The following is a 138,584-nucleotide window of genomic DNA, read 5'->3' as shown; positions in this document are numbered from 1 at the left end:
TGGTCATCTGAGCTGTTCCCACAAAAGCCTTCCTTGGGATATTCAGCTGTCTGTAGGGCCTCCTCACTGGGGTCACCTTAAAAATAGCTGTAGAGGGGTTTGCGGCAGCAGCAGCAGACATTTTTAAAAACTAATTCATTGGTAATGGCAAAATTATGCCGAGTTCCCTGAAAAAAAAATACCCACTCTATTTCCTCATTAACATAATTGCAAACAGAACGAATCTTTCTTGATTTCGTGTAAACAACAGCTTGAAATAGTTTATAATCCTTGCAGGTATCAAATTAAGTTCTTACTTATGGTCTGGAAATTAATTACCCTTGCAGCGAGACAAATGTGAAAACTGTGTATTTTTGACAAGAAAATGAAGCAGCTATTGGGGAAAATGTAACTTAATCGTAGCAGAGAAAATTGTTTATAAATTGGTCGCGTTGTTTGAACTCTCGCCTCTGTGGCTCAGGGCTGGGTTGATCTATGCATGTACATTTGCCTAATTTAGGACAGGGGAAGGGCCGGAGGAGCAGGGACAGGTCGGGGGAAGGAGAGCAGAAGGTGCCCACATAGGGGAGCCCACCAGGAAGGGGGCATTAGACAAGAATGCAGGTGGCCGGGAGGCACTTACCTGGCAGGTGACATCTAAACAGGCACCTGCAAAGGAGAAAGAGGACGCCAGGCCGAGGGGATGGCAGAGCAAAGGGCCTGGGGCAAGCACGTGCCTGGGACAGGGAGGGAGCCAGTGTGTCTGTATCGAAGCGAGTGAGGCGGCAGCCCGGGAGAACTCTCAGAGGCAGGCGGGGGCTGCACCGTGGGGGCAGCGGTGCTCAGATTCCACGTGGCTCTCCATCCGTGGCGGGCCAGGAGGTCACTGTCGTGGTGACAACCAGCACTCTTTGGAATGGACTGAAATGGAATGGGATGTTTAACTTCTGTAGCTGTGCATTGGAATATGTGTGTGCATGTGTTGTGTGTGGTGTGTGGTGTGTAGCATGCTTGCATGCCTGGGCACAGTATGTGTTTGCATGTGTGGCGTGGTGTGTTTGTACATGAGGGCAGAGTGTGTGTGCTGTCGCATGTGTTTTCTATGTGTGAGTGTGGCATGTGTTATATCTGCATGTGTTGTGTGTGCGGTGTTTGTGTGTGTGTGGTGTTGAGGTGAGTGTGGCATGTGTTGTGTCTGCATGTGTCATGTATGTGTGGTGTTTATGTGAGTGTGGTGTGTGTTATATCTGCATGTGTCGTGTGTATGTGATGTTGATGTGGGTGAGTGTCATGTGTGAGGTGTTTATATGTGTGAGTGTGGTGTGTGTTGTGTCTGCATGTGTTGTGTGTGTGTGGTGTGTGTGAGTGTGGTGTGTGTTGTATGTGCATTGTGTCATGTGTGAGGTGTTTATATGTGTGAGTGTAGTGTGTGTTATGTCTGCATGTGTCATTTATATGCGGTGTTTATGTGAGTGTGTTGTGTCTGCATGTGTTTTGTGTGTGTGTGTGGTGTTTATATGAGTGTGGTGTGTGTTGTGTCTGCATGTGTTGTGTGTGTGTGGTGTTTATGTGAGTGTGGTGTGTGTTGTGTCTGCATGTGTTGTGTGTGTGGTGTTTATGTGAGTGTGTTGTGTGTTGTGTCTGCATGTGTTGTGTGTGTGTGGTGTTTATGTGAGTATGGCGTGTGTTGCATCTGCATGTGTTGTGTGTGTGTGGTGTTTATGTGTGTGTGGTGTTGCTGTGTGTGAGTGTGGCGTGTGTTGTGTCTGCATGTGTTGTGTGTGTGTGGTGTTTATGTGTGTGTGTGGTGTTGCTGTGTGTGAGTGTGGCGTGTGTTGTGTCTGCATGTGTTGTGTGTGTCTGGTGTTTATGTGTGTGTGTGGTGTTGCTGTGTGTGAGTGTGGCGTGTGTTGTGTCTGCATGTGTTGTGTGTGTGTGGTGTTTATGTGTGTGTGTGGTGTTGCTGTATGTGAGTATGGCGTGTGTTGTGTCTGCATGTGTTGTGTGTGTCTGGTGTTTATGTGTGTGTGTGGTGTTGCTGTGTGTGAGTGTGGCGTGTGTTGTATGTGCATTGTGTCACGTGTGAGGTGTTTATATGTGTGAGTATAGTGTGTGTTATATCTGCATGTGTCATGTATATGCAGTGTTTATGTGAGTGTGGTGTGTGTTGTGTCTGCATGTGTTGTGTGTGTGTGTGGTGTTTATGTGAGTGTGGTGTGTGTTGTGTCTGCATGTGTTGTGTGTGTGTGTGGTGTTTATGTGAGTGTGGTGTGTGTTGTGTCTGCATGTGTTGTGTGTGTGTGGTGTTTATGTGAGTGTGGTGTGTGTTGTGTCTGCATCTGTTGTGTGTGTGTGGTGTTTATGTGTGTGTGTGGTGTTGACATGTGTGAGTATGGCGTGTGTTGTGTCTGCATGTGTTGTGTGTGTCTGGTGTTTATGTGTGTGTGTGGTGTTGCTGTGTGTGAGTGTGGCATGTGTTGTCTGCATGTGTTGTGTGTGTCTGGTGTTTGTGTGTGGTGTTGCTGTGTGTGAGTGTGGTGTGTGTTGTGTCTGCATGTATTGTGTGTGTGTGGTGTTTATGTGTGTGTGTGGTGTTGCTGTATGTGAGTGTGGTGTGTATATGTTGTACCCAAGACAGCCAAAGGGACAGCCCGAGGGCTCATGAGCTCAGCATCCAGGGAGCAGCATCTGCAGGCGGTCACCGTTATCCATCCTGTTACAGCAAATACCCTCCTCTGCGTTTTTCCTTGTGTTTTATTTTCCGGCAGTAGAATTTCTGGGTGAGAATCAGGAACATTTAGAAGAGCTTCTCAGTAGAGCTGTACAGACTGGAAATGAATTGGCAGGCTACACGGGGGTTCCAGTCACAGGGCAGAGGGGTATGTGTTTACTGTGCCTGAGCCCCAAGAATCCCACGCCCACCCGTCAGTCCTCATACCTCCCCAGGTGACCCCACTTTGAGGATGCAGAACTGAGGTTCGGAGAGGCCTGGATAGCTGCCTGAGGGTGGGGTGGAAGCGTGGCGCCGGCTCAGCCACCCTTAGGTCTCCAGGCTCCCAGCCGAGGTCTCTGATAAGGCTGCTGGGACTTGGGGGCTGTGAGCAGATGCAGACGTTCTCAGTTCCCAGGGTTCTGGCCCTGCCCTGTCTCCAGAGCCCACAGCCCCACCCAAGAGGCCCATAGGTCGCAGATCTGGGATCCTTCCCCGCCACCTTCAAGAAGGGAATAAAGCCACTTCCTGCTCCATTCCAGTGGCCTGAGGGTGTGGGAAGGACAGAGGCCTCCCCCAGCAGGGTGACCCTGCAAAGAGGGGGCTGACATCGGTTCCTGCTTCCTACCGAGCAGAGGCTGTAGAGGACGTTTCCAGGGCCTTGGTGCAGGCAGCTGAGCCCAGACCCCTGGCCCTCCTTGGCATCACTCCCAGCCCCCGCCAGCTGTGTGGCCTCTTTTTTCCCCACCCCACTCGCCCCACCTCGGCCCAAACCTGGGTACTCCCAGCCGCAGCCCTCCCCACTTTGCCTGCTCTGAGGCTGTGTAGGGCCCCGGGAGCCGGGGAAGGGGCCTGGGTCCCACACGGTGTTGAGGTGGGGCTTACAGAACCCGGGGCCAGAGTGGTTGTGGCTATGAAGGTTCCAAGCTTGAGGTGGAAAGGATTTTGATGCCAAGGTCCAAAGCCCGGCTTATCATTGTGCAAATCTGGGCACCACACATAGCCTCTCTGTGACTCAGTTTCCTCAGCCCTAAAGTGGGGACGTGCTTGTGGGGATTCAGGAGATCCCGCTGAACACTGAGAAGAACGCATGCTGTCCCCTCACCATCTGCTGTCACCACTCCCCAAGTTATGGGAGAATTCAGCCATGGTGGGAGCAGAGAATGGGATGGCGCTGGGGCAGGAGAAAATGTGGCTGGTGGGCACTCGTGAAGATGGCCTCAGAGTCCACACTGGAGAATGATCCAGAAGGGATGGGGAGGTGGGAAACCAGGTGTGCCCAGGGTGGGGACACTGGTAATAGGCTGTGCCAGAGCTGGTAACTGAAGCAGTGGAGGCTGGGGCGGAGCCAGGCGGTGGCTTCCGGGGTGCTAGTGGCCCAGACCGGCTGGAGGTGGCGGAAGGGTAGAGTGCAGTCAGGCTTGGGGTGGGTCCAGTCTTTGCACAGTCCAGCCCCCTGGAGGCTCCCCAGTTCCAACAGGACACTGGGCTCCACAGCTCTCATGTGGAGCCGTCTGCAGGCAGCCTGGTTTCTGACCCAGTCAGGATGCCAGGCCCTGCCCTGCGCCTGGGGAGGTGGTTGCTCACCTGCTCTTGAAGTCCCCTGTAGCTCCCCAGCTTCCTGCTGGCCGGTTGTATTGGCCGGCTCAGTGGCAAAAGCTGCAGAGCAGGAGACAGGCAATAGAAGTGTATTCCTCGGGGTTCTGGAGGCTGGAAGTCCAAGAGCGAGGTTGTGGCGGGGTTGGTTCCTGACGAGGACAACTTCCGGGCTCACAGGCTGGCCTTCCCTCCGCACTCACACAGCCCTGGGGCTGCCGCCTTCTCCTGTAAGGACGTGAATCCTGTGGGACCAAGGCCCGTGCTCCGTCTCCTTTCGTCTTAATCACCTAAAGGCCTCACCTCCAAACACAGTCACACTGGGGGTTGGGGTTTCAACCTGTGAAGTTGGGAGGGCACGGTTCATGGCACACGGGAGATGCCCATCCCATGCTGAGAGGTAGGAGGTGAGGGAGGGGACAGGACAGCCGTGGAGGGTGTCCTTGCCTCTCAGGGCCACGCCAACTGCCTGCACCAGGGAAGACCAGCAGTGACAGGAATGATGTCCCTGCAACCCCTGGGGTGACGCTCCCTCCTCCCTTGGCCTTCTGGGCAGCACACAGACCTCAGAAGACTGGAGCCCTGGTCAGGCCCAAACACAGAAAGAGCCAGAGCAGGGTCTGGGGCCTTTGTCTCCAGTGCGGGGTGGGGGAGCTTCATATTCTCTGTGACTGGAGGTGAACTCACCAGCTGCAGGGCAGGGCGCAGTGGGCATGTTCATCCAGACTCACAGCCACTGGCCCAGGACGGGCTGAGGGTGCCAGGGCCTGTCTGCCCTCTACTCCCCTTTTCCAGGGGTCAGGCAGGGGAAGGCCAGGGGGTGCCCAGCGCCAGACACGCCCACATTCTGACAATACTGAGCCTACCTGGTCTGTGAGCTGTCACCTCTCTCCTCGCAGTCATAGTGCTGGCTTTGGGGGCAGCAGGACAGGGGTTCAGCCCTGGCTCCGGCCCTGTGCCCAGATGGCAGCACTGGGGGCACTGGCACAGCCTCCCAGCCCTCGTCAGTGTTAACTCTCATCCCAAGGGAGCCACCGAGGCAGCAGGGAGCCTGCCCTGGAGTGTGCTGTCCTCGGGTGCAGGCGGTTCTTCGTGGGCCTGCCCAGTGTCTGGAGGCTCCGGGAGCTGGGGACCTGGGCTCGGTGCTGTCTCATAAAGTCCTGCTCTCTCTCAGAAAGTCCTGGGGACTGTGGCTGTGGCAGCCACCCTGACTCTCAGATGCCAGCCCAGTGTCCCCTGCTTCCCTGAGGTATAGAGCCAGACCCAAAGTCTTAGTGGCGACAGGCGCGGCAGACGCTCATTCTCCCGGGCACACTCACTGGGGAACAGAGGGTGCCTGGGTGCCACAGGCATGTGAGAGGGGCCAGGTCCAGAAAGGTGGCATTTGCAGGATGGGGTCTCCTGAGTACCATGAGCTAGAGGAGAGAAGCCACCGGACGCTCCCAGCCCTTCACCCCACAGTCCCAGGAAGGAGAAGCTGAGCGGCCACCCACCCCAAGCCACACCAGGTTTCCCCACTCAGAGCCCAGAAACCCGCAGCCACAGCAGACCCTACAGCAGTACCTGCAAAGGCCAGGCTAGCCACCTAGGGGGTGACTAGACAGTGCCACCACAGGGCAACAGCTTGGCTCCACCTCACCACTCGCAGGAGCCGGCCCCGGCCACTCTCTCAGAGGAGGAAGTGACATAAAGGGGGAAGCGGCCAAGCAGGAGTGCCCATCAACCAGAATGCCGAGGGAGCCAATGGTGAAGGCAGAGTGACCAAGGGGCTCAGGCTAGCCCTGAAAACCCAACCAGGCCCTCCACAGGTGTCCAGGAAATTCCCTGGCTTTGCCAGAGGAACCTGGGACTGTCTGGAGTATCCTCCCAGTTGGGAAGAAATAGGGCCCTGGAGTCAGCAAGGGTTTCCTGGGGGCCCAGGTCAGCCTGGATGGTGGAAGGACTCAGCGAGGTGAGGATGGGGCTTGGGGGTGTGATGAGTTCCAGTGGTGGGGGCAGGCCTCGGCAAGGTGAGGATGGAGCTTTGGGGGTGTTGCGCGTTCCCCTGGTGGGGGCAGGGCTCATCAAGGTGAGGATGGGGCCTGGGGGTGTGGCGTGTTCCCAGGGTGTGTATAAGGTGATATTTCCTCTGGGCCACGGTGCCCCCTGGGCTCTGGTGTTCCCAGGAGCTTTGGGGTACCCAGGTGGCATGGTGGGGAGCAGGAGCCAGTTGTTCCCCAAACCTCGCCCCTCGCCCCTGCAGGCACTGGCTAAGCTGGGGGTGATGGCACTCCAGAGGTACCCGCCAGGACTGGGGACACAAGCCTAGGCCTGTGCCGTCTGCAGCCCCATCTCTCCAGGTCCCATCCTGCCCCAGCCTGCCTACCCCCAGCCTGTCCCCCAAATGCCCAGGGCCGTGGCCTGCCCCGACTTGCCAGGGAGCTCCTGGGCCCTTCTTTCTCCTGGCCTCTCAGCAGCACTCCCTGCTCCTCTCCGACCTCCCTCCTCCCCTCCCATCCCCACCTCAGGCCCACCAGCTCCCACCCTGCTATCCCCATGGACCCCAGGGTCAGCTTTTACGCACTCAGGCACTCAGAGCACCCCACACCAGACGTTGGACGGGGCCACCTCCGTCACCTGCTCCAGTCACCTGGCAGGTCCCACTCAGCTCACACAGAGCCTTGCCCAGCACGTGGCCACAACCCCGACTGCAGCCGAAGGTCTCAGGAAGTCGAAGGCAGAGAGGAAAGGATGGGATGGGGGGTGTGCCGCATGGGGAGGAGCCTGGAACTCCTGCATTTTCTTCGGAAGTGCTGCAGGGGCCACTGGATTCTCTACAGTGCCAGGGAGCCCGTTAGAAGATTCGGAGGCAGCAATGTTTGCAGGCCCAAGATCAACTGCAGTGCCCCCACGCCAAATGCCTGCTGCCACCGCTACCCATGTCCTGTGCCTGCTCTCCACCCAGCCCTGCAAATGCCTCGGCGTGTCAGTAAGCACGGGCCTCCTACTACGTCGTTTTCCAGAAGGGAAACTGAGGCACAAAGTACTCTACTGCCACCAGGATCCGAATGCAGGCCCCCTGGGCAAGACTGTCTGTGAACCAGAAGCCCTGCCGCCCCCGGAAGAAACGAGGCTCTGTGGACTGTGCGGGGAGAGACAAGGGGAGGGGGATGGAGGCTGGAGCAGGGTCGGCTGCTCCCCTCAGAGGGCTGGGTGTCACCCCAGCAGTGTCTGTGGGTTTGCGGAGGGCATCACTGAGATTTCCAACTTGACAGGGTGGTTCCAGGGCTCATGCAGAAGCATAAAGAGGTGAAAATGGCTGACATTTCTAAAGGCAAAAGCTTAACGACTGGGGTTACCCTGCCCAGCGTGAAGTTGCAGCCTCTGTCCTGAACACTCTCCTGGCTCTTGGCACAAGACAACCTCCCAGATGGAGGCGACTCCGAAGCCATCCCCCGCCCGCACCCAGCTTCTGGAGCCACTGAAAATGTGTGTCCCCGCCACGAAATCGACGCTGCCGTTCATCCCATTTTGTGCATGAGGAGACTGAGGCACAGGCCCATAGTTGCACTGCTGGGGTTTGTCCCAGGCCACCTGGCTCAGGCCACTGGAACGTGTGACAACGCATTTGATCAGGGAGAGGCGGCACCAAAAACAGACACAATGCCAAAGGGGACGCGGAGCTCCACAGGCAGTGAGGCTCCCAGGGCGTAAACGACGCAGTTGGAAAACAAAACCAGGAAATGTCCGGCCATCCCCGGCCTGAGCTTCTGCCCGTGGGCAGCTGACGGACAAGCCCTCTGGTGTCAGCGGGTCAGGCGGAGCCAGACACGGAGATGGGGCTGAGAGCCGGAAGCAAGGGCTTTGTCTGAGAAGAGACAGGGGAGGTTCACAGGCCCCTGGGGGCCCAGGTCACAGAGCCTTTCCCCCAGCTCCAGCCTGGCGGGGACAGCAAAGCTGCAGCTGAGCAGGGCCCCTCCCTGCCTGCCCAGAGCTGCTACCAGATAGCAAGCTGGGGAGAACCCTGCAGCCGGCAATGGAGAGGGAGCATGTTTTGCATGTGAGGACTGAAATCAACGACAAAAGCACTCACCCGCAATAGGAAAGCAGGCAAAGAACTAGAGAGACAATTTACAAAAGGATCTGAAGGTCCTCCCTGCACTCGTCCTGTAAGACGGGCTTGGTGAACCACAGCCGGAGGGCCTCATCCGGCCCCACTGCCTGTTTTTGTAAATAAAGTTTTAATAACACATAGCCATGCTCACTGGTGAACACGTCTTCCCTGACTGCCCTTACGCCACCTTGGCAGTTGAGTCATTGTGACAGATTGTGTGACCGACGAAGCCAGAAGGATTTACTATCTGGTCCTTTAGAGAAAAGCATGCTAGCCCTTGCTCTCAGAGTTTCCGTGAAGAGATGCAAGACGTGGAAACGAAGCTAAATGTGTGGTCTTCTGTGCTGGGGAAACCGAGGAGAAATGGAAGTATGAGCTGGTTCTCCGCTCCAAAATCGCTCTGATGACACGTATCGCAGGGATTAAAAAACATTCCTCCCCCCTTGACCTCGTAATCCTCCTTCCAGGAGTCTCTCCCTAAAGAACAAATCAGAGTTATGCACAAACAAGCTAATCACGGCCTTATTTATAACAGTGAGAAATTGGAAACAGACTGCGTGTGCAGCGTTTGCGGGACGTGGGTTCTTGTGACGCACGTTAGGGACGATGATGCAGCTCTCAGTTATCCCGCAGTGACCCAGGAAAATGCCCCGTGTGCAGGGTTACTGGAGACAAGCATGGTCCAGTTTGTGGGGTGGAGGTGGTACCTAAAACATCACCTTTCACAAAAGGCACCGAAACGTGTCCCTGGAGGGTAGACTTAGAGATGTTTTTGAAACAGATTTTTTCATATTTTTCAAAGTTTTCCCCACAAGTGGTTCTTATCTTTATAGTAGGAAGAGTAAACAATCAATGTGGAGTGAGGAAGAAGAAGAGAGGGGAGGGACCGAGGAAGGGAGGGAGGCAGCAAGGGGACTTCCGTAATTTGTCTGTCCTTCCCAGGCTGCCAGGGGCCACATGGGCCCCTGTGCCCAGTGAAGCCTGGCCTCCCTGTCTGTGGTGCCAGCCGTGTGGGAGGGTAGGCGACCAGCACTGGGCCGTGTGATGCAGGCCTGCCTCTTCCTCACCCGTCGTGCCCAGTGGCTGGGCACCAGGTAACCTGTCTATGCTGCCCCCCGAGCAGCTGGGCCATGCCTGCTTTCCGAGGAGGCTGCAACTCACCCTTCTCTAACGTGCTCAGCCCCCAACTCCCATCTTCCACCTGCCCTGGGGGGGGGTCCCCATTCATTCTCTCCATGGGCAACATCAGAGACCCAGCTGCACCAGGAGTACATTCGGCCACTGCCCAGGAGTACATTAGGGCTCAGGTTTCCCTTGACGGGGGCCTCCACCTGCCCCTTCCCCACGCCTCTCCTGTGCCCTGGGAGAACAGCACACTCCCAGAAATGGTGAGGGCCTGGCCTCTGTGCTGGCCTTAAAGACTCTCGAAGGCCTCTGCTCCTCCACTTTCAGGCCAGCCCAAGAGGGACGGCACCCGCGGTGGCATGGGGAGGGGTGACCGGGCAGGCGGGGCTCCTGGGGCTGGGGTGCAGCCCCTCTCCACAGGCCCCACAGTCTGTGACCGCGCAGGGAGGGCGCTGGGAGTCTCGGCTCTTTCGGAAGGCGCCAGCGTTTCCTTGTCACAGAATGAAGTAAAGGGGACAATGAAGAGGCAGTGTTTAAATGGCTGCTTTAGCCCGTTTGGAAGTCTGCTAATTATTCTCTTGAGGAAAGAAATGCAGGTTCATTATTATAATGAGCTTTGGGCAAAATATTTCATCGAGCCTGACAAGCCGCAGCGACGCCTCGAACGTGGCCGGCCCTGAAAGGCCTCTTATTCTGCTGGGAGCTAATTGGCCTGGGGTCTTCCCGGCCCTGTGCTGTTTGTGTGCTATTTTAATTCGCTTATGAAAAGCCCCCGCTTTGATGTCCAGGACCAGATAAGGCCGGGAGGGGACCCTCCGTGGAGAGCTGGTCTGTGCCGCCCGGGTCGCTGCGCTGGGCCTCCTTGCCCCCCCACTCCGGGCCCGGGGCCAGCGCGATGTCATGAGGTAACTGCACAAACAGTCCTGCTGAAAAATATGCTTTTGTTTCACTAATAAATCCCTCCTCGGAACACTCCCGGGCTGGGCTCTCCTCGGGCCCGGCCTGCTGGGCCTTCCCGCCCAGCGCCTCCACAACCCGCGCCAGCATGGCTGGTGGTGGGCACAGGCAGGCGAGGGACACCCCCACCCCCTCCCGGCCCCCCTTCCCTCAGCCTCTTCCCCGCCCACCCGAGCGGCCTGCCTTTCCCATGCTCTCCTCCCTGGCTTCCACCTACCAGCCTCTCCCAACCTCTCTCTTCCCCTTTCCCCCATCGCAATCCTCTGGTGGCCAACTTCCCTGCCCCCCATGCCTCCTGGCCCCCAATCGAGTCACATCTTGAGCCCCACCCCCACAAGCTCTGGCTGTGGCAGAGAAGGCCAAGTTTGGGTGCCCTGCACAGCCCCCCAGAGCCTCGGTTTCCACACCTGTAAGGAGGAGACGCTCTCTCTGGGCGTGGGGCCAGCGGTACCTGGAGCCCTCCCCGCTAAGCACCTGGCCCAGTGCCTGGCACGTGGCAAGTGGAGGCGCCTACTCCCCGCCCCTCTCGTGGGCACCACTGTGGGCACCCTGTGGGCTGATTTTTCCTGCCCGCTTCCAAGTGCCAGACCAAGATCTAATGCTGTGTGCCCAGGGCATCAGGGGTGACCCCATCTAGGCTGGCCCACCTTCCACCCCACCCCCAGCACCCATTCAAGCCCCTGCCATGTCCCAGTGGAAGATGCTGGAGGTGTTACAGGGATGGGCTAGAACTCGGTCCTGGCATCACAGAGCTGCCCCAGTCAAAAATATACCACGTAATTACAGACCAGGAAAATTACTGTGCAGGAACACAGCAGGGCACTGTGCCGGAGAGGAACAGGGGGGGTCAGGGAAGACCTCCGAGGGAGGGGCCTCTGAAAATAGCATTCAGAGTTGCTATTAATAGGCTTCCATGCAGAACTGAGCAGAGAAGAAAACTGAAGAGGACCATAATCTCTCCATAGAGAACTGTCATTAATTTTTAAAATGGGAGTCCTTAGGTAAGTTAGTTGATTGAGTGATTGATTGATTGATAATCTTGGTTCTATTGCATTTCTAGAAAATTCCAACCATACAGAAAGGTCTGAAATGAAAGGTAAATACCTTTATGACCACACCGCCTTTCCCTAGAATACCCCTTGTTATCCTGGAAATCCCCATCATTAGTGTGAGGGTAGCAGCATTCCAGATACTTCTCTGCATGTTGGATAGAAAAAGGATGGCTGGATAGATGGGCAGGTGAATGGATGGACAGATGGTTGTATGGAGGGTTAGGGAAGGGATGGATGGACGGATGGATGGATGGATAGATGGACAATGAGTGGGTGGATGGATGAATAGATGGGTGGACAGATGGGAGGATGGATAGATACATGGATGCATGGAAAGACAGATGGAGAAACATGCAGAGATGGATGGATGGATGGATGGATGGATGGCCGGCCAGACAATGGATGTGTAAGTAGATGAATGAGTGGGCAGACAGACACACAATCAGAAACGAATATAAATATGGAATCAAGGGATATCTGCAGATTTCGAATTGTTCACTTTTTTTAAGAAAAGAAACCCGAGTAAAACAGAAGTAATTGCTGAATTCAGATAAATGTTTCTCCACCAAAAGAGAAATTCGTTTCTAAATGTCACTTTCAGGTTAAGAAGAACAAATGCGGGAAGCTGGCATCCTTGTGGGTTTTTGCAGTCTTCCCTCAGCTTTGTGTGGTACCCAGTGACACTGCAACCCCACCCTCCCCACCTCCTTGTGAGGCACGTGTTCATTGTGGGTTGTTGTTACAGAGACGTTGGTCCCGGTTTATGACGCTTGTGGGCCGTTCGGAGGCTCTGCTTCCCTCTGTCCGTTCATCTTGGTTCTGTGTGAAGGTGGCAATGGGCTCCCTGTGGTCCCCTCACCGCAGACACTTCTTCCTCAGTTCTTCTTCCATTCCAGTTGGACTCATCTCCGGACTGGTTGGGTTTCTGCCTCGGTCGTGGCCCATGCCTGCTTCCCCGCTGTCCTCCCGTGCGCTGCTGGCATTTGTCATCTCCACCGCATGCTCACCACTCTGGGCCAGTGCCCTTCTCTCAAATCCCCTTTTGTTCTCACCGTGTTTCCCTGACCCCTTCCCTCTCTTGCTCTAATTGATGTGTTTTCCTCCTGACCCCTCCTGCCTTGTATCATTCTACAACTGACCTTTTTTATGGCTATACTCTAGATTGGGTTTACTGTTCCCTGGTACTCAGGCCTTCTTAATGCTCATTTCTTCAGTTTTCTGAGGAAGCCTCAGGGGCCTCCCTGGTAAGGACTATGTGGAAGGGAAGCATTCAGAGTTCTTACATGGTGAAAATATATTCATTCAATCATGATGCCCTATTGCTAGTTTAACTGGGTATAGAATTTGAAGCTGAATGTAATTTTCCTTCAGAATTTTAAAGACCTCGTCCTATGGTTTTCTAGCATCCAGACTTGCTATTGAGATTTAAATTATACTTGCTTTATTCTCATACCTTTGTAAGTGGCCTTGCTTTTTTTCCTAGAAATTTTTAGTATCTACCATCTAGACTCAGGGCTCTGAATTTCCCAGTGAAGTTCCCAGCTTTGTTCATTGACTGCTCTGGGCACTTGGTGGGCCCTTTGGAAACTGTAGTCCTTGAGCTCTGGAAAGGTCTCTGTGTGATTTCTGATCATGTATGCCACCATGTCTGTTCTCTCTGAAATCTCTTTTAAGTCAGATTGAAGACATTTTTAATGAAACTTTGATGTCTCAACTTTCTTCTCTTTTTTTATGGCATTATATTCTTAACTTTATCTCTTGAGAGTTCTAGGAAATGTTTTTAGCAATCTTGTTTTAATATCCTAGAGCACGCGCTTGCTCTCTGGCCAAGCTTATGGCACTCCACCCTTGTGTGATGGGTACAACAGCTCCTGGGATCTTTTTGGAGACTCCAGATACATCTTACATCTTAAGTTCTGCTTAATTCCTTGATCTTCTGTTTATGTTTGGCCAGCCAGGCCCCTCTCTCTCATGTTCTGAATGTTTTTCAATGTTTGCTTGGGATCTGTGCACGGATGGGCCTGCTGGCATTTAGGATGTGTTGACAACGATTGGGGGAGGTGCCTGTCATTACACTGAGGAACCCCATCTGTCAGAGCTCTGAGGCCGCTGCTTCTGAGAGCTTGGACGTGAGGTACAGGGCTGGCAGCCAGCAGTCCTACCTGGTAGGATGCTCTGGTGTGGCAGAGGGACAGGACAAGGACCCCATGCTCAGCCCTTTCCCATCCTCTTGGTTCTGCGGACCTATGTGTGCCTCCACAAGGACTCCTGCCTTCCCAGCGTGGCATTCAGAGCAACAGATGACCGGGCCTCGCCCCCACCCTGTCTCGGCACTCTTACGGCCCCAGTGAGACCAGGGTGGGCGCAGACCCTAGCACCCCTTCACCCCCAGGCTGTGCAGCTCAGTGATGTTATACCCTGTCTGGAACCTGTCATACCACTGTACAGCTAACAGGATCCAAAGGGAGCCGCCCCCAGGAAGCCCCCCGTGGGAATCAGTCCCGCGGCCCCTGTCCCGCCTCCCTGGCTCATTGTCCCTGTTACAACCCAGATTTCCCATATCGCATCTGGTCCTAGCCTGTGACCTCCTGGGGTGGGGAATCATCTCTGCAAACGCAGCTCCTCGGCCCTTATCAGTGCTGTGTGAAGGCAGCAGCATGTTCTCCTGAGCCAGTGTCTGGGCCTGTTGAGCAAGGCCTGCGTAGTCCACGGGCCTGGATGCATGAGGCTGTGCCTGTGCCTGTGCCGCCAGAGACCTTCTTGAGATCCACTGCCCTAAAGGCCTCATGGGGGGACGGAAGGGAAACACAGGGCCCCCTTGGTCTGACAAGCCCCTGTCAAGCAGCGGGGTGGCTGGCAGCCCCCGAGTGGTTGTCTTCCTTCTGGGCTGTGGTCTAGGGCTGAACATTCAGGATGGGGGTGTCCAAGTGGGCGAGGTGCCACGAGGGTCAGCAGACCCCTGGCTAGAGGTCAGCATAGTGGGCCCCGTGGGAGAAGGTGTAGCAGTGGGCCTGGGAGCTGAGCAACTGTGGCTGGGACGGGTGGAGACCACCGAGGAGGAGGGACTGGCGGAAAGCCCCGCTTCCTGCAGGCTCAGGCCCAGAAGATGGCGCCCAGTGAGCAACGCATTCCCATTCTACAGTTTCCTGAGCTCCCGAGTGCCTGCTGCGGATGACAGTGGGACAGTCCTCACAGGGGCATGCTCAGGCCCTGCCCCAGGCAGACCACGCCCTGGCACGCAGCCCCACAGGCTCCTGTCCCCCTGGCACTGCTGGCTGCTCCTCAGCCCAGCCCTCATGGCTCTCTAAGCCGCCCCCTCCTCAGGAAGCCCCCCAGGGACCCATGCTCCCTGCTCTGACCCCCAGCCCCCAGCTTTGGCCATGCGCCCCCAGATGGCTGATCCCCACACAAACTTTCAAGGAACAAAAGCACCCCTGAAGCTTGTCGAAGGAGGAAATGTGTCAGCTCACTTTCCTGAAAAGCCCGGGTCCCTCCTCGAAGTCCTCCCCTCCCTCCTCCTTTCTGCTTCCTTGTTCCCCCTTCCCTCCTTCCCTGCCTCTCTGCTTCCTTCTCTCCTTCCTCCCTTCCTCCCTGAGACCTGGGACGCAGAGGAGTGTTCCATTCCCTGCCCCACCCTGGCAGTGCTTGGGGGCTCTGGTTGAAAATGATTGGGGACACATTTGCATCACAGCCTGCCCGGCTGGCTCCGTGGCCCCTGATCTTCCTACTGCAGTCTCTGCCAGGGCCGGAAGGGCATTTCCGGCAGGCGGGAACAGCAGCGTATGAAGGCAGAGCTCCTTCCCGGAGAGGAGGCCCAGCCCCATCCCCAGGGGCTCCCGGCTTTCTCTCTCCCCCTACATTCCTGTCTCCATGCAGCAGCCAGAGGGACTTTAAAACATAAACCAGACCACAGCACTGCCTGCTCAAGCCCCCCATGGCCTCCCTCTTCTCTAGGAAGCAGTCCAGGCACCCTTCCATGGCCGTGGACCCCACGCCCCAGGGCCCCATGCCTGCCCCTGCAACATCCCCTTCCTGACTCTACCCAGCTTCCGTGGCGCTTCCGCCTCAAGGCCTCTGTGCCTGCGTGAGTGGTACCCTGGGGTTGTGCCATGGCCAGCCCTCCAGCCACCTGAGGTCTGCTGTTGGCACCTGCGCTCTACTAACTGCAAAGCTGCCCCCTCACGGCCTCAGGTCTCTGCCCCAGCCTCCAAACCCTCATTCCTGCCCCAGCCTGTGCCTGTGCCTGGAGACTGTGGCCTGGCTCTCCAGCTGGAACAGAAGCTCTGAGAAGACAGGGCTGGCCAGCACCATCTCACCTGTGAGAACCCTGTACCTAGAATGCAGCCTGGCACAGAGGAAGTACCCGACAGGCTGTGAGCCCTTGTCTTCACCTTGGCACCCTGAGTCACCTGTCAAACTGAGGGGCTGGCAGAGCTGCAGGGAGTTCCATCTCAGCCCCGAGGTGCCTGGAGCCGCTTTTGGGGGTCACTGATGGCCTCAGGATGTCAGCAGGCCCTCTGATGCCCAGGGCTCATTCAAGGGCATCTGCCCTGTGTCCCCATGCACCTCTGTTCAGGGAACCTGGGCTGCCCACTCTCTCAGAGGTGGAGACCTGCACCTCTTTTCTGCCCCCAAACCCGCCTGCCTTCAGTGCTTACAGCAAATGTCCCTCCCTCACCATATTTTTATGACTCACCCCTCCCTCAACCCCAAGCCTGGTCACCAAGCTCTGACAACACCTCCAGCCCCTGTCTCCATGATCCCCTCTTTGATCTGGAGCCATTCAGCCACATGGAGTGTGTCCTCTGTCGAGGGGGCAGGGACTAAAGGATGAGAGAAGGAACAGAGGGAGGACCAGCATCTCGGCTGATCCTGGTCTATTTTTAGCTGGTAGTGGGCTGTCACTCCAGAGGCCAGCGACTGCGTCATCAGTGCCTTTTGATCTTCTCATTGTTGCTACAAGATACACAGGAGGCAGCTGCTCATGCTTGTGGAAAGAATGAGGGCGGGCACACAGGCCTGGCGTGCAGGGAGGATGAATGAGTGCCAGCGAGTGGTGGATGAATAGGTGAACGGATGGGGAGCTGGAGGGAGAGAGTGTGGCAGAAAGGGAGGTATGGATGGTGGATGGTTATGTATGAATGATTGGATGATGAAGAGATGGAGGAATAGATAAAGAGGTGGATGATGAATGGAGAGATGAAGGAAAGGAGGGCTGAATATAGAAATGGATAGATGGATGGGTGGGTGGGAGTGTGGATGGAGAAATGGATGAATGGATAAAGACGTGTATGGATGAATGGAGAGATGGAGGGAAGGAGGGCTGAATAAAGAGATGGATGGATGGGTGGGTGTGTGGGTGGGTGGATGGATGGATGGATGGATGGGTGGGTGGGTAGATGGATGGATGGATGGGTGGGTGGGTAGATGGATGGATGGATGGGTGGGTGGATGGATGGATGGGTGGGTGGGTGGATGCATGGATGGATGGATGGGAATGTGGATGGAGAAATGGATGAATGGATAAAGAGGTATATGGAGAATGGAGAGATGGAGGGAAGGAGGGATGAATGAAGGGATGAGTGGATAATGGATGATGAATGGGTGGATGGATGAATGGATGGTTGAGTAGGTGGGTGGATGGAGAGATGCATGAATAGATAGAGGTAGATGGATAAATGCAGAGATAGAGGGAAGGAGGGCTGAATAAAGAGATGGATGGTTGGATGGATGGATGGATGGACGTGTGGATGGTTGGAGAGATGAATGATTGGATAAAGAGGTGGATAGATGAATGGAGGGAAGAAGAGCTGAATAAAGGGATGGTGGGGATGGTGGGTGGATGGATGAATAGGGAAATGAAGAGATGGGTGGGAGGATGGATAGATGAGTGGTGGACGAATGGATGGATGGGCAGATGGAAAGAAGGGAAGGCTGGAGGAAAAGATGATGGCTGGGGAGTGGGTAGATGGAGAGATGATGGATAGGTGGATGGGTAGATGGATGGAAGGAGAAAACAAAGGAAGGAAGGGTGGATGGAAGGGAGGGAGGGAGAGGAAGCAATCAGGCTTGGATGAGTAGCCAAAGGACCTCGAGAAGGGTGTCTCCATTAGGAATACATGTGCCTCGGAGTCCTCAAGGCTGGCATCCCTTCCTGCTCCATCTGCCTCTGCCTGCTGGGCAGACCACTCTGCTGTCCTACTAAGGCCTAGGTCTTGACTCTGTACTCTTCTGGACTCTTCCATGCTCATGAGAGGGACTGTTGGAGCTTCCTGGTCAGCTTGGCCCAGTGCCTCTGGAGCCTGGCCTGGGATCTGGAGAGAAAGCAGCCATGCAGAGGGCCCCAGCACTATGCCCATCTGAGGCAAGCTCTGCATACTCAGCCTTCCTTGCGGACCGTGGGCAGGGGTTGTCCTAGCAGCCATCATCCGGGTACCTGCTGCATGCCGAGCACCGTGCTGGGTGCTTCCCGTGCTCTCAGTAGCCCTGTGTGGTCAGTACCAAGCCCTCCCCAACTTAACCCCATGATCAGGGTGTCAGTGAGGGTCCCAAGCCTGGAGTGGTGAGGTCACAGCTTGAACCTGGGCAGCCTTTGTTCTCTGTGGGTATTGGGGGTGTGTAGGCTGCCACCGTGGCATCCACACTCCCCCCTAGAACCCACATAGGTCTTGAGGTGCCACAGCAGGGAGCCCACTGGACCCCTGGGCTTGTTGGGGGACTTGTCAGGAAGCTCATGGGTACCTCTGGGTTCTGAGAAGCTATGCTGAGGCCCTGCAGGATGGTTCTGAGTTCGGGGAACCCTCTCCTGGCCCTGTGGGGTCAGAGGAGGTCCTGGGAGCCTGCCTCCTGTAGATCCAAATGCCTGGTCTCAGCCTAGGATCCCCACTCCAGTGCCCCATCCCAGAGCCTTTGAGAGTGGGGACAGGGTGTCTCGTTGCCAACTCCAAGAAGGATGAGGAACCAGGATGTCTGACAGCAGAGTTGCAGGGGACTGGTACCATTGCCCCAGCCCCAGGCTGTCCCCAGTCCCTCCTTGAACTGTCCCCTCCATGTGCAGGCAGCCGGGCAAGTGGAAAACTGTTCAGAAGAGGGTGGGAACAGACAGGGGAGTAGTGTGGGGGCCCTGGAGGCACCGGGTAGAGCTGCTCCCAGCCCCTCCTGCCAGGCTTTCCGGAGCTCCAGGCTCTAAGGCTGTACCCTCTCCTGAGGCAAGCTGCTCAGAGGGTCTCCAGGCTGTCTCCAACAGCTGCCTGTGCTGAAAAATTAAGTGCTGCTGAGTCACCACACACCTGTCGGGGTGGAGGGGACTTGGGGGACCAGCCAGCTGGATATGTTCCCTTGCAGGCAGGCAGGGCACTGGGGAGCCCAAGTGTGCACACAGCACTGGGCGAGGGCTCCGTGAGATGAATGTGAACAGCTGGCAGCCTGGGCTTTGGGAGATCAACAAGTCCCTGAGGAAGAGGACGGTAGCCAGGGGCGAGCCTTGCACGCCTCTGCCCAGCCTGGGAAACTTGCCACGGCATTGCGGTTGAAGGGTCAGCAGCCACCGTGTGGGGAGTGCCTGCCGCAGTGCAGAAAAGGCAAACAAGTGGGCAAAGTGGATAAAGGTTCAGGTCGTGGGAGGGAGACTTGAAGGGCAGGTTGGTCAAGACTAAAAAGTGGAGTCACACTCAGTGCTGGTGACAACATTTGGGGAGAGGCACCTCCTGAGCAGTAGGGGAGAATTTCAAGAGCCTTTTGTGAAAATAGGCCACTGAAAGTGAGACCACACTCACCCTGAGGTCCAGCAGTCTCCTCCGTCTGAGAATCCTCCCTGGAGCAGTAATGCCCCTGGGGGTGGGAACAGCTTCTGGGGTGTGCATCGTCACAGTCCAGGAGTGGTGAGAAGCTGGACTCTGACTGCCTGTCTTCCAGAGGGAGCAGGCAGCCACCCTGTTTTGAAGCCACACTACCTATGATGAGGGGCTGGAGGTGGCAGAAAGGGGGCTATAGGACCCTTTGACTCGAGGACCTACCGTGATGTTTCCTTAAGCAAAGAAAGCGCTTGCTGCTCCTGGAACATTCTGGCTCGCTCCCACCTCAGGCCCACTGCCCTGGCTAGACTCCCTGCGCCGAGTACTCCTCCCAGCTCCCTCCTTCCAAAGTCCCCTGCTCAGGAGGCCTTCCCTGAGCCCTCACTGACTGCATTTCAGGCGTCTCTATCCGATGCCCAAGCCCTGAACCACATAGGTGCCTGTTCAGGGCTCCTTGAATGCACAAACACGTGTCTGTGACCACAGCCCGACTCCTGGGCCGTGGCCGCCCCTCTGCCTCTGGAGGTCCCCTCCAAAACCTTGGTCCCTGTCCCTAGAGGATGTCAGGGCTCAAGAGCAACAAAGCCCAGTGGCACTCCTGACCCAGGGGACAGAGGGAACCCACCCTCACTCTAGTCCACACGCCTGACCCATGACCCAGGCCTGTGGTGCCAGCCTGCACCCAGCTCTGCTCCACAGGCCAACTCTGCACACGCGCCTTCAAGGGTTAACGGTGCAAGCTCCTCACGGCACCAGTGCGCTTGCCTTTGACATGAAAATGTTTTTGCAGCAGGCCCGGATGCCAGCATTTTTGTGGTTGCAGTCAGATGTTTTTAACTACATTGCACAGAACCCACGGCGGCCCTTTCCGTGGCTTCAGCCAGTTTCTGAGTGCTACCTTGAACCCCTCTTGCACCCCAGAATGAGAATCACACCAGTGCCCCCTGACCCCCCGCCTTGTGCAGACACAGATACCCTTAGGATGAAGCTGACCCCAGTCGTGGCAGCCACCCCAGCAGGCAGGGGCGACCTGCCGGGGCATTTCAGATCCTCAGCAGCACCTACCCTGTGAAAGAACAGGCTCCCCAATTTTGCTTCGTGGTGCCTGAGATGACGGCTTCAAATGCCATCCCTGGCCAGAGAGGCGGAGGATGCTGCGCAGAGCCCTGGGCATTAACTCAGGGCCGTCACAAAGGTGGCAAGAGCTACCCTGGGCCTGTTAGCGGGGCTCCCTTCCCACAGGGGCCCACCGGGCACAACCCACCTCCTCTCCTCTATGGCAAAGGTAAAATGTTAGACTCAAAGAGACATGACATCCCTTTGCGATGCAACTTAAATTCCAAGAAGAGACCCTAAATCCAGAGTCAGATGTATGTTAGAAACCTCTGGCACTCTACCTCCCCAGCTGGCACCCACCAGCTTTGTGCAAATGCTCCACATTTGATTTTTTTTTGAGATGGAGTCTCACTGTCACCCAGACTGGAGTGCAGTGGTGCAATCTCAGCTCACTGCAACCTCCGCTCCTGAGTTCAAGCGATTCTCTTGCCTTAGCCTCCTAAGTAGCTGGGATTACAGGCATGTGCCACCATACCTGGCTAATTTTTTTATTTTTAGTAGAGATGAGGTTTCACCATGTGGTTCAGGCTGGTCTTGAACTCCTGACCTCGTGATCCACCTGCCTCAGCCTCCCAAAGTGCTGGATGACAGACGTGAGCCACCAGGCCCAGCCCACATTTACATTTTAAAAACCCTGAGAAGGCCTGTGGTGAAAAAAACTAACTTTGTGTAACCCAACTATTCCCAAACTCTGACTATCAACAAAATATTTTTCTCTTTTATCATGAAAGTATATACATTAACACCTAAAATTCACTCTCCTGGCAAAGAAGTGACAGGACTGTCTGAAAAACACACGGTCACCACCCCCCGCCCGTGCATCCTGGGTCCCACAGGATCGAGACCCAGTGTTCGCTGGCCCTCAGAGTGGGAGCGCATGCCTCAACTTCCAAGCCCTAGGAAAGAGTCTTGTCTGCTCTTCCACGCCGTGTCAGGTGACCCAAGAGTGTGGGGTCGGGAATGGCACCCTCATGCCCTTGTCACCACATCTGTAGGTACACGGTTTCCCTTTCTGCATGATCACACCCCAAGCCCCGCCTTGAGCATGTAGACAGCCTGCAGTCCCCGTTCCTGGAGCCACTGTCCCAGCTGTGGCTAAGGCCCCCACAGCGTGTGCATCCCAAGGAGACCCAGAGGTCCTTAGAAAGCGTCAAGAGGCTTTTCTCCAAGGAAGAGCAAGGCTGGGTGCCTCTGCCATGTCTGAGCTGGATGACAGGTGCTGTCATGGGACTTTGCCATGCAGGGTGAGGGGCCTAGAAAGGCCCCCGTGGTCCCTTCTCCACCAGATGCCCTCCACACACAGACGGCTTAGAGGCTGGAAGCCCCCGGAATGCTGCCCACCCTGTCTCCAGTTCCCCCCTAGCCCAGCTGCTGGTCCCTAACTCCTCCCACCTGTTGGGTTCTTAGCCCCAGCTGCCCAGAGCCCCCAGCCCCTGGCCTAGTCTGATGACCCAGGCCCTCCTCCCTGCCCAGGCCAGCCCTGTGCTCAGCTGCCAGCACGGCCCCCACCACACACTCCCCAACAGGTGTCTCCACAACTGCCAGGAGACTGCTCAGCTTAGCTGCTCTTCCCGCCACCCCCAGGCCCAGCAGAATTATGTCTGGGAGGGTGGGCCATGTGCCTCTTGGAAGGTTCATCCCACCATCCAGCCCCACAGGACCCACCTCCTGCTCCAAGCTCCAGCCTGAAAGGAGCCAGGCCTCTCCAGCCCCTTTGAAAAGACCAACTGGACATTCCCCAGAGAGATTCTGCCCTACAGGATTAGGGAGTACCCTCACCTGGCCGTTGTTCGTTGGTTCATTCATTCATTCAACAAGTATACGCCAGCCATCCCTGTGCTCCAGGCATCGGTGGTCAGCCAGATGGCCAAAGTCCCTCCTCCCAAGGGCTGTGGCCCACTTAGGAGGACAGATGATGACAGAGCATTTTGTGCTCTATGCCTGACCATGTGCTCAGGGAGGAGCAAGAGGAAGGCAAACCAGAGTTAAAGTGAGGAGTGGGCAAGGCTCGTGTGAGGCCCAACCCACCCGCCCCTGGTCAAGCTGGGGATTTGGGAATGGGAGACAGCCAACACCTGTCAGCCCATACATGAGAACAGAAGTCCAGTTGAAATCACATCTGAAACAGCAGGGTCCAAACACCAAGTGCCGGGAGCCTTCTTGACATTGAACCTTCCTTGAATTCCTGAGATAAACCCTATGTGATCTTGACTCAAGTCCAGCTGCTGATGCATCTTTAGGGTTCTGGCACACCTGACTTGGGCCTAGAATGTTCTTGTGTTTCCTCAAGCAGTTTTGGTGCCTGGTTTTACCTTGTCACATGAGTTGAGCAACCTCCCCTTCTGGCTAGTGCTCCGGGATGGGTGGGAGGGATGTTGTCTGCTTTTTTAAGAAATTATAGAAGTCACCCCCAAAAACTAGACTGGGCACCTTCTAGAGGAGGGTAGGCAGCTGGCATTTCTGTCTTCACAGCGAGTTTCTGTTTCTTAGGATTTTCTACCACATAACAACTTTTGGTAGTATTTGCCTTAAAACGTATCTGTCATGTTGTGTTTTCAGTTTTATTGACGTGAAAGTATATATCCTATTCACTTACAATCATTCAGTTCCCTCCGTATCAGTAGTTATTTGTTCTTTTTCATTCCTAATTCTTACTTGTCACTTCACTTGTTTAAGGTTTATCTAGTTTACTGGTTCTTCAAACACCCCGCACTTGGTTTTATTGGTCAATTCTATTTTCAAAACAATTTTCTATTTTGCTAATGTCTTTCTTCGTCTTTGTTCACTCCTTTCTTTGTATCCGTTTTGGTGTTCTTCGACTGTATCTTTGAGTTGAAAGATAGCACATTAATTTTCAATCTTTCTTATTTCCCAAAATCGCCATCAATATTTCTCCAAATGCCTTTAGGAAGCCTCCCTCACTCTTGGTGTGTAATCAGCTCATTGTGAATTCATTCCAAGATTTCCTCTCTGCCTTATTTTCTCATTAATTAAAGAGTTATTTAGAAGCGTACTTTTAAACTTCAAGATACATCCATCTGTTGCTATTTTTATTAATGATTTTCTGTTTTACTTCTAAGTATACAGACTTTTTGAAATGGAGTTTTACTTTGGGGCCTGATAGGGTCATTTCTGTGACCTTTTCCTATATGAGTGGAGGCAGTAGAGCCTTTTCTGTTAATTGTGTTATGCTTGTAAGTGGCGTCTTGCGATTCCTCCACCTCCTGACTTACGCTGCTGTTGGCTGGTTGGTTTTTTCCCACTGTTGTTTGTCAGTTTCTGAGAGACGGGCTCTAGGACGGCGAATAATATTGTGGATTTCTTGATGTGTTGTTTTGTTCATTTATTTTTCCTTCCCTGTCCTCTGGACCCTTAAAACCTGAGCACACATGTCCTTACATCTGGGGAAATGGTCTCCATTGGGGGTCTGAGTCTGCATGGCTCCCACCTCCTTTCCCTCCTGCTGGAGTGCCTCTGGAAGCTTCTGGAAGCCGTGTCCTCCATGTCCCCTGGCTCTTCCTTCATCCCATCCTTTCCTCTCCCTGACTGAGCTATCAAAGGGGGGTGCCTGCCCCCACCTCCACTGCTGCTCATCCTCCCCTGGACCGTGCTGGGCCTCGGCCGTCTCTGGGGCTGCTTCTCAGCCCATCTCAGCAAGGGGCTCCTTAACTTTTCTTCCTTTTGCAGCTGCCTGAGACCTTGCTTCCTTCTGAGGGCCTCGGCCCTCCTCCAAGGCTGGGTCTGGCCTGCTCTGCTCCCTTGGTGGGAAGATGTCATCCCTGCGGAGTGGGGCAGGTCTCTCGAGTGTTCAGTGGACCCTGGCTAGTGCTGTAGCTCTGTGGGTGTCACAGGGCCGGCGCCAGAGCCTGGTGCCCTGTGAGAGTCCTGCCTCCTTGCCTCTCAGCTGTGTGACTCCAGGTGCAGAGGCCCCACATGGGGCAGGAGCACAGCTAGCAAGAGGATGGGAAGGCGGCTGTGGGCCTGGCAAGGGTTGGGGAGTGCGATGAGAACGGTGCCCATGGGGTCTTCACACCACACACACTTTCTCAAGAGGTTTCAAGTGAAGCCACAAGGCCACTGTGTGTCCGGAATCATTGCTCTGGCTGAGGGAGTCTGGGGACCCATGAGGGCCAGATGGATGGACTCAGGTGGGGTGGGAGGCCATTGGGAAGTGGCTGGCAAAAAAGCTTCATGAGGGCAGAGCCCCACTGACCCACAGCGTCCCCTTCCCCAAGCTGTAATTCTGGACTGTTCACAGTGGCTTCCAAGGTCTTTGGGATGGGCCTTGAGTGCTGCCCTCCCGCTGGAAGCCATCCCAGCCACTCGAGGTCCTGCCCTCTGCTCACCTTGTTCCCTGTGCCTGTGACACCTTCCCACCTTTTCCTGGCTAGTACGTACTGGTCCTAGAGGGGTCCCTTAAATGGTGCATCTTCCAGGCTACCCCTGTTACCCTCCTCTGCAGCCACATCCCTGCTCTACATGCCCCTCCCCCTCCAGCAAGTATGTGAGCACCACAGTCATGTCACAGCTACAGAGATGTCCCCATTCTATCCCTGTCCCTACATGGCAGAGTGGACTTTGCAGGGTGACTAAGTGAAGGATGCAGAGATGGGGAGATGATCCAGGGTTATCCAGGGGCCTGAATGTGATCACAAGGGTCCTTCTAAGAGGGAGGTGAGAGGGTCAGTCAGCAGAGAAGACAGGGGGACGGAAGCAGAGCTCAGAGAAGGTGAAGGTGCTGTGCTGCTGGCTTTGAAGATGGAGAGGGGACCACAGCCCAGGAGCACAGGCAGGCTCTAGGAAAGTGGAGAAGGTGAGGAGTGAATCATCCCTAGAGCTTCCAGGTGGTATCAGCCCTGCCAACACCTTGTCAGCCCCGTGAAACTCCTGGCCTCCAGAGCTGCGAGACTACACACGCATGCTTGCAGTAACATGGCACCACAGTGCAGGATGCTGACACAAGTGCCAGCACAGCGCCAGGCCCTGGGGTACAGTGTGGATAAGATGGACTGGACCCTACCCTCCTCGGGATGTCCCTGTAGGAGGTAGAGTAGGGAAATTGGGACAGGTATTAAGCCACTATGGCAGGATGCAAGTATTTAGTTAGAATTGTGCTAAGTGCTGGAAAGAGAACTAAGGGCTATCTAATAGGTTGTGAGCCTATCTAGGGTATTAGCAGAGGTGCCCCAAGGTAGCTCCCTGTGAGCTGAACCCCAAAAGATGGGTGGAAATTAGCTCAACTAAGTGGAGAGGTGGGAGAGCATGTGCCAAGGCCCCAAGGCAGGAAGGAATGAGCCTGGCCTGTGGGTCCAAGAGGATGGAGAGGACTGAATACAGGCCAAGGAAGAAAGTTAGGGAGGGAAGGTGGAGTCCTTGGCAGGGGTTCCGCTCAGAACAGGGAGAGCCCCAATGGATGTGAGGCAAAGGAGTGATGAACAAGTCTCACCACTGTAAGAACTGAAATTCAGAAAGGTGGCATAAGCCAGAGTAGCACACTGTGAAAAATAAACAATTAGAGAAGCAGAAAGAATGCTTGGAAATATAAATTATGCTTCTGAATTTTAAAAAATCAGTAAAAGATGGAAGTAAATCTCCCCAAAAGTAGAATGAAGACTGAAAGATGGAAAATCAGAGAGAACAACCAAGAAACATGGAGATTCAATCCAAGGAAATCCAACATCCTGCTACTGGAAGTTCCAAAAGGGAGATGAGAAGAAATAGCGATTAAAGGAAGAGCCCACTAAGAACCTCTGGCAGAAAAGAGCAGTCACTGTGTCATCATGCCCTTCAGAAAGACCAGAGATGAAGAGAACACTCTAGAATCCTCTCAAAGAACTAACAGGTGATTTATCAAACCATGGGCCTCTGAACAGATCAGTCTTCAGTAGAAAAAATTTATGAAGAGAGATGCCTTCAAAATTGTGAAGAAAAATAAAATTCTATACCCAGCCAAAGTATCTGTCAAGGGTAAGGATACAATAAAGACATTTTTAGCCACTCAAGAACTTACAAAATTTTTCCAAGTCACTGCAGGAAAAAAAAGTATGAAATTTGTTTTCTATTACTTTTCTTAGAAGGTTCTGGAGAATGTGCTTCAGCAAAACTTGGGGGGTAAACAGGGAAAAGGAAGGCACCAAAGACAAGGAAGCAGGAGACCCTACACAGAGAGGACAGGGAGGTCCAAGCCCAGCAGCTGGCTCAGGGCTAGAGGCCTCCATCTCAGGAAATCCAGGCAGGAGCAGAGGACAGGATACTCCTGGAGAGGCTGCCCAAGAAGAAAAAATAGACAGGACTGGGACGAGAATCTGCAATGGAGCTTTCAAAACAGCAGCAGATCTCCCCAAGGAAGGTGTTGTTAGAGAACAGAGTAGAGAAGCAGGAGAACCCAGAAAGGAGATGTGAGCACAGCATACCCCCGGCTCTCTGGGGGACCTGGGCACTGGGCATAGAGGAAGCTGTGCTGGACAGTTAGAGGGAGGGAAAGCCGAGGGTGGGTGAGGACTCGAGCCTGATCTTCATAGAAAGAAGATTCTAATAGCTAAGACTGACAAGTCAAGAAACCACGTGGCCACATGTCACCAAAGAGGACCAGTGTCGGGCTTCCAGGGAGTGGAGCTGGACATGCACACTGAGGCCTGGAGGCTTGTGATTATCCATCGTACAGCAAGCCTGCCTCTTCATAGCACAAACACCTTGACACACACCATCACACACATGCACACTCGACACACACATTCAAACACACCTGTACACATGCATGCACACATACAACCAACTCTTCTAGCAACGGCCACCCCCCAGCAGAATGAAGTGTGAGGCTGTTCGTGGAGGGGCCAGGGTAGAGGAGAGGTGGGTGAGGAGGCCACGTGGAGGCCCTGGGAGGAGGGAGGCAAGGCCCGGGGTAGAAAGAAGACAGATACAAGAGGGGATTTGGAGACACAATCCCCAGACTTGGTGGTGAGCCGGATATGGCGGCGAAGGAGGGGAGTCTTCAGGAAAGACCCCCAGCTTCTGGCTTGGCCATATTTTGGCCAATGATTCATCCAGACAGGAGCAGACAGGATGACATCCAGGGCCTGATGGGTTCTGAGGTGTCCACACGGACGTGTTCGCCTGGCAGGTTAGGCTGTAGGGCTCAGCAGGGAGATTGGAGCTGAAAACAGAGCCTGCCGCATGGAGGTGGTACCTGAAGAAGGGGTGTGGATGAGGAGAGGAGAGAGCGGGAATGGGGCCACTCGAGGGGTGAACAGAGCCTTGCAGTCCAGGAAGCAGAGGCCGGGGGTGGCAGTCAGGAGCTTGGGAGTCCCAGAGGCCCCCGGGGCAGCTTCAGGGAAGGAACGTCCCCTGGGTTCCATGCCATAGAGCCACAGAATTCTGTATGGGGCCTGTTTTGGTGCCATGCAGCATCCATCGTGCCCCTGGCACAGGAGGGTATGCTGATCAGGGACACAAGTTCCCCTGCCAGACACAGAGCAAGTGCCCAGCGAGTTCTAGGGCCTGAGTGATTGGGCAAGGACAGGGCGGGCAGGTATGGATGGAAGCTGGCTCTGCCCAGCAGAGGGGCCTGGGCCAGGGACTATGGGCCAGCTCCCAGCTCAGACATTGGTCTGCACATGAGGACGGTGCAGGAGGTGTAATGTGCCGGGCCTCAGCCTGGACAAGGCGGTGCCATGCGCAGAGGCGGAGTCATGGCAGAGACAGAGTCCAGAGCATGTGTGAGGCACTGCTTCCCAGAGGCAGGACGGGGGCTGGGGCCGGGCTTCCCCCACCCTGCTGTGGGGTGTGTACCTTCGTCGCCCAGGAAGCCAGTTCCTGGCAGGGTGGGCTCCACAGCCAGGCTCCCAGGTTGCAGACCCAGATCGACGGGAGGCCAAGGAGACTTCAGCCTGCTCCGCTCAGCGTCCTTCCAGGGAAATGGGCGTTTCCTGTGGGAAGATGCCAGGGCCCCGGGTGCTGGAAGAGCATGTACCACGTGGGGCGGGGGGCAGGGGCGCCCCAGCCCTCTACTCGCCAGTGTCCCTCCAGTCCTCCAGCCCTCGCTGCCAGGGGCCCCACCCATGTGCCTGGAATCACACCCTGGACGCTTCCTTCTTTGGGTTAGATGTCGTCGTCTTCAACAAATATTTTCTGAATGTCTGCTATGTACTCGACTCTGGGAACACAGGAGAAAGTATGCGGACCTGCCCTTGAGGAAGTCAGTACAGTGGGGCCACAAACAATAAACAGACAATTAATTATCCTCTGCAGAGCGGCGTGGGGGCAACCCTCCCAGCGCAGTCAGTCATTCACACTTCAGTATGAATGAGTCTCCCTGTACTTTGCCCGGTAATGGACTGGACCAGCACAGCCTCTGCGCCAGGGACTGGGGCAAGAGTGGAATTTGGAGTAGAGAGAAAGGCAGGGCAACTCCCTCCCACAGACACCTCACCACCTCCCTACACATGCAAGCTGCCTCCCCAGGGCCACCGGGAGCCCCTTCCTCAGACCCTGTCCCATCAGCATGGTCTTGGCCCCTCCTGCCCCGTCTCCCCTCCCCGAGGCTTCGTCCTCCCGCCATCCTGGAAACGATTTTGTTGTCTGCAGGGATTATGTGTAACTGCCTGTGAGTTATAAGCCTCCACGGCAAGCAGCCTGTTACCTAACCAGGCCTGGCTCATGCCAATGTCTTGAGTAATTATTGGGGGGCGGGGGCCGTCCAGCCCGCAGCAGAACCTCTCCGAGGGAGTGCTATTGTTTTCCGTGTCAGCTGCATTTTAAGGCTACATTTCACGTCAGCTGTGACTTGGAAGGAAAGAGGGCCCGGCCTTTGAAAAATGAAGAAATTGAGCTGGGGCTGGGGGTGGGGAGGGCAGGTTAACCCTTTGGGCCCCAGTACTCCCCAGCTTCCCAGGGGCTCCTGGCAATAACCAGGCCAGCTGGGGGTCAGAACCCATGGCCAGGCCCGGCAGCCGCCACTTGGCAGCGCTGATGGAAACCGCCATGCGGTTCCGCGCAGACAGTCACGGAAACAGGCAGACCCATGTTGGGTGCGCCAGGCCGGTGTGGGAGCACTTTCCCCCGCCCCCTCCTGCTGCTGCTTCCCCGAAGGTCTCCCCAGCAGACTGCAGCTGGGCACCCATGGTGTAAAAATGCCCTGGACTGGCTGTGGCACAGAGGGCTGGCTCAGCACACCCAGCCCACTGCTGTGGTCCCAGAGCAAGAACAGAGAGAGGTACAGAGGGACAGGGAGGCATGGAGCTCCCTGGGCACCCCTCATCTTGGGGCCCCTGCCCTGCCTCCACTCAGGATCCCACTGTGTGCTGGGAGCCGTGCCGAGCGCCGGGGAGACACACTAACCCCTTCCTCATATGCTCACAGCCAGAGGAGACACACAGGCCAGCAGCCTGTAAACCACTGGGTGTGGCGTGTCAGGTCCTGGAGTGACAAGGACAGGGAGGAAGAAAGCCAGGCAGGTGGCCCATGAGCCATGGAGTAGGTGGGGAAGGGGACATCTCCAAGAAGGAGACATTGGAGCAGTCCCCTAAGGCCTTTGGAGTTATTTTCAGTCACTCACAAGCCACAGGAGGTTTCAGCTTGAAGCTCAGAGGCAATGCGCTTGGCAGAGCCAGGTGGAGAACAGGGAGGGGGCCAGGTGCAGTCACGTCGTGTTGCTGTCCCCCAGGCAGGAGATGAGGGACTAGAGTCAGGGCAGGGGGAACGAGGGGAGGTTTTTGGTTCAGCTGCTGCTGAAACTGTGACCCGGTGACAGTCCCACCAGGAGCTTTGCCACTTGCAGGGTCCCGACGTGGCAGAAGCTTCAGGGCTGCCGCGTGCCCAGCTGAGCGGCCTGGCCCCAGACCTCCTCTCGCTCTTTGCTTTGCTGTCTACACCTCAGGCCTTCTGTCCTGTGGTCCCCAGTGTCGCTCCTGCGTTCACCATCCCATCTGCATTCTAGCAGCAGGCAGGAGGGGAAAGATACGGAGGACGGGCCCCATTCCTGTACAACCCTGCACAGAAGCGGCCCGCATCATCCCCCTTTCTGTCAGAATGTGACGCAGGCTTGAGTCGCTGCAAGGGCCCCTGGGGACAGAGTCTCTATTCCGGACTGGACAACACCCAGCTCCATTCAGGGTTATGTTGATTAAAAAAGGGGAAGAGCGGCTCTGGGGACAAGTGACTCTCTTGCCAGAGGGAAAATTCCACATGTGGCTTGGAGTCCAGGTCAGAAGGACTCAGATAGGAGTTGGGTGCTTGAGGGAGGAGAAAGGGGTACGCGTCCGCGGCTCAGGCCAGGCTGCGAGCAGCAGGTACATGGTGGTACTATTTTCTGGAATGAAGAGGAAGGGGAGGGGAGGAGGCAGCAAGAGCGGGGTGTGTCGAATTCAAGATGCCTCTGAGATGTGGAAGCAGTGAGGTCAGGGGCCGGGAACCCTGGGGTGGTATCGGCCCTGAGTCCAGGCCAGGCACCACCGGGCACATAGAGGTCTTCAAAGCTCGGGTGTGGGGAGGCCGGCAACAGAGTGGACACCACCTGCAAAGGGGCGAGGGTAGGACAAAGGCTGGGCGGCACCACACACAGCAGCCAGCGAGGGAGGGGCCGCAGCGGGGACTCAGAGGAGGCAGCCACGTGAAAAGGCACCCATGAGAATGTGGCTCCTGGGAGCTGGAGGACCTCTGCAGGCAGGGGCTGGCACCCAGAAGGAAAACTCTGAGAAGTCAGGACAGAAGATGGCATCATCGGGGGGCTGCTGGGAGGTTTGGTGACCAGAGCAGGTGCCAGAGCTGAGAATCCAGGGCTGTGGAGCCGCATGCAGGCACTGGTTAAACATGATGCATAAGCACATGTCTATTTCAGCTCCTTTGAATCCCACTAAGGTGAGAGTAAAGGCATGAAAAACATGGAAACATGCAAGTCGACTAGGGTAAAGTGGCCAGGAGAAAAGATAAGAAGGGACCACAAATATGTTGACAAAGTCTTGGAAGCTGGACAGTAGGGGGCCGGATAGAGGCTAGCATAGGAGATCAGAGAGGGTAGACGCCAAGCCCCGCAGGAAGAAGAGCCACCAAGAATGAGGCAGGTCCCAGCCAGGACCCTGACAGGGAGGTCTCACCCGAGCCCATGAAGCCAGATGCTACCTGCTCTCAGCCCAGCCAGAGACAGGCTGAGTATCCAGAAAAGCTGAGCCTGAGACGTTCTGAACTTGGGGCCACCAGGAGCAGCTGTGGGTGGGGCAGGAGCTATCATGATGAAAACAACAGGGATTCAGTGAATACATTCCAGCTAAAAAGGAAGACCTCCTCCCCTACTTCCCTCATCAACTCCCAGAATGCCCTGTGGTGCACACCATTGTTTTCAGAACACCAGCAATAAAGCAGACACTTTGCAATTCAAGAGAGAAAAAGTAGGTCATGAACAGAGAATTGAAAATCAAAATGGTATCTGATTTCTTAAAAGCAATTCAGAAAGCTAGCACATAGTAGAGAAATGCCTTCAAATTTCTGAGGGAAAAAAAATGATTTCCCATCTAGAATTCTATACCTAGTCAAACTCTCAGTTATGACAGTAGAATATAGGTATTTTCAAACATGCACCATCAAAAATTTTATCTACCACATGCCTTTTCTCAGAAAGTTACTTTAGGACGTACTCTAGCAAAATGAAAGGAAAAACCAAGAAAGAGAAACCCAATTCAAGAACCAGGGAGATTCCAAAACCAAAAACAAAAGATCAAAAGAATTTCCAACATGATGGCTGAAAGAAGTTGTCACATTACAACTGTTCAGCCTGCCTAGGGTGCAAACTGGTCTGCTAGCACTCCAGAAAAAAATTCCAGGAGAAAAAAAAATAATGAAGATAATAGACTGACTGCCAGTATTCTCAACAGGATGAAAGAAGTTTTACAACTCTTCCAGAAAGTTCAAGAATGAATTAGTGGCAGATGCAGTAAAAAACAAGCACAACCAAGTCCATTTGTAACCCAAGGAAAAACAAAAAGATGCAATCTTAACAGACCACAGGACATGGCTGAAAACAGTGATTGCACAGTGACATAAAGAATTACATAATGTTTATGTAAAATGTAAACAGTAAGTACTTATTTAGCTTAGAATTCTGATTTAACTGTTTTAAAAGATAAGGGAGTAGGGAGGGCAGGGGCATGAGAACAAGATCTTGATCCTCTTCCTTGTTAGACAGGCATAGATAATGTCTAAAATGACGACATGGAAGGAGGGGCGATGTAAGTGTGTAGTTTAGAAACACCAAGGTAAAGCCAAGAGACAGTCAATAGGGTTGAAGGATTGCCTCTGGGAATAGAAACTGGAGACAGAGGATCTAGCCCCCAGGGAAGGCTGTTTAAAGATGGGAGGACTTCGTGGGTTTTCTCACTGAGGGTAAGAAATTTTAAGAAGGGAGTGATGTGCCAGAGAATAGGAAATTCCACCAATACCCTGGTGAGGTGGAGGAGGAGGAGGAGGAGGAAGGGGTTGGCCAAGGAGCTCTGAGAGGAGAAGGTGAGGGCATGCCACCCTGGCTAGGAACAGCAGGTGCATGGTGAAGAGGCAGGACCAGCAGGCCCTTTACACTGTGGGGACAGGCTCTGGGCTGGCTGGGTGCTACACAGGCACCCCTGACTAGCTGGGGCTGGGCTGTGCAGGAGAGAGCCAGTGAGAGCAGAGGGCTCACGGGTGGGTGCCCCCTCCCCACCTTTAGCAAGGGTTGACAGAGGGATCTGGGCTCTTCCCTGAGCAAGTCTCCCAGAGCTGTGACCTGAATGATACCTTAGACAGACTCCAAGGCCTTGAGATCTAAGTCACTGTTAAGTCCCCTGTTAAAGGACCTAGGTCCCCCTGTAGGCCTGCAGACCACACTCAGTGTCCCCACACCCCAGCCCCAGTGTCCCAAGAACCTCTTCCTCCAGCCCCGGGAGCAGGAAGGGCGGGCTGGGAGCTGCAGGATGGGGCCTGAATCTCTCATCAACTCACAGGGTCAGCCCGGGCCAGGCAGGCTGGGGGCCAGCCCAGGGCCTCCTTCCTGGGTGGAGGCCTTCCCACCCTTCCACTCACCTTCCGAGCATTGTGGGGCTTCCCAGGAACCCCCACTGCTCCGTGGCCCTCAGACCTCTGACCTCCTAAGGGCACCCCATGTGTGTGCCCTCCAGCACCCTGGCCACAGGGCCACACCCGGGGCCTTCCCACCCCCGTCATCAGGTAACCCAGCACAGGCTGACCCAGCCTTCTCTAGGCCTCCGCTTTCCCGTCGGGAAAATGCAGGGTCAGGAGCTGGCCCGGGCTTCTTTGTGACGGCAAGGACACCCTTGGGAGCCCTCCGTGTAGGTCTCGTCAAGGCAGGATGGGGAGTGGTGATGATGGGAGACAGCTGGCCTGAGTGCTCAGCCCTGCCCCAGCACCTGCCCACTGGGCCCCTGAGGGAGGCTGCCCGTGCTTTCTGCGCCCCATTTCCTGGCCCCTGGCATGCAGAAGGCAGCCCTGCCTGCTTCCCAGTATGGCTGTGAAGGCCAAAGGCGGCAATCTATGGGATATTCTCAGAATGACAGGCCCGCTGTGACCACCAGCAGCTGCTACAAGGACGGCCGTAGGGTGAAGGGATGCGCCCTGAGGAGGCACCTCAGCAGGCATGATGGGTGCCCGTGCCACAGTTGGCCCATGAGAACAAGTGTGTAGCCCAGCCCGCCCCGCACGGTCAGGGGATACTTGGACCAGTGGTGGCTGGAAATAACCCGTGAACAGGAGAGAGGAGGGGTGAATGCCTGTGGGCCTGGAACACTGTGGGCTGTCCAAGGTGCTTCTCCCTCCAGGAAGCCCTCCCTGTCTGTGGAGACACCAGAGGCTCTCCGGGTCTCTGGATGCCTCTGGTGCTCTCCGCCCTGAACCCCCACCCTTGGGCGCAGATCTGTTCTTGACCCTTGTTTAGACTTCGCTCTGTCCCCTCCTGATGTCCTGGATGGCCAGAACCACAGTGTCTCTCCTCCTCTCTCCCCTCCTTCCTTCCACGTGGCGCCTCCTCCCCTTTCCCCATTCCCCCACACTGTTCCCCTCCTTCCTCCGGCACCCTTCTCCCCATCATCCTCCCCTCCCCTCCCCTCCCCACTTCCTTCCTCTGTCCCCTCTCTGCTGCCCTCTCCTCCCTCCCTCACCAGAGCCCTGGAAGGCCAGGTACAGTTAAGAAGTGGCCACTCCATGACCCCCAGTGACTTCACTTCTCTGAGCCTCAAGAGTCTCACCTGTCCAGGGCCCATGGGACATGCCTTAGTCAGCCCCTGGCACATGGTCTTGCATGGCCCGAGCGGAAGATGCCCCTGGTAGGAAGCTGAAAAGGAGGCCCTGCCTGTGTACCAGGAGCCTCTGCTCCATCGGGGTGGCGTGAGGCCCAGGCAGACCTCTGCCTCCAGGCAGCCCTGCAGGTAGACAGCTGGGCCTGGGACCTAGGACCTGGGTCGACTACCCAGACCACCCTCAGCCTTCCTGACAGGTGATATCTTCATTGTCCCCAGGACACACACCAGTCCAGCCTTCACCCTGCCCTCTCCCAGCACCCCGAGGGAAGGCCTGGCCCCTAGGGCACAGCAGTGGCTGCCTGGCATCTTTCAGATGGGCAGTGTTGGAGAGGCCTTGGACCCAGCTCTGTGAATGGGGGTGCCAGAGGGCTGAACTAGAAGAGGGACTTGAATGCCCAGATGCCTGGGCAGGGCCTGGCAGAATGAGGGTTTCTGGGCTAGTCCCCTCCGGGGAGTGGGGCCATCAGAGCTCCGGCCACACAGTGTCATGGGGAGCAAGAGGACCCAGGATGCCCACAAGCTGCTCGCTTGGAGGAGCTCTGCAACTCCACAACTCACCTTCCCCCAGTGCAGGATGTGGGAGATGCGACACAGTCCCCGCCCGTGCCCAGGGCCTTGGCAGGGTCAGGAGGGCCAATGCAGCCAAAGCGATGAGAGCCCACTGCCCGGGGCACCACCATTGTGGCAGGGAGCCCTCCTCGAGTCTGCCATCCTCCGAGCTTGTTTCCTCTGTCACTCCCGGCAGGGCCTGAGTGAAGGTTGCTGATGGCATCACTGAGCCACCCAGCCATGGGGTGAAAGGCAGGGATGGGGCTGATGCTCCCCAAGGCAGGAGGAGACCATGGTCAGGCAGGGGCCACCCGAGGTCACAGCGTATAAAGAAGGTGGCTGCCACCACTGTGGTCCGCAGGGCCTGGCCAGGGCTCCGTGGGGCAGAGGCCGTGCTGAGCTCAGGGGCTTCCCTCCACTTGCCCACTTTGACCTGGTCCCTCCCCTCTCCCACAGTGACCGAGACACACTAGCCTCCTCCCGATTGGAGACAGATGTGGGCAATGCGGCCACTGTACCCTGCTCAGGGCAGGCTGATGCCCAGGGACTGCCTGCCAGACCAGGGAATGAGAGGTCGGCAGCATCACGCGTGGCTGTCTCACAGCTGGGAGGGCTGCGGGGCAGGGGTGCCTGGGTGCCTCTGGATCCTGGGCTGTGAGCAGAGGCCCTGTGGGAGGCCCATCCAATAGGGCAGAGGACACAGCCCTTCCCTGCTTCCCTGAGGGACGGGAGGCCTGTGGACTTCTGGAGACAGTGGCAGAGTGGAGGGGCAAGGACAGCTGAGCCGGCCAGTACCCTGGAGCTGAGTCCTTCCCCGACTGGGGACCTCTGTGAAGACTGCATAGATGTGGGGGGTCTCAGCCTTAGGGTGGGCACCTGGGCACAGCTGTCAGGCCCCAGGTCGGCCCCAGGCACATGGACCTGGGAGCCAGCCTCAAAGGCAGGGGTCCCCAAGCACCCCTGGGAGGCGAGAAGCTGGGTTCCTGGGGTGCGCAGGCTTGCCCCTCACCTCCTCTGCAGTTCCTGTTTTGTGGAAGCAAAATGGAGGTTCAGAGAGTGACCAAACCCCAGGTCCTGTGTCTGCACCTGGCAGGGCCTGAGCTAGGGACCGTGCAGCCCGCCGGGCCCAGCAGCAGGAATCGGGGCATGTGCCCTGAGGTGGGACCGGGGCAATGGTGGGGAAGGTGGGCCAGGCAGTGGGGGAAGGCCGGCCAGGCAGTGGGGGAAGGCCAGAGCGTCCAGCGCCAGGGGCCGATCCGACAGGCTGCGGAGCAGAGGGGAACAGAGCCTGCCAAATATATCCAGATGGGGCTGGAGTGCTCGGGGCCTGGCCAGGAGCCCCAGCAACTTCCTGCCCGCCCACCCTGCTCCCCCACCTTCTCATCCCATTCCCAGACTGTCAGCAGCAGGGGCTGGGGGCAGCAGCACCCCACTTAGCCACAAGGAGTGCAGCCAGAGGCTGGCTCCAGGGAGGCATGGGCAGGGGCTGGGGTACCCCTGCACACGGCTGTGTTCACATAGGACAGGCTTAGCGCCTGCTGTGCCTGGCATGGCTGTGTGCGTGGCCTGGTGGGGGTGTGGTGTAGCCCATGGTGAGGCACGTGGCATGGCTGAGGCTGGGGCTGGTTGTGTAGCATGTAAAGCGGCAAGGTGCATGACATGGCACGTGGCATGGGAGTGTGCCCCTTGGGGCCACGTGTCCAGGTGGAGCAGACCATGGAGGGTGCCCAGGGGCAGTGATGAGGCTGAGCAGGCACTGGCTGGGGAAGGTGGGCAGAGCCGGGGCAGAGCAGGAGGCGGTGGCAGCAATGCCAAGACTATGGAGGTGGAAAGCAACACGCAGGCACGTGGGGTGAGGAGAGTCAGGGCCCCGCAGGTCCCTCGTCCTCCAGAGCTGGAGAGCCAGGGAGTCCTGCAGCCTGGGTCTCACCATCGCGCCTCCCCCTCAAGGCCTCCAGGCACACCATCCACTGCCAGCCTCTGGTCCTGCCTCCGAGGACCTGTCTCCAAGGTCTTCTGGGAGCCACCCCAGCTCCCCCAACACAGAGAGCACCAGAGCTGGGCACCCCAAGAGGTGCTGGGTTCCCCATCTCAGAGACTTGCTAGTGAGTCAGGGAGGCACTTGATGTTGGCAGGAGGAAGGGCAGGGGAGGGTGTGGGAGTCAGGGCCCTGCCAGGCGAGGGAAGGGGCTTGGAAGGGTGTCCTCGTATCTGTGAGTTCGGGAGATGTCCCGAAGCCCCAGCTGGGCCTCGAATGCCAGGCAGAGCCAGGCTGGGCCCAGCAGTGGTACGCATCCCTTGGCTACCCCGGGAAAGCAGGTTCAGGGCAGGAATCCAGCCCCGGCTGGTTGAAGTCCATCCCAAGTCTCCCTCCCCACGAGGCTCCTGCTGATGCCATGAATGGGGCCAGATTCCAGATTCCAAGCCTGGCCGCCCAGCCCCCATCTGGGACCCCAGCCCAGAGCCCCCAGGCCTGGCCTCCAACCTGGCCCCAGCCTCAGGGGAGCCAAATTCAGGGAATCCTATCCTGGTAGCGGGAGCCAGAAGCGGGGGAGGGAGGGAGGGCGGCCCTGTCCTGGGTGCAGGCCCAGGGGCCGGGGGGCTGCCCGCCCGTCTGGGTCAGCACAGCTGCAGCCCGGCCCCGGCTGAGTCATGGGGCCTCTGTCTCCAGGCCTGGCCTGAAGTGGGAACAGCAGTGAGGATGGACGTCCAGGCACCTGGGGAGTGGGCAGGGCTCCCTGGGGCTGCGGTGGCCAGTGGCACCTGGCTGTTGCCCCCCTGCACCCCAGGCGTTTGGCCCCAGAGTCTCTGCCACCTTCCTGGGGTTCTGCTCCCATATTCCTCACACCCAGCACAGAACCCAGCACGTCTCCTGTGGATGCCTGCATATAAACCCCGACTCACACATTCGCGTGCGCACACACACGCGCACGCACACACACGCACACACACAGGCAGAGCCCCTCAGCCAGTCACCCTACCAGCAGAACCCAGCACGTCTCCTGTGGATGCCTGCATATAAACCCCGACTCACACATTTGCGTGCGCACACACACGCACACACACACGCGCATGCACACATACACACGCACACAGGCAGAGCCCCTCAACCAGTCACCCTACCAGCAGAACCCAGCACGTCTCCTGTGGATGCCTGCATATAAACCCCGACTCACACATTCGCGTGCACACACACACGCGCACGCACACACACGCACACAGGCAGAGCCGCTCAACCAGTCACCCTACCAGCAGAACCCAGTACGTCTCCTGTGGATGCCTGCATATAAATCCCGACTCACACATGTGCACGCGTGCACACACACACACGCAAGCACACGCACACACGCACACACACACAGGCTGAGCCCCTCAACCAGTCACCCTACCAGCAGAACCCAGTACGTCTCCTGTGGATGCCTGCATATAAACCCCGACTCACACATGTGCATGCGTGCACACACACACACGCACGCACACACACACATGCACACACACGCACACACACACGCACACACACAGGCTGAGCCCCCTCAGCCAGTCACCCTACCAGCAGAACCCAGCACGTCTCCTGTGGATGCCTGCATATAAACCCCGACTCACACATGTGCACACGTGCACACACACGTGCACATGCACGCACACGCACACACACACTCACGCACACAGGCCCAGCCCCTCAGCCAGTCACCCTACCAGCAGAGCTCTAGACATTTCTGGCCTCGGGTGACTATCCTTCACACAGCTCATCCTGCAAGTCTTTATTGAGCACCTACTACGTGCCAGGCACTGGTACAGAAAGGGCAGAAGCCCCCACCCTCAAGGAACTGACCCCTGCCATGGCAGAGACAGAGAACAAAGCACCACAGCAATGAGGGCCCGAGAGAAAAGCGAGGCAGGAGCCTACAGCGCGATGGGGCAGGGGTGTCTTTAGAAAGGGTGCCGGGAGGACTCTGGAAAGGGCCGTGATTACTTAAAGGAGGGAAGGGGCGGCCTGGGAAGAGAGACCCCCCATGGCCTGTGGGTCCACCAGCAGGGACTGGGTGGTGATGTCAGCAGTCCCTACAGGAAGGGGGGGCTGCACAGCCGCCCCAGCAGCGAGCACTGTCCACGTGATTCCACGTGCAGCCTCCACACACAAGTCATGGAAACAAGCAGTAGAGAGCCACGCGTGTGTCACGTCACGTCACGTCTCACTCAGCAGGCAGGACTGGGCTCGAGGTGCATATTGAAGTTGCTGGAAGAAGAAACATCAGATCCCTCGGCTGTTTGCCTGGTAGGGAGGCCTTAGCGGAAAATGGGGCAGGTGAGACCGGGATGTGTCTCTGAAGTGTCTTTAGCAGGAAAATGTCTTCATAGAGTACTTGTATCATGTAAAACCCTGTGTGCAGACTAATTTCGAAACAAGTGTGTGAGGCGTTCGTAGAATGCAGGAGGACAAGCACCCAGCAGTGCAGAGCCCATGGGCTAGGGGCGCGGGGCATGGCCCTCTCCTGGGGATGGGCGGGGTGGGGCGAGTGGGGCCGAGGAAGAGGCTCACATAGTGTGCATGAGCATCTTGAGTGTCCAGAGAGAAGACGCAGGCTTCAGCCAGCAGGGACAGCCCAGGGTGCCCTGGGAGAGGCCTGGGTGCAGAAAACACAGCAGACTGTGGGCGTGGCCAGTGCTGGGGGCCAGGGAGGTGGTCAGAGGCCTCTTGGTGGTGCCCAGGGAACTGGGGACCAGGGGCCTCATCCTTCCGCTTCGCCCTTCCCGTCAGGCCCAGGGAGTGGCCGGGGGCCCGGGAGAGCCTGCCCTGCGCACAGCCTCCGTTCCCAGACACGCCCTGGCCTGAGCCCCCAGGCTGCGCTGTGCCACAGAACGGACTTGCCGGCCCCTCCCTGCTGGAGAAGTGACAAAGGCCCAGGGTCACCCAGCAAGCGAGAGGCCATTGAACCATTGTTTAGCTGCCCACCTGCCCTCAGGGAGGCAGCCTCTGAGAAGCAAACACCACCAGTAGGAACGGGCGGACATTGATGGCAGATGGAGGGCAGGGAAGGTGGCCACAGCCAGACCAGGAAGGCGGAGGTGGAGGCCTCACCAAGGAGACCCTCCACTGGGGCCAGGAGAATGAGAAGGGCCTGGACACTAAGGAGAGGGGTGGGTGCTCCCGGAGACGGGGCCAGCCCACGTGACAGTCTTGAGCTAGGAACCTGAGGAAACTGGCTCTGGCATGAGGAGGGCAGTGCCCAGGGGCCCTGAGGCGAGGAGTGTAGTGCCCAGGGGCCCACAGGGGCCCAAGGCGAGGGACCCTCGCCAAGCCCAGCACCATGTCTGTATCCCGAGAACAGTGGGGAAGCCTCAAGTGTCCCCACCCAGAGAGGGGACATTGTGGTGGGGAGATCAGCAGTGGCAATTGCTTTCTCTGGGGTCACAGGCCCCAGAGGCCTCCGTCTTAGAGAAAAATGGTGGCAACTTGGGACAGACTGAGGGAGCCAAGACAGAAATGTCCCAGCCGAATTCAAGAATATTTGGGGTATATCTGCTGCATGCCAAGGACAGTTCCAGGTGTGGGCCCTACCTCAGGAAGCCAGACTGACCTCACGTGGCTCACATCCACGGGCGGGGTCAGGGGACAGGTGCAAAACGTTCACATGCTGGTCGGGCACCTGGATGTGCATGGAACGCCGTGCAAAAAGAAGAAAACAGGCTTGGGGCTGGGGGCCGGGGCGCGGGGAAGCAGGCTGGAGGGTGAGGCCGAGGGTGGGGGCTGGGCCAAACCACAGGGTCGGGAGGGGACTCGCATTGATCCAGAGCCACTGGGGCTTAGAGCCCATGACTGGGGTCTGAGTTCCAGTGGAACGGGGCCCCCCTGCAGGGCTGGGGAAGGGAGGAGAGACGAAGTGTGTCTCTGGCCCCAAAGGAGCAAGGTCTGCATGTGGTTTTCTGGGGATGGCAAGGGGCATTGCTGGGGTGCTAGGGGCTGGTGCACTTGGGGGTCCCAGATTGCCCAGGAAGTGGTTGAGGGCCCAGGGTAGGGGAGGATGTGGGGGCAGCAGGGCCAATGAGGGCAGACCTGGAGCCGTGACGCGCGAGCGGCCAGGCAGCCCCTGCTCCCCCTGCCCACCTGCCCCCGTGGCTGGGCTGGGGTTTGACTGAGGCTGCAGAGCACTCGCTGGCTCCCAGAACAAAGTGTTCTGCCTGGCATCCCCTGGCTTCCGGGCCTCTGAGGGCTCACCAGAGGGGGCAGCTCAGGAGGCGGCGCAGAGAATGAAATGCAGCTGGGGCCTGTGCCCGCCGTCAGCACAAACACCGCTCCTGGGCCTCCAGCGCCTCTCTCCAGCCTGCCCTACGTTCCCGCCGGCCTGGCCCCCAAACAGCGGCCAGTGGAACCAGCCCTACCCGGGGTTGTGCTAAGTGGGCAGGTGGGCAGCTGCCCCCAGCTCTCGGACAGAGTGGGCCCCGCCTGGCATCTGCCAACAGGACGCTCCTGAGACCAGGCTAGAGATGGGCCAGGCCCTGGAGAGTCTCCAGCCCCCCATCCCAGCCTGGGGCTTCCCCACCCCTGCCCACCTGCTGGGCATCGAGGCAGCTCCCTGGCCTCTGTGTGCCCCTGAGCCTCGCTGCCCAGGCCCCGTCCAAGGGAAGAGGGCAAAGGGGCTCCAATGCCACCCAGAAAGTGGTGTGCCACGTGGGCTTCCCCCCCAGCTCTGCCACTGACTCGCTCCATGATCTCTGTCCCCACCCTGAAGTTGACACAAATGTCCGCACAGAGCAGCCTCCGAAGGGCTGTGAGGCTGTGGATGTGACAGCTCTGGCTCTGGCACAAATGTCAGCCCCAACCCAGATGCAGAGAGGGAGGGAGGTGGCTGAGCGTGCAGGAGCATGAGGCCACGTGGCACCGGCTCACGTCAGTGGACACGGCACACACAGACCCCTGGGGGCTGTGACGAGGTGAGGGCTGAGCCGAGGGAGAATCCAGGAAGCTGGCCTGGCCAAGAGGAAGAGAGGGGAGGCCCCGGTGGCTGGAGCCAGCTGGGGGAGGGGAGGCAGCAGGGGCTGGGATCCCTCGGCTCTCACAGCCACGATACAGACTCTGTTGTTTGTTCAGAGTACAAAGAGGGGGCCTTCTCCAAGTTCTCAGCAGAGGAGCGAGACCTTTCCGACCAGGGAGATGCAAGGAGAGGTTATGAGGTCGCCTGGGACAGGGTGGGTTCCGGCTGCCCTCGCCACTCCCCCGCTGGACACCAGGATGAGCCTGTCGTCTCTCACCTCCAGAGAGCAGGGCCCTGGCTGCCAGCATCAAAGCGTGTACAAGAGTGTTCGTTAGAGCAGATCCGCGTAGGCTCCACAGTACTGGAAGACCCATGGGAACTTTGTGCCGTCGACCCTCGAGCAGCGCAGGGCTGGGGCACAGACCTCCGATCTGCCCCGGCGAAAGCCCGTGTGTAAGTTTTGACTGCCCAGAAACTTCACTAATAGCCTCCTGTTGACTGGAAGCCCTTCCAATAACATAAACAGTCAATTAACACATATTTGTATGCTACATGTATTACAATAAAGTAAGCTACAGAAACAACGTTAAGCCAGTCATAAGGAAGAGAACAGACATTTGGTGTAAGCAGGTCGTCGTAAAGGTCTCCGTCCTCGTCATCTTCATGGCGATTTGGCTGAGGAGGGGGAGGAGTGGCTGTTACTGTCTCAGCGGTGCCAGAGGAGGAAGAAAATCCATGTCGAAGTGGACTTGTGTTGTTCAGGGTCCGTAATATACAAAATGGACATTCTAATCCAGCGGGGAAAAGGCGGCTCATTCCGTAAATGGTGGGGTGTCAGGGTAACCCACAAAAGTAAGCCTGTAGGTCGAAATCAGTCCCATGTGATTCAAAGATTGAAGGGTAAAACACAAATCAAGAAAGTACTAGGGACAGCATTTCGGCGCTGGAACGGAGGAGGCCCTTCCCAGCACGCGCAGGAGAAGGGAAAAGATGGATGGCTTTGACCACATGAAAACCTGAAAACATAAAACCTCCGTGTGACAAAGCAAAAAACACCAAATGCCATAAACCCACTCACAAGACAAATAGCACACCGGGGAAAAACACGTGTGATGTGTGCTTGACGTCTTTCTTGACATACAGAGTCCTTACGAATCAATGAACATGAAAAAGCCCAGTCCCGGCCTCAGCTTCTCTGCTGAGCACCCGCCCTAGGAGGGAGTGGGCGTGGGGGGCTTCTACCCCTCACGTCAGCCTTGGGGCCCCAGGAAACTGGCCAGGGCCTCATTTACTGATGCCACAAATAGTTGTGCAGCACCAACTCTACTCTGCACGTGTTTACTGGGCATCTTCTAGGCTCCAGGCTCTGGGAGGCTGCCTGGGATTGAGACGGCGACTGCGCGGCCTAGAGCTGGGCCACCAGCTGGTGGCAAAACAGCAAGCAGGGAGATCAGTGACCAGGCCATCTCCGGGAGGGGGAGGGCTGTGGGGACACCGGGAGAGGCGAGGCGAGGAGGCCCCCCAGGATTTCGAGCTAAGGTTAAACAAAGCAGCAGAGGACAGTATTCCAGGCCGAGGGAACAGCGGGGGCAAAGGGCCCAGTGCTCGAACGAGACGGGCACACTCAGTGCTGGAGAGGGACCAGCAGAGGAGACGCACGAGAGACTGGATTTTACTCCCAGTGCAGCGGGAATCCTGCAGAGGAATTTGGCCCAGGCTGGGAGGGAAAACTCAGCCTGGCTGCTGCCTGGAGCAAGTGGGGACGGGTTGGGGGCATCACCACGCAGCAAGGTGGTTGTGACGGTCCAGGCAGAAGATGCCACCAGCCTGGGCAAGGGCCACTGGGGTGGGCTCAGAGCACACACTCCAGACCAGAGAGCCGCAGACACCAGGTGCACACCAGGGAGCTGAGTAGCTGGTCATACCCTGTGGATGCAGGATCAGGGCCGGCTTGCGGGGAATCAGCAGGACATGCTAGTCTTCCAGGCTGTTGGGCTGCATGCTTGGGGAAAGCAAATAGCTGACAGGAAGCCCTCGCAGAGGTCCCAGGAAGGGAACCAGAGTCGTGTGTGATGATCCTGAGATATCCCCCACAGTGGTCAGCCAGGAACATGGCGCCCCTGAGGCCCTCAGGAGGCCAAGCGTGGTCGGTGGGCAGGGGCTGGCAAAAGCGGGTGTCAGCAGCAGGGGGAAAGGTCTTTCATCATCCTGGCCCTCTCTCAGAGGAAGCAACCCTGATCCTGGGGGGTGGTCCGCAAGGGCCAGCCAGGCAGCTGCAGCCCCAGGAAGGGTGCTGGGGTGGCGCCGACCAGGCGTCCGCCATGCGGTCATGCTGTGCCGAGGACGTGCTGGGGACATAACTGACCATTAGTAGTGTGGGTCCCCAGCCGCAGCAGGGCTTCCTCTGGCTGCTCGGCAGACAACAGCAAGATACCAGGGATGGCGGCGAGGACAAGGCTTTGGTCTGCAGCCTCTGAGTAGACACACTCAGCTCAGTGCCTGCCAATCCAGCCCCTCCACGGGCACCAGTCCCAAGCCCTTGCACAGCGGCTGCCACATTGTGCTCGACTTTCTGGGTCAAGACTCACCCAGCTTGGACACTACCCAGTGGAGAGCTGCAGGGGACAGGTGGAGCAGCTGGCATGTGGGTGACCGTGGGGCCCAGAGTCAGTGCCATCTGTCTCCCCGTCGGGAGAGGACACCTGGCACCTGCCCATGCACCCGTGCCATGGGACTTGCCGCTTGCCTTGTCCCAGCAGTACTCCAACTCCTGTGATGGGTGTGGGGGCTGCTCACCGCCATAGCACATGCAAAGGCCCAGGGGCCTGGGGGCACAGGCAGGTGTGCCCTTGGGCAACTCAGAGAACAACCCGATGGGAAGTGAAGGGAATTGTGCAAATCTACCGCAGGTGCTTCCCACATTCGTGCGCACACAGCCTCCCACACTCTAGAGCCACGGGTACACACACGCAGACTCACCTAGCATGCCTGCACGTGCACGGCAATGCTCCTTTGGCCTCAGCTGCCAGTCACACATGTGCGACTGTATGTGCGCACTGGAGGAGTCCCTAATGATCCTGGTCGCCAGGTGGCTCGCCTGGCACCAAGCGCCGCGCTCTGTCCCTGGTGTCCTCGTGCGTCAGGCCGCTTGATCCCCGCAGCATCCTCCTGGGGAAGGGGCTGCAGCCACCCCCACTTCATAGGCAGGGAAACTGAGGTTCAGAGAAGCAAAGTGACTCGCCCAAGGTCACCTAGCCAGGAAGCGGCAGTGGCAGGATCAGACCGCAGGCCGGCTGCTGCACACTCCCGCGAGGAGGTGTCATGCCCCAGCCAGCCTGTGTGCCCAAGGCCTAGCAGTTGTGTGCCAGGCTCTGAGGCCGTCTCACACTGGCCACAGCACAGCAAGCTCCAGCAGGCCCAACGGTAAAACCTCGGCTGTGAGAGACACGGTCAACTTTCACTCAAGAACCAAAGCACTAAAGCAAAATCAAACACGATGGGCCGCACCCTGCCATGAGCTACCAAGTGCTGTGACCTGTTGCCGCTCGTGCCCGGCTCGAGCCGGGGCTGGCATCCGATTGTCAGCGCCTGGTATTCAGCATTCTGGGTACCACTTCTAGGGGAGCTTAGTAACTGTTCCTTGGAGCGGACAGGAGGAAGGCCAAGGTGACCTTTGTCTGTGACCCTACAGAGAGCCCTGGGAAGGCCCTGCCTGTCCTTTAGACACTGCCCAACAAGGATGCCAGAGGGAGCAGTGGGCTTGCTGCACCCCGGGGAGCTGCGGCCCAGGCAGAACACAGGAGCCCCACCCTGGAAGCCACGGGTGTGCCCGGCCTCTCCTGCCTGTCCCTGGCCAGTCTGGCATCCATGAGGCCGGGGCCTTTGGCAGTCCTAGGCGGGGATCAAGGCCGGGCAGGTTCTGCAAAAATTTCCCTTGAAAGACTCTTTTTCAAGATTTTCTTTTGAAAACAAATTCATAACCACATCAAACAGGAATCCCCGTTGCCTTGGGTTTGATCACCGGCCGCCCGGGGCTCTCTAACTAGCTGTTATTCTAATTGCTTTTTGCTCTTCCGAGGGCTGCATAGGTCTCTTATGGTTATTAATTTGGTGAGTGCAGGCCGGGCACAAAGCAGCTTTTGTCTGCCTTGCCTTTTAATCACTATCAAATTGCAAATAATGGCGGGGGCTGAGATCCCCAAAATTGATCTGTCCCAGGAGCTCTTGGGGAACCGGCCCCTGTGCCCAGAGCAGGCACTGCCTTCCCCGAGGGCGGCAGCTCCCCGACGGCACCTGCCGGGATGCATCTTCCTGTGGGTGGGGTCCAGCGTCGGCCACATGGGGTACCTCTCAGGCTCCTCCGTCACCACCAAAACCAAATACGCCCGCAAGACCAAGGTACCCTATGCACAGAGCTGGGGGTGGGAGCCTTCAGGGACGCGCGCCATGGCAAGTGCTTGGGTCAGAGCTGAGCCTCGGGGGCTGCAGAGGAGCCACCTGTAGCCCAGGCCTGGGACCTTCCCGTAATGGGGGCAGCATCGTGACGCCTCAGACGTGGACCCGCCCTGGGCATCCAGCCCACATCCTGGCCCACTGCCGGGGCCTCGTCTCCAGCAGTCAGGATGATGAGAGCATGTCTCTGGGGCAAGAACCCCCAAGCCAGCCCCTCAAAGCCCCAGGCAGCACAGGCAGCAGTCAAGGTGAGCTTGGGACCGGCCGGAGCCGGGTATGCGCTGATGCTGGCCCGGGCAGCTTCGGTGAGTGCTTCTGTGTCAGTCACGGGCGAGCATGGCCCTGTGGCTGCCTCCCTACCCCAAAGTGGCTGAGTGCCTCTCTCCACGGTGCCAGGGCTCCCTGCCGGGAAGAGCTGTCACCAAGGTGGCTCAGGACCGAACGCGGCTCCAGCCACACCCTCAGCCTGTACACGCCGCCTGCGGCCCTGCCACCCGCCGCCTCCCTCCCTCCCAAGCATCGCTGTGAAGGCCTCCATGCCCATTAGCACATGTGGGCTTGGACAGATGTTCAAGTGCCATAAAGTGAAAATTTATGAAACCGCAAATGTTCATCTGTGATGTATTTGGTGCTTTAATTAATGCCAAACCAATCGATACCCAGGCTGGGGCCTGCACAGTTAGTGACAGTAAGCCAGGCAGAGCCGACCTCGTTCAGCGCTACCAGCATGCAGGGCCCAGGGAGCTGGGTGGGCCCTAGGACACAGACCTGGGCTTTGCACTGGAAGACCCAGGCTGGCTGCACCTTTGATCCGCTATGGTCTCATAGGTCTCTGGGCCTCAGTTTCCTCCTGTGCCCCCTGAAGACTAGGCAACCTCCCGTGTCCCCTGTCAGGCACGAGCAGGTTGTGGGACTGAGAGGGCTGCTCCTGTGGCTGCCGGGGTGTGGGTGAACGAGAATGAGACCTCAGGCTGCCCCCCTCCTAGAGGCCCCGCCCCCCCGCCCTCTGCTCTCCCCAGCTCCCTCCCTGTCACCTACTGGCTGTTGGGCTGCATGCTTGGACACAGCCCAACCCGAGGCTGTGTCCCGCCTCCCCCCGCCACAGCATCTCCGTGGTCTCGAGATGGAGACTTGGGGTAGGAACTTCGGGGACAAGATGGGAGCCATGGCACTCTCAGCCGTGACCCTGGCCCTCTTTTCCTGGGCTTCAGTGTCTGCATCTGTGGGATGGGGTATAGACCTCTGTGGCTGGTCCCCAAGTGGCTTTTCAGAGCACTGAAGTGCTGGCTGGTCCTTGCCTGTGAGGGAGCCTGGTGTAGGGCCCTGGCCCCTGCCCCTTTGCCGCAGAAGCCCTGCACCCTTTCCTACATAGCCTGGGCTTCACATCACCACCATCAGGTTGATCTGGGAAAAATAAAACACTGGGCTCCCTCTGGCCTGGACCATCAGACCTGGGACGTGCCCCTGGGCCCGGGACAGGGGTGTGTCAGACAGCCCATACCTGAAGGCAGAACTGCAGGGGAGCCGGAAGCTCCACCCCACAGCCCCCACCACCCAGGGCTGGAAGTGGGTCCCCTGGGCCCCTGCTCTGGGCAGGGCACAGTCCCACCTCCCAGGTGGAGGCTGCCCACCTAGCCCTCTAGACGATCGGCCCCCTTCCGGCAGGAGCCCCCTCATCTCAGCCTCTCCCAGCGCCCTGCTGGCCGCCTCTCCCCTACCCTGCTCAGCCTCCATGGGTGGCAGGGAGGGCTGATGACCACAGCACACAGCCTTTGAAGCTGGCCTGGGCCTGCCCAGACCCTGGCAAACTGGTTGCTCCCTCTCTGGCCACCTCGGGGCTTGTGCCCACATCACCCAGCAGCATCTTCCCTGGGGTGGTCTCACCCACACAGCATCCAGCCCTGGCCCATACCTCGGCCTGAGCCTTTCTGGCTGGATCAGCAGTGGGGCCGGGCGCCCAAGGGGCCAGGCCTGCCCGGAGCAGCCTGGGGTGCAGACATGGAGAATGCACAGCCAGGTGGCCCAGCTCCCGCCTGCCGCCTGTCCTTAGGGCCAGTGGTCGACGCTGTGGCCGAGTCATCTTCGTGCCTTTCCGCAGAGCCACGCTTTTCCCAGAAGCAGCTCTGCTGTTCAGCCCTTATCGGGTGTGATCTGGTTGCCCCTCCCCGACCACTTCTAGGCCTTTCCAAGGCGCCAGGTACCCGCGGTGGGGGAGGGTCTCCTTCATTCTCTACAGAGCACGCTGCTGAGGGGCTCTCCTGCAAGATGCCACAGGCTGAAGGCCCAGCCCCGTCTCCTGTGGCCACTATCAGAGCTGTCCGTCCCCACTAGACACTCACTCACGCTGGGGCCCCAGGTCCACCCTCCTAGGGAGAGGGGTCCCCAGCCTGGACTCCCTCCCCTGCCCTGGTCTGCCCTGGCGTTGGCCCTGCTCCACCCAGCACCTGCTCTGAGGGTGCCGGCCTGCCGGACAGGCCCTCCCACTCTCCCCATCAAGGTTGGACGGCCACTTCCCACCTGGGGACGAGCTCCAGCCTCATTCCCCAGCGATGCCGTCCTTCCAAGGAGCTCTTAGACCACCTGGCTCTCCACTCGCCTGGGGCTTTTCTGTTGACTCCTCGGCCCTGCAAGGCCTCTGAGCACCTACTCTCTGTGCAGGGTTCATTTCAGGCTCTGTCCTGCCTTGACCACCTTTGCAGGGCGGCCACCCCGGCATGTAGCTCACTGCAGAGCCAGTCCCTGAGAAGGTGGAGGCCACATGGCTAGCCAGAGGGTGCGCTGCGGGGCACTGCCCTGACCACAGGGCATGGATATAGAAGGTGTCTGGGAAAATAGCGGTGTCCAGGCAGGTTAAAGAAATGGTATAGCGGTGCCTGGGGGGTGACAATCCCACCCCTACCCCCTTGCAGAGAGCATCGCAGAGGCACAAGCCCTGGGTCTGCAAGTCCCTCCTGGAAGTGGCCCAGTGGAGGGCCCAAGGCCTCTGCCTCCTCAAGCACCCAGGCCCTGCCCATGAACCAGCCTTGCTGAACTCTGCCCTCTGTCCAGTTCTCCTCCAGACTGAGTAGATGAGGCCCCAGCCTCCCTTGACCCTTACCCCAAGCTTTGCCTCCAGAAGCCAAAGGCTGCCACAAACCCAGATATTTCAGGTCTGGGTCCCTGGTGTGGACCCTGTGATGTAGGGATATGGCACAGAAGGCCTAGCCAGAGGCTAGAGCCAGCCCCAGGGGGCATAAGGGGAGGAGAGGAGGCCCCGACCCTGAGCCTCCACGCCTGTGGACATACACAGGCACTTCGGCATGCATGAGATGGACTCCAGTAGCCACACGTGCACATTCCTCACACACACACGGGCGTGAACAAGGGCCTTGCAGACACAGGGTACACACGTGCGCACCGCCTGCACACAGTAGAGACGGTTGGCACCTTCCCTCCCCCGGCCCCGAGCCCAGGCCCGAGGGTGTCTGCGCACCTGGCTGCCTCCCGCCACCAACTCTCTCGTCTGCCTTTGTCCCCGCAGGTGACGCAGCTGGACCAGAGGCTGGTACTCATCACCGACATGCTTCACCAGCTGCTGTCCTTGCACCGAGGTGGCCCCCCCGGTGGCAGCGGCCCCCCCAGAGAGGGTGGAGCCCACATCACCCAGCCCTGCGGCAGTGGCGGCTCCATCGACCCCGAGCTCTTCCTGCCCAGCAACGCCCTACCCACCTATGAGCAGCTGACCGTGCCCAGGAGGGGCCCTGATGAAGGGTCCTGATGGGGGGTTGGGGTGGGCCTGAGAGGGGCGGCCAAGAGTGGCCCCACCTGGCCCTCTCTGAAGGGGGCACCACCCAGCCATGGCCACCTGAAAGGCCCAGAGAGGAGCCCCACTCTCATAGGCCCCAATACCCTGTGGGCCATGCTGTCCGCACAGCCTGAGCCTGGGGGCTCAGCTGGGTCACCTCTTCCTGGCTGGTGGGTACTAGAAGCTGGCTGGGTGTGGGGGCCCCGTCTCAGGTCTGAGTTCTTATCCCTAGTGCCCTGGCCTCCACATGTGATGTTGACACCACTGGCATGGTGGTTGGGACCCATCGGCAGGGCACCAGGCCTGGCCCACGTATGGCCAGGAAGTGGCGCAAGCTGAGCGCAGACCCAGACTGCTCGGCCCAGAGGGCTTCCTGAGGGGAGGCAGAGCAGCCCCTGGACCCCAGCCTCAAATTCACGACCCTGCCAGGCACAGGCAGGGCAGGACCAGCCCTCACTGACTACAGGGCCACTGGCAATAAAAGCCCAGGGGCCCATTCAGAGGTTCTGGGGCTGGCTCCCTCACTCTCAGGAAATGCTGACCCCATGGGCAGGGGACTGTACAGGCTGTTCCTGAGCCCCCAGCTTCCGGTAGGAGGGACAGTCTCGCCATCTCCCCAGGGCACGAGGCTGAGTGTGGGAAATGCCCACTTCCCTCCCTGTGTTAGACTGGCAGCTCTTCCTGGCTGGAGAGGATCCCCACCCCCAACCCCCGCCCCCGAGCCCGCTCTGCGCGGGGCTCCCGCCTCCAACCCCTCACCCAGTCCAGCAGCCAGCCAAACACACAGAAGGGAACTGCCACATCCCCTCGCCAGCTGCCGAGCCGCTGAAGAGTCACGGTTTCTGCAGGGAACAGGGGTTCCTTCTGGGCATTACATCACATAGAAATCAATAATTTGTGGTGATTTGGATCTGTGTTTTAATGAGTTTCACGGTGTGATTTTGATTATTAATTGTGCAAGCTTTTCCTAATAAACATGGAGAATCACAGGCTGGGCTGGGCACTGCTCTCACCTCGGTTCCTGGGGCATCCACGGGGTCTCTGGGACAACCTGGGGCTCAGCCTCCACATCCCAGCCTGCTCCCACTGATGCCTGCGGGCCTCTAGCTTGCTTCCTCCCCAGGAGACCCCATGCACCCACAGACAGGACCCCTGCGGTTCCCCTGGAAGCAGTGCCCAGGTGGCAGTGGACTAGGAACCCTATGTTGCTGTACTGAGGAGTGGGTCAGAGGGGCTGCAGCAGTGTAGGCTGTAGCCCAGCGATGTCGCTCCTGACGTGGGCTGGCCCTGGCACAGAGTGCAGTCACAGTGTCTCCCAGCAGACCCCATGCCCTTGGGGCAGATGCGCTCTTCTGGGCCTCTCTGCCTACCCCTTCCAGGCCAGGGGCCCTCGACCAAGGATCCACATGTTCCGCTATGGGAGCAGGCCCCACCCAGGCCCACTCCCCAGGATGCCAAGGCCGGATTCTAGGGGGACGGGGGGTGCAAGGAAAGCCTTGACCCCTGGGCCTCCCCTATGCTCACCCCTGTCCTCCTCTGGGCCTCTGCTCCCTTAGCCTGTCCAGTCCTCTGAGCAGGACAGAGGGGCCACCACCCCACCCAACCTGACCCTGTGGCTACAGCTCTCTGCGAAGCCCTCCTCTCCTGAGGTGGAAACAGCGCCTCACTCTCAGACACAGACCACTCAGCCGGGCAGGTGCATCTGCTGTGCCCGCGCCTCAGCTACTGGACCGTTTCTTGATCCTTCAAGACTGCAGCCCCTTTCTGTCCTCTTTCCAGAGCCCACCCCGAAGTCTCAGGCCATCAGGGCTGGGGGCATCTGAGCTCTCAAAGATGGGGCTGTCCTGGGTCCACTGGAGACAGCAGGCGGCCAGCAACAGGTGGCGGGGACAGGAGCCCCAGGTTTCTGTTTGGAGTGGGGATGGAGGCCTTGTCAGAAGGGAAGGCCTAGGTCCCACCTGGTGCCGAGCCTGCTGGGCCCATGCCCCCACCCATGGGCCTTGGCATCCGGCCTGGCCAGCACTGAGCAGGATGCAAGGGGTAGAGGGGCAGCGTGGGGCTGCCCAGGCTTCCCCCGCCTTCACCCACCCGGGCGGAGCAGGAGCCGCAGTCACTGAAAAGGCAGGAGCTGTTGTTTCCTTGTTGGATAAATATTTGCGGAAACCCCGGGGTGCCGGCCGGAAAGCAGAGCCCTCCGCAGCGCCCAGGCCCCCCAGCCCCAGCCGCCCGCCCCGGGACCCCAACCCGCAGGGAGCTCCGAGGGACCGCCCATCTGGGCCGGGCACGGCCCCAGCACCCGGCCCGCCTTGTTGTCCGTGTTATGGACTGTGCACAAAGTGCCCGAAGACTCCACTCCTGGACGGGCCATTGCAGCCCTCTGGGGTGTGAAATGCAATTTACCTGAAATAAAGCCCAATTATGGAATTAGCTAATTAAAGCCTCGGTAGAGGCTGGGCCCAGCCGGCCGGGCACTCAATGCCCGCTGGTGCCCGCGGACTGAGGGAACAGATGGCGCCTCAGCCCGCCGTGCCGGCCGCATTCCTTCACTCTGTCCCCCGATAAGTGACCTAGACAGCACACGACCATCTGGTGTGTGGCACGTCCTGCGGGCCCCGGACAATGGCCCGGCAGACCTCTCCGAGAGAGGGCCGTCGCCCGGGTAACGGTGGCATGTGCAGCCCCGGCCCGTTCATGGCCCCTCCCGCGGCCCCTTTCTTCGGGCCCTTTGTGGCCTGGCGGCGGCTGCCTGGCTGCTCTAGCTGAGGATAGCAGAGAGCGTTTGTCCGCAGAGCCGGCCTTTGTCTCCAAATTGGGCTCCCTTATTGAGGTCCTCGGGGTCCAATAGGTGCCAGGAGCATCTGCTGGGGGTGGCTGGGGGAGGGGCTGCTCCTGCTTCCTGGGCACCCACCTCCTCTGCCAGGCTCCCCTCCCCCATCGCCTGCCCTCAGATGGCCCCTCGTGGACACTGGGCGTGTCCCTGAGGAAGCCAGTCTCCAGGGCTGGCACTGGCCAAGCCCGGCGTTCCCCCGTCTTCTGGCCAGGGGGCCAGGAGGAGGAGGCAAGGGCCAGGCCAGCCTGCAGCCCCTCACCTCCCACCCCAGCCCTGTCTGCAAAATGGGAACCAGTAAAAGTGCCCCTGGAAGCGGTGTCGGGGACAGGGGCTTGATGGAGGTGAGACGTGTTAGTTCTGGGCCTAGGCCAGGCACACAGTAGGCACTTAATAAAGGAAGCCAGGCAAACCACCTGGGTGGGTGATGCTGGGCTCTGCCTCCTCGAGGCACTCCTGCCTGGCCAGCCTGACCCCTCGGAGCTCCTTCCCGAGGCCCGTCCTGCTTCCAGCCTCACCCCACCAAGCTCCCTGCCCCTCAGAGCCAGGGCGAGCTGTCCAGCTGGAAGCTCCCCATCCTGCTCCCAAGCTGACTGTGGCTCCCCACTGCCAAGCAGGCCTGTGAGGTCCCACAGGCTGCAACCCTGCCACTCACCCTGGGCATCCCCCGCCACGAGCCCAGCTTCTCCTGCCTTACCCTGTACTTAATGTCCAGTCCCAAGCTCCCAGAAGGCACAGTCCTCCTCCCTCCCCAGGACGTCCTTTGAGCACCATCTTGGCAGGCAGCCCCCCACCAGCGTGGCAGTTAGGAGTCAGGCCCACCATTGGGGTGTAGGGGCTGTGCTGGGCCTTTTGGGCCCCAAAAACAGGCGGGTGGCTGGCGGTGCCTATTACAGGCCTGGCCCCAGCTGGGTGCCCAGGGAGTACCAGTTAAATTAAGGAATACAATGAAAATGTAGATGGAGGCTGCCCCGCACTGTACGTGCAGCAGAGGTACCAGGACCCAGGCAGGGCATCACCAGGCACCCCTCCAATGGACAGGAGAGGGGCCCAAACCCGTGCCCTGAAGGAGGGGATCTGGCCAGGGGTTTTGATCTGGAGCAGCCAAACAGCTGCTGGAGAGAGCAGAAAAGCAGTTGAGAGCCAGGGGCTCCTTGGGATCTTAAGCGTGTCTCAGCCTCACCATTCTCGGCCTCCGACAGCACCAACCCCGCTCTTGCCTCTGGCTCTATTCCTGTGGCCCTGGAGGTCCAGCGAGTTCGGAGATCAGGCCTGTGTCTCAGCACCCTTCACCTTCCCTGTCCCTGGGCCACTGTGTCCCCACCCAGGTTAGCCAGAGTCCCTGGAAGCCAGGCCTGGAGTACGCCGGGGGCAGCCAGAGTCAAACAGAGCTTCCGTTTCTACTGGCCTCTGCATGCAGACAGCTGGGGCTAGGGCCCCGGAAGCTGACAGGTGGAGCCCAGTCCTTTCTAACTCCTGTGGAGCCTCAGGGAGGAGGCCTTGAGGGCCCGCAGTTGGGCAAGACAGGAGGGCTGGGGACTGCCACCCCATCCCAAGGCCTTAGAGGCCAAGGCTACAGCCCGTGCCCACCCAGGGACTGGCTGTGTAACAGGAGGCCTGTTGACCTCAAGATTCTTCTGTCGATCCTGCTGTGACCTCCTGGCCCTGGCTGTGTCGCCTGGCCCTCCCTCCAGCACCCCTGCGAGGCACCAGCCTCCTGCAGCTCCCCTGCCCTGCAGCCCCCACAACTCAAGGCACCTGAGCGAGGCAGAGGGTGGAGGAGGTGGGCGGCCCGGCCCCAGGCGGCCCTGCTGGCCTCCAGGGAATGCTCCGGTCCCCTCCGCTCCTCTTCCTTCTAGACCCTCATCCATGACTTCCAGAGGGGACAAGGCTGCCCTTTATTCCCAGAGCCAAGCCAAGCCCTGCCCCCAACCTGTCCCCAGGCTTGGGTTTCACACGTGTCCAGGCAGCGAGCCCTAGGCCCAAGAAGACACAAGCTGGGCCCAGAGGTGGCCGGGGATGGCTCAGTGGGCAGAGTCTATCCTGGTGCCTTCTGGGGCCTCGAACACCCAACTCCTTCCACTTCCTGGGAGTGGCCCCAGGGTGCAGGGGGCAATGTCAAGACGGAGTCCAGGGCTTGTCACCTGGGTACAGTGACCCCACCCGCATGACCCCCCACCCTGGAAGCCCCCCACCTTCTCCTCTCCCCACCACCAGCCCCTCCACCACGTTCCCCATGGCATGCTCCTTTCTAGCCTGCAGGATACTTGTGGTCTTTCTGTGGCATCACAGCGGAGCAGCATCAGGGCAGGAGGTTCAGGCTCAGGGAGCCAAGCTCACAGCTGCGCCTCCCACCCAGGCCTGTGCCCCGGGAAGCCGGCGGGGGCAGCAGCAAATCCACGGTGAGGAGGTGGCAGAGGAGACTCACGCCGAGGGGAGAGACCCAGCGCAGAAGGCCTCAGAGCTCGTGAGGCCCCCACCTGGTACAGACGGGGAGACCAAGCTGGGGGAAGGCCGGGCCAGGGCAACACCTGTTCTGTGACTTTGCTTTGGAAAAGCATCAGAGAAGCACTGGGACTTCCAACAGCAGAGAAGTCAGTAGGTCAACCAGGAAGCCAGAGGCCAGGGAGGAACTGGCTGGCTAAGAGCAAGAGCTGGCACGCTGGACCTTGGGCTGGACAGGCCAGACCTGAGGACGAGGTGCTGCAAATTCCAGGTGGTCTGAGCACAGCTCCTCTGCTGGCCCACACAGGCCAAGGAGCCACAAAGTGCTGGGCCTGCCTGATACAGCTAAGGGTCAGGTGGGCTTTCGGAGCACGCCCACTGGCTCCAAGAAGGCTGCTGTTGCACCTGCCCCACAGAAAATCCCAAACTTCCCAGTTGGATCCTCAAGAAACTCAGTTACAGCCTGACCATGGATGTGATTCACCAAACCCATCTGAATGACTTTCGGTTGATTCTTAGGCACATCCCTCCCCTAGTCACCCCTGACACACACCTGCACACACCTGCACACACAATACACACACTTTACACACATGCACCTAAACACAAACACCCCTAAACACACCACACTCACCTACACACAGACTTACACACCTACAGCCCCACACACACCCACACACCCATACACTCAATACACACATGTATACACACACAATACACACCCTTATACACACACCCACACACCCATACACACAATACACACCCTTATACACACAGCCACACACCCATACACACAATACACACCCTTATACACACAACCACACATCCATACACACAATACACACCCTTATACACACAGCCACACACAATACACATACACTTAAACACAAACACCCTTAAACACATTAGACTCACGTATACACAGCCCTACACACACCTACACGCTACACACACCTACACACACATCCCTACAACACAAGAACTGCCTCCGTTGTGCATGCGGAGGACGGCAGTGGGGGTGAAGGAAGAGCTGAAGCCAGGAGCCAGGGATCCCCTCATTCCCAGCCGAGCTGGCACCCACTCTCTGGTGTGCAGGCCTCTCTGAGTTTCTGTGGGTCACTGCAACCTCAGCGTCACAGAGCTGACCTCAGGACATTCAGTGGAAGAGAAGATGTCACAAAAGCTGCCCAAACACAAGAGCAAACACCAACGACAGAGCCTGCTGCGCTCAGGGAGACCTGTGTCCTGACGTCCTCTTCAGCCCAGCAACCCGGGTGTGTTAAACCAAGCTTAAACACACAAACAACTCCTGACACAGTGGTTTCCGTGGCAAATCCACCCATGGGACACCTCTGCCAGGCAGAGCCTGACTCAGCACAGGTGACCAGAGGGGGAAGGGCCCCAAATGCCACCCAGTTCTCCCAGAACAGCTGGGGGAGGCAGCAAGTGGCCCAGGTGCCATGAGGAAGAGTCGCCCCACAGCAAGGCCAGGATGCACCTCCACCCCCCACACCAGAGGGGCCAGAGGCTCTGTGGGAGGGGCCTTCGGTCGGGCGCACAGGGAGCACTCACCCCAGCTATGCCCCCAGTCACCCCAAGAAGGCCTGGCCAGAAACATCTCTGCCAGGAACACTGGGAGCAATGGGCGAGAGGTGGACTGGCCAGGCTCTGGAAGAGGAGGCTCCAGCTGAGAGAGGCCACGGCCCCAGCAGCGGCGGGGGGAGGGTCCCCAGGCACTTGGGGGTGGAGACGTCCAGGCCCTGAGCGCTGATGGCCCTGGCCTGGGCTGACCCCAGAGACCGCAGCAGAGGCCCAGGGAGCTGGACTGTAGCATCACCTCGGAAAACACCCGTCCTGGGGGTGGGCAGGAGGCTCTTCGAGAGAGGTTGAGGGGCTGTCACGATGGTGGCAAATGTCATTAATTTCAAAGGGTCTTAATCAAATCCCCTCTCCGTCCACAAGATCGTGTCAAAGGACTTTGGAGAGGAGAAGAGGGGCCGATGATTCCCGTGGGTCTTCCGCTTGACTGGCTGGCCCTGCAGCATGGGGGCCTTAGGGCTCTACCTCCGCCTGTAACTCCGTTTTTGACTCCAGCCAAGCCTGCCTCCTCCCTGGGCATCTACCTTGTCCCTGGGGCAAACCCACACTGGCCAGCTCAGGGAGCAGGGACCACCCTGCAGGGGGTCGGCAAGGGAAACGTATCATCCCACTGCTTTAGGAGGAGGCCCCGGTGGCATCTCCAGACCGTCAACCATGCAGCCGCTGAGAACCACCACTTACGGAAGGGGAAACTGAGGCACAGAAGAGCCACAGGATGGAGAAGGGCTTTCACAGCTTCCAGAGCCTGAATTTCCCAGGAACTTGGGCCTGGCACCTGACCGTGCATTGCCCTGGTGTCTCATCTACCAAACATGGCTGAGACCAAATCCTACCTCACATGCTTGGGGTGAGCTGTGAGCCAGGCAATGCAGCACATGTGTTAGGTGCTTCCAGAATGTTCCATGGTGACATCTCAAGCCCACAGTCCTCGGCGGTCCTGTTGGGCTCCTTCAGAATCCCCCAGATGCCCCACATCATCTGCCTTGGACTTGTTTTTTTTTTGTTTTTGTTTTTGTTTTGTTTTTTTTGTTTTTTTTGTTGTTTTTTTTTTTTTTTTTTTTCAGAAACAGGGTGTCACTCTGCTGCCCAGGCCGGAGTACAGCAGCCTGATCACAGCTCACTGCAGCCTCCACCTCCTAGGCTCAAGTGATCCTCCCACCTCAGCCTCCCAAGAAATGGGGACTACAGGTGCTCACCACCATGCCCGGCTAATTTTGGTTTTTTTTTGTAGAGACAAAGTCTTGCTGTGTTGCCCAGGCAGGTCTCACTCTTGGGCTCAAGGGATCCTCCTGCCATGGCCTTCTGAAGCACTGGGACTGCAGGTGTGAGCCACTGCTCCTGGCCACCTTGGGCGTTTTTTCAAAAGACACAAAATGTTCTTATTGTGTGTTCCCAAATGTCCCGCAGCCAGAGGCTGGACAAAGCAGGGCTATTCACACCCCTCCCACCTGGGGGGGTTCACCTGCAAGGGCTAAGGGCTCTGAAGCCACACAGCAGCGGCCTGCAGTCCAGATCGTTCTGCAGCCGGCGGTCCTCACCCGTCGGACGCTATGGAGCCAGCTGTGAGACCTCCCTGCTCTCCTGACCTTCCTCAGAGTTTCTCAGACGGCTGTGACATACCTGTGTCCAGCCTCGAGGTGAAGCAGGCAGAACTGTGTCCTGAAAACACTCCACAGCCCCTGAGTGTGTCCAGCCTCCCCATGCAAATGGAAATTCACTGATTCTGGGCTGAGCTGAGGTTCACACTCACACCCGACCACCCCACATTCACCCAAGAACCAAAGTCACTCTCCCAGAGCTGTTCCCGTCCCCATCGAGCAGGCACGGGCAGCAGTCCAAGTTCAGAAGCTGCCTCCTCCCGGCTCCCAGGCCGGGCTGCTCCTCTGACTCCCTTAGCTATGACCACTGTTCTGGGGCAAAGGCAGCCAGATGAGCACACCCAGTGGGGCTGCGGCTGGGACACACGAACCAGCGCCAGCTGGGAACACTCCCAGGAAGAGGCTCTGTGCGTCCCCAGCCCTGGCCTCACCCCTTCCCTGGCCCTGGGATGAGGAGGGTGTCTGCTGTGTGCCAGCCAGGGCCCCTCATGGCCTGCCTGAGGCTACCATGCCCCCAGCTGATGGATCAGACCAGGCCCTGGAGCTCAGCCCTTGTCCAAGGGCACCCTGTGACCAACCGCAAGTGTTGGACTTTGAACTCGGAGCTCTGTGCCACCAGAAAGTCCCCTCACCCCCAACCACTGAAGACGCTCAGGAAGCTCTGCCCCAAACTATGCTGCTCTGGTGTACAGAACACCTGTCTGCAGGCAGGAAAGGAGGCTGCCAGGGCATCGGACCAGAAGGACTCTCACTTCCACCGCTGCGGGCTGCCCAGAGGCAACCTGGGTCCCTAGAGACTTTTCATCTGCATCTCGAGAGAACCTTCACTAGCGCTCCCTCCCCCGCCCTCCCACAACTGGTGCCGCCCCCACCTCGGAAGCCCCAGCCCCTGTTCCTCTCTGAGCTGAAATCATCTCACCCTTCTCTGGGTGTGATATGCCGTGGCCTTCCCTCATACGTACGTAATGAAAATGATTTTTTCCTCCTGTTAATCTGCTCAATTTAACTCGTGGCCCAGTCAAAGAACAAGAACGGGGAGGGGGAGGTGGGGGGAGACATTTTCACCCCCTCTGCCACCAGGAGCACCTGTGCCTCCCGAGGAGTGAGCGGGGAGGGCCGGCCCCTGCCCTCATCTCAGCAGAACCCAGGCTGCGCTAGGGAGCAGAGAGGCCAGTGGAGGTCAGTCCCCAGCCCCCTGGTGCCACAAACACACTCCTCCCCCATGGCCCTCCTGCCACCAGCCTCGAGGTGAAGCAGGCAGAACTGTGTCCTGAAAACACTCCACAGCCCCTGAGTGTGTCCAGGTGGCTTCAGTTACCCGGCGCCTGGCTGGCCCAGCCTCCAGAAAGCCCTGCCAAGGCTTGGCACCACTGCCCCCAACAGCCCCTCTTGCCGCCAGCAAGCCCGAGAGGCCTCAGGGCATGGGCAGATTGCTTTCCCCTATTCGGCTGGCCCCTTCTCCCCGGGAAAAGGCTTCATTGTCTCCCTCCCCCCCGGCCACCGCCTGGCTCAGGAGACACGGGCGCTCCAGGCTGTGAGGTCACCAGGCCTTGCAGAATCCACCTGCAGCCGCACCAGTGCAAGAAACCAAATCCTGGCAGCAGATGACAGCCGAGGGTGGCAGCACAGAGTGCCCATTCAGCCTCCGCTGGGCCCACCTGGCCAGACCTGGCGGCCGCCTCCCCCACCTGGGCCCTCCCGCACCTGAGCCCAGACCTCACTCAGCCAACGCTGCCCAGTCAGAGGGCTGGGACGTGCCCCACCCTGGGGCACCCACAAGCATAAGGTTGGCTGGTGAAGGTGGTGGAGACCCTGCCCCACCTCCAGGGCCTCCTGCAGCCCAGAGCAGATTCGGAGGTCGCCTGCACTTGCCAAACATTGCTGCCCCATTTTACAGATGAGAAGCCTGAGGCTGGGCACCGACTCATCTGCCAGCTGGGTGCAGCCAAGCCGGCCCCTCGCTGCCTCAGGGGTCTCTGCTCAGTGATGGAGAGGTGGCCTGGAAGGGGCTCTGCGCTGCACAGCAGCCTGTAGGGAAGAGAAGACTGGCCTAGGCATGAGGACGCATAGACCCATTTCACAGACGGGCAGCTGAGGTGGCAACCTCGGCACCAAGTTGACAGGAAGGCGCCAGGTCAGCCTTTCTGTGAGTTGCACTGAGGGCAGGAGACCTCCCACGCTCCCCTCTTTAACATCCTGAAGAACTCACACCACCGGCCATGGCCAGTCCCTCATCGCCTCCCCGGCCCCAGCCCTGGCCTCTGCACGGGGGCAAAGGCTGTGGAGGAAGAGGTTTTGGCTTTTCAACCATGGCTTCAGCCAAATCCCCCAAGCACATCGTGGAGGAGAATGGCTGAGCCTGGGAGCCTCGTGGGCTCCGTGGAGACCCTAAAGAGACAGGCCCCGGCCTCAGGGCAGGCTTAACACCCCTCTCCAGGCAGAAAGTGGCCATTTCTCTCCCAGTGGTTCTCCAGCTTGGGGTCTCCAGCCAGAGAGGCCACTTATGGGCCAGATGTGAAGAGGAGGCAGAGTGGGCAGGGAAGTGGATGTGGTCTCAGGCACTGGGGCCCATCCAGTCCTCAGCCCCAGTCCTCAGCCCCAGGGACAGCCAGGCCCTCTGCAGCGCAGGGCACACCCCGATTCTGCAGCCAGGCCCCAGGGCCCAGTGCTTCCTCCAGGCTGGCCCGGGCTCCCTCCTGAGTGGCAGGCCCAGGCCCGGACTCTGGCCCCCACCCGCAGGCTCAGAGGCAGCCCTGCCTTCCACAGACCAGGCCACGAGTTGCCTGTCACTCAGCTCTTCTGCCCGGCTGGTCACACTGAAAAGAGCATCCCTTGGCTGGGAGGCCTGGATATCGGCTCCAGCCCAGCTCAGGAAGCAAGAGCTGGAAGCCCAGGCACAAGAGGCATCTCCGGGCCCAGCGCACCCTTCGGCAGCTGCCCCAGCCCCTCCCAAACGCCACCTGCCAAACTGGCCCTATTCCCTCTCTCGATTTAGCAAACTCCTACTCATCCTCCAAAGCCCAGAGCCAAGAGGCTCTTCTTCCATGCTGCTCCTCTTCCAAAAGCAGCCGAGGGTCTCCCCCCCACCACTCAGCACCCACTGCAGACACTGCATCCTTGAAGCTGATCTCCCCACCAGACCAGCAGTGGCCCTCAAGCGGGTGGCAAATAGGATGTCTGACACGGAGAACCCTTGGGGATTAGGAAATGGGGTGTGCCGGAAGCCAATGCAGGCTGGATCGGAGACCTCCTGAAGACAAGTGCAGGGAGCTGTGCTCATGCCCGCACTGGGTAGGAGGCTGGCACTGTCTGCTGAGAGCTGCGTCCCTGCCCTGGAGGATGGGAAGGACGGAGGGGAAAGAGGGGCTCCCCCACCTCCTGCTCTCTGCACAGTGCCCCGCCAGCCCCTGTCCACCCACACCAGCCTTGCTGCGGTCCCTCAGAAGCCTTGGGGGTCCAGTGCACCCTCTCTTGGCTCATGCTGCTCCCCTGGGCCCACCCCAGCCTTGTGCACATTCCTCTGACAGCCCACCCATCCCCAGAATGCCCCCTGCCCACATCCCACACTGGTATACTTTGGAAGGCAGCACTGAAGGGGATTTCTGAAATCTTCTGTGCTTCCATCTCCTCCATGGGTTCACCTCAAGATGTTGCAAGAAGGTGCTGGCGCTCAGCCCAGCACAGATAGACGAGGCCACCATCCTGCCTACTTCGCTTTTCCAGACATCTCACACCCGTAACTGGCCTTGTTCCAGCTTCCAAGGAACACCAGAGTGCCAGGTGCCACCACGCCCCAGGCTCCACACCTCCCAGAACCCCTGTGATAGTGGAAAGAGGGGGTTACCCTGCTCCATTTACCTAAGAGAAAATGCAAGGTCCAGATGGAGAAGTGCTCCCCGCTCCAGCTCACGCAGCTTTCAGGCCAGAGACCTTTGCCCCACCACACATGCGTGGCCCACAGACAAGCCCATGGATCATTCAGCCACATCACAGATGGGAGATCCCCTGCCCCTCGGGAGAAGCCGGAGTCCCCACACCTGTGATCCAGCACCAGGCTTTAGCACGAACCCCTGTGTGCCCACACCCAGCCTGTCTGAACCCCCCATCTAAGGCACTCGTGTTTACACCCTGGTCCCTGACCCCACAGTTTCTGAGAAAATTCCTTGGCAGAGTAATTCTCACTAGAGTAGTGCTGTCTTGTAGCTTGCGCTTTCTGACAGCATCTGCACTGCAGAACAAGAGCCTGAAGACCTCACCTGAGCTCCAAGGTATGCATTTCTGGGCAGGTTTGAAACATGGTGGCCGCTGCTAGGGGGATGTAATTGAGGGTCCTCACAAATCATGACTCAGTCTATGAGGAACCAGCACCTAGCTGCGTCCCCAGCCTCCTCCTTCATCACACCCAAGCAAAACCCCAGGTCTCAGCCCCACCTCGCAGACTGCAGGCTAGCCTGGTCCCTTCTGCTCCATTCAAGACTCCGCTCTGGCTTTTCTCCACCAGGAAACCACCCGTCACCCTCAGGCTGGGTCTGGGGCCCAGGCCCTAAGACGTGCAGTGTGCTGCTGACAGACAGGCAGGACAGCACCCGCAGTTGGGCCTCACCCTAGACAGCATCATCACGACCCTCACTGGTCCACCTGGGAGAGCAGAGACCCAGGGACAGCCATGCACTATCCTCTGTGCCCTCACCGCCCCCGGGGCCTGTGGGGGTCCTGGGGGTGGTTACTGCCATATAACGTGGGCCACACCCCTAATGGGCAGCCCAACAGGGTAGGGGGCAGTTTGTAGGCACCCAGAGCCTGAGCAATGCTGCAGAAAGTCCAGGGGGGCCTTACAGGGGCCCCAAGTGACTCAGGCATCTGACAGAGCCCAGCTGGCTCCAGGGCTCCCAGTGCTGGCCTCCTGCCCCCAGGCCCATCGGCCCTGCCTGCAGCCTCAGTGGTACCTGCTGGGGAGTCCAAGCCACCCCACACACTTGGTCCCCTAAAGATCTGATTGTGAGCTCTTGCTAATCATCCGGCTGTCACCAAGCTTCACCACAACCATTTTCAAAGAGTCCCTGATTTTTAAGGCCCGTAAAACACTGTGAAATGGCCCTTTTCAAAGATTGAGGGCATTAATGGCCGTGGAAAACACAAAAACGTGGCCAGGTGGCCAGTTTTAGTGTCTCCCAATACCAAATCGCCCCCACGCAGCCCCCACCTATCCACGCCCCCTCCACTCACCCACCCAGGGATCCTAGGCGGGACCCCTGCGCCCTGAGAAACCCTTTCCAGGAGCAGGCTGAGGAATACCGGCCCAGAGGGGCGAGGACCGGTGGGGGCAGGGACAGGGGTCGGGGTCAAGGGGCCCTGGGCCCTGGCCCTCTCCTGGAGGCTGCGGAACAACCCGGCCGGGGTTGGGGGCGGGCTCTAACGCTGCGCAGCCTGTCCTGGCCCGGCCCGGCCGGCCCCCTGCCCAGTCGCAGCACGGCCCGGACGACCGCCAGACCTCCGGGGTGCCCAGTCCGAGCCTGGGCCGCTAGGGGCCGCGGGCCTGGTGGGCGGGGCGGAGGCCGGGGTCGGGGGTCCGGCGAGCTTTAATGCGCGCACAAAGCCTCATTTGCAGGTCAATGCCGCGGCACACTCGCCTCTCCCCTCGCCCGGCGCCCTTTGTCCGGCCGCGCCCGCTCCTCGCGCCAGATGGCCGCGGAAATGCTAATTTCGGGCGCCCCTGCCCCCCCACCCCCGCGTTTAATTGCGCCTTTGCAGATGGGCCGCGAGTGTGCGCTTCATGCAGATGAGCGCGGCCTCGCCGCCTTCGGGCCGGCCGCCTCGGACCTCCGGGAGCCGCGGCCCTGCGCGCTGGGGCCTGGGGCGAGGAGGGGGCCGCTGCCCCCCAACTCGGCGCGCCGCCGGGCACGGGCGGGCACCCAGCGGGCCGGGCGCGGGAAGCGCGCTTCCCTCTTTTCATTTCTCCAAAATGGGATCTTAAGTGATTCTGAATGAAAACAAATTGGCCCGCTTTCTTCTCCAAACAGACGCGCGGCGCGGTGGGGGCGGCGGGCGCGGCTCCGGGACCCCCTGCCCGGCCCGGCCCTCGCGCCCTCTCCCCGCGGCCCGCCTTCCTGCGCCCTGGGCCGGCGGCACTTGGAGGCGGCCGGGCAAGACGGCAGACGTGGGGACCCCTTTAATGGGAGCCAGGGATCCCCGGACTTTCCGACCAGCCGGGAGCAGAAGCCCTCCTGGTCACCCTCGCCTTTCACGACCGAAACAGAGTCCCAGCCTGGCTGGAGCGCAGAAATGAGCCAGGCCAGGGCCAGCCGCCCCCACCACTCCCATCTCCAGCCCCAGCAGGAGCCTGGCCCAGGTCTCGGGCCCCACAGCGCCGGGGAGCATCCTCACGGAGCCTAGGCCTGCCTCGAACCCTGCAGGGCGGCCATAAGGCTGGGGCTGGAGCAGGCTGGGCAGAGGGAGGGAAGGAAGGAGGGAAGGAGGGAAGGAGGGAGGGAGGGAGGGAGGGAAGGAAGGAGGGAAGGAAGGGAGGGAAGGAGGGAAGGAAGGGAGGGAGGGAGGGAAGGAAGGAGTGGGGAGGGAGGGAGGGGGGAGGGAAGGAGGCGGTTTCTTTGTGATGTGTCCACTTTACCAGCAAAATTTCAACCACAGACTTAGAAAATCTATACATTGGTGGGTGACTGAGTTGCTCCACCACCAGCTATGAAACAGAGACAGGAGCCATATTCTGGGTAAGAATACTCCCAATACAAAACTAAGCCACGGACCTTTAAAAAGAAAAGGGTGCTGGGCGCAGTGGCTCACGCCTGTAATCCCAGCACCTTGGGAGGCCGAGGTGGGAGGACTGCTCGAACGCAGGAGTTCAAGTCCAGCCTGCACAACATGGCAACGCCGCATCTCTACAAAAAAAATTAAAATTAGCCAGGCCTAGCGGCATGTCTGTAGTCCCAGATGCTCAGGAGGCTGAAGCGGGAGGATCACTTGAGCCGGGGACGTGAAGGCTACATGGAGCCATGATTGTGCCACTGTACTCCAGCCCAGGTGACAGAGTAAGACCTATCTCAAAGAAAGAAAGACAGACAGAGAGAGAGCAAGAAGAAAGAAGGAAAGAAAGAAAGAGAAGGAAAGCAATGAGAGAATCATTTCTTCCTTAAACATTCTGTTGTACTCTTCTAATTTGCTCAGGTAGAGGACGGAAAGTCAGTTTAGTGGGTCCCTCAGCCTTGGGCTCAGCAGGGACTGAAGTTAGCTGACACAGTCAATCTGGTCCAGCTGCCACCAGCCTGGTTCTGGCACCCTGGCCCTGGTGTGGCCTCCACAGCCACACCTCATCCCCTCGCCTCCACCTCAGTACCCACCCACCAGTCCCACACCACCGAGCCCTGCTGTGCCCTTGAGCCAGTGCCCTGCCTGCCAGCTCTCCTCTGCCCACTCCTCCTGTGGGTGCCCTGAGGCTCCTCAGGATACCCAGGAGCCTCACCCTTTGCCCTGGGCCACACCTCCCTCACCTGGCTCTTGAAGGGAGTCCCATCCACCTTCCCCTGAGGGTGAAGCTCAGGGCCTGGCCCGCACCCCTGCTGATACTCAGGGCCCATCTGGGGGACCTCACAGGGGCTCCAGTAGACACCCAGGCCAAGGGAGGGCTCACCATCATCATCACCCATCCTGCAGAGTGCTGCCCCATGGGTGCCAGCACAGTGCCATGCCGTGGGATGGGGGCAGCTGGCCCATAGGACACGTGTGGCCAGGATGCACCATGGAAATTTCCATGGTCACGGGATGGAAAGCATTTCCTATCATAAAATAGCAAGTACCCCATCAGACTCCCCTGCGTTTCTTTCCAGGAAACAGTTCGGATGGGATGTTTACGCCCACTGGAGAGGGACATCTCTTGGTCCTAACCCCTGTGGTCGCTTCATTAACCGAGGCCTCCATCTTCCTCTGGGGAAGCTCCCCTCCACCCCGCACCCTGCCTGGGCCCCAGGGTGCCATGCGGACCCACTGCTGCAATCGTCACATTCACCCCACAGCAGAGGGTGGCAGCAGCGCGTTTGCACTGCACGCGTGTTCCCTCCGCCACTTCTCAACAATGTCTTCCCAATCCTTAACCCGGGGCCTTTCCCTAACACATTTGGAAGGCACCAGCCGCCTTCTCCCACCTTAGGACTATCGCCAGCTGCTTGTTATACTCCATTCTCTGCCAAACTGTTACTTTGTTTATCACACTCAGATTACGGGTCTCTTAAACAGTTTGTTATGGTTAAGTATTTTCAGTTAAAACAGTATATGTCTGTGTGTATGCAAACAGGTAAATAGACATTCTAATACTTTAGGTACATTGAGCTGGGCGCAATGGTGCACACCTGTAGTCCCAGCTACTCCAGAGGCAGAGGCGAGAGGATCTCTTGAGCCCAGGAGTTTGAGTCCAGACTGGACAACATAGCAAGACCCTGTCTCTATTAAAATATATATACATATATATTTTAGGCTGGATGCCTATAATCTCAGCACATTGAGAGGCTGAGGCAGGAGGATCACTTGAGCCCAAGAATTGGAGACCAGCTTGGACAACATAGGGAGACCCTGTCTCTACAAAAAAAAAATTTTTTTAAAGATCAGCTGAGCGTGGTGGTGCACGCCTGTGGTGCCAGCCACTCGGAAGGCCAGGGCAGGTGGATCGCTTGAGCCCAGGAGTTCAAGGCTGCAGTGAGCCATGATCATGCCACTGCACTCCAGCCTGAGCCACAGAATGAGATCCTATCTCTAAAATCAAATATGTACTTTGGAGTTAAAAAGCAAATGTGAGCACTCCAGCCTGGGTAACAATAGGGAAACTGCGTATCAAAAAAAAAAAAAAAAAGCCAATGTGAGTCTCATCGATGTAAAATCGTGTAGCGCCCCAAACTACCATCTGCACTTACCTCAGGATAGAAACATCTATCAGGGGAGATTTTACTTTCTTTTTTACACATTCCTCTATTGTTTGCATTTTTTTTTATAACGAGCATATGCTATTTCTACAATCAAGGGAAATATATGGCTATTTTCATTTTGGGAATCAAAAGAAATAAAAAGCCCCATTGGCTTGCCAGCCCCGTGACCTGGGGCTATATCAATAATGCTTGGAACTGGCCCTGGCCGACGGGGGACCCAGCCACAGCCCACGCCACAGTCCACTGTCAGGACCACCTTATGAGAGGGGCTGCCTCAGAGTAGAGTCCTGGAGGCACCTCAGTAACTAAACCCCCTTGGACAGAAGCCAGGCCAGACCCACCTAGTGCCAAATGCCACTCCGGCCTGCTCTCAGTTCCAGCAAAATTCCTAAGTATATTGTTGTTATCATTATTATTTTGCAATTACGTGACATTTTTTAAATGCCTGGAGTGTTTTTTCAGCCATTTTCATTAGCTCCTTTTCACTCTGCCCAAGAGACCCTTCAGCATTGTGCCTGCCACTGGGCAGGCCAGCCAAGGCTCAGAGAGGTCAACCGACCCGCCTGGATCACACAGCCACAGAGCAGCGGGTGGAGCGCAGATGTTAGAGCTGGGCCCAGCTCCTGCAGAGCTATGGGGCGGATCTCACTGTTGGGCCTGCTAGGCTTTTATTCGGATTTAGGAATTTCTTGGGGTCAGGGGCAGATTTGGGAAAGAGAAGAAAAGTAAGGATGAGAGAAGAGAGAAGAAAAGGAAAGGGAAGCCCAAGGCCGGAGCAAGAGAGCAAAATAAGCTGAAGACACCGTGGGCATGGGGCTGGCAGCGCCACGCCGAGAGCCCCTGGCAGGAAACCAGCTCCTGGAGTTGCCCCTGCCTTCTCCCCACACCCTGGCACAGTGCCCACTTCCAGAGGAGCTTCATTTCTCAATGAGGGGGGTGGGAGGGGGTGAGGCAGCACCCACGTCTAGACGCTCATCCTTTGAGGAGAATACCAGGGTCTCCAAATACCACTTGAGGTCTCTCTGAAATGCAGGAGGCCCTGGAGCCTGCATTTGTCATGAGCCTTGGTCACCATGCCTACCCCCAGCTCAGCCTGGCTCTCATGCTGAACCAGGTCCCCAGAGGCCCTGATGGTGCCGCTCACCAGCAGGCATCCCAGGCCACAGGGCAGGATGTCCAATCTGGAGCCCAGTGTTAGGGGCGGAATTGTGTCCTCCAAGAATCACGTGTTGAAGCCCTCACCCCCAGCACCTCAGCATGTGGCTGTATGTGGATACAGGTTTTACAGAGGTAACAGCTAAAATGAGGCCATTGGTGTGAGCCCTGATCCAACAGGACTGGAATCCGCATCAGGACATGAGGACACAGGCACACTCAGAGGCACAGCCCTGCGAACACACAGAGAGAAGGTGGCGTCTGCAAGCTGAGGAGAGAGGTCTCAGGAGGAACCAGCCCTGCTGACTCCGTCAGCGTGGACTCCAGCCTCTCGGACTGTTAGAGGATAAGCATGTGCTGTCTCAGCAGCCCTGTCTGTGACACTTTGTGATGGCAGCTCCAAGACAGGAGCACACCCAGCGTCCACCCAGCTCCACAGAGGGAGAACATCTGTCCAGGCCTGCACAGCCAGAGCGGATGGCGAGACCATGCCCAGGACCTCCAGACTGGCTGCAAGCCCCACGCACCCCTGGCTTAGACCTTCTCTGCCTCCTCTGGGCTCGTTTTCCTCAGATACATCCTCCCGACACCTAGGGACTCTTCGTGCAAGTAGAGAGTCCCCAAAAATACCATTTTCCAAGGCAGAGACAAAAAAAAAAAAAGCCATGTTCAGAGTCGACTTCTGTGTACCCCTAATGTTAATTGGGGACAGTGGCATTTGGATCTGGGTGGCTGAGGAGTTTGGTCCCCCAGAAAATCAGGGCCTGCCTGAAGAACCAGGGGCTGCCGGAGACGCTGGGCCTCCCTCCCGGTTACCGGGGCCTTCATTTACAGCCGCGTCCAGACCAGCTGGAGTCAGCTGATTAGCCCATTCTAAGTGGCATCGGGAGTCCCCCTACCCCCGTATCTATTTTTTTCACCCGCACATGTTCAATTCAATTTTGCTTTTGTGCCAGAGAGGCCTCTGATGTGAATGTTTCTGGGGAGTTTTTCCATGTTTCTTTATGTCCTCGAAACCAAAGTCAGCCACGAAGTTTCAGAAAACACCCTCTCGGATTGGAGCGGGTAAAAGGAAAGAAAAACACACAACACAGAACAAAAGCAAAAGAAACAAAAGAGAAAGCAGTGGTCAGAATCCTCCCGCGAGGAGACGGAGCGGCCGCCTCTCCCCGGAGTCCTCCCGCGAGGAGACGGAGCGGCCGTCTCTCTCCGGAATCCTCCCGCGAGGAGACAATTCCTTTCGATTGAAACGTTGCCATCGTTGGCATTCCGAACGCGCTCCTCTCGTTGGGCAGAAATGCAAATCCCCCTTTTTCCTTTGATTCAAATATTTAAATTTTCAAATATATATGCTGCGACAAGTGAATGGCAGCTGACCTCACTTATTTTCCTAGAAGCAATACGGAAGCCATGGGCTGCAGTTAATCTGGCCAGCAGCGCCCCGCCTGCTGACAGCGGCACGGTCAGTCCTGGGGGGGGGTGGGGAATAATCCTTTTATTCAGACATTTGGCTTAAAAGAATAACAAGGAGGAAAAGCTGGAACATAATTGCATTGCATGGAAAACAGAGAAAGATTTTTTTCTCTCTCTCTAACAAGCTTTCTCCTTTTCCTTCCTCAAAGAATCGGAGGCTCATGGCCAGAGGCTGTTTTCTTGGTAAAGAAATCAGGAGTGTTTTCCTTCCACTATTGTCCCCACTCCCGCCCAACCCCCGAGGGATTTTCATAGCTGGGTTGGCTGCCACACTAGCTCATTCATTCATTCACTCATTCATTCACTCACTCACTCATTCTGCAAAGTTCGAAGGAAGACCCATTGTATGCACAGTTCAGCTGGGCTGGAGGCCCGGTGTAACCAGACACCCGCCTAGGCAGCCTTCTTCTCTGGGACTAGACGCCCCCACAGACCATCCCTGACCCTGGGAGGCATCCTGAAGCGTTACTGGGCCATCCATGCCTGCAGGAGCCCCCTTTCTTCCTCCTTGGGGCCCCGGAGCACCTGAGTGAAAGAGTCTGAGACCGGAGGGGCAGAGGGAGGGGGCCCTGGAGGGAGGAGGAGGGACCCCCTCCCTGGGCCAGCCAGGCCAGCGTCTGCCAGAGTCGCTGTTGCTAAGTCCTGCAGCCTTAGGATCCCAGAGGACCCCAGCCCAGTCCATCAGCGGGACTGGGTCTTTAATATTTAAAGAGCTCTCCCGGACATTTCAAGAACTCCCCGACACGATTTTCTGTGATGCGTGGGCTGTCGGGACATCTGTCTTCTATACCTAATAAAGTCGCCCGACGCAGAATGAACTCCTCGGCATCGCTTTGAATCCGGGCTCACATATGGTTGCTAATTAGCTGGCTATCTCTTGGAGTTAAATGATTTTTTTTCTCGCCCTGTTCGCATCCATAATAGACGGGAACAGAGTCGTGATTGTTCCCTGTTGCGGGACATTCTGCGCCTGAATGAGCGGGGGCTGCTGTGTCGACGCGGATTTGCCATATGGTTGCGCGGAGTCAGGAAGAATGGGCCCCTGTGTGTGCGCCCGGGACGCGGCGGCGCGGGCCGTGCCAGCCGGGCGGAGCCGGGTGCCCGACGGACGGCGCAGGACGACCGGCCGCAGCGGTCGCGGGCGAACCGTCGGGGCGCCGAGACCCCGGGAACCCACGGAGCCGGGCAGCGCGCGGGGACAGGCGCCGGGCGCCCCAAGCCCGCTCCCCGTGGACAGGCGCGCGGACAGCACGGGGACGGAGGCACCGACGGATGCGCGGACTGACGCGCAGACCGCAGGCTCTCCCGCCGCCCCGGGGCCGTCGCGCCCGCCCATGCAGGCTTCGAGCCGCGGCGGGGGCCGGCTCTGCGGCTGCAGCGGCCCCATTGTGAGGCCGGCGAGACAATGGCGGCCCGAGGAGGCACCTGCTCGCCTGAAAGACCCATAAATCGCCGCTGCGTCCAGCTGCCTTTCCGCCCCTCCCTGCGGACCCGCTAGCGGAGCGCGGCCTCGGCCGGGAGGGGGAGAAGCTCGGTCGGTCCGTCATCGGGCACGGCCGCCTGGCCCACCGCCGCGCGCTCCCTCCCGCCTGGGCGCAGCTGCCCACGCGCCCCGACGGGAGACGCGCCCAGCCTCCCCTCTGGAGTCGGCACTCCAGGCTGCTGCCCGGCCGGTGGCCAAGGCCCCAGCACCACCGTCCCTCCTGCTGGGCACCCAGCATCCACCCTCCTGCCGGGCAGCTCCTGGTCCCAGGTCAGGGGCCTCACTCAGGCCGCCTTTGGACCAGATTCTTGAACTTTTTAAAGAGGTTGTTCCTGCTGTGTGTATCGACGGCTCCTAGAAAAGCTCTGTGTTGGGGAGCAGCAGGCTCTCCCTGGGTCCCCCAGGACCTGGGACAAACAACCCGCCTCTGGCCCCCGGCTCTAGGGCTGCAGCCCCCCGTGATGAACTGAAGCCCAGCACAATTTGAGACTCGCCCTGAGGTGACTTATGCAGCCCCCAAAACTGAGACTGAAACCCCATGCATCCTGGTGAAGCCACACCCAGCCATCCTTGTCCCAGGCCCCAAGCACAGGGCCCCCACCACTGCCAGCCGCTTCCCTTTCAGAGCCTGGACTGAGCCGGCAGGGACACGTGCTCAGGGCCCCGGATTCACACTTTCTGGACACTTGCATGCATGCCCAGCACCCACCTGGCCTTCTGAGAAACCAGTCCCTCCTCAGGGTGGAGAAGCCACGGCTGCGATGGGCAGGGAGTGGTCAGCACCCACCTCGAGGCACCAATTTCCCATGCTACCAGCTGGGGTGCACCTGGACTCTTGGAAAGAGCTCACCTCGGGGTGCGGCCCATCTAGGATTTCCTAAGAGGCGATGAGAAGGGTCCTACTTTAAACAGCCAACCTCAGGCGAGCACCAGAGAGCGGGCCAGACCTGAGTGGAGAAAAGGAAGCAACAAGCCCTGGCTACAGACAAGGACTCTGAGGCTGCCCTCTTCCCTCTGCACCAGCAACCCTTGGTTGGGCACTGCCTCTGTGTGTGGAAGGAGCAGGACTTGGCCCCAAGACCATCTGGCCACGCTGTGCCCTCCGGATCAGCACGTGCTGGCACCCTGATCCCACTGGGATTCTCTTCCAGGAAAAGGCTTGCATTCGGTTCCCAGGGCTCTGCCAACACCAGCCCCGTGCTGGCTGCCTGCAGCAGGCACCCCATGGGGACCACATCCCTGGGCCTGGGGGAGCTGGTTGAGACAGGCCGGCCTGAGGCCAGGCCTTTGCCCGCCGCTGCTGCCCCAGGCGCTCCTGGAGGCTCTGAGCGCGCTCCTGGAGGCTCTGAGCACGCTCCCTGGGTCTCCCAGCTGCAGGGAGGACACTCACTCCCACCCCCAGGTGGCTGGCGCTTTGATTTTCATTATTTCTAGCTTCTAGTGCCATCTCTTATCACCCCTCCCCCATCCCCTAATAAAGGGCCAGCGCCCCCCACCTTCCTCGAGCCTCCTGACATATTAGAAGAATGTTTTCCATTTCCTTTGATGTCTTTTACAAGTTGCATCTCATTTCCTGCTTGGGCATTTTTGACCTCGAGTGACTCCGGCCGCCGTGGCTGCGTGGCTGGCCTGCTCCTTGTGCCCCACCCAGATGCCAGCTTGAGAGGATTCGGTTCTCCCTGTGCCACCACCGCCAACTCCAGTGCCCCCTACCCTCCCCACTTTGTTTCCTGGGGCTCCAAGGGGGAGGTCAGGCCCTCAACCCTGTTTCCATAGGGAGGGCTCCTCACAGGGGCCCCACCCCTCCATGGGGCTTCCTAAATAAAGACCTGCAGTCTTCATTATTCTGGGATTACTCCCCTTTCAGTGGTTGGCCCTGTTCACTCTGCCACCTCAGACAGGGTGAACCCAGCAGAGGTGTGAGGGGAGGCTGGGGAGAGACCCCAGCACCCCGAGCACACAGGAGCCAGGAGGAGCCCAGCAGAGCAGCAGGGGCTGGGGTCTTCTGCCCAAGCCTGGCTCCTTGGGACCCCAACGAAGCAGGTGGAAAACCGAAAAAGAAAACCCCTAAAGTGAGCCACTGTAAAGAAAGCAAACAAGAGAAAATAAATGAGTCATTTGACAGAATTTAATGTTTCCATCTTCCTTCCTGCTCAGCCCACCCCCACCCCGCCACAGTCACCCCATCTAGTTGAGACACACAGCACTGGGCTTAAAGGAGCCAAGGGGCGTGTCTCAGAGCAGCCTCTGAACCGGGTGTTGGGACCCAAGAAATGCAGAGAGGGCAGTGGCTGTGAGAGAGGTTTGCATAAGAAAACCGAGAAGACAGAACTTGGTTTTATCCTTTTTTTTTTTTTTTTTTTTGAGACAGACTTTTGCTCTTGCCGCCCAGGCTGGAGTGCAATGGCGCGGTCTTAGCTCACCACAACCTCCGCCTCCTGGGTTCAAGCGATTCTCCTGCCTCAGCCTCCTGAGTAGCTGGGATGACAGGCATGCACCACCATGCCTGGCTGATTTTGTATTTTTAGTAGAGATGGGGTTTCTCCATGTTGGTCAGGCTGGCTTCAAACTCCTGATCTCAGGTGATCCACGAGACTGGGTGATTTATAAATAACAGAAGTTTATTTCTCACAGTTCTGGAGGCTGGGAAATTTAAGACCAAGGCACTGGTGCCATCAGGGTCTGGCGAGGGCTCTCTGCTTCCGAGATAGCACTGTGTTGCAAGTGAAGCAAACACTTCGGAAAGCCTCTTTTTTAAAAGCTCTAATCCCCTCATGGCCTGATCACCTCCTAAAGGCCCTAGTCCTTCTTTCTTTCTTTCTTTCTTTCTTTCTTTTTTTTTTTTTTTGTGAGACAGAGTCTTGCTCTGTCACCCAGACTGGAGTACAGTGATACCATCTCAGCTCACTGCAACCTCCACCTCCTGGGTTCAAGCAATTCTCCCTGCTTCAGCCTCCCGAGTAGCTGGGATTACAGGCACCTGTCACTACACCCGGCAAATTTTTAGTAGAGATGGCATTTCACTGTGTTGGCCAGGCTGGTCTCAAACTCCTGACCTCAACTGATCCACAGGCCTCGACCTCCCAAAGTGCTGGGATTACAGGCATGAGTCACCTCGCCCTGACTTTTATTTTTATTTATTTATTTATTTATTTATTTATTTATTTATTTATTTGAGATAGGATGTGGCTGTCTGGCTCTATCATCCAGGCTGGAGTACAGTGGCACAGTCATGGCTCACTGCAACCTCCACCTCCCAGGCCTGAGTGACCCTCCCACCTCAGCCTCCTGAGTAGCAGACACCACCACATCTGGCTAATTTTTTTGTTTTTATTTTTTGTAGAGAAAAGGTCTCCCTGTGCTGCCCAGGTTGGTCTCAATATCCTGGGCTCGAACAATCCACTCACCTCAGCCTCCCAAAGTGCTGAGATCACAGGCTTGAGTCACTGCACCCAGCTTCCTACTTATATTAATACTATCACACTGGCCAGTAAGTCTTGGACATGAATTCCAGAGGGGACGTATTCAAGCCCAGCCCCAGGTCTCGGGTGCCCCTACTTCTACCTCTGCAATTCCAGCTTCACCACATACCTCGGGTTTAAGGCCCAGTTGTCTGGACCACACGCTTTTTCCCAGAACTGAGAGTGAAGTGCTGGGGTTGCGTGATAAAAATCCATGTGACCATGTGACCGTCAAAACCAAAGTCCCCCCGCCGGGCATTGGGGGATGGGGGCAGAGGCTCCGTCCTACCCAGACAGACCAATTACGGTCTTGCAGGCCTGGATGCAGGCCAGGCTACAGGGATGGAGTCAGCACCCAGCTGGAGCAGAAGGGTCCGAGGGAACCAAAGGGGCTCTGGGGCAAACCTCAAACCATGGGCAAGCTTCATACAAGCACTCATAGCACATTCTCACTAGGCAGGCCCTCAGAGACTCTGATCCTAGGTTCCCCTTGCAGTGGGGGTAAATTGAGGCCCAGGGGGGCTCCTGCACCCTAGACAGGCCCCACCCCTTAGAGGGATCAGTGAGGGAAAGTCAGACCCCAGCAAGATGGGAGAAGTCCCACATTGGAGACAATCAGAAAGACAGCACCAGTGCAGGTCCCAACACCCCGCCTGCCCCAAGCAGGATGAGCTGGGCCCGTGCAAGTTCCCTGTGTGTCTCCTGCATGTGGGCCACCAGGCAACCACTCTCTGACTCGAACCCCTGCTCGCACACCCCAGTAACACCCAGTGATTCCCTAGAGCACCCCCAAAGGATCCGACCATGCCAAAAGTAGCCACAGGCAGATGGCAGTGTCAAAGGGAAGGGTGAAGGTGGTTTTCGTTCCCACAGACCATAGGTGTGAAGCCTGTAATGCCCCCAAAGGCAAGTCCATGTGGCTAAGGCTGAGAGCAGGGCTCCCCGGCTGGCCTGCCTCCCACTCCTGTGCATTCTTGTTTGCGTGTGTGGCATTTCCACTTGCATACTATTTTACTTCCCAAAAATGGACCAGTGCCTCACAAGAAGGTCCACAAAGCAGCAACATATTGACCTGTCAGAACTTTAGGGTGAACATGGGATGTCCCTGTACTCAGGGACCAGCCATCAAGTGCGACACTGGACACAGGATGTTCTGGACTTGTCCCAGGTGCTTGGTCACTTAAGACACTTGGCCAGATGGTGGCATGAGGCCAACAGTGGTTTTGTTTCATTTTCAAGCAAAGCCCGGGGCCTTCCCTGGAAGCCAGCATTGTTGTTTCAGAATGAGTGGAAAGGGAGGCATTCCACGACAAAGCTCATGTGCACCACACGGAGGATGGGAAGGAGCCCATGCTGTCTCTTCCTGTCCACGTAGCACTTGTCAAAATGCAACTTACATGAGTTGCACAGAGGAAGAATTGGCAGGTAGGAGAATGCAGCGTCTGGGGTCTGCTTTTCTTGTTGTTGTTTTTTTTTCGGTAGAGACAGGGTCTCAAAATGTTGCCCAGGCTTGTCTCCAACTCCTTGGGCTCAAGGAATCCTCCTCCCTCAACCTCCCAATTTGCTGGGATTTCAGGCATCAGCCACTGTGCTCAGCCAAGGGATCAGCTTTGCAAAACTGCCAAGAAAAAAAAGTAAAAGTAGAGGGAGGACACATACTGACAAGACTGGAAAAATGTGAATGGTGGCTGCGGCTGGCGGTGATGTATTACTCTATTGCTTTTGTGTATGTTTGCAGATTTCCGTAAGAATGCTTTGTAAGGAGGTAGAAGTGATACTGTTACATACTGCTGAGAAACTTAAGGCCAAATACAAAGTTAACAAAAAGAGATAAAATATAGACACATACATGTGATATACACGCACATACCATAAAAGGAGGCAGAAAGGCTGTGGGCAGATGCCCTGATCAAGTGTTCGTGGTGCCATCACAGTGGCCTTGCAATTTTTGCTCAGGGGTCCTTGCTGACGTGAACTCACAGCGGTGTGCCCCTCACCTAGGCCTGCTTCTTTCTAATATGCCAGACAGGAAGCCACCACTGGCACTTGGTCAGTTCAAACACAAGAAGCATTTGATGATTTTTTTATTCTGTTAATTACTGAAAATCCATGTTAGAGGAAAAAAATTGTTTTGTTTTGAATTTATTTATTTATCAATACAGAGTCTTGCTCTGCTGCCCAGGCTGGAATGCAGTGGTGTGATCACAGCTGACTGCAGACCACCTCCCACGCTCAAGCAATCCTCCCATCTCAGCCCCCACCCCAAGTTGCTGGGACCACAGGTACACACCACCACGCCCAGCTAATTTGTTTATTTCTTGTAGAGAAAGGGTCTCACTGTATTGCCTAGGCTGGTCTCAAATTTCTGAGCTCAAGCAATCCTCTCACCTTGGCCTCCCAATGTGCTAGGATTACAGCCTTTTTTGATTTCAGGTAACAATTGTTGGTGGGTCCTGAAGTAACCCCTCCAAAACATGCTGGCTGTCAATCAATCACCAGGGTTGGGATCTGTAAGGAAGGGTGTTGGGGCAAAGATGGCTGCAAACTCTTTGCCACTCACCCCATTGAGAAGCAGAGCAGATCCCCCTCCCACGAATCTGCGACGGTCTCAGTAACTTGCTTGATTAGTTGAATGAGGCAGGCATGATGCTGCATAGTTTCTGAGGCCAGGTTTCTAGAGCCACTCCTAGGCCTCCTGGAACACCTGCTCTTGAAACCCACCATGCTCCTATCATGCTGTGAGGAAGCCCAAGCAGGCCTGTGGAGGGAGCCATAGGCAGCAGCTCCCAGGGCTCTGCCAGGCATGGGAGTGGGCCATCTTGGAAGTTGATTCCCCAACCCCAGTCGAATTCTTCTAGCTGACACCCCACAACACAGAGCAAAACTATCCTGCCAACTGTTCCCAAATTTCTAATATAATCATAGGTATAAATAAAAACATGGTTTTAAACCACAAAGTGTTGGGATGGTTGTTTACTTGGCAGGAGATAATAGGAACAGGTGTTATCACGCGAGTGGAAGAGAGGGCACCGCGTGCCTGTTAACACCTGACTTTATGCCCCAGTGTTGAACAGTAGAGTAGTGGCCGTGATTTGGGGCAGAAGGGGATGGTGAGGTCACACAGCTATCTGGCACTGGAGCAGGCCAGCCCTGTTGAGAAAGCCCTGCCCCTGAGGGCTTTCAAGTAGCAGCTAAGATCAGAGCATTTCTTCCTGATGCCACAAGGCTATCAGGGGCCATTTACATTTTTTTTCCAAGGGGCTTGCCCATGGAGCAGATCCTGGTGATATAATCAATATTTCAGCTATCCTGGAAGCAGCCACTCCTGGGCTTAAATAAAACCATTTATAATATTCAGAATAAGCAACTGGGTGTTTTGTTTTGTTTGCTTTGTTTTGGTTTTTTGAGACAGAGTCTCACTCTGTTGCCCAGGCTGGAGTGCAGTGGCACAATCTCAGCTCACTGCAACCCCCACCTCCCAGGTTCAAGTGATTCTCCTATCTCAACCTCCCGAGTAGCTGGGATTACAGGCACGTGCCACCGCCCAGCTAATTTTTTGTGTTTTTAGTAGAGATGGGGTTTCACGGTGTTAGCCAGGATGGTCTCCATCTCCTGACCTCATGGTCCACCCGCCTCAGCCTCCCAAAGTGCTGGGATTATAGGCATGAGCCACTGTAACCCCAGCTTTTTTTTTTTTTTTTTTTTTTTTTTGGAGACAGGGTCTCGCTCACTCTGTCACCCAGCCTGGAGTGCAGTGACTCAATCCATCACGGCTCACTGCAATCTGCTTCCCAGGCTCAAGTGATCCTCCCACCTCAGCCTCCTGGGTAGCTGGGACTGCAGGTGCACACCAAGCCTGGCTAATTTTTAAAATTTTTGTAGAGATGGAGTCTTGCTACGTTGCCCAAGCTGGTCTCAAACTCCTGCACTCAAGTGATCCTCCCACCCCCACCTCAGCCTCCCAAAGTGCTGGGATTACAGGCGTGAGCCATTGCACCTAGCCAGAATTTCTTAAGGATGCCAGACTGGGCAGACAGCTCCATCTCTGAGACTTTGACCCTTCCCCAAATCACAATCATTTTATTCCTTCATCAAAGAAAAAAAATAAGATTACTTACTAGACACTTGTTAAGGCACACACACAAGCACACTACAGCAGGACAGATGGTGACCAAGAAAACTCAGGACCCATCACTACCAACCAGAAACACCTGGCCTCCAGCCTGCAAATGTGGCAAGCTGGACCCTCACCAGCAGGATACGGAGCACAGCTTGCAGGGATGGGTCTCTGTGTCATTTCTGGACATGTGTCCAAGTATCCAGAACAACTGGAAATGCCACCAGGCCCTTGCTGTCATTCCCATAAACCTCTAACAGTGAGCTGGGTCTTCAAAGGACTTGTCTCTGTCAGCTTACCTTATGCTGCATAACAAACAGGCCCAACGCTCTCGGCAGCGTACACCAAGCATGGAGGATCTCTCAAGCACCTTGACAGTCCTGTTGCTAGGGGGTGGGGTTGTGCTCCATTTTCTCTTTTGGAAGGAGCAGCCCTGCCTGAGGTCTCTCTGGTCTTGCAGCGGAGAGATGAAATGGCAGGACGCTGGCTTTGACAGGCTCTGTTCAGCAGTGGTACATGTCAAGTCAGTCACGTCTCACTGCCCAGAGCAAGGTACATGGCCACGTTTGATATCCACATGCAGGAAATGCAGAAGCTGCCTGCGGTGGGGGCGGCAGAGATCCGGACAGCACGCAGTTGATTACAGGGCCATCTGGATGAAGAACGGCCAAGCGCTCAGGTTCTGCATCCCGAGCCAGGCCAAACCAGCCGGGGCCCTGAGATCAAGCCACTGTCATCAGCGTCCCTTTGTAATTATGCCTCGTCCCTGTTGTGTCCATGTTGTAGTGGGGTTTTTGTTTTTTGATTCACCTAAAATTGGTGGTTGGTGAGATCCACAGATGAGAAACAGGAACTCACAACACTGCCCTTCGAAAGTCGCTGTGGGCAGAACGCGAAAAGGAGCAGCCACTTTGGAAGATGGTGGTTTCTAACAACAACCAATGGGCCCTTCACATACCATCCAGCAGTTGCGCTCCCTGGCACTTGCTCGGATGAGTTGAGAACGTGCATCCACACAAAAGCTTGCACGTGGATGTTTGCAGCAGCTCTGGTCACAATTGCCCAAACCGGGAAGCCACCAGGATGTCCTTCAGGAGGCGAGCGGGTGAACAAACCGTGGCACATCCGGTCAGCGGAATGCTTTTCAGAGCTAAGACAAATGAGCTCAAGTCATGGAAAGACATGGAAGAACCGTGAACGCGTGTTTTTAGGTCAAAGAAGCCAATCTGAAAGGGCCGCGTGCTGTATGAGTCCAACCCTGTAACATTACAGGAAAGGCAAAGCTGTGGAGACAGGAAGAACGTCAGTGGTCGTGGGAGTCGAGGAAGGAGGAGGAAGAAGGGAGGAGGGAGGAGGGAGTCAGGGAGGAGGGAGTCAGGGAGGAGGGAGGGATGGGTAGGTGGAGCACGGAGGATTCTTAGGGCAGTGAAACTCCCCTGTACGATACTGTAACGGTGGACACAGGACAGTAAGCATTTGTCCAAACCCATAGAATGCACAGCACTGAGAAAGGACCCTCATGCAAACGATGGACTTCAGCTAATCATATCGAATCAAAAAATAACAAACAATAAAACAGCGCCCTTCAGACACCATCACCTGCTGTGTCACCTGCTGGGAGCTGGAGGAGGGGCTTCCTAGCGTCCTGTTTAAAAGGCTGGGCTGGTGCTCAGCTCTGTCCTCCTTAACACATGTGCTGCAGCCCACTGGCAGGGCTTTCTGGTGTCACCTCCCCCAGTGGAGAAAGCCCCTGGAGCAGGGACTTCTGGCTCTTTATTCATGGCTCGGTCTCTGGTGCCTGGACCAGGCGCTGGCATGCTGGAGCCTCTTGGATTCTTCGCCCAACCCTGTGCCTCTGCCCTCCGCCTGGATGGCCACAGTGTCCTCCTGGTCCCCTCAGCCCCTTCCCTCTTGCTGGCGCTCCTCCTTCCTGACCCAGCAGCTGAGATGCTGCTACCTCTCCCTGCTTCAGTCCCTCGGGGGCTCCCCACTGCTGGCTGACAAAATCCAACCTTTGGCACCAGCCCATCAGGCCCGGGGAGGTACAGGAGGCCAGTAGGACAGGGCAGGGAAGGGAGAGGCCCAGCAGACACACCCAAAAGACACCCTTACACTGAACCATACAGACACCCATGTTCCGGCCTCACACGCGCCAGCAGGCCAGGCCCGCCAAGACCCCTGGAACCAGCCGCCTCCCCTGCCTCTTCTCTCCTGCCTCACCCTGATCCTCCAGCTCCGACACATCCACCCTTCTCCCTCACCACCTTCATCCAGGCTGTCTGTAGGTTAACGGAGCACCTGCCTGTCTTCCCAGCCCTGTCCATGGGCAAGATCATGCAGTGGTTTCCAGGCCTGGCCTCAGAGGCAGGACATCCCTCTGGCAGGGGGATGACATGCCTCTGTTTCCTATTCAAACAAGGAATGTGGTGGGACCTGGCCGCAGCCGATCCTGCTTAGTACATGCCTGGCACAGGGAAAAGGCATTGCGGCGTGCCTGGCGTTCTGGTGTCATTGCTCGTATGATGGTCATGGATCCTCAGTGGAGCGGGGGTGTGGCTCCCACGTGGCAGACCCATGAGTGTTCTGGCTGCCAGTGGAAAACACAGACCCAGTGCCTGTGTTTTCAGCTTGAATGAGGCCTGGGGCCGGGACACACGTTCGTAGCTGCTCTTCCAACACACGGGTGCAAAGAGGGCTTTGCAAACAGCCATCGGGTATTATTTCCATGGCTGTCCCCACGTGAGAATCACAGGACACAGCGCAGGAAAGAACTCTGGACCTTTCTCAGCCCAGATGGGAAACTGAGGCCCCCAGAAGGAAAGGCCAGCTTGCCTGGGTCACATGTGCCCAGAGTCACACGTGACTAGCAGCCCACGGAGGGTGGCTTGTGGGTCCCTGCAGCCAGCTCCTGCCCTGGGAAGAAACTCCTCCTGAGAAATGTCATTGGGCCTCACCTTCATGTCCTCACAAAGCCCTCACACTGCTTTTGAAAGAGCTACCCTTGAGTGACACTAGGGTGCTGGGCAGCCACGTCCCGTGCCCAGAGTCCAGGACTGTGAGAAGCCAAGCGAGGCAGAAGCCCCCCAGCACAGCCTATGGCAGGAGACCTGACATTCAATGTGGCTATGGATGGTGAGGGCTCCCCCCAGCAGCTTGGTCACCAAAAACAGTTAACTCAGGTCACCTTGTGCGCCCACCAAACTGCCTGCCAGGCACCCGGTCCAGCCCCCTCCCAGCCCAGCGCAGAAGGCACTGCCACCCTCCTTTATCTCAGAAGGGAAAGGGCTTTGTCCTGCTCACACAGGTGAAGGCGGTGGTTTCTTCCCTAGAGGAGAGGTCTGAAGGCTGAAGTCAGGTCTGCGTGGCCTGGTCCCCGTTATCAGCTGAAAGTCCCTGTTGCTGAGCGGAAACAGCAGGGCCTGCCACTCTCAGGGCCCGGGGGCATTTCCCAGAGTCTGGCCCCAGCTGGGCCTCAAGGCCAGCCCCATCGCCCTCCTCGCCCAGCCCTTCCAGGCAGCTTGGGGAGGCTCAGTTAATTATATGTCTAAATACATCTCCAGCATCTCGAGTCCGGCCCCGCTTTGTCCCTGACCCAGGGGGAGGGGGCTGGGGGGAGTCAGCAACTGTCACGTAGGGCTCCATAAGAGTCTACCAGCTCTTCTCTTCCCCTGGGCCAAGGCACCGGCAAAAATACTGCTAGCCGTTCTGTTTTTGCTATTTTACGTCACCCTTTCCATTGTAAGCCATAATTTTCAGAGGTTTATAGGTCAGCTATTAAAAAAAAAAAAAGTCTCTTTTACTAAGAGAGGGCTTTGAAACTAGTGGGCTGCCGGGGCAGACAGGGTGGATGCAGGGGGTGCACACAGCCTCCATTTCTTCCACCAAAGCCTGGTCCCCATGCCCTCCTAGTTCCAGGGCGCCTCCCCCTTGTCCCCCCACTTCTCCCTCCCCTCAGAGGCTTCGAGGCCGTACCTCATCCACTACAGGTGTGAATAGACCTAGAACGCTTTGGCTGTCTTGTGGCAAGACCTAGGGAGACCCTGGTGCGAGGCCTGAAGGAGTCTAGAGGGATGATCTGTATTGGTGGAGCCCTGCTCCCCACCCCCACGCCCCTGTGCGTCCTCAAACTAGCAGGGGCCTGAGCCCATCAGCGGGGGCAGAGGGGTTGCCCATGGTTTCCTGAAACAAGCCTGGGTCTGGGCAGCAAGTCAGGGGCTGTGCTGCCTGCCTGCTGGGGCTACGTGAAGCCCACGCCTGTCTTTCTGCAGCCCCGCAGGTGGAAGGTGATAAATGCGGGGGTGCAGTGCCGGCCAGCTGCCCCTCCTGAGATAAGGGGACTGGAACAGGTGGGAGTGGGCCAGGCCCAGCCGGGAGAGAGGCTTCCCCTTTTGGATGGACTGGGGATGCCCACTGGCCTGCTCTCTCCTGCGTTCCAGCTCTCCAGCTTTTGGGGGTGCAGGAGAAGGGAGCTGGAGGCAGGCACAAGCACAAACAGACTGGAGTTGCAGCAGTTTTCGGCCTCTTTATTTAGAACCCGGCGGACGAGGGGCCGGGGCAGTGGTACAGTCGGCTCAGGAACCATTTTAACAGATTTGTCTTCAAGTTTAAGATAAACACAGTAATAATAAGAGAGAGAGAGAGAGAGAGCGAAAGCGCGAAGAGACTGCAAGCTAGGTGGGCGTGTATGGCAGCTACAGCTTGTGAGTGACCCCTTTCCCCAGAGTCCGCTATGAAAATAAAGTTATACACTTGTCAATAACGGGATGATGTGGGAGATGGAGCGTGCCTTTGGCATAACCAATAACCGAGCTAGTGCGTGGCAGAGCGGTCCACGCCTGGACATAAATAGAAAATATAAGTTAGTATAACTTTAAAAACTTTTTGTACAAATATACATGGTTTTTTTTATTTTTTACTTTTTTTTTACTTTTTTCTTTTTTTTGCACTGAGTTTCAGCAGAGATTAAACATTTTATATAAATGACTCTTAAAGCTTTACACCTTGGGACCAGTGTACCTTCTCGTGCAGAATACATTTAGATATAAAAAGACGTAATCAATACATTGCACAGTTTTCAGAATTTAAACACCGAACGCTGCTCTGCGGCAGCCGCCGCCGGTTGCTGCTACATGAACGGTCCCAGCCGAGGCCCCAGCGCCCTTCCAACGTCCGCTGCCCCGGCAGGTTCCCTCGGGGCTCTTTGGGCTCTAAACTGCGGAGTGGGGAGAAGGGGGAGGTCAGCAAAGTCCGAGAGCACCCCGCGGGACGGCCCCCCGCGCCCCCCAGGTGCGCCGTACTCACTTGGCTCACCGCAGCCTCTTGCGCGGGGTCTGCTCCACCGAGCCCACGCCGGGGGCGCCGCTGGGAGCAGGACACGGCGGGGGGACGTCTCCCGACGCCTTCTCAGGCGCAGATCTCTTGCGCTTGGCGAAGAAATCTGCGGACGACAGCGCACACGGCCGGTCAGGGCGGGGCCGGCCGGGAGACCCAAGAGGGGGCCGGGAGAGGGCTTGGGGCGCGGGCCGCGGGCCGGCAGGGGTGGGGGCGCCGTCCCTGCCCGCGCCGAGGTCTGCGGCGGGTCAGCTTTGTTTACGTCGCCGCGCAATGTGCTGTGTAAGCATTTCCCCTTGTCCCGCGGCCAAGCCCCCCGGGGCCGCCGCCGCGCTTAACCCCCTCCGCGCCGCGATCACGACGCTCGGCCGGGCCCGGGGAGGGTCTCCCGTGGCCGGGGGCGAAGGCCGCGCTCCTGGGGGGTCGCGGCCGGGACTCCTCCTCCCACCCCGCCCGCGCAAGCCGCTCGAGGGCACGACCACGGGGCAGAGAGGGGGGTGCGGGCGTAGCCGCGCCCTGAGCGCTGCGGGCCCTTTAATGCCACGGGAGGAGGCGGGAACCCAGCGAGGCCCCCCGAGGGCTGGGGAGACCAGCCGGCCGGACAAAGCGGGGCCGGGCCGGGCCGGGGCGGGGCCGTGCGGGGCTCACCGGAGATCAGAGGCCCGGACAGCTTCTTGATCGCCGCGCCGTTGGCGCTGGCAGCAGCGGTGCTGGCCGCTGGACGTCCCGAAATCCCCGAGTGCAGCTGGTCAGCGAGAGGCTCCTGGCCGCGCTGCCCCTGGTTCGCGCCCTGCTCGGCACTCTCTTGAGGCGCCGCGTCCGGGGCCGGGCCCGGGGCGGGGGCCGGAGCCAAGGCCGGGCCCGGAATCGGGCCCGGGGCTGGAACCGGGGCCGGGGCTGGGGCCGCGACGGGAGCCGGGGCCGGAGCCAGAGCCGGGGCCGGGGCCACAACCGGGGCCAAGACCGGGGCCACGACCGGACCTGCGATCAGACCCGGAGCCACGACTGGAGCCGGGACCGGAGCCGGGACCTGAGCCGGGATCAGACCCGGAGCCACGACCGGAGCCACGTCCGGAATCACGACCGGGGCCGGAGCCAGGACTGGGGCTGGGGGCGGGGTGGACGCCGGGGCCGGGACCGGGACATTAGGCAGCTGCTCCGGCGCCTCCTCGAGGCCGTCGAGGGACTCAGCGGCCGGCTCGAGGGGCGGGCTGACAGCCACCGCGACCGCGACGGGCCGCGGCGCCAGCAGCAGGCGGCAGCGCCCCACCTGCACCGTCTCGCGGTAGAACGCGGGCACCGACTCGCTGTCCACTTCGGTCCACTGCAGGCGTCCGGGGCCCCGCAGCGGCATGTCCTGCTGGAAGTCGTAGTCCCAGCGATTCTGGTCCTCGGCGTTCAGCTCGGCCAGGCGGGCCTGCAGCTCGCGGCTCAGCTCCTCGTGGTCCACCGGGCCGAAGAGGCTGCGGCAGGCGCTGGTGCGCACAAGTACTGGGAAGGTCCCACGGGCGACAAGACGCTCCATCACGGATGTGCTGCGGAGGGACGCGTCGGACATGGCCCGGGACTGCGCGAACGCGGGTAGCGAGAGAGGAGAGGACAGCGAGAAGAGGGGGAAGAGGAGAGGAGGAGAGGGCGGAGGCCGGGCGCGAGGGAGACCCCGCGCAGCCCGGCGCTGCGTGTGCGGGGGACGCGGCGGAAGGGCGGGCGCGGCGGCTACCTGGCGGTCGGGTCGAACACTCTCCTGCGTCGAATTCGCTGGTCTGGTCGGGCCGGCAGCCGCGCCCCCTCGATGCCTGCTGGCTAGCTCGCTCGCTCGGGCCTGGCTGGCACCCCTCGAGCACAGCGCACTTGGCCTGTGGAACGCCCAGCCCGCCTGCGCCCGCTTTATACGCGCGGGCCCCACCCCCGTGCGCGCGGGCCCGGCCGCGATTAGCATAATGTAGTATTTTCAGTTTCAACAACACCGCGGCGATTGGCGGCCGCCCCGCCGCCCCGCCCCTTCGCGGCCCGGCCCCCGCGCACCGCCCATTGGCCGCGAGCACACCCACCGAGGGCGAGGCGGGGCGCGCGGCCGGGGCGCGCGGCTGATTGGCGGCCGCGGGGTGAGCGCGCTGTAGCAGGGGAAGGGGGCGGTGAGCGGGGCGGGGGCGGGAGTTAAAGGGCGCTGCGGGCGGTAACGTGACACCGCGACGCCCCGCCCCCTCGCCCCATCCCCCCCGCCGCCCCCCCCCCGCTCCCGCCCCCCGCCGGCTCCTTTGTCTGCAGGCGGGGGCCTCGGCCCAGCGCGGCAGGGGCCGGCTCCCGGCGGGTCCGGGGTCCGGCCAGGCCCGGCTCGACCCCGGCCCGGTCCGGACCCCGGCGCCCAGCCCCGTCCCGTGCTCGCCCCTGAGACTCCTGCGCCAGCTGACGGGACTTGGACCCGCCGCTGCCAGCTCGGCCCCGGCCTGCGCCGGACGGGGTCTTCGGCTGCCCCCGCGCGGCCTGCTGCTGCTGCTGGGTTGTGTCCCTTCGAGGGGTCCGCGCACCTGGAGCCCTCACACACCTGCTGGCCCGAAGGCCCTCGAGTCGGGATGGGGGACGGGGTCAGCTCCGCTCTTTCCCGGAGGGACCATGTGTAGGACACTTGGAGAGGCTCCCACCAGCCCCCTGGGGCGGGAGAGAGAAGCCGCTATCTGCGGAGGCCCACCCTGCCCAGTAGATGGAACACAGGCTTAGCCCAAACTGGGCTGCGCCCATCATGTCACTGTCGGGGGTCCCGGCCCCCCTCAGCCTTGGGCCAGACCACTCCAGCCCCGGGATCTGCCTGTTCAGGCTGGTTGGAGGCTGTTGTACTGGGTAAAAGTGAAAGATCTGCCTGAGGTCATAGGGGAAGGGGCTGAGAAGGACCATGCCCCTCCCCCACCTGCAGCCCTTCCTGGTACAGACCTTGGTCGTGCAAGCGCGCGCGCACACACACACACACTGCTTCACCCCAGCCAGACCAGACCCAGAGAGACCATTCTTTCCCGCTGTCTCCCCTTTGCCCCACCTACCATGAGGCAGGGAGCCCCCTCCTCAAACTGGGAGCCACCCAGGTCGGGAGGGGGACTGTCAGACACCTGTTGGAGGGTCCAGCAGTCCATGAGCTCTGAGCCCCTGTCTCCAGCGAACCTGTGAGCAGCCAGAGACATCTGGGAGGGAGGGACAGCAAGGCCCCCTGAACCCCAAGCAGCCTGCCTCTGAGTCCCAAGACAACCCAGCCCCCATGAAATGCTGTGACAGCGTGCAGATGCCGCTGGGGGAGCAGGGTGGGTCTTCTGGGTCTGGGGGAAGTGAGATCTGAAGTGAGGGGGGAGAGCTGTCCCGGACAGGGCGTTAACCCAGGAGAGGGGCCAGGACCCTTGATGGCGGAACCAAAAGCAAGGATTTATGTCGATTTCATATTCTTCTCTGTGCACTATTTTCCAAGTGTCCCACAACAAGCACAGATGTCACAATTTTTATCTTAGGAAAGCAAAGGGAAGCTGAAGAAGGCTCCGCAGGCCCTGCGAACCCCTCAAGCAGGACTCATATCAACTGGCCTGGAAGCAGAAAGAGGCAGGGTCTAGTCAGGCCCCTGCCCCTGTGCCACTGCCTCCCCAGAGACTAGGAGCAAAGGGCCAGAGTGGGTAGTGACCTAGTGGCCCTCAGACACCCACACTCCAAACATCCGGACCCGTTGGCCCCAGTGACACCCCTCGGAGGGTGTAGCTGCCTCACCCTGTGTTATAGAAAAGCAGCAGAGACTCCATCGGCCCCTGAGGCCGCACAGCTGGGAGGAAGCGGCTCCGCTCGGAAGCTCCCGGCTGCCTGGCTTTCTGGTTTGCTTTCCACTTCGGTTCCCTACTTTTATTTTTCCACTTTACCAGCTTAATTACAGAGTCATACTCGGGGCTGTGGGGACTCCTCCTGTCTTGGCCTCATTAGAAGTCAAGAGGTGACCTGCTCTAAGTCTGTCACTCTGAATTCAATCAAGGGTGGTACCCAGTAGCTTATTAAAACTGCACATCCCAGGAGCGGGGACTGCGCCCCGCCAGCCCAAGCCAGGGACACACCTGGAGGAAGGCACCCCAGGAGCTGGGGGCTGGGAGTTCCAGGCTCTGCGAGGGGGCCCAGAAGCAAACATCTGTCTGGGTGCAACAATCAAGCTCTATTTTTGTCATTTAAAATGTATCCAAAGGGAAAAAAGAAACCAAGGGGACAGTATCTGTACTCTGTGTTGCTGCAGAGAGTGGAACTGGGGAGGGGTGCTGGTCCCAAAGGGTGGGCTGTGCTGTGCCAGTGCCCCAGCTCCTGCAAATGGGGGGCACCTCTGTGGGGGATCATGGGTTCCGTGCCCTCGTGTGTATGTTCACGTCCTGTCATTCTTGCCCCTAGCCGAGAGAGCAGCAGAGGAAAGGCAGGACATCCACTAGGCTTTGCATTCTCCTCGGAGCACACAGAAAGACATTTCCCAGCTCTCTTGCACACAAGTGGGCCTCGGGACCCGTTTTGGCCAGGAACGTTTTCAGGAACGCTGTTCACCACTTCCAGGCTGTCACGTCCCAGCCGCCCAGGCAGTCCTTCTGCGCCCTCTGCTGGCCAGATGGAGGCTCGGGACCCCAGGAGAGAGCCACCCTCTGCCCTCGGCGTTGCCTGTGTTGGGCAGAAGGAATAAACTTTTATTGCATCTTAACCCACTAGAAATGTAGAGTTCTCTATGACAGTGGGGCGTCACATACCCTGACACGTAGGGGAGGCATGGGGAGATTTCAGTTGGCCTTTGACAGATAAGGGAACCAAGGCTTGAGAAGATTAAGAACTGCAGCCGGGCACACACCTACACCCTTGGGACTTTGGGGACACCAAGGCGGGCGGCTTGCTTGATCCCAAGAGTTCCAGACAAGCCTGGGAAACAGAGAGAAACCCCATCTCTACAAAAGATTTAAAAAGTAGCTGGGTGTGGTGGTGTGTGCCTGTGGTCCCAGCTACTCAGGAGGCTGAGGTGGGAGGATCGTTTGAGCCCAGGAGGTCGAGGCTGCAGTGAGCCATGATTGTGCCACTGCACTCCAACCTGGACACAGAGCAAGACACCCTCTCAAAACAAAACAAACAAACAAAACGCTGCACAAGCAGTTACGACAGGAGTCACCTGCAGCCCGACCACTGCGCCTTCCTGCCGCGAAAGCTCCAGAAGCCAGAGCAGCCTGGGCCCCAACCCTGGTGGAGCTTTGCGCAGGAGTCGCTAAACCAGCTATTTCCCGGTGACCACCCACAGGCCAGCCCTTGCCACAACCCCACAGGTGGTCGGTCAGTGCTGTAGGCCCACTTCACAACTTAGGTGACAGAGGCGAACTCACTGGCCCATGGGCAGCAGGGCCGGGGTAGACCCAGGAAGCCCCTCCTCGGCCACATGTGCTTTCTGATAGATGACCTCCACTCCAGTGCCTCCGCGGCCGCCCGAGGCCTCCCTCTCCCAGGCACAGTTGTGGCAGCTCTACAGCTGCCTCGATGGCATGTTCACAGCCCCATCAGGAATGTGTGCCGCAGGTGGCTTCACAGAATAAGGGCGCCTGTCAGGCCAGGCCCACTCCTTACCCCAGAGCCCCAGGCAACCCAGATTCTGGGACACAGGACATCCGGCCAGAGGGCCAACCGCCCCTATCAGGGAGTAGCCAAGGACAGGCCGGAAGCTCTTTTCTCCTCTCTGACTCTTGGTGAAAACTGCCTCGGGTCTGTTCCCTGGGTTCTGAAGCCCTGAGCTACCTGCCTTTCAAACGAATGAAGTCCTCAAAGAATGTTCCATTCAGCATGGGCCCACATTATCCATCCATCGCAAAGGGCTGAAGAATGCAAGCACAGGGTCAAGGTGAGAGGGGAGGTGAGGACTGGACACCACCTGCCTCCATCTGTGCCGCTCCAGGGCCCGTTAGAGATCCGGGCGCCCAGAGCCCGCCCTCAGCAGCACTGCCCTTCCGCAGCACCCCAAGGACCCTGCCAGAGGTGTCTGTGCCCTTCCTGGCTGCCTCCCCAGCTGCTCTCCAGCTGGTGTGCTTCGGAGAGCACCAGAGGGAAATGATTAGCGGTGGTAATACTCCTGTGCCTGCTCAGGGCCCTGCCCTGACCCAAGGCTGGGCTCATTGCCTCATTTAATCCTTCCAAAACCCCTGAGAGGAGGTGTGTTCATGCCCATTTTGCAAGGGAGGGGACTCAGGCTCCCGGAGGTGAAGCCACCTGCCTGAGACCACTGAGACTTGGGGCTGCCTCTGCCTTTCACCCAGCCCGAGCCCCTCCATAGGACCTCTGGCAGTGGACAGGAAAGCAGGAATCTCCCCTGGGCATCCCCCACCCAAGCCCTTGAGCCAGGCCTGGGCATCTGTGCAGGGCAAAACCCTGGCCAGGGATGGCTGACCCTGGAAGGACCACCCCTTAGACCTCAAAAGCCATCATCCAGCAGCAGGTCCTCAGACAGCCCTGGACAGGCCCGAGAGACCCCTGGCCCCTGAGCCTCCACCTTTCCGTCCATAAGATGGGGTGGGGAGTCATCCAGCCCAGAGGCCCCAGGGGAATGGGGAGTGACAGGTTAACCCAAGGCCCCCCTCCCGCAACAGGCTGCTTGTTATACACTAGGCGGGGGCCATGCTGGGCCAGGAGAGCTGCTCCCGCACCAGTTCCTGTGCACAAGGCTCGCCCCACCCCCCAGGACGGGCTGTTCTTGGGGCGGCTGCCAGGCACGTCCTCTGCAGGTGCCGGCCCCCCTCCGGTGACGCGGCCACATGCCGCACAAGCTCTCATTACAGGGACTGCCTTGTGCTGAGGGTTCAGGCTGGGGGTCCTCACTCCCCAGGAACCGATGGGTGGAGCTGGGCAGGCCCTGAGGGGAGGCCCGGTGGCAATAGGGAGCAGTCACCCCTGCTCCAGAACGGCCCGGGGCTGCTACCCTCAGGGTCTGGAAGAGAGGGACCCCCGATCCCGGCCTGCCTGAGACTGCTGGTTTCAGCACTGAATGTCCCAGGAAACCCAGGGTCACTGGTCATCCCGGGCTCCACACGGCCCCTTTCTGGGCTAGGAAGGGGAATCCAAGCTCAGAGGCAGGTACAGGGGAGGGTCTCAAGGACATGCCGGGACCTATAGCAGACAGCCCTGCAGCCAGCTCTCAGCCCACCAGGCCTTTCTTCCTCTTCCTGCCAAGCCACAGGACACACACTCAGAGGTCCCAGGCCCAGGCTCACTTTATCAGGGACACAGCAGGAAAAGCACGTCTGTGTGAGCAGGTCTCCCTTCCCACCAAGCCCCTGACTTTCTGCTGGAGCAAGGGGACCCCTGTGACCAGCATCTCCTGCCTACGGAGGGGGGCACTAGGGCCCCCAGGCCTCTCCAGGCCACTCCCTCCCACCTGCTTTCCACACTCAAGCCATGGTGTTCCCAGAAGCTCAGGGCCCAGGGAGCAGGAATGCCTCCAGAGGCACCCCCCCACTGCCTCCTCCACTGCAGGAGCCGGCCGAACTTACCGAGGAAGCCCCACCCCTTCTGGGCTTTCAGGGGTGAAGGGGCTTCCCAGGCCTTGAGAGAGACTTTAGACTTCAGTTCAGCGCGTGCTACATGGCGTGACCTCTCTGAATCCTGTTACCTTCCTATGTAGGAAACAGGCCGGAGAGGTGGAGTGACCAGCCCAGGGTCCCCCAGCAAGTCAGAGACAGTGAAGCCACCTCCCGCCCTGGGCTGGGGTCCCGCCCCACTGACCTCCAGTGTGAGGGAAGGAGGGGAGCCTCCATCACTCTTTCCTTCCTTCCTTCCTCCCTCCCATTTTCCACCTCCTCCTGACCGAGTTTTGGAGCCAGGGCAGTCGGCCAGACCCAGCGCAGAGGCCAGGAGGTGACGGCAGGCGTGCCCTGGCCGCCTCCCAGGTGGCTGCGTCCCACAGGCGAGGGCTGCTCAGAGTAGATGCTCTGCCGAGAGGATGCCCGTGCCCCCTTCCCCAGCCGCGGGGGCACCCAGAGACCAAGCAGCCCCATGCCCGCGGGAGCCTGGCCGCCTGAGGGCTGAAGCTGGGCGCCTGCTGCCCCCTGGCGTCCCGAAACGGCACAGCCACAGGGACCCCCACGCGCCTCATTCATGTCTCACACCTGGAGGTGACCCGGGCCAGGCCCTTCCTCTCTGACTCCGGCCCCTCAAATCTAAGATGGGGACTCTGCCCAGTGTGGCCATCTGGGCTACAGCGGGCAGGAGCGCATTTATCACAAAACCCCAGCACCTCTCAGATCTGGGGGTGGGGCGGTGTCACTCGCACCTCCGTGGGAAACAGCACATGGGCCTCGCCCATCTTCAGGGGGTGGGGGAGGGGAGACAAGGATCCAGCTCTGCAGCGAGGTGGGCACCCGCCCTGCCGCCCCTCCCCCGTTTCCTCTCTGCTGTCACTGGCCCTCCTCCCCTCCTTCCTCCTTCCTTCCCTCCTCATCCCCAGCTCCTCCTCTTCCTCTTCCTGCCCTGTCCCCCCGCAGGCCCAGGCCCGGCCGGCAGCCCAGCGCCCTCTGCCTTCGTTCCCGCCGTTGGAGCTGCTGCCTGGAGCCCCTAGGTGCAGCCAGCCCCGAGACAGCAGCCTCTCTGTCGGGCCTGCACCTGCCCACCGCGTGGTCACTGCCTGGACGCTTGTGGACACGCACACCCTTCAGTCCAATGCACAACTGTGCCCTGGCTGCTTCAGAACAAGGAATCATAGTCCTGCTCCTGGCTGGGAGCTGGGGGCCTACAATCAAGCAGCTGGAGAAGTGGTCAGGGAGGGCGGGGCCTGTGGGTTAGGGAATGGGCCCAGGGAACGGGGCGGCTGGAGAGGGCCACAGGGCTTGGGCTGCAGCTCAGGAGCTGGCTTCACCCTGGAGGCCGCCAGATTTGCTCCTCAGCATCTGGCCCAGCAAGGGGAACAGTATGGGGAACAAGTGACAGGCACTGCCTGGCCAGCAGCAAACACAGAGGCTGTGGAGTCGGGCAGAGCATCTACCTCTTACAAGCTGTGTGTCCTTGGGCAAGTTGCTTAACCTCTCTGTGCCTCTTCTTGCTCATCTGTAAGGCTTCTGATGAGGCACAGCAGCCCTCTTCTTGAAGACGCCACTACCCTCACCGTCATCAGCCTCTCCCTCCAACCTAGAGGGGCTGGCAGGCCACAGACCTGCCACTGGCGCCCCTCCAGCTGTGTTGCAGTAAAAACTGGACATTCACTCTATACCCAGGGGCGTGGGCTGGCAGGGAACAAAGGCACCTACACCCCCCGTCACATAGTTCTCAGACAAGCAGGATCAAATGGGTTTTGTGTGTGTGTCTGTTTTTTGAGATGGAGTCTCACCCTGTTGCCCAGGCTGGAGTGCAGTGGTAGAATCTCAGCTCACTGCAACTTCCACCTCCCAGGTTCAAGCGATTCTCCTGCCTCAGCCTCCCAAGTAGCTGGGATTACAGGCATCTGCCACCATGCCCGGGTAATTTTTGTATTTTTAGTAGAGATGGGATTCCACCTTGTTGGCCAGGCTGGTCTTGAACTCTGGACCTCATGATCCCCCCACCTTGGCCTCCCAAAGTGCTGAGATTACAGGCATGAGCCACTGTGCCCAGCCTAGGATGAAATGTCGTCTATATGACAAGCAGCTTGGACAGTGAACCCCACCTTTGTCAGGGTTCAGGACAGTCCATGGGATACAGGTCACTGTGACTCTGATGCACCAGTCTTCCTGCCAGCCCTGAGTGAGCACTGAGACACACATGCCCAGCACCCAGCAGTGGCCCCCTCCCCCAGCTGCTGGTCAGTACCAGCTGCCACTGCAGCACACCCTCTCTGCCAGGCAGCCTCATGCCATGCACTATACGTGCAAATGATGTTGTCTGATCCTCACAAGCATCCTGTGAGGCAGGGATTAACACTGTCCCCATTTCACAGATGGGGAAACTGAGGCTCAAGAGTTCCAGGCCCACGCAAGGCCTGGTAAATAGTGAAGACGCCAGCCTGATGGGGCTGACTGCAGAGTGCATGTGTAAGCGCTGGGCTCTGTCACAGCACCGGCCCCTGGCACATATGCTGCCAGGATTTTCAGATCGGGGCCCCCTTGCTGAGCCCTATTTACAACTGCCCCCTTCCCTGGGTTACTCCAGGTTTTAATTTGCAGCAATTAGTGAATCGAACTCATGTGGGGTCTTATTTGTATTTGCTTTTTAGTTTTTTGTGTTTTGGGGATTTGGGGTTTTATTGAGAGACTCCAGTGCCCTAGGGCACGTCACTTCCTTACGCCTTGTGGCGACTTGGGATCCTCTGCCTCCAACCTGTCACCCAGGCTGGAGTGCAGTGGTGCAATCTTGGCTCACTGCAATCTCTGCCTCCCAGATTCACAATTCTCATTCCTCAGCCTCCCAAGTAGCTGGGATTACAGGCATGTACCACCATACCCAGCTAAATTTTTGTATTTTTAGTAGAGATGAAGTTTTGCCACGTTGGCTAGGCTGGTCTTGAACTCCTGGCCTCAAGTGATCTGCCTGCCTCAGCCTCCCAAAATGCTGGGATTACAAGCATGAGCCACCTCGCCGGGCCCTGTATTTGATCAGCCATGGCAGCCTGGCAGATGTTGCTGAGGGTGTCTGGGCACCTGGGCCTGGGCCTAGTGGTCTGAGCAGCACCTCCTTCTCAAATGTCATATCGAGACCTGGACTAGGGGTGTCTGATCTGTGGCCTCACCTGTCTGCCTGCCCATTCAGCAACATCTCCCTGGGACCTCAGGGACAACTGTGCCTTCAGGGGCTTCAGGGTGGGCTTTATACAAAGCAGAGCAGTGCCCAGGCTACACGATGAGGGAGGCAAGAGGGGATTTTCAGGGCAATGACTTGTGCCAGGATCCAGGGGTGGAAGGGGAGGGAGGTGCAGGCAAGAGACCCGTTCCAGGCATGGGACAAAGGCACAGACCCATCCAAAGGGTGAGGGACCTTTGAACCCAGCCTCCCAGACTCCTAACCTGACACCTCCCAGATGAAGCTGAGGCCAGGTGCCCGGTGCCCACAGCAGGCTGGAAGCCCCTCATAGGCCTGTGACTCCCAGGATGACATACCAAGCCTGGGGTGCTGGGACGGAGCCCCACAGGGTGTCAGACACAGATCCCGCCGTGAGGTCCAGGCAGCCCCCACCGACTGAGGCCTGCAACCTCGCCTTACCCGGCTGAGAAGGTGCAAGGCGGGCGGGAGCTGAGACTGGGGCAAGGCAGGACTCACATCCAGTTCTGCCTCAGCTCCGGTTCCACCCCAGGCAAGACCTTGTTGGCTTTGTTGAGACAGGTCCCTGGAGAATCCTAGGGGTAAGAGCAGAAGGCCTCAAGGAGCACACATTCCCTGCACCCATGGAGGGTGGCGAAGAGCAGACCCCTCGCTGCTCCCTCCAGATGACCCCTCTGTCCCCTGCAGTATCACTTCTTTGCATCTTAACATCGTGAACACAGGTTTCCCCTCTTTGTCCCACTTCCCCTCCAGCCACAGTCTTGTTTCTCGACCCCCTTTTGCTGCAAAGCCCTTCAGAAGCGTGTCCGGCCCCTGCGGTTGCCCGTTCCTCTTGCTCGAATCTCAAGGTCAGCTCCCATGCCTATGACCTGGTGCTCGGCCCACAGAAGCTCCCAGGTCTCCGCTCCCGGACCCACCTCTCCCTCCAGGCCTGAGTCTTTTTGTATCCCTCCCTTTCCCTGGTCAGATGCCGGCACGTCCTCCTCACGCCTCTGGCCCCTCTCCTCTCTAGCCCCATCCACTCCTGTCATCTCATCCAGGGTCGGAGCTCTAAATAGGACCTCAGTGTGAAGCACACCCTCCCGTTCAGCTCAGCTGCAAATTGCACCCTCCGCCCCTCTGCTGGCTCACAGGCCCCTCCCCTGGACGGACCTCCAGGGTTCCCTCCCCTGCTGCTGTCCTCAGTCACCCCTTCCCAGCAGCCTTGCCCTGGAGGCCCCCTCAGTTGACCCTCTCAGCCCAGGCCCCAACGAGGAGGAAGTCGGTCAGCCCCTCCTTCCAGGGAGGTTCAAACCCTGCCCCTCGAAGCCCCCCAGGCCCCACCCACGCCCACACCACCTCTCATCTGAACCACGGCAGACACCTCCCGCACTGCCCCTCCCTCGAACCCCATCAGCATGTCACCCAGAGGCTCCCTGGGGAACAGAAGGGACTGAGAACCCTGCAGCAGTCCACGCACACACAGGAAGGACTCCAGTGCCCTAGGGCACGTCACTTCCTTACGCCTTGTGGCGACTTGGGATCCTCTGCCTCCCTGAAACTTGCACATGCGCACTAAACATGCAGCTGCCAAAGGCCGTCAGTTTGCCGGCTGACGTCCCAAACAGCTGGCACAGGACACCCACGCAGTAGGTGTTTCATAAATGTTTGCTGGGTTAAGATAGACCCAAAGCCATTTCAGATGTCCAGGCAGTGGTACAGGAGGGGCAGCTCTGAGGCCGGCCTCCTCTCATTTGCGACACTCTCGGGACTCCCAGCCTCCAGGGTGCAGCCGTCAGAGCGACACTTCTTGGCGCGGACCTGGCTGTGTCCCTGCCCAGCCCTCCCAGGGCCACCCCTCTCTCTAGACTCACTTTCTGCCCCGTCGCCCCACTGTACACCCGCGGCCCCAGCCCCTTCCAGTGGCTCAGCTTCCCTAACACTCCAAACCTCAGCTTACCTCTAAGCTGGCTGGGGCATCACCTCCTGCTGTGGGCTCAGGGGAGAGGCCAGGGGTCCTGGATGGGTGGCATCTGCAGAGCCGGGGCCTAGCAGGTGAGAGGCCGAGTGGGCACCACCAGACCTCCCCAGGGCTTCCTGACAAGCCCAGCCCCTTGGGCTGGGGGCTGACCCCTGGGGCCCAAGGATACCAGGTTGGGGGATGAGGGACCTTTGAACCCAGCCTCCCAGACTCTTAACCTGACACCTCCCAGATGAAGCTGAGGCCAGGCCAGGTGCCCACAGCAGGCTGGAAGCCCCCATAAGGCTGTGACTCCCAGGATGACATACAGCTGTCCTCCAGTCAGCCTGGATCCTCTCACCCAGTAGAACCGTCACCATGCTTCTCCGAAGCCGGGAATCTGCTGGGGCTGGGACGCTCGAACTTCTTGGCCCACAACCAAAGTGGCTTCCTCTGGAAGAGCAAGTCCGGGGGTCCAGGGCTCCTCCTGCTTCTCTCCTCTCCCAGCCCAAAGGGCAATCTTCTCACATTCCCTCAGAACCAGGAAGTTCCCCCACCCACACTGAGCCCGTTCATGACAAAAAAAAAAAAAAAGGTTTATCTGATTTCCTCTGCTCAACCAGTTCCCCAGCCACCTGAGGCCCGGCTTCACCTGGAGGAAGACGGTGGTAAGTTCCCAGCCTTCCTGCCAGAGGAAGAAGGACCCTCAGCCTCCCCTGCCCGCCTCTGGGCACTTAGGTAACTCATCCCCTCTCCTCCTGCCACTTCACCCTCCAAGCCCTGCCCAGAGAACTTAGGAGGCCTCTGGAAACTCTTGGGGACAGTCCCTCACACCTGACCCATGGAGTGTCCATGTGAATGCCCATCCTCCCCCAGGAGTCCCAAATCTAAGACACCCTGAGACTCCTGTCACCTGCCCCTGTCCCAGCTTCCACAGCTGGCCCTTCTGTGCAGTCCTTTCAGAAACCCTGGCTGACCTCTGTTCTCAGCTTTGGGCTCTGGGCTCTCAGCTTGACTGAACCCTCCCCAAGTCCCCAGGGAGGCCAGTGGTGACTATTCTTAAACTGAGCTTGTAGAAATCTGGGGACACCCACCCCAGATACAAACACATCCCCACATTTGCACTGTTTGGGCTGGAATCTCCTCGGGCATGTGCTGCTCCTGTACGTTTGCTAAAAAAACCAGCTGGCAGAAGGAAAATTGATTGGATAAAAGATATTTGGTCCGCAAATGTATTGATATGTATGCATGGGAGTCTTCAGAACAAAGACCCAAAGATACAGGGGGAATTGCCATTTTTAAGCTTAGGCTCAACAAAGTATGGACAGCCATGCAGGAAGAAAAATGAACAAAAGGGCCTGTGCTGACCCTAACCCCAATCCTAACCCGAACCCGAACCCTACTGCACTAAACCCACTGCCCTGACCCTACTGCCCTGACCCCACTGCGCTGACCCCACTGCGCTGACCCTACTGCCCTGACCCCACTGCGCTGACCCTACTGCCCTGACCCTACTGCGCTGACCCCACTGTGCTGACCCTACTGCTCTGACCCCACTGCCCTGACCCCACTGCGCTGACCCCACTGTGCTGACCCCACTGCCTGACCCTACTGCCCTGAACCTACTGCCCCGACCCTACTGCCCCGACCCTACTGCCCTGACCCTACTGCCCCGACCCTACTGCTCTGACCCTACTGCCCTGAACCTACTGCCCTGATCCTACTGCGCTAACCCTACTGCGCTGACCCTACTGCCCTGACCCTACTGCACTGACCTCACTGCGCTGACCCCACTGCCCTGACCCTACTGCCCTGACCCTACTGCTCTGATCCTACTGCCCCGACCCTACTGCTCTGACCCTACTGCCCTGAACCTACTGCCCTGATCCTACTGCGCTAACCCTACTGCGCTGACCCTACTGCCCTGACCCTACTGCACTGACCTCACTGCGCTGACCCCACTGCCCTGACCCTACTGCCCTGACCCTACTGCTCTGACCCTACTGCCCTGACCCTACTGCCCTGACCCTACTGCCCTGACCCTACTGCATTGACCCTACTGCCCTGACCCTACTGCCCTGACCCTACTGCCCTGACCCTACTGCCCTGACCCTACTGCATTGACCCTACTGCCCTGAACCTACTGCCCTGACCCTACTGCGCCGACCCTACTGCCCTGACCCTACTGCATTGACCCTACTGCCCTGAACCTACTGCCCTGACCCTACTGCCCTGAACCTACTGCCCTGACCCCACTGCCCTGACCCTACTGCCCTGACCCTACTGCCCTGACCCTACTGCCCTGAACCTACTGCCCTGACCCCACTGCCCTGACCCTACTGCCCTGACCCTACTGCCCTGACCCTACTGCGCTGACCCTACAGCCCTGACCCTACTGCCCTGACCCTACTGCCCTGACCCTACTGCCCTGACCCTACTGCATTGACCCTACTGCCCTGAACCTACTGCCCTGACCCTACTGCGCCGACCCTACTGCCCTGACCCTACTGCATTGACCCTACTGCCCTGAACCTACTGCCCTGACCCTACTGCCCTGAACCTACTGCCCTGACCCCACTGCCCTGACCCTACTGCCCTGACCCTACTGCCCTGACCCTACTGCGCTGACCCTACTGCCCTGACCCTACTGCCCTGACCCTACTGCCCTGACCCTACTGCATTGACCCTACTGCCCTGACCCTACTGCCCTGACCCTACTGCCCTGACCCTACTGCCCTGACCCTACTGCCCTGACCCTACTGCTCTGACCCCACTGCTCTGACCCTACTGCCCTGACCCTACTGCCCTGACCCTACTGCCCTGACCCTACTGCCCTGAACCTACTGCGCCGACCCTACTGCCCCGACCCTACTGCCCCGAACCTACTGCCCTGACCCTACTGCTCTGACCCTACTGCATTGACCCTACTGCCCTGAACCTACTGCCCTGACCCTACTGCCCTGAACCTACTGCTCTGACCCTACTGCCCTGACCCTACTGCACTGACCCTACTGCCCTGACCCTACTGCCCTGACGCTACTGCTCTGACCCTACTGCCCTGACCCTACTGCCCTGACCCTACTGCCCTGACCCTACTGCCCTGACGCTACTGCCCTGACCCTACTGCGCCGACCCTACTGCCCCGACCCTACTGCCCCGAACCTACTGCCCCGACCCTACTGCTCTGACCCTACTGCATTGACCCTACTGCCCTGAACCTACTGCCCTGACCCTACTGCCCTGAACCTACTGCTCTGACCCTACTGCCCTGACCCTACTGCACTGACCCTACTGCCCTGACCCTACTGCCCTGACGCTACTGCTCTGACCCTACTGCCCTGACCCTACTGCACTGACCCTACTGCCCTGACCCTACTGCCCTGACGCTACTGCTCTGACCCTACTGCCCTGACCCTACTGCCCTGACCCTACTGCCCTGACCCTACTGCCCTGACCCTACTGCCCTGAACCTACTGCGCCGACCCTACTGCCCCGACCCTACTGCCCCGAACCTACTGCCCTGACCCTACTGCTCTGACCCTACTGCATTGACCCTACTGCCCTGAACCTACTGCCCTGACCCTACTGCCCTGAACCTACTGCTCTGACCCTACTGCCCTGACCCTACTGCACTGACCCTACTGCCCTGACCCTACTGCCCTGACGCTACTGCTCTGACCCTACTGCCCTGACCCTACTGCCCTGACCCTACTGCCCTGACCCTACTGCCCTGACGCTACTGCCCTGACGATACTGCTCTGACCCTACTGCCCTGACCCTACTGCTCTGAACCTACTGCCCTGGCCCTACTGCCCTGACCCTACTGCTCTGAACCTACTGCCGTGAACCTACTGCCGTGAACCTACTGCCCTGACCCTACTGCCCTGACCCTACTGCTCTGACCCTACTGCCCTGAACCTACTGCCCTGACCCTACTGCCCCGACCCTACTGCCCCGACCCTACTGCACTGACCCTACTGCCCCGACCCTACTGCCCCGACCCTACTGCCCCGACCCTACTGCTCTGACCCTACTGCCCCGACCCTACTGCTCTGACCCTACTGCCCCGACCCTACTGCCCCGACCCTACTGCCCCGACCCTACTGCTCTGACCCTACTGCCCCGACCCTACTGCTCTGACCCTACTGCACTGACCCTACTGCCCTGACCCTACTGCGCTCACCCTACTGCGCTAACCCCACTGTGCTAACCTCACTGCGCTAACCCCACTGCGCCAACCCTACTGCGCTAATGCTACTGGACCGCGAGCCGAAACGCAGTGAGGGCTGTCGCTCTAGATTTCGTGAACTTTCTGAAAGTTCACTGTCCTTCCTTGTGGGCGTGGGACAGGGCCCTCCTGGAACGGAGTCTTATGCCCTACGGTCAAATAAGGCAGGTCAGATCATTCATTTAAGGCCAGTTTTTAAACAGAGAGGTGGAGGGAAAGTTAGAGCAATATTTTTAGGTTTGATATCTGGCTGTGGGAACGAAGTCGGGGTTCAGATTTCTATGGCCTGCCTTGGGGAAAAGGGATCCTAGTTTCTATGGCCAGCTTTGGGGAAGAATGGCACTGAGAGACAGCAGCACAGGTCAGAGGAAAACCCTTGCTTCTGAAGCTGCTTCTGAGGCTTCATGTTGGGGTATTTTCTGATCCCCAACACACCTGAGCTGCTGATCCAAGGGCGGTCTGACCCTCTCCCACGACGACTTCAAATGAACCAGCCAGCCGGCCTTGGGCTACCTGGCTCTGCCCCTACCCACCAGGACTTTGGACGGCTCTCCCTTGCCTCTGCGATGTCCGCCCCACCCTGTCTCAGGACCCTCCACCCCCTGCAGTTTTCTGCTCTGTTGAGCTACGCTTGACACAAGGCAGGGAGATACTGGCTTTGACATTCGGGCCTGTGCCCGCCCTTGCCTGGGCAGGTGGGTGGGGCAGGCGTCCTGAGTGAGCGCCTCCTTACTTAGTGACAGTCAGAGGCGGGAGAATGGTGCCCAGGCCAGGGCAGGGCTCTAGCCAAGTGTGCTTAGCGCGGTGTGTGTGCCCACAGAAGTCAAGAATGGAGATTTGGGAACGTCCACCTAGATTCCAGCGGCTCCAGCGGCGGGGAGCAGCATGAGGCCCGTTTACCCGTGTGCCTGCCTCTCTGGTGGCCCCGGCAAGGGTTGGGGAAGCGGCAGGCAAGGTGCAATGGGGAAAGCGGGCTCTCAGCTGCTGCCAGCAGCCTCCAGGTCTGGGGAGTGAAGTGAGGAGGGGCCCAGAGCTGTTCCCACAACTGCGCCTGTCTCCAGCCCCACACTGCCTCTCCTGGGGTCCGGAGTGGACCCCTGTGCTACCTGAGGGTCAGTGTCCGCCTCCAGAGGGCACCGGCCAGGATCCACGCTGGAGAGGGCTGGGGCGGGCGAAGCCAGGCATGGGGCGGTCCCACGGGTGGGCGGGGAAGGAGCGGGTCCTTCGGGGGTGGGGGCGAGGCGGGCACGGCCAATGAGAGCGCAGAGGCCGCGGCGAGGGCGCTCCCGGAACGCGCAGTGGCAAACGGCGAGTGCGGGAACTCGGCCCCAGGAGGGGCGGTGCCTGTCCCAGGTCAGCCCCCGCGAGGGCGGGGCCGGGGCTCTATGCGGAAGGACAGGTGCCCAGGTCACCCAGGAGCGCTCACCGCACCGGCACCCGTGCCCAAGCCCACCCCTGCGAAGGCAGGTATCCAGGCATACCCCGGCGAGGGCGGCCCCTGAGCCCCGAACCCCGAACTCCGGCGCAGCGTCGCTCCTCTGCCCAGTGAGGTGCCCCTGACGTGCCTGCTGGGGCTGCCCTGCTCCCCACAGCCTTCCCGAACACCTGGACCGCTGCTCCCGGGCCCTCAGTGGGACTCTCCGTCCTGCCCTACCGGCCCAGATGTGCAGTCAAGTGTTAATGTGGCAAATTTTGGGAAGGCTTCAGCAGCCGCAAAATCCGGCACCCACCAGTTGGAGGCCGGGAGGGGAAGGGCGGGACAGACAGTGCCCTGCTGTGGGAGGTGAGGCAGAGCTGCCTGGCCTGGGGAGCACACAAGGCTGAGCTGTTCCCCTGGTCACTCCAAGACCAATCCAGAAGCCCCTTGGAGCTCTGGCTGCTGGCCACAGAGGAGGGTAGGCCTTCCCTGAGAGCCGGGTTGGGGACAGGGCCACAGTAGGCCTAAGGAGGCCCCCCAGGCACAGGGACCCAAATCAACCCTCTGGCCACAGAAGGCACTGATGTTTTGAGCTGCGCACAGCCACCCCTCCGAGCCTCTGCCTCCCTCTAAAAGTGGGGCATGGCACCTTCCTGTGTCAGGCATACGGGCACCGAGCCGGGCACTGAGGCTGGCCCACCTGCAGGGGTGGCACCGAGCCGGGCACTGAGGCTGGCCCACCTGCAGGGATGGGTGGAGCAGTGTGTCCCTGCCTCCCCTCCCATGGAGGCTATGTGCCTGGAGACCAGCAGTTGTCAAAAGTGGAGAAGGGGGGCCACCTGACGGGTCCTCTAAGGTCCAGGTGGCAGGAGAGCCCCGCTGTGGGGGTCCTGCAGCACTGTCCTCTCTTGCAGGCAAGGCCAGGCGGGTGCTGCCTGGGACCCAGTGACTCAGCACCCCCGCCCAGATCAACTGGACTTTTGGCCCCTGCTCCGCCAGCCTCCTGCTCGGATCTCTCCTGGGTCTTACTGCGGCGCCTGCCCAGGATGCAGGGAGCTTGGGCTCCCAGGGACCAGGGCCAGTCCCACAGCAGGATGGGCGCTCTGGACCGGCCCTCAGTCATCCTGCTCACCTATGTGCTGGCCACCATCGAGTTTACGTGCCTCTTCATGCAGTTCTCCATCTTGCCAGTGAGTAACATGCCCCAGCCCCTGCAGCCCCAGCCAGGGCTGCCCCGCTGTTCCTCCTACCTTCCATCTGGTCGGTGGCAGAGAGTGGGGCCTTCATGCTGCCAGGGCCCCTCCCGGTTGGGACCCCATGCCACGTTTAAGCTGAGTAAGTTAAGGGACCCAGGCCTCTGCCTCCGGACCCCTGTCAGCACATCCTGCATTCTGGCTGCAGTCCCAGCCCCCCAGGAGAAGCCGTGGGGAGCCGCCCCACTTCGCTCGTGGGGGCAGCACTCCCAGAGCCCTGCTAGCGCACAGCTCCTCCTGCCTCTCACCAGCAGCCTTTGCCCTCTGGAGTTCCTGCCCCAAGGGCTGCTCAATCCTGTCTGGACTCTGGCAGATCACCCCTTGGAGAGGCTCTCCCTGCCCCGCCGCCAGCTTATGTCTCTCCCCTCCATCCTCCTGGGTCCCTGTTGTCTGCTAAGTGGTCTGTGGCGGCAAACTGGTCTCAAGCTTTCGCGTGAAGGAGGGAGAATGCGGTCTTTTACTTCATTATCTCTGTTGCCACATGCATGCAGAAACATTTCATGGGCAAAGTCATGTTAGTTTGGTGTATCATTCAGCAGCCTGCAGCACAGTATGTGGCTCTGAAGCTGTGATCGCAACGATTAAGTCATCTTCACCAAGTCTGGAGAGGCTTGGGAACGAGTCTCACGTCGCCAAGAAGCGCAGGCAGAGTCGGGGCCAACCTCGGGCCTTCCGACGTTTGCTTCTGGGAAGCCTGGCCCTCCTCCTCTGAGCCCTCAGAGCCTGGACCTGGGCATCTGGGTGGGAGTGGGGATGGACCTTGGCACCATTCCGGGCCTGGCAGAGGCTTCCAGCCCCATGATGAGCCTAAGGATCCCTCTCCACCATGCCTTGGAGCCCAGCCCACTCCCGCTAAATGGCCTGGGCCAGGCCCTGAATCTCCTCCTCAGCAGTGGGGAAGCCTGGGCGGGAGCCCTGGTTTTTTCATCATAAAATGCGTCATAACAGTCCCTACCTGTGGGGTGGGGTGGGCAGGAATGAGAAGTCACAGCCCTTCCGCCAGCCGGGCACAGTGGCTTTGACCGGCCCTCCAGGCTCATGGGGAGGGTCATGTATTCATTCAGTAACTCGCACTGGGTGCCCAGGAGCTGACCCTGATGCCAGAACCTGCAATACTACAGGGCGTGAAGTCCCCAGCAACCCACACCCTGGTGCTGAGCAAGATGACCGTCAACAGCAAACACACAGGGACTGCAGCGGGAAGGGGGTGGGTTCGTCCCCGGGGAGAAGGCAACCTCGGAGCAGGGCTTGAAGGAAGCAGGAGAGGGCTGGGAGCCGCCGGAGTGGCTGGAATGGACAGGCTGAGGCCAGAATGGGACCACACTCCACCTGCTGCCCACAGGACTCGGCTGGGGATGGCTGTGGGGAGGTGAGAGGCGGCTGGAGTCCGCATGTGCGGTCGAGGGATTGCAGGGGGTGTGAGAGGAAGCTGGCTCGGGAGCCCTGAAGATTTGGGCTTGAGCCCGCAGGAAGGAGGCGTGGACAGGAGGAGAGGCAGTCTTTGGGGAAAGATGGGAGCCCAGCTGGGGACGGGTTGAGTCTGAGACGATTTTAGTGGAGAGCCGAAGGGTGCTGACACGAGGCAGTTCAGCACAGAGGCTCCGGGACCCTGCAGCATGGAGGTGGTCATGGGTGGGCCCCCCCCGGAGGGCAGGGAGGCTGAGGTCGGATGAGCAGGGGGAACTGGCAGTGGTGGCTGAGGTGAGGCAGGGGACCCAGCACAACTCAGAGCAGCAGACCATCGTGGAGGAGGGAGGAAGCCACCGAGACGGTTGTCACTCCAGTGGGAGGTGTGCCAAAGCAGGGCACTGGAGGCAGCAGTGTGGGTCAGCGGGGACTTCAGGGAGGGGGAGGCAGCGGGAGGCAGGGGCCTGCTCCCAGGGCTGGGAGAGGAGAGATGGAATGAGAGGAGGCTGCAAGGGGCAGCGGCTGCTCAGAGCTCTGCCAGGGCATACGTGGGAGCAGCTGCAGGGAGCGTCGAGAAAACGCAGAAGTAACGGGGGGTGATTGGTCTGGTGGGCAACCCCTCCCAGAAGGGGACTGTGCAGAGAAACCGGGAGAGAGGAGCACTGGGAGGAAAAGGCTGGGATGTGACACGGGCAGGAGGATGGCGTGGAAGGCCAGGACAGGCGGGCAGCCATGGGATGGGGAGCTCAGCGTCCTCACGGCAGCGGGGGAGGGGAGGGATGGGGGAGGCAGAGGTTCACTGGGGGAATGTGGGAGGATTGTCAAGTGAAGCTCACAGACAGAAGCGACCTGGTAGATGCGGGGCTTCCCCAGCGCTGAGCTGAAGGAAGGAGTCTGGGGTTGGGGGAGGGAGGGGTTGCTGACTGCTCTTGGGACTGAAGTGCACTAGAGAGAATCTGTGTGGGCAAAGCGGGCAGAGGAAAGAAGGGGAGTGGGACCCCGAGGCTGAGCTTAGGGAAAGGTCTAGCGTATGAGGGGGCGGTGTGCTAGCACCTGGGGCTGCCGTAACAAAGTATCCAAAGCCAGGGGGCTTGGAGCCACAGAAGCTTGTCTTATAGTTCAGGAGGCCAGAAGTCTGAGGTCTAAGCTCCCTCTGAAACCCACAGGGGAGGGTCCCTCCCACCTCTTCCAGCCCCTGGGAGCCCAGACATCCCTTGGCTTGTGGCCTCATCACCCCGTCTCCCCATGGGTTTTCACAACGCCCTCTCCGAGTGTGTCTGTGTCCCAAATTCCCCTTCCACTGAGGACACCAGTCACATTAGGTCAGGGCCCTCCCTCATGTCCTTGCTATAACCTATTAACTCTGGAAGACTCCATTTCCTTAGACAGTTGCATTCTGAGGTTCTGGGGGTTAAGACATATGAATTTGGGAGTGCACAATTAACCCATGGTGACATCACTGGAAGGAGGGTCAGGAACTCAGAGGCAGGGGCGGGGGGAGGGGCGGCCGGAGGGGCACCCAAGTCACAGGGAATGAGGGCAGTGATAGGAGGGGTGTCCCTGGGAGGGATGCTGTCACGGGCCTACCCCTCCCGAGGGGCTGAGGGGCTGGGGCCTCACAGAGCAGACTGTGTTCTACTGGGCAGTCGGCCACCTCCCAGAGGTCACTCAGGGGCTTTGGGACAATCTGTTGCTGGCCAGGACAGTGCTGCTGGCTTTCCTACAAAGTTTTGAATGAATGAAGACAAAATGGTGGGGGTCAGGTGCCGCTCTGAGGTGTACCCTGCAGAGAGGAAGGACCCTAGAGGCCACTGCGGGCTCCCGCCTAGGAGAGGAGAAGTAGGGCCCCTCGACGTTCACACTGCACAGTCAACAGAGCCCAGGCCCTCAGTTCCCTCCCCACACTGCCCATCCGGGGACCCCAGATTCCAGGTCCTGCGGTCTTTCCCAGCCCCTCCCCACAGGCTCACCCTCAGTCCCCTCCCCACACTGCCCATCCGGGGACCCCAGATTCCAGGTCCTGTGGTCTTTCCCAGCCCCTCCCCACAGGCTCACCCTCAGTCCCCTCCCCACACTGCCCATCCGGGGACCCCAGATTCCAGGTCCTGCGGTCTTTCCCAGCCCCTCCCCACAGGCTCACCCTCAGTCCCCTCCCCACACTGCCCATCCGGGGACCCCAGATTCCAGGTCCTGCGGTCTTTCCCAACCCCTCCCCACAGGCTCACCCTCAGTCCCCTCCCCACACTGCCCATCCGGGGACCCCAGATTCCAGGTCCTGTGGTCTTTCCCAGCCCCTCCCCACAGGCTCACCCTCAGTCCCCTCCCCACACTGCCCATCCGGGGACCCCAGATTCCAGGTCCTGCGGTCTTTCCCAGCCCCTCCCCACAGGCTCCCTCTCCTGTGTTTCAGTACCTGTCTCGGAAACTGGGCCTGGATTCCATTGCCTTCGGCTACCTGCAAACCATCTTCGGGGTGCTGCAGCTGCTGTGTGGGCCGGTGTTTGGCAGGTACAGTGTGTGTGTGCAGGGGGCTCTCGCGACAATGACCCAGGCCCTCTCAGACGCCATGGCCGGGATCAGCCAGGTTCCCCGACCCCGCACCAGACCCCACTGGGATAATGGCACTCCTTGTGTCTGATGGGAGTGCAGAAGAGCTTTGGCCCCTGGTAAGTTCCCTGAGTGTCCCACCCCACGCTTTCCAGTAATCCTGGCCATAGCCAGAGAGAGAGTGTGATTGGTGAACACCTCATGGCTGTAAGCACCCAACCCATAGGCCTGCCAGGGCCAGGCAGGAGGGACTCTGGGGGCCCCACACACCCCGGGTCTCGGTGCTATGGGAACGCTAAGCTCCGGACAGGACAGGAACATCCTCCCACAAGCCACATCGGACAGAGCAACTCCTTAGGTAGAAATGAAGCGGCTCCTTGGGCAGCAGACCAGCAGCGGTCTCTGGGAGGGCTTCCGCTGGCCCGGAGCAGGAGGGAGAAAGGAGCTGGGAAACTGTCTGTAAAACGCAGGCCTGTCCCTTGCTCACCTGGGATTCTGACTTTTCTTTTCTTTTCTTTTTCTTTCTTTTCTTTTCATTTTTCTTTTCTTTTTGAGATGGAGTTTCGCTCTTGTCACCCAGCTGGAGTGCAGTGGTGCAGTGGTGTGATCTCAGCTCACTGCAACCTCCGCCTCCCGGGTTCAAGCGACTCTCTTGACTCAGCCTCAAAAGTAGCTGGGATTACAGGCACCCGCCACTATGCCTGGCTAATTTTTGCATAGACAGGGTTTCACCATGTTGGCCAGGCTGGTCTCAAACTGCTGACCTCAGGTGATCCACCCACCTGGGCCTCCCCAAGTGCTGGGATTACAGGTGTGAGCCACCGCACCCAGCCAGGATTCCATCATTTATTTTTACACGGAGCTTGTCTTTCCTGTGGGTCAGTCTCCCAGCTCAGTGAAGCTGTCTGCACACAGCCCCACTGGGATGCTGGGGAAACTGAGGCCCTGAGAGGAGGGAGGCCTCCCAGCAGCCACCCAGGCGCTCAGGCCATTCATCCCCATCTGCACTCCAGACTCCCTGGTCAGCCCCTGGGCGAGGGGAAGGGGGACCCTGACTGCCTCCATAAGGGTCTGACCTGCCCTTCGGCCCCCAGGTTCGCAGACCAGCGCGGGGCACGGGCGGCGCTCACCCTCTCCTTCCTGGCGGCCTTGGCGCTCTACCTGCTTCTGGTGGCCGCCTCCAGCCCAGCCCTGCCTGGGGTCTACCTGCTCTTTGCCTCCCGCCTGCCCGGAGCACTCATGCACACGATGCCAGGTAGGCCTGGGGGCCAGGTAGGGCCGGGGCGGGGGCAACCTGGGAGGACCAGGCCACTGCTAGGGAGGTTGGCGTGCGGGTGGGGTCTGGCCCTAAGGGCTGGACGGGGTTGGGGGGTGACGTGGGCATGGCTTGTGGAGGGGCAGGTGGGGTGGAAAGGGTTGAGGGAGGTGCGTCGTGGTGAGGGGCCCAGCAAGGGGCTTTCACCACTCAGCCCCCCCGTCCCCTCCCAGCCGCCCAGATGGTCATCACCGACCTGTTGGCACCCGAGGAACGGCCCACGGCCCTGGGCCGGCTCGGCCTCTGCTTTGGCATCGGCGTCATCCTCGGCTCCCTGCTGGGTGGGACCCTGATCTCTGCGTATGGGTAAGTGGAGGGGCCGCGGTGGAGGCTTTGGGGTCAGGATGCCCTCGGCCCCCTCTCGACCTCGGTTTCCCCTTTTGCTCATTTGGCAGGCTGGGCTGGGAACTGGGGGTGCAGCTGGCCATGTGGCGTGGCTGCAGGGACACCTGGCCCCATGCAAGGCCTAGGCCTGACCCCCCGGTCTGGCCCTCTATGGGTCCGCGTGATATCCCAGTGCTGTCCGGGGTGCCACCAAAGCTGTCCGTGCACAGCCTCACTGAGACGCTGGGGAAACTGAGGCCCTGAGGGGAGGGAAGCCTCCCAGCAGCCTCCTGCTGGGGACTGGGATGCTACAGCAGCCGGGCTGAGCTGTTGGACAGTAGCCAGAGCGGATGGTGGCCAGGAGGCCGGGGGAAGCATGAGCATAGTGGGGAGCGGGCTTCCCACTCACCTCCTGACAGTCCCTTGCCAGCTGTCTCTGGAGGCTGTGAAGGTGGCTGTGCTCGAGAGGGTGCCCCAGGGAGGGGGGCTGCAGCAGGACTCTGGCAGGAGGATCCATGGATCTGCTGTCTCCTGCTGTCAGCTCTTCCTGACTCGGTTTCCTCAGCTCTGAAATGTAAATCCTGATAGGAGGGGCATGGTCCTGGGAGGGTAGATGAAGTCACCGCTGTGCCCCTCCCCCCAGCTTTGTATTCTACACCCAGCGTCTTCCCAGGCCCTGACCCCCACCCTCTGCTGGCCTGTGAGTTTCTCTGAGGCTCCATCTGGCGTGGAGCCTTCGTGGCATCCGAACCCCCCCCACACTGGGGGTGCCCCTTGGCATGAGGGCATCACTTATGTGGACACCAGGCTCTCCAGCCCTGGATGAGCTGATGGCAGTTCCCAGGCCAGGCACCAACTGTAAGGTTTGTTCTTGCCGAGTTTAAAAAGAAGAAACTGAGGCCAGCACAAGATCCAATGTGAAGGGTTTATTCAGGCTCCCAGGCAAGGTTCTGCAGTCCGACAGGAGGGGCCGGAGAAGTCGCGTGGACTCCTCTCAGATGTGGGGTTTTATAGGGAGTGAAGGAGCTCGATTGGTTGTGGGAGAGCAGGACTACTATTGGGTAAGGTTACAAGCCTTTGTTTGCATACAGGACTTGGCTGCTATTGGTTAGAATTACTCGGCTGCTATTGGGTAGAAAGACTTAGCTACTATTGGCTAGAATCACAAGACCCCGCTTGCATACTGGGTTCTTTAAGGGAAAGCCAGGGTGTGTGAGAAAGGGAGAAGGGAACATGCCCGAGCATGTCCGAGCTTTAGGAAAAAAGAGGGGGTGGTGTGTGCGTCCGAGCTCCCAGCGAGGCAACCGGCCTTACACCAACCACCTAGGGGCTGCAGCCTGGGCTCCCCAGGACCTCGAGGCAAAACCCAACAATGGCAGATGCAGCTGGGTGCTGGCGCAGCCCAAGCACCGGGAGGGCACGATCGCCTTGTTAGCACACCTCCTGCTCTGGAGGTCTCTAGGGCTGCGCTCAGTCGGGGCCTTGCTTGAGGCCCTGAGCGTTCTTCCAGCATTTTCATCAGAGGCTGGGCTTCAGACTGATGGCTGCTGCTGCCTGTGAGCGGGAGGGTGGGGTGGGGTGAGCAGTTTGTCTACTCACGGATGTTTTCTGAACACCTAATTGGTGCCCCCAGGACTCTGATCTAGAACACGATGGTGAACAGCCCAGGCTGAGTCCCCGGGCTGAAGTGAGTGTGATTCGAATTCCCGTAATGTCATCTGAGCTACATGGAGCAGAAAGTCACAGAGCAGAACTGAGGGTTCAACGGACGGGGTCACTAGGGGCTGTGTGAGCAGGTGCCATCTGAGTCAAGGCCCGAAGCGGGTGGGAGAGGCGGAGGAGCCACGGTGCAGAGACCTGGGTGTGGAAGCCAGGAGGCACCTACGTGGGCAGCAGTGGCGGGTCGTCAGGGATGGCTCCCCCTGAGGCCAGGAGGCTGGCAGTTGTGAGGCATGGGGAGCCGGCACCACCCAAGGCCTGTCTCTCGAGGGTGGCTGGGGTGAGGGGGGTGCGTGAGGAGGGCACAGGGAGGAGTGCTGGGCTGCAGCAGGTGGCCAAGCTGGGCAGCCACTCTCCCATGGTGCTGCCCACCCTGGGGACTCTGCCGGCTGTTGCTGTCTTCCTCCCGTCCTCACCTAGGAAATGGGCCCTCCCCTGCCCTCACTCTCCTGCAGCACACACGCCTTCTGCAGGCCCGCCTCCCAGGCCTCGGGTCCCTCCTGTGTCTCCTGCCCTTTCCCCGTCCCCACTGCTGACCGAGAACACCACTAACATCCCTCTCCCTCCCTCCAGCCGCCAAGACAGCCTCTCCCCCTACCCATACCTGCCAGGGCATTCCATGCGCTTCCCTGCCTCCATTCATCGCAGGATCTGAGGCACTTTACAACCTTGACGTTTCATCACCAGGCCAGCTGTGACAGTTCCTTTGATGGGTGGGGAAACTGAGACCTGGGAGATGGTGAGACTACCTCCATAGAGCCCCCAGTCCCTGTCCCAGGCTCAGGTGGTGTGGGACTCCCTCAGCATCCTCACACCACACCCAAGACACAGGGCACTGCATGGGCCTGTGGGAAAGCTGGCTGCCCAGAGTAGGGGTGGGAGGGCTGGAACTCTGCCTTTGTCCAACCCAGATGGGGAGAGGGAGGCCCACACCTCCTCTTCAGGGGCTCACCGAAGGCAGTGAGACCAGTGCCAGCCGGACTCCAGGGCCTGGTGCCCCATGGCAAGGGCCAGCCCCCTGGCCTCCTTAGTCTGGCAGCCCCCAGCCAGCTCTGGCTCCTGGCCTAGCCAGGGGCAGGAGCCTGGTGCAGCTGTGAACGCCCCCTCCTCACAGCCTTCCTGCCCTTCATTGATGGAAACCAAGGCACGGCACACATGGGGTCTTCCTCTCTGCCCACCCCCCTGTGTATCCCATTCCCCCAAAAGGCCCCAGTCCTGTCTCGTCCGCACCCACCTGGGCAGCAGGTGGGAGGAGGAAGTGGACTTGGCACCCACAGGCTGCGGGGGCGGGCACTTGTATAACTGGTTTGGCCCAGCCTCTGGAGCCCAGGGCTGAGAGACCAGGCTGGCCTGGGGAAGGACCGAGACCTGAGTCACCGCGCACACGCTGGGCGGGGGGTGGCTCTGTGACTCATGTTCTGAGCCCAGACCCTCACAGCCTGGGGAGGGATGGGGAGAGCCATAGAGTCCTCCCTGCATCAGACAGCGGGGAGCCCTGCAGGGTTTGCCTTCTCCGGGTGGACAGGCGGCCACCAGGTCAATGCCCATGCCATGGGGGTGCCAGTACCCAGCCAAGAAGAAACGAGGAGTCAGGGGCGCTGGAGCTCAGAGAGGCAGGACGAGGTGGGAAGGGAGGGGAGCAGCGCCCCACGTGACCCAGGGCACCCCAAGCGCTGAGCAGAAGCTGAGGGGTGCAGGGGTGTCTGTAACAGGGCATCTGCTGTGCGGGGGAGGCAGAGGCTGGCAGGCAGTGGAGGGGGAAGCAGGATATGGGGGACCCGGGCCCGCCCCCACCCCAGCTGGGTGGAGCTAGGGCTGTGGAGGGACATAGCAGAGCCGGAGAGGCAGGAGCCCCCAGAGCCGGAGAGGCAGGAGACCCCAGGGCCAGAGAGGCAGGAGCCCCCAGAGCCAGAGAGGCAAGAGCCCCCAGAGCCGGAGAGGCAGGAGCCCCCAGAGCCAGAGAGGCAGGAGCCCCCAGGGCCAGAGATGCAGGAGCCCCCAGAGCCCGAGAGGCAAGAGCCCCCAGAGCCGGAGAGGCAGGAGCCGCTGCTGTGTCCGAGTGCTTCCCAGGGCCCAGGACACTCTGGCTCTTTCTGTTATTTCCCCGGCAGGGAGGGAGCAGGTGCCGCTGAGATGGTCCCGGCCCTGCCGTCCCTCAGAACAGCCTGGGGGGCAGCGGGGCGAGCTGGACAGGCCTCCTGCTGGCCCTGAGTCACTGCAGTCCCAGAACCCCTTTGCGGAAGGAGGAGCTTGTGGCTTGGCTGGAGGGCTGTGTGTTTGGGGAGTGGGGGGACCAGGTACTGGGAGACACGAGGACTGGGAGGGGTCAGGCCAGAGGGGCCTCTAGGACTTTCTGGGGCACCCTGGAAGCCAGAGGACAGCTGAGCTCAGCGTGTCCCTGCAAGGTTCTTGTCTTCAGACATGGTTCTAACTACAGCGTCGTGGGGCAGCCAGGGGTGACTTGTCCCAGCCCTGGGCTGGGCGTCAGGGATGCTCTGGGCGCCCCCTGCCCCATCCTCTTGTGACCTAGGGGTCCCGTGAAGTTAGGTCCCAGCTGACCCAGCCTCAGCCCCACCTGTGGGTTCACTCCTGGCAGCAGGATGACCTGGGCACCTGCTGTCACCTCTCGGAGCTTCAGAGCAAGGTGAGGCTAGATGAGGCTTGTCACTGGAGACAGTATGAGAGCTAGACTAGCAGAGGTTCCTGGAGACGCGGCTGAAAGGCAGCTCCACTCCCTGCTGTCTGGGCAGCCTCAGGACCTCAGGTGTGGGCTGTGGTCGGCGGGGGGGAGGGGGGGACAGCATGCGAGGGGCTGGGTCCTGCAGGTCCAGAGGGGCCCCAGGACAGGGGATGAGCCACAGGGCGGCTGCCAGCCCAGCTCTCATTTGCATAAGAGGAAATGAGGTCGCCCAGCAGGTGAGCTGAGGAGGAGGGGACAAAGACCAATTAAGCTGTCCCCGCCTTCCTGGTCGTGGCTCCATTGATAAAAGTGTTGGATGCGCCCCTGGAAGCCAGCGTGCCCCTGCGTCTGGGCAGGTCAGGGTGAGGTTGAGGGGGGCTGAGCGGAAGGGGCTGACTGCACTGTGTGAATGGAACCTTGATTCAATGGTCCTGGGGGATGGCCAGGCTGTGGGGGCGGCGGAGGCGTGCAGAGGCCCCGGAGCTGAGGCCGGACTGCCTGATGTCCTTCCCACTCCTGGCAGTTCGTGTGGGGGGAGCGGGAGAGAGCCTTGACTGGGGAAGGACGGCCCAAGTCTCCCCCAGCAGCCATCCGTGGCCGCTGGCACAGTTGTGGGCCCTGACTCCCTCCTGGGGCCCTCCAGGGCTCCCCAGCCCCAGGCTCTCCTGTTGCCCACAGCAGCACTGGCCTTGGGTTCTCCCGCCACCACTCGAGGCCTGGCTTCCTGCCACCAGGACTTGCTTGTCACCAGCCTCCCAAAATAGCCATTGAAGTGGCGCCTCTGCTCCTGTGCACTTCTGGGGCACCTGGCAAAGAAGGCAGCTTTTGCCCCTGCCCAGCCAGACCCTGAGCTATGACGTGCAGGCCTCTGAGGCCAGGGTCCCAAAGAGAGGGCCCTTCTCTCTGGTGCTGGCCACAGGAGCCAGGCGTCCCTCCCACACCACACATCCGTGCCTGCTGGCTGCAGGGACAAGCCGTGGGGCTGGAGCCCAGCCCTGTCCTTTCCCTGGCATTTTCCCAAAGGAAGGGCCCAATCGTGTGGAAACCCAGCAGCCAGAAAGCCCAAGTATCTGGCGCCCCGGGGCCATGGGTGCTGGGCAGGGGGGCAGGGTCAGAGCTGCCTTGATGGATTGGTGGGGCAGCGGCACAGGCAGGGTGGATGTGTGCTGGCACCCCACCCCACCCATGTGAGCTCAGGGGTCCTGCCTGAGAAATCAGAGCTGGCCAATGCCCAGACTCTGTACCCAGAGGTGGCCCACTGGCTGTCCTAGTCAGCACAGCACCAAGTCCCTTCCTTGCTCTGGCAAATGGGTACATGTAAGTGCACGTATACAAGTTTGCGTGTGTGTGCGTGTGCACGTGTTTGCGTGTGTGTGTGTGTGTGCATATGTGGCTGTGGTGAGGAGGGGTGGAGAAAAGCTCTTTCTTTTTTTTTTTTTTAATCTTTTTTTTTTTTTTTTGAGACGGAGTTTCGCTCTTGTTACCCAGGCTGGAGTGCAATGGCGCGATCTCGGCTCACCGCAACCTCCGCCTCCTGGCTTCAGGCAATTCTCCTGCCTCAGCCTCCTTAGTAGCTGGGATTACAGGCACGCGCCACCACGCCCAGCTAATTTTTTTGTATTAGTAGAGACGGGGTTTCACCATTTTGACCAGGATGGTCTCGATCTCTTGACCTCGTGATCCACCCGCCTCGGCCTCCCAAAGTGCTGGGATTACAGGCTTGAGCCACCGCGCCCGGCCTGAGAAAAGATCTTTCTTTGAACTTGGTGGGGACACACTGGTCTGTGGCTGGCCGTGTTTTCGGGTGCAAGGGCACCTTCCAGGACCCTGACTCCTGCTCACGTCTGTGCCCTGAGGCCCTGACCAGGGTGGATTTGGGGGCTCTACTGAGGTCGGGGCAGGACCTGTGCTGCCTGCGTGAACGGCTCACACGTTCGTCCCATCATCTAATGAGCACTGCGGTCTCAGTGCAGGGTCCAACCTCGGCCCACCTGCCTCAGGGACCAGAGTCTAGCAGCTAGTAAAGTGAGTCTTTCTCAGATGGCATGCTGTATGGGAAGGAGGGCTGGGGCCTCACCAAGAAGGGCCCTTGCAGGCTGTTTAGGAGTTTGCTCAGCTGCTGCGACAGAGGCTGTGGTGGTCAGGCCTGGAGGCCGTACAGCCAGGCTCAGTGGGAAGCCCTAGTTTCCTCCTGCCTCTCCCTGAGGGGAGGCCGCTGGCTCAGCCCCCAGGAGGCAACGGCGACAGAACAGCCCACTCCAGGCGCCCGTGTTTCCAGGTGACAAGGCCTGCTGGTTCCTTCCAGGGGAATCCCAGGCCGAGTTTCCAGGTGGGGACTCATGTCAGGGAAGCTGACGGGAGAGCCAGAGCACAGGCCTTGGTGGTGGCCCGGCAGGTGGGAAGGTGGCAGAGCAGCCTGAGAGGCAGATCCGGGGTTTTGCAAGTCTCTGGAACGAACCCTGGCCCAAAGCTCTCTTCAAGCCCAGCATGCCACACCCACTCTAGAAAGTGGGGAGGGGTCCTGCCAGGAGGGGAGGCAGTTTCTGAGGGCCAGCTAAGTGCCAGGCCTGCCCTTGCCCCCGCTGGGGAGGCAGCGTGACCATCCCCATAACACGGCACGGGTGCCCAGGTCTCGGAGAGCCCCTCCCAGGGACACACACGCCAGGCTTGCCCTTTGGAACCTCTCCTGACATTGACCAGCCTGGGAGGATGCGCCGCCTACCCCAGGCACCCGCCAGCCTGGCTGCCACACCTGGCACCCACAGGGGCTGCCAGGGCCTGGGTGCCATGGCCAGGGCCAGGGATGGTGAATACTTCACCGGTTCCTTCATCCACCACTGAGTAGATGTCCTCTGAGGGTCCCGGTCCCCAGTCTTTAGGTCACAGACTGTGGGGACGTGAGAGGTCAGCCGTTGGAGCCATAGTGCGGCCGAAGGCGCAGGTCGGGGGAGGAGGTGGGCGCCTGGGCCCTGGGACCCTCGCCCTGTGCAGCCAATGCTGTTGCCCACAGGATTCAGTGCCCGGCCATCCTGGCTGCCCTGGCCACCCTCCTGGGAGCTGTCCTCAGCTTCACGTGCATCCCCGCCAGCACCAAAGGGGCCAGAACAGACGCCCAGGCTCCACCACCAGGTAAGCCCTGCCAGGTACACCCTGCCCGGATGCCGGGGCTATGGGGGGGATTGGCTGGGCCTGTGTGCTCCAGCCAAGGGGCACGGGGCAGGAGGGGGAACCTGGGGGCTGCTCGCACCCTCCTGCCTTCCTTGAACCCCTCCCAGCTGCCGACTTCATAGGAGCCAAGTGAGGTGTGGTCGTGAAAAGGTGGAAGTGAGGCTCAGACAGACGGGGAGACCCAGATGGGGATGCTGTAGGAGGGGAGGCCCAGAGAGGGCTGGGGAGGCCCAGGAGGGACCCCCAACAGGACGGGTGGGCCAGCAAGGCTCCCGAGGCTCCAGATGTCCAGGGAGATGCGAGGGTGCTCCCCAAGGCACACTGAGTGAGGGAGGGCAGAGGATGGTCAGGCGGGTCCCAGGAGGAGAGGCCAGGGCTTCCCAGAGGAAGTCCCCTCAAGGGTGGTCCCCTGCTGAGCCTGGCCTCTGCACATGGGGCACATGGCAGGGCCTGTGCCTCTGTGCCTAGGGACTAACAGCCCAGCCTGGGATGGAGGAACCCACCTGGGGCCATCCTGGGACAGAGGGCTGTGATGGAATTAACCCAGAAGGTCCAGAGGAAGGGCTGGGTGGAGCTAGGGCAGTAGCGGGACATAGCAGAGCCAGAGAGGCAGGAGCCCCCAGAGCCGGAGAGGCAGGAGCCCCCAGGGCAATGGGCAGGAGGAATTCATAAACCCATCAGGGGACCCGCAGTGCCACACTCAGAGGTGTCCAGTGGACCAGGGCATGGCGGTGACTTGTGAGCACAGAGTGGCATGGCATCGCCACTGTCTTCTTCTGGGCTGCTGGCCAGGTCACGCTCTGTCCCAGGCCCCAGGCCAGGACCTTACAGGAAGCAGCTGCTAGTCCCTTGTTCAGAGGCTGCCATGCACAGAGGATGTTTTTCCTGAGTGCCTCTGGGGATTTGGGGGGCCCTAGGCACGCGTGGAAGTGTGCTGAGTGGTGGTGCCCACCTCGGGGCTGGGAGCATCACCAGCTCTCACACCCACGAGCGAGTGGCACTGAAGCCAGGGGAGAAAGATGTACCCTGGCAGGCAGTACAGGGGCCTGGGAGCAGTGAGGCCTGCAGCCGGGTGAAGGGAGGGCATTGGGACGATGGCCTCCGCAGGCCTGACTGGCCTCTCCCTGCCAGGCAGCCCCCAGGTCAGCGTGTTTGACCTGAAGGCCATTGCCAGCCTGTTGCGGCTGCCAGACGTCCCAAGGATCTTCCTGGTCAAGGTGGCCTCCAACTTCCCCTCAGGTGAGTCTCAACTGCCACTGGCCGTGGCCAGAGCCTGGCAGAGTTCCAGCTGCAGCCAGGGCCCAGCCCTTCCTCTGGCCTGTGCCCCGCAGGTCCACGCAGAGGTGGTGCACAGGCGGGAGCGGGAGGAAGGCAGAAAAGGGTCTTTCCCACCTCCCTGCAGCCCCTCCACACCGTGAACCTGCAGATCCCAGGGTGGGTCCCCACAGGCAGAGGGCCTGGCTCTCACCCTCACGCCCTGTGGGCCCACGTCCTCTCAGGACAGCTGAGACGCAGGGAAGCAAGTGTGAGTGTCAGCACCGCCTTCTGAAGCACACTGGCCCAGGGTCCTCGCAGCAGACCCAAGGGTGTCACGGACCAGATAGAACAGCAAGCCGTGGACAAGCCCATGGACAGCCCTGTCTCTCAGAAGCCCCGTCCGGGCTCCTCCAACTGGGATGCCAGGAAGCAGGATGGAGAACAGGCCCTCGACACTCCGACTGCCCCAGCCTCTGTCCCACCCAGCCTGCCTAGGCAGGCTCTTTTGATTCTCAAAACTAGAGCCCAAGTCACTAACCTCAGGAACAGGAGCCTTTTTTTTTTGAGGCCACTGCCCAGGCTAGAGTACAGTGGCACGATCTCAGCTTAGTGCAGCCTCCGCCTCCCAGGTTCAAGCGATCCTCCTGTCTCAGCCTCCTGAGCAGCTGGGACCACAGGCGTGCGCCACCACCCCCAGTTAATTTAAATTTTTGTAGAGACAGGGTCTCACTATGTTTTCCAGGCTGGTCTCAAACTCCTGGCCTTAACCAGTCCTCCCTCCTTGGCCTCCCAAAGTGCTGGGATTGCAGGCGTGACTTCGTGGGCTTTTATAACAGAGGCCCAGGGTGGGTCTTGGGGCCAAATCCTCTCACGTGGTCAGCCCTGGGTCCCCCCATTCCAGCGCCTTTCTGCTCACAGTCCAGAGCTTAGCAACCCCTTGGGAGCCAGCTTCCACGCCAGGGATCTGGCAGAATTCCAGGGAAGGGTCTCACTGGCCAGGCTGGCACCACAGGCCCCTCCCTGAACCAGGCACCGGCCAGGGCCCAGACCCCCTGATTGGTCAGGCTGCTGAGACAGGAGGGAGGCAGGCAAAGGCCGGGGTGCGGTGGTGCTCACGCCTGCTCCCCTGCCCCGGCTCAGGGCTCTTCATGATCATGTTCTCCATCATCTCCATGGACTTCTTCCAGCTGGAGGCCTCCCAGGCTGGCTACCTCATGTCCTTCTTCGGGCTCCTCCAGATGGTGAGTGGCACACAGGGCCTGCTGGGGGCACAGTGAGGGTCTCCAGTGGGGCCGGCCTCTGAGAGGGGACGCTTCTCCCGGCAGAGGCCGGGGAGCCCTCGGCGTCCCATCCGGCACATGTCCGGGTCCGCAGGGAACCAGGCCAGGGAGGGAAAGCCGGCTGCAGTGGTGAGCACACTGTGAGGACAGTGGACTCTGGCCCCTGACGCAGCCGGCTGGAGTCTGTGGCAGCCCACCTGTCCACCAGCTGTGTGACCAGAGCAAGTCTCCCAGACTCTCCAAATCCACCCCATGAGGCCGAAGTTCCACCTTGCAGGGTCCTTGGCAGATGAGGTGACCTAACATGGCAAAGCACTTAGACCAGTGCGGGCCCCTGTGGAGGCTCCATAGGAGCAAGATGCCAGCACTCAGAGGCCAGGCTGTCATTGTAGATTGGTCTGAAACCCTGGCAGCTCTGACGCGGCAGGGGTCCTGTCTGCCAGCCCCCCAGAACTGCTCAGCTCCCGGGCCAGGGCGAGCCCCCTCCACCGCCAGCTCCTCTGGGCATCTGGACCAGACCCTGGGGTGGTGGGGACAGGTGATGGTGTGCGGCCACCCACTATGGCTGCCTGACAGCCAGAGCGAGGGAGGGGCTATTCTGGGACCCGCCAGGGTGGGGGCGGGGCTCTCGGCCTCTCTGGAAGCCTGTGGCATTCCTGGCACCTCCAAGCCATCGGCTCTTCAGCCTCTGGGCCCAGGACTAGACTAGTGCTAAAATAGCCTCTCCTGGGAGGGGCTGGACCCCCACCGTGGGCAGCGAGGGCTTCTGCTCTGAGGGCCGGCGGGGCCACCCTGGCAGGGTACAAAGAGATAAACAGAAAAACAATAGCAACAATGATAGTGACAACCCGGGGCTGGCGCCACGGGGCTGTTCCCAACAGGCCCAGCTCACCTCAGGCAAGACCCTCATCAGACCCTGGCTGAAGCCTGCAGCCAGGATAGACGTGGCAGCCCCTGGCCTGTGTCGGGGGCACTTGGGCCTGGCATAGCTGCAGTGGGGACCCTGCCTCAGACAGACAGAGCTGGGTGGTGACCGACACCATGGAGACGCCCTCGCAGGAACTGGGCTGGTGAACTGCCCAGGGCCGGGGAAGGAGCGGGGTGAGGCCTGGGGACCCTGATAGGCGGAGCAGCAGGACGGGAGGCTGAGGAGGGGAGGAGGGGCCTGCAGAGTAGCCCAGCCCCAAGTCCGGCCAGGGACGAGCTGCTCAGCTCCAGGTTCAGGTCAAAGCCTGCAGGGCTCCTAAGTTTAAGCTTTTTTAGACTTAATGGACGAATGGAAACACAATACACAGGCGTCTGGCGCTGTGAGCTCCTCTTAGGCGCATTGCGCCGAGTGAAATTTGCCAGCTCCTCCTTTAAAAAACTTTTAAAATCCCAAAACACTCTAAGATAAAGCAAGTGTGAAGGTAAGATCTTTAAGCCATGTGTGGTTCGGGTTCTGCCTGACAGGACGTGGGGAGAGTGGCTGGTCCCCTCCAGAGGTCCTGCGGGCTGGGCCTGCCCTGTGGGTGGATACGGAGCCCAGGGACCCTCCAGCGGGGCCACCCCTGCATTCCAGGCACGTTGGCCCAGCGCTCCCTGCTCGGTGGAGGAGCTGAGACGGCCAGATAGGGAGCCTTGCCCTGACCTGGGAGCTGCCCACGGCCAAGCCTGGCCCACCGAGTCCGTCCCTGGGAGCAGGCTGCGGCTGAGCCCGGCCCAGCGAGTCCATCCCCGGTGTCCCTGGTGTCTCTGGTGTGGGCCTTTCTTTCTTCCCTTGTGGAGAGGAGCCCTGTCTCCTCAGGAACCTCGGAGCCGTCCTGACAGTCACTGCTGGCGGGGCGTGGAGAGACCCCAGGGGCTTGCAGATGCTGAGAGGCCTTCTCTGGAGAGGGACTCCACAGGCCAGTCTGGAGGTCCCCCGCTGTTGGGGCTGGCCACGGTCCAGACACCCCTCCCTCGCCTCCCCCATCTCACTAATACCCTCTCTGTCTGGTCTAGGTGACCCAGGGCCTGGTCATCGGGTGGCTGAGCAGCCACTTCTCAGAGGAGGCGCTGCTCCGTGCCAGCGTGCTGCTTTTCATCGTGGTGGGCCTGGCCATGGTGAGGGCTCCGCGCTCTGGCCCACTCCCCTGACCCTCTCACTGGGGCAAGGCCACTTCGGACAGCGCCATCTGTGCTTAGGCTCTTTGCCCCCTCCACCCCCCACCCCCACCCAGGGGCAGCAGCCAGGGTGGAGAGGGATCGGTAAGACCCTAGAGAGGAGCCTGGCCCCACTCAGCTCGGCCCCCACCTGCCCGTCCCAGGCCTCCATGTCCAGCGTCTTCCACTTCTGCCTCCTGGTGCCCGGCCTGGTGTTGAGTCTCTGCACCCTCAACGTGGTCACCGACAGCATGCTGACCAAGGCCGTCTCCAGCTCGGACACGGGTGAGCTGCAGCCGGCTGGTGGGCAGCCTCCTCCAGGAAGCCCTAGGAAAAGCCTAGTGGGGGTGGGATGGTCTAGGGGCCTGGGGTCCATGTGGGGTGGGGTGGGGTAGATAAGGTGGGGGCCAGGGGTCTGTGTGGGGTGTGTGGGGTGCGTGGGATGGGTGCCTGGGGTCTGTGTGGGGTGTGTGGGGTAGGGAGGGTGGAGGCCTGCAGTCTGTGTGGGGTGGGTAAGGTGGGGGGCCTGGGGCCTGCATGAGACTCCTGCCCACCACCTAGCCCAGCTGGGGGCAGGCCAGGGGCCTGGGAGGGGCTGCCCGGAGGTGGCATTTGGCTTGGCTCTGAGAAGCACCTAAGGGGCTTGCCTGCCAGGCCCAGAAGCCCCAGGGACTTCTGAGCCCTCCCCCAGCACAGGGGGTCACGCAAGTGCTCAGGGACTTCCTGAGTGAGTGAGTGAGTGAATGCACACCATTAAATCCAGAGAGTCCCTAGGCCACTTGGGGGACACAGGGCCCCCAGATATAGACCTCCCCGCCCCCACTTCGGACCTAGCTTGCTTTCTTGAAGCCTAAGAAAGCCCCTCATGCAGTCTGGGGATGCCCTGGTCCCAACAGTGCCCAGGCTCCTGCCCCACCCCAGGCGTGGTATGGGCACACACCGGCCAGTGCAGGGGGCTCCTGGGCGCTGGCGGAGGTCACAGGACTCAGGGAGTCCTTTGGAGTCCTGGAGGTTCTTCCAGGCCTCCCCAGCAGCAGAGCCAGAAAACTCAGGGCACAAGTCTGACCCTCCTTCCAGCCGCCTGTCTGGGAGGTGCAGATGTCGGGGGGCTGCAAAGGGTAGGCCTCTTCTCAGGGCTGCCTGGGAGCCTTCAAGTCCTTCCGGGACTGTGACTCCATGGTGCAGGGGCTGGCACAGACTGAGCCAGGAGGGCTTCCTGGAGGAGGTTGGGCCGAACTTTGGAGAGGCCAGGAGGAAGGCACAGGAGAGGAAGGCCTGGAGAGCTGAGGAAGAGGGCTCTGGATGCTGAAGGAGGCCAGGCCCAGGCCACTGGGCCACATCATACCCAGACACCACCGCTGGCCTGGAAGGAGCAAGCACCTGGTTCCCAGCAGCAGGCTGGAAACCCACAGAAGGGGCAGGAACTGCACCCTGTGTCTGCAGGAGAGGCTGCTCTCAACGGTCCTCCGCGCGGGGCCCTGAGCCCAGGTGGGGCCTGGCCAGCTTCTTATCACAGCTGACAGGCCAGAGATTTCCGACTCCAGGAGACCTGGGCTCTGAAGCCCCTGGAGCCAGTGACCCTCTGGGCACGGGACCAGAAGCAGAGTCCTCCCACTTGGAGTCCTGGGGGTCCTCCCGCTTAGTGAGTGCTGCCCTCCATGTTGCCCGAGTGTTGACAACAGCCACAGATAGTGTCACATGTCTGTCCGTGCTGGGGGGTAGCTGGCCAGAGGGCTGTGGAGACAGGGCGTCAGGGACAGAGCTGGCTGCTGTGCAGGTAGGGGCTATCCGAGGGTCCTGGGAAGTGGCTCGGTCTTGCTGGGGCTCTGTGTGGGCTCCCAAAGCCCCTCCCTGGCCCCGTTGGGGGAGTTCCACGGAGTAGTAGGAGGTCTGCAGGATGGGGCTGCTGGAGGAAGGGCTGATGGCCAGGAGGGGCTGTGGGGTGGGGACGTCGTGCCCACTCCAAACCCAAGCCCCAGCAGTGTCTCAGGCCAGCCCTCGGTAGTGGTGCGCACCCTGGGAAAGAGCCGCCCTGACACCCTGGGCGGGAGGTTCCGGGTCCCAGGCACAGATGCCATCTCCCTTGGCAGGCCTGGCAGGGCGGGCCCTGCTGCGGTGACCTGTGGCCCTGTTCCCAGGCTCCTCCTGCACTTAGAAACTTTCTGGAGCAGGGAAGAGACAGCCCATGCCCTGGGAAGCGCCCCGTGCTGCCTCCCGCGGCTGAGTGGTCCTCAGGGAACAGGCACAGTGGGTAGAGAGAGCTGCGTTTGCTCCGGAGGCCGGGTGGGTGGCAGGGGGCGGGGACCGGAGGTTCGAAACCAGCAGGAAGAAAGGCCTGAGGGCTGTTTTCGGGAGTATTTCACCAGACCACGAAGGTGCGGACTGTGCTGTGAGGCGGGGGGGGGGTGGGGGGGGGGTGGGGGGGCGCGGATTAGGAGTGGCGGGAGGACATGGCTGTGTCCAGGAAGTGGGCCACTGCCCAGGGCCTGACCCCCCCTATCCACCCTCCAGGGACCATGCTGGGCCTCTGCGCCTCCGTGCAGCCCCTGCTCCGAACCCTGGGACCCACCCTCGGTGGCCTCCTGTACCGCAGCTTTGGCGTCCCCATCTTTGGCCACGTTCAGATTGCAGTCAATACCCTTGTCCTCCTGCTCCTCTGGAGAAAGCCTATGCCCCAGAGGAAGGACAAAGTCCGGTGACCGCTGCCCAGACACAGACTGGCAATAAACTCCTAATAAATCCCTCCGACCTCTTCCGGCCTGGTTTCTGCAGGCTCACGCATGGCCTGCCTGCGTCCTTCGGGGAGGGATGGGGCCTCGGGACTGGAGGGCTTCCTAGAGGAGGGGGCCTACAGCTGGGCAAAGCTCTGGGGAGGGCAGAACCACCCAAATTGGTTCCCAGTCATTAGTGTAGCCCTGAGCCCACTCACAAAGGCCCCCTGCTCACACCCCAAGCAATGGGGAGCTCCTGCCCAACCCCCTGCCCACTGAGTGCCTGCCCAAGAGCAGAAACAGTTGCTTTAAAAGATCAATCCCAGAACTTTGGGAAACTGAGGCAGGTGGATCATGAGGTCAAGAGATCGAGACCATCCTGCCAACATGGTGAAACCCCGTCTCTACTAAAAAAAAAAAAAAACTGCTGGGCATGGTGGCTCAAACCTGTAGTCCTAGCTACTCAGAAGGCTGAGGCAGTAGAATTGCTTGAACCCTCGAGGCAGAGGTTGCAGTGAGCCAAGATTGTGCCACTGTACTCCAGCCTGGCAGCAGAGCAAGACTCCATCTCAACAAAAAAAAAATCAGGGAACCAAGGCCTTCCTACATGGAAGAGAAATTGCCCTCGCTCTGCTGGACAGCACAGCACATACCCAAACCTGATCCTTGAACTAACTGCACCAGGGACAGCCCAGCACACACCCAAATTCTGGTCCCAGAACTGTACTAGGGAGGCTGCCAGCCACCCAAACCCCAGAACTTCACCAGGGAAGCTGCCAGCCACTCAAACCCCAGAACTCCACCAGGGAAGCTGCCAGCCACCCAAACCCCAGGACTGCACCAGGGAAGCTGCCAGCCACTCAAACCCCAGAACTCCACCAGGGAAGCTGCCAGCCACCCAAACCCCAGGACTGCACCAGGGAAGCTGCCAGCCATCCAAACCCCAGAACTCCACCAGACACACTGCCAGCCACCAAACCCCAGAACTGCACCAGACGCTGCCAGCCACTGGAACCCCAGAACTGCACCAGACGCTGCCAGCCACTGGAACCCCTGAACTGCACCAGTTCCCCAGAACTCCTCTGCTGTACCCCTCTCTCAGCCTCCTTGTCCCATAGCTCAGCAGTCCCAGCATTTTCTGCCCCAGGGACCAGTGTCATGGACCATTTTTCCACGGATTCGGGTGGGGAAAATGAAACTTTCACCCCAGATGATCGGGTGTTAGATTCTCATAAGGAGCGCCCTCCTAGACCCCTCACATGCATAGCTCACAATAGGGTTCTTGCTCCTATGAGAATCTGCCACTGCCACTGACCTGGCAGGAGGCGGAATTCAGGCGGGAGTGCTCGCCCCGCCATTCACCTCTTGCCTTGCAGCTGGGTTACCTGATTTGCTGGCCAGGCCGCCTACTGCTGCCTTCCCAGCCTCCTGACCACAGCACTTCCCGACCCCTCACCCCCAGTCCCCAGCCCTGGGCTCTGGGGAGAAGAACTGGGCATGGGGAGCCGGCCCAGCCACTTGGGGTGACCGATCGATCCATCTGGAGAGAGCAGGCTCTCCACAGCCTCAGCGAGGGTCTGCAGCTGCCCCCAAGACCATGAAGGCTACCCCTCCTCTCCTTGGGCTGCCTTGAAAAGAAACTGTTAAAACGTGGACTCCCCAACTCTTAGAATTCTACTGTCCTCAGAATTTGAGGAATTCCAAAATTCCTCAAACTAGAAGTGGCCTCAGAGCTCAGGCCAGATCGTGCCTCTGCTCGAAGCCCCCAGGGGCAAGGCCTCTCCTGCTGACCTTGGACATCTGTCCAGGTGAGGCTCTAGGGGGCAGCTGGGAGGCCCGGGAGCCCAGCCAGGGCAGCGTCCTCAGACGCTCTTTTCTGCCTTTTGCAGGAGCCCCCGCTCCATTTGCACGGGGGCTTCACAAAGTGTGCTGGGAGAAACTTCCTGGCAGGAAATGGTTTCTTCTGCATCTAGCACCAAGACTCCCACAGGCCATGCAGCAAAGGGACAGCAAGGGACAACACTCTCCCCACCCTGACCCCAGACCAGCTAAGAGGCTTCGTCGGCCCCATAGCAACACAGATTAGGGCCCGATTCTGGTACTTCTCTGCCTCCCCTACCGGCAACCCTCCATCCAGGAAGGTTCCAGAAACGAAGGCCCCATCGTGGGGCAAGGAGTTGTGCCTGTACCCCTTATCAGCTCCTCAGCTTGTTCATCACCAGGAGCCCTTCTGGGTGGGGGACACAATTCCGGAGCCCTGTCTCAGACCCTCCTTGTCTTTCAGAGAACGCAGCCAGGGAGGGCAGCAGCCGTGCTGGTCTGCTATCTCAGAAAGAGGGGCTCAGGCCTCTCCATCCCCGTCTCCTGGGGCAGCACCTGGACATGCAGGGACCTCTGCCTCCTGCCCCAACATCAGAGACAGCCCAGAACTCTCTCTTGCGCCCTCAAAAGCAAAGGTGACCCTGCCCACTCCACACTTCGGGCACAGGCCAGGAGCGCTGGCAGCAGGCCGCCAGAGGGCTGAGGGTTTCCCTCGGGTCTGGTGCCAGGTGGTGTGTGGGGAGGAAGGGCTGCTGGGGAAGGTCCTCCACCACAGGTAGCAGCAGGGCCATGGGCCACCACCCTGTCCTCCCAGGCTCAGTTCCTCAGGACACAACAGGAAGCAGAAGGTAGCCAGGTCAAACCCCAGGGCACTTCCTGGCCTCCGGGGAGGCTGCTTGGAAGGAGGGTGTGGACCCGGCCCAGCAGATGACACGATTCATTTATTCATTCAAAGCCGGTTGCCCAGCGCCTTTCACACCAGCCCGGCAGGACTGGATGAGGGTAACCTGCCCTTCCCTTTCCGGGCCTCCACCCTCCCAGCAGGAATTTCAGAGCCACAGCCGGATGGTAGAAAAGTGAACTGGCCAACTTTATTTGCGGTGGGCGTATCAATGCAAAACCAAGATATCAAGACTATAAAATATGTGCCTACAAAGAATCAGCGAAATAAATACATAGATATTAGATAGTCCAATAACTTAAGGCGCCCTTGCTGCGGGGCGAGGATCCGCGCGCCCGGCGAGGCGTTCTGCTGCTGCAGGGTTGGCGAGCGCGGGCTGCGTCGGGACCCCGGTCTGGCTCGTCCACTGTGCGGCCCTGTGGGAATAGGACTGGGTCAGGGAGCCGCGCCAGGGCCGGTCGGGGTCCAGCCTGAGGGGCCCCGAGACCCTGGCGCGAGGGGAGCAGCGCGATCGCGGGACGCCGGGTCCCCAAAGAGCTGCAGCGCCCCGCCCCGCCCCCCGCCCCGCCGTCGGGCGTGGAAGTGGCTTCTCTCCAAGGCCCCCGACCCGGCTATTGGGCGCGGGCCGGCACTCACCGCGGCGGGCTCACGGCGTGCGGGGCTGGGGCTGCGGGGAGGGGTCCGAGGGCTCCGAGGGCTCCGAGGGCGCGGAGGGCGCGGAGGGCTCGGAGGGCGCCGCGGCCTCGGCGGCCTCGGCGGGTGCGGCGAGTGCGGCGGGCGCGGGGCGCTCCTGGCGGCTGCGAAAGCCCTGCAGGGCGCGGCGGTTCTGGAAATCGATGAGCGCCAGCGCGATGGCCGCGTTCCAGCAGCTCTCGCCCGCGCAGCGGAAGTCGATCTCCTTGCGCTCGGTGGTGACGATCGTGAAGTACACGTACTTGCCCGTGCGCTCCACGCAGTCCACCTTCAGCAGCGAGTGGAAGCGCAGCTCCTTGGGGCGCGCGCGGGGGCTGGCGGGGAACAGGCTCAGGCGGTCGGAGGTGAGCACGCCGCGCTTCTTCTTCCAGAGCTGGAAGAGGCTGTCGCTGCGCTTCTCCAGCTCGCCCTCGCGCAGCACCTCGTCCGGGGACTTCATGGCGGGCCGGGTTCGAGACTGGGGGCGGCAACACGGCGGCGACGAGGGCGGTGGCGGCGCCGGCTCAGCGCCTCGTGGCCCCGGCGCGGCCTTTATAGCGCCCCTCCCCGCCCCGCCCCGTCGGGCCCGCCCCGGCCCGCCCAGGCCCTCGAGCCACCGCGCCCGCCTGCGCCCCGCGCGCCCCGAGCCATCCCCTCCCCAGCCGGCCCGGGCCCGCACGTCGCGTCCGCGCCGTGGTCAGTTCCCGGCCGCCCCCTCCGGTCTCAGAAGCCCGCGCTCCTCTTGCCCCCGATGCCCCGGCGGTCCGACCCCGTGGGGTGACTTGAGGTCCCACCCCGCCCAGGCGATCGCCCGCACCGTCTCGCAGGCCGGCCCCGCGGAGGAATGCGCTGCATCCAGCCCTGCCCGCGGTGACTCACGCTGGGGAGCCCCAGGAAGCACCCGCGGACCCGGGGTCGGCCCACGGTGGGGAGACAGCAGGGACCAGAACCCCACCCTCCATGCACCCGAGGGCCAGCCCTGCCGTTCTAGGGCTCCTGGGGCAGAAGGAGGGTCGAGGCCCCCTTCCTTCCTCTCAAGCCCTGTCCGTTCCGTCCTCTTGGGTAGGGGGGGCGGGGGGTCTTCCCGTAGACCCTCTGCGAAACCAAGCTCCCAGCTTGCCACCCACGGGCTGCGCCCGGAACGACCTCCTCTCTTAGCCTCGGTTTTCCCTTCTGTGAAATGGGAACAGTAGCCTCTGCTGGGTTAGGTAACACGTGGAAAGGGCTGGAACAGCAACCCATAAAGCTCGGTCAATGGGAGGGGAAGAGGAAGGCCGTTCTCCTCCCTGCGCCCTCGTGGTGTCCCGAACTGGGGGACGGACTGCTCCGACGGTGCCCACGACCTGGACCGGAGAGGAGTCCCGGGAGCCGAGGGGTCCGGGCTGGGCCGCGACGCCCGCTCTCTGGGATCAGCCTGGGGGCGAGGGTCGGCGGGGGCGGCTGAGTCATCGCTTTCGAGCTGGGTAGACGGGCGTTTTATTTACCCTCTTCCTTTAAAGGGTTTAATAGACAGGAAGCGAAAGCCGGCTCTTCCCGGGTTCCCAGGGGTGGGGGTGGAGCCGGCCGAGAGGACCCCGGGACCCCGGCTGCTCCAGGGCCGCCACCTCCCCGCGCCCCCCGCCCCAGCTCTGCCCTGGGAAGGTTACAGCAGGAAGTCCCGCCTCTGGGGTCGGAATTGGCCTCAATGGCGGAGCCCACGCAAAATGAAAACGAGAGTCTCCTGATTCAAAATTTACTTAAAATGTCAAGACAGTGGCCGCAGATCTTAAAACCCAGACCTGGGACCAGCCCTACCTCTGCTGGCCCTTCAGGGTCACTGTGAGGGATAGAGAGGCAGCTGGCTCAGAGGAGCCCCCGGACCAGGTACTGGGAATGGCATGCAGGTGGCAGCTGCCCGGTGGTCCCGCCGGTGTGGCCAGGTCCCTGGCTGTGGGCAGGGGCGTTGTGTGGAAGGGCAGCGCCGGCAGAGGGCAGAGTTGGGCTGTGCCAGGCACTTCCCTTCCTCCCAGCCCCACCTTGGAGAGACACCTGTCTGAGACCTGCAGGTCAACACTGCCCCCTACCTGACGCCTGTCCTTCAGCGGGGCCGGGATCCTGTGGGGTGAGGGAGCAGCAGGTAGGCTGAGGGGAGACTGGTCTTTGGCGGGGAGAGGGGATTCCAGCATTGGCCAGGAGAGGCTGCGGGAGGGATTCGGACTCTGGTGTTTCTTCTTTCGCTGCTGCAGGGCGCTGGGCTGCTGGGCAGTGTGGCCTGGGCAAGAGGTGCCTTTGGGCTGTGGAAGAGCAGAAGCTGTGATCTGTCACTGCCCGAAGGAGCCACCGTGACTTTCGGGTACCCTTAGTGCCTGGAATATCCCTAGGCCCAGCAGCCTGCCCATCCCACCCAGGCGCCAGCCTGTGGAACCTCGGCTCCAGGAAAACCCCCAACACTCGGCCTTGCTTAAGCACCTATTGTGTGCCTGCAGGCCTGGCTGGTGCTGGGACCCCAAAGGAGGGAAAGGAGTCCCTCTAACCCTCAGAGGCACAGCAGGCACATGAGGATGGGGATGGGGGGTCAGGGGTACTGGAGGCCGGGAGGACAGCTGGGAGGACTCTGTGGGGAGGGCGTGCCCTGGAAGGTCTCCAAGGAGACCTTGAAGGGCCAGTCATGCCTGCATGCCACCACTGTGCCCAGCCTCCACCTAACTCAGAGAACCCCTCAAAGTGGGCACTGCAGCCCCCGTTCCACAGAGGAGGAAACTGATTCACGATGGAGAGGGCCTTGGGGAAGGGCCCGGGGACGGGCAGGAGCAGACCAGAGGCTGGGAGAAATGAGGGGAGGACAAGGGTTTGGAAACCGGTGAGGCCAGGTGAGGTGGGCTCCCCAGCCCCACCCAGCTCCTCTCCTGCCGGTACCCCAGCGGCCCTCTCAGGGAAGGTTGGGAAACTCACTCCCCCGAGGGCAGGACTTGCAACCCAGGGTGGTGCTCCAGCAGGTGGGGCAGGAGCTGGGAGGCCAGGAGGTAGGGGTGGGCAGCTTCAATTCAGAGGCCCCGCCCTCCTGGCCTCCCTAGGGGGCTTCCTGCCCAGTCCGCCCCTCTCTGCTATTCCCTTCACGGATGATGTCAATACCTGCGGGCTGTGGGGTGAATGGCCCTTTGGAGACTGCTGGAAATCAGGTCCAAGCCCTGGAGGTGAGCAGATGGCCAAGGCCGGGCCTCCCCAGGCAGCTTCTCTGCCCACAGTCCCTGCCCCAGGGGCTCAACAGTAGTGGCCCTGGCCTCCCCAGCAGCGGCTAGACACCCTGGTACCCTGCTTGGCCGAACCAGCTGAACCTGGAGGGAGCCAGCTCCAAGCCCGACCAGCCCTGGACCAGCAGATGGCTTCAGAGCCCCCAGGGTGTCTGTATGTTCATGGGCAAAAATAACCTACGGCCTCAGGGGGTGAGAGGGGCTTGGAGGAGACCATGGCCGCTTGGCAGGTACCTGCAGGCAGGGGCCAGAGCCAGCTCCCCACTGCCGCCAATCTGCGTCCACCGTCCACCCGAAGGCTTGATCACCACCACTCATGCTGCCCTCCGCCCCTCCGAGCCACCCACTCTCCGCCAGCGTCCCCCAGCCTTCCCTGCCTGAGGCCTGAGCCTCACCTGGTCCCACCTGCGGCTGAGTGGTGCCCCCAGGAGGAGCACCGGCCCCAGCTGCAGATGAGGAAAGTTGCCCCAGAGGTGCAGCAACTTGTCAGGGTCACGTTGCCAAGGAGGGGCCCTATCCCCAGCCCCAGAGCAGGCCTGCCTGAGGGTGGCCTCGGGAGGATGACTGTGATGCCCACCTCCTGGGATGGGGGGAGGGGGGATGCAGCAGAGTGCCGGCATGGGAACACCACATGAGGGTCTTTTGAGGAATGTCCCTCCTAGGGCCATTTGATAGCCAAGAGCCCAGAGCCTTCTCCAGCACGGCAGAGATCAGAACGCGATGTGGGTCCAGCTGCACCCCCATGGGAACTGCATCGTGAGTGGGTTCTGGGCCCCTCACGTGCTGGAGACGGAGGAACCACGGGCCGGAGAGACACCAGGGCCAGGCGCCCGCAGCGTGGTCAGCCTGGCACTGCCCCACGCGAGCTCTGTGCGGTCGTTTCTGCCTGTTGGGGCTGCTTTCTTGGGTTTGCGGGGAACACGGGGTGGGGGTTTCAGAGAGGTGGTGACTCACTCAGGTTACACAGCGGCCAGTGGGGCCACATCCACCAATGCCCCGATGCTGCAGCGCCCTGTGGCCAGGGGCAGGAAACAGCCCTGATGTTCTGTGACTGCTTCTCAGGATGGGGAGGGGGCTCTGCCTGGAGTTGGTGGCATCAGGCAGCACCGGTCCAAGCCAGGTTTACTAATATTTATCTGACGGGCCACATCCGAGATTCACGCGGAGCCTGAGCCAAGGGAGCCACCCCCACGCAGGCACTGGTGTCCAGTCTGGGTGCCCAAACATCTGGCCTGGGACACTGGCTGCCCTGTGCAGCTGCCTGGCCCCTTGGCACCAGAGCCCAGCTGTGTGAGGCTGTCTGCAGCTGAGGCAAGATACGGGCACCTCTCCGAAACTCCCTGAGTGAGGTCACTTCCTTGTGGTGATGAGGCCGGGCCCTCCACGCACTTGCCCAACAAGCCTGACCAACCTGCCAGCCTGTGAGGAAACTGTGTCACAGGGCCTGACCCAGGTGCCTGGGGCTCGGCACAGCCCTCTTGTGGGCAGGGTTGCTCAGGGACAGACTGCGGAAGGGCCCACTGCTCTCCAGTTGGGAAGGCCCACCCCTTGTTCCTCTCACCTCCTCCAGGAAGCCCTCTTGGATTGCCAGGGCGAACTCTGAGGCCTGCCTTCTGCCAACCACATACTGCCAGGCCGTGGGTCTCCAAGCCTCCACTCACATGAGCCTGGGGAGGCTGGGGGAAGACCCAGGCTGCCTGGAGCCGCAGCGCCTGAGCAGGGCACTGGTGCCACCTCACCTGAGCCCAACGTGGCCCATGCGCCAGGGCCTGTGACTCAGGCCTGCCCTCGATCTGTCTCCTCCCATCCGCAGCCTGAGGAGTGAGAGTGCCCGTGGCAGGACCCACCTGGTTTTCAGGCACCCGCCGTCAGCCTGCCCTTGACCTGGCAGTGTACCCGTTGCTGTGTCTTTCCTGAGCTCTTCTGATGGAGTCTGACAGGCAAGTCCTGCTTTGCAAGGTGTTGGGGACTGAATGAGAAACCCAGAACCCCCTTCTCCTTGGCCCCTGATGAACTCCTATTTATCCCTCAGTACCCTGCTCAGAAGCTATTATCAGCTATTGTTAGCTTCTTAAATGCAGTGACCCCCAGGGACCAGCCCAGGCACTCAGGAAATGATTTGAAAACTGGGAGCTAAAAAAGCATCCTAAGGCCGGGCTCAGTGGCTCACGCCTGTGATTCCAGCAAGCTGGGAGGCCGAGGTAAGCAGACTGCTTGAGCCCAGAAGTTTGAGACCAGCCTGGGCAACATAGCAAGACCTCCCATCTACACACACACACACACACAAATGAGCCTGGCGTGGTGGCGTGTTCATTGTAGCCCCAACTATTTGGGAGGCTGAGATGGGAGGGTCACTTCAGCCCAGGAGGTCGAGGCTGCAGTGACCCGTGATCACTCCACTACACTGCAGCCTGGGTGACCGAGCAAGACCCTGTCTCGAAAAATAAAGGTATCCATGTCATTGCCAAAAGACCCCCTCTGTGTGGACCACAGAACATGGTGCAGACTGCCAGCTTGAGCCTAAGACCTGACAGCCCCCGGCTGCCTCGGGTGACTGGGAGTCAGGACTGCCAAGCTGAGGGGGCCTGTGAGGCAGAGAGGGGCCTCCGTCAGGCTGGTGTCACCTCCACAGGGCGGCTTGTGGGTGGTCCTGGAGCCTCCAGAGGTTGGGAGAGGGGGCCAGGACGCAGGAAGCTCAGGGGAGGGCCCTCTCAGCAGTCACTCACAGATGGAAAAGAGCAGCCGCCATGACTGCCCTGCGCCTGGCTTGCGGGGATGCCTCCAGAAGCTTGAAGGAGTGAACCAATGAACAAAGGAACAAACAAAATGCAGGAAGGGAGAGAGGGAGGACTGAGGTGGCCCATGCTTTGCACAGGACTCAGATTGCAGAGTCGAGGGGGCAGCCTTCTCACAGCACAGAGACTGCGTCTGCTGCCCACCCTCCCGGCCGGAGCTTCTCATTCGGCGGGTCTGGGGGAGCCCTGGGAGGTGTTATGTCACTAATTCTTTCCAACATTAAAAAATTGTTAAAAATAGGCCAGGCGCTGTGACTTGTGCCAGTAATCCAGTGCTTTGGGAGGCCCAGGTGAGAGGGTTACTTGACAGGAGTTCAAGACCAGCCTGGGGGAGACAGCAAGAACCCATCTCTAAAACAAAAACCTACCAAAAATAGTAACAAATTGTTTATATAAAAAGTAAAAAAGGCTCAAATCATTTCAAAATTGATGCTGGGTGTGGTGGCTCATGCCTGTAATCGCAGCACTTTGGGAGGCCAAGGCAGGCGGATCATTTGCAGTCAGGAGTTCAAGACTAGCCTGGCCAACATGGTGAAACCTCATCTCTACTAAAAATAATAGTAATAATAATTAGCCGGGCATGGTGGCATGTGCCTGCAATCCCAGTTACTTGGGAGGCTGAGGCAGAATAATTGCTTCAACCTGGGAGGCGGAGGTTGCAGTGACCCGAGATCGCACCACTGCACTCCAGCCTGGGCCACAGAGCAAGACTCCATCTCAAAAACAAGAAAAAAAGGAAAAATGGAGCGCATCTCTCTCATGTCCCCACCTAGGGCCGTTCTCATCCTTGTCTGTCTGTCTGAGATGGGGGTCTCGCTTTTTGCCCAGGATGGAGTGCAGTGACACAATCTTGGCTCGCTACAACCTCCACCTCCCAGGCTCAAGCGATCCGGTCACTTCAGCCTCATGAGTAGCTGGGAAGACAGGCGCGCACCAGCATGCCCAGCTAATTTTTTTGTATTTTTGTAGAAACAGGGTTTCGCCATGTTGCCCAGGCTGGTCCTGAACTCCTGAGCTCAAGCAATCCACCCATCTTAGCTTCCCAAAGTGCTGGGATTACAGGCATGAGCCACTGAGCCTTGCTTTTTTGTTATTATTAATTTTTGAGACAGGGTCTTCCTCTGTCGTCCAGGCTGGAGTGCAGTGGCACAACGGCTCACTGCAGCCTCGACCTCTTGGGCTCGTGAACCTCCCACCTCAGCCTCCTAGTAGCTGGGACTACAAGGCACACGCCACCACTCCTGGCTAATTGGTATATTTTTTGTAGAGATGGGGTCTCACTATGTTGCCCAAGCTGGTCTTGAATTTCTGGGCTCAAGCAATCCCCCTGCCACATCCTCCCAAAGTATTGGGGTTACAGGTGTGAGCCACTGTGCCTGGCCTCATCCTTCTTAAAAAAGCATTTACATTTCCTTTAACACTTTTTTTTTTTTTTTGAGATGGAGTCCCATTCTGTCATCCAGGCTATAGTGCAGGGGCGTAATCTCAGCTCACTGCAACCTCTGCCTCCCAGGTTCAAGCAATTCTCCTGCCTCAGCCTCCCAAGTAGCTGAGATTACAGGCACTCACCACCACATACAGCTAATTTTTGTATTTTTAGTAGAGATGGGGTTTCACCATGTTGGCTGGGCTGGTCTCAAACTCCTGACTCAAGCGATCCGCCCACCTAGGCCTCCCAAAGTGCTGGGATTATGAGTGTGAGCCACCGCGCCTGGCCTCCTTTAACGGTTAAATATGGGATTGCCCTGTGATCCGGCAATTCCACCTCGCATTCACATGCTCACAAGAACTAAAGTAGAGTCTCTCTGAGAGATCCATGCACACCCATATCCTCAGCAGCACGACTCACAGCAGCCAAAAGGTAGAAGCCACCAAGCGTCAGGCATCACCTGCACAGTGGGACAGTCACAGCCTTAAAGTGGACGGGAATCCTCACACAGGCTACAACTCAGACGGACTCTGAGGGCACCGTAAGCGCGACAGAAAGGGACAAGGACTGAATGCCGCCACCTGCACAAGGTCCCAAGAGCCGTCAGGTTCAGACAGGTAGGAGGGCAGAGGCCAGGGCTGGAGAGGGGAATGGGAAGCGTTTAATGGGGACGAAGTTTCAATCTGGGGAGAAGAGAAATTGCGGAGGCAGATGCTAGTGACAGATGCACGAGTGTTAACACGCTTAGTGGCACCGAACTGTGCACTTTAGGTGGTGAAGATGGCAGCTTTTGTGATGGGCCTCACAAGGGAGAACCACGGAGAAGCAGGCACAGGGGGAGGGGCCTCGTGAGACAGAGGCAGAGATTGGAGGGAAGTGGCTGCAAACCCAGCAACGCCTGGAACCCCCAGATGACGAGGAAGGGTCCCCGTGTAAGGTCTGGTGTTCTGGTCCTTGCGGGGGAGCCCGATGTAAGGGGACAGTTTGAGACCCAGGGACGGCCTCAGGCCCTCGATGGCGGCCCCCACGCTGGGGCAGCAGACGCTAGCGACTCTGGCCAGCACCTGCGCCCGAGGCCCCATCTCCAGACGTCCCCTCTTGTCCTCCCGGTCCTGCACCCGCCTTGCTCAGTGAGGCAGTGTCCTTCCTCGTCTGGCTTCCAGCCAGGCGGGCCCTGGTGAGGGCCGGTGTGGGCAGCCATGCCCAGGGTCTGGGTTCTGAGGACGTGAGGCTTCTCCCCACGTCTCAGATGCAGAAACTGAGACCTAGGGAGGTCTGGAAACTTGGTGGACACCACAGACTTCTTGAGGAGCCTGACAAGGGTGACCTGCGTGGATCTGCCCTGAGTGGGGTCGTGGACAGTTGTAGCTGCCCCGTTTCTCCTGGCTGGGCTGGGCCAGGCTGTTGGGTTCTCATGGAAAGTAACATCCGGCTGCCTCCCTGAGAGCTATGAGTCAGCATCGCCAGGACGGGCCAGTGGTCGGCACCCTGGGGACAGCCTGGCAGGTGGGGCCTCCCCCAGGCACAAGGTGACCTGGCCTTGGCAGGAGGCATCCAGGCCTCGCCCTGCAAGAGCTGGGCCCTGGCTTCCGTCCTGAGCCTCGGGTCTGCGTCTCTTACATGGAGAAGGTCCCAGGTACGTGAGGTGCCTGGAAATCCACACCAAATCCAGCAAGTCAGCTCCGCCAGGGCCAGCCTCAGGAGGCGCCCTTCCTGGAGGCCCTGCCATTGGGGGCCACTGCTCGCCAGTGTCTCCCAGTGGGCAAGACCCAAACGGCTGGGGCTGGGGTCCCTCAGACCCTCCACTGCACATGGGGATACTCCTGGGGGCGGGCTGGGGAGGAGGTGCCTGCCTCCAGCAGAAGGAAGCTGGGAAGGCGCCTGTTCTGAAGGCTTCAGGGCAGAGCCCAAAGTCCACACCAGGCTGAAAGGGAGCCACAGGCCTCTGCCCACAGCAGGCCCTTCTGCAGGCCCAGACTGTTCCTCTGTTGCTCCTCAGAGCCAAGCAAACCAAGAACCCACCAGGGCAGGTCAGAGGTCAGAAATACCAGGGGCTCCACCTACCCACCCTGGCTGCCCCCTGCCCGACCTACCCCTGCCTCCTACCTCAGGGGCAAGCTTGGATCCTGGCAGCCCACACTGACTCAGCCCACCCAGTGATGGGGTTGGGGGTGGCCGGGGCATTTTGCGGGAGGGACAAGATGGGTGGGTGGCAGGAAGGAGCTGGGCCTTAGGGAAGGAGGCCCTGGTCCCAGGAGTGGCCCTTGGGCCTGGAGAGCTTTGCTAGGCAGCAGGATGGGAGGAGGATGGGAGGCCCGCTTGGTCCCAGCTCCACATAAATGGGAGCCAGGAGCCTAGAGAGTAGACTGGCCAAGTAGGGGGACCTGGGGGGGGACACCACCGACAGACCCGCACGCAGGCAGCTATGGAGGAGGGGCTCAGGTGGCCCTGCCGTCAGCAGCAGCCATCAGGTTCTGGGGAGCCACAGTTCCCGACTCAAGGGAAAAGCCAGCAGTTTAAGTGGAATCACCCTGTTCTGGGGGCTTTTGAAAAATGAGCTTCAGGTTGGATGCAGTGGCTCATGCCTGTAATCCCAGCACTTTAGGAGGCCGAGGCGGGCGGATCATGAGGTCGGGAGTTCAAGACCACCCTGGCCAACATGGCAAAACCCCATCTCTACTAAAAATACAAACATTAGCCCGGCATGGTGGCGCACATCTGTAATCCCAGCTACTTGGGATACTGAGGCAGG

General features: G+C 59.4%; 4 protein-coding genes across 6 annotated transcripts in view; 2 read left to right on the top strand and 2 right to left on the bottom strand.

Annotated features, from left to right (window-relative positions):
* Positions 1-51,445, top strand: part of KCNQ1 (potassium voltage-gated channel subfamily Q member 1) — a 388,699-nt gene extending 337,254 nt beyond the window's left edge. Inside the window, exon 16 of the mRNA XM_021676961.2 lies at positions 50,193-51,445. Within this exon, the coding sequence (XP_021532636.1) occupies positions 50,193-50,429 (237 nt within the window). The 3' untranslated portion in view covers positions 50,430-51,445. The remainder of the gene's footprint in view (positions 1-50,192) is intronic.
* Positions 51,446-84,043: 32,598 nt separating this feature from the next.
* Positions 84,044-86,430, bottom strand: CDKN1C (cyclin dependent kinase inhibitor 1C). Of its 2 annotated transcripts, none has more exons than XM_012456164.2 (4): positions 85,957-86,430; positions 85,521-85,902; positions 84,843-84,978; positions 84,044-84,753 (listed from the first exon to the last, which is right to left on the bottom strand). In XM_012456164.2, exons 1-3 carry the CDS (start codon positions 86,428-86,430, stop codon positions 84,848-84,850), a joined length of 987 nt encoding a protein of 328 aa, XP_012311587.1. In that variant the 3' UTR covers positions 84,044-84,753; positions 84,843-84,847. The 2 variants fall into 2 exon arrangements, with proteins under 2 accessions (XP_012311587.1, XP_012311588.1); XM_012456165.2 differs by having other exon boundaries at positions 84,044-84,748.
* Positions 86,431-103,183: 16,753 nt separating this feature from the next.
* Positions 103,184-125,016, top strand: SLC22A18 (solute carrier family 22 member 18). Of its 2 annotated transcripts, none has more exons than XM_021677009.2 (11): positions 103,184-103,249; positions 104,114-104,389; positions 108,270-108,367; positions 109,501-109,661; positions 109,895-110,027; positions 117,455-117,573; positions 118,744-118,851; positions 120,010-120,110; positions 122,133-122,234; positions 122,438-122,558; positions 124,785-125,016. In XM_021677009.2, exons 2-11 carry the CDS (start codon positions 104,246-104,248, stop codon positions 124,970-124,972), a joined length of 1,275 nt encoding a protein of 424 aa, XP_021532684.1. In that variant the 5' UTR covers positions 103,184-103,249; positions 104,114-104,245; the 3' UTR covers positions 124,973-125,016. The 2 variants fall into 2 exon arrangements, with proteins under 2 accessions (XP_021532684.1, XP_021532685.1); XM_021677010.2 differs by lacking the exon at positions 103,184-103,249 and adding an exon at positions 103,596-103,677.
* A 2,712-nt stretch (positions 125,017-127,728) lies between these two features.
* Positions 127,729-128,904, bottom strand: PHLDA2 (pleckstrin homology like domain family A member 2). Its single transcript, XM_021677001.2, has 2 exons — positions 128,343-128,904; positions 127,729-128,122 (listed from the first exon to the last, which is right to left on the bottom strand). Exon 1 carries the CDS (start codon positions 128,836-128,838, stop codon positions 128,353-128,355), a length of 486 nt encoding a protein of 161 aa, XP_021532676.2. The 5' UTR covers positions 128,839-128,904; the 3' UTR covers positions 127,729-128,122; positions 128,343-128,352.
* Positions 128,905-138,584: the final 9,680 nt, after the last annotated feature.

This window comes from Aotus nancymaae, unplaced genomic scaffold (genome assembly GCF_030222135.1).
Source record: "Aotus nancymaae isolate 86718 unplaced genomic scaffold, 86718_ANA_hifiasm-v0.15.2.pri h1tg000106l, whole genome shotgun sequence".
In the NCBI taxonomy this organism is placed as follows: domain Eukaryota; kingdom Metazoa; phylum Chordata; class Mammalia; order Primates; family Aotidae; genus Aotus; species Aotus nancymaae.
Note: the sequence above shows the minus strand (reverse complement) of the source record. Positions and strands in the feature narration are given on the sequence as shown.

Coding starts and splice junctions, on each gene's coding strand:
- SLC22A18 (XM_021677009.2), top strand. CDS start 104,246: ATGCAGGGAGCTTGGGCTCCCAGGGACCAGGGCCAGTCCCACAGCAGG. Junction 104,390..108,269: donor TGCAGTTCTCCATCTTGCCA/GTGAGTAACATG, acceptor CCTGTGTTTCAG/TACCTGTCTCGGAAACTGGG. Junction 122,559..124,784: donor CGTCTCCAGCTCGGACACGG/GTGAGCTGCAGC, acceptor TCCACCCTCCAG/GGACCATGCTGGGCCTCTGC.
- CDKN1C (XM_012456164.2), bottom strand. CDS start 86,430: ATGTCCGACGCGTCCCTCCGCAGCACATCCGTGATGGAGCGTCTTGTC. Junction 85,903..85,956: donor CAGTCCTGGCTCCGGCCCCG/GTCGTGATTCCG, acceptor ATCCCGGCTCAG/GTCCCGGCTCCGGTCCCGGC. Junction 84,979..85,520: donor GTCCGGGCCTCTGATCTCCG/GTGAGCCCCGCA, acceptor TGTCGTCCGCAG/ATTTCTTCGCCAAGCGCAAG.
- PHLDA2 (XM_021677001.2), bottom strand. CDS start 128,838: ATGAAGTCCCCGGACGAGGTGCTGCGCGAGGGCGAGCTGGAGAAGCGC.